Source organism: Saccopteryx bilineata, chromosome 2 (genome assembly GCF_036850765.1).
Source record: "Saccopteryx bilineata isolate mSacBil1 chromosome 2, mSacBil1_pri_phased_curated, whole genome shotgun sequence".
Lineage (NCBI taxonomy): Eukaryota > Metazoa > Chordata > Mammalia > Chiroptera > Emballonuridae > Saccopteryx > Saccopteryx bilineata.
Genome location: NC_089491.1, coordinates 191,111,662 through 191,255,840, shown reverse-complemented (window position 1 = coordinate 191,255,840; position 144,179 = coordinate 191,111,662). Strand labels below are relative to the sequence as shown.

General features: G+C 40.7%; 2 protein-coding genes and 1 pseudogene across 2 annotated transcripts; all 3 read right to left on the bottom strand.

The window, feature by feature from the left end:
- Nucleotides 1-33,291: 33,291 nt before the first annotated feature.
- LOC136325127 (probable ATP-dependent RNA helicase DDX52) lies at nt 33,292-35,342 on the bottom strand. Its single transcript, XM_066258975.1, is given in 3 exon segments — nt 33,292-35,152; nt 35,155-35,261; nt 35,264-35,342. Coding segments are annotated over 3 exon segments (1,767 nt in total). The 3' UTR covers nt 33,292-33,571.
- Nucleotides 35,343-51,804: 16,462 nt separating this feature from the next.
- Nucleotides 51,805-71,525, bottom strand: CDK8 (cyclin dependent kinase 8). Its single transcript, XM_066254904.1, is given in 10 exon segments — nt 51,805-52,637; nt 55,916-56,074; nt 56,189-56,267; nt 57,026-57,050; nt 57,053-57,122; nt 60,076-60,148; nt 60,889-60,939; nt 60,941-60,956; nt 63,444-63,587; nt 71,394-71,525. Coding segments are annotated over 10 exon segments (870 nt in total). The 5' UTR covers nt 71,521-71,525; the 3' UTR covers nt 51,805-52,511.
- Nucleotides 71,526-119,730: 48,205 nt separating this feature from the next.
- Nucleotides 119,731-121,658, bottom strand: LOC136322405 (uncharacterized; annotated as a pseudogene).
- Between the last annotated feature and the right edge of the window lie 22,521 nt (nt 121,659-144,179).

The window sequence follows — 144,179 nt, the reverse complement described above, 5'->3', positions numbered from 1 at the left end:
CCAAGGAGAGGGGATTGGGAGAAACCAACCCTGCCCACACCTTGATCTTGGGCTTCCAGACTCCAGAACTGAGAGAAATTAATTTCTGTTGTTTAAGCACCACCTGCCCCTGCCCCTGGTCTGTGGTATTTGTTATGGTGGCCCTAGCAGACCACTCACTCAGGAACAGGCCTCCTCACTGATGAGGAAGGTAAACATTCAGCGATTCATTAAGCATCTCTTCTTTAAATTTGTATCCTTCCCTCCAAAGGGCCTCTTCAGGGTTGACTGCTGTCTAATTCAGGTAAAACGCACACTAGGTGTCCTGTGAAGGGGTCAGAGCCTCCTCATGGAGTTTCCATGGCTGCACATGCTCTCCTTCTAATGAGCGCCGGCCTCCCTGTCTGCCTCTTTTCCAGGTTCTAGGAAGACTAGCTCTCTAGTCATTGAAAATCTAAATTTAAAAAATTGATAACAAAAACTGTCATTTATTCTGAACTTACATGTGGATTTTTAAGGAAATATAGATAAGCAAAATAAGGAAATAAAATCCAAGCATGATTCTTCTGCATCCAGGGCTGATCCCACTAACATTTGTTATTTCTCATTCACTGGATTTTCTTTCTCTTGCTATGACTAGAAGTGCATAGTTTTGGTTCATTTACAAAGATGGGGTCATCCTCTACATGTTGATTCTAACCTTGTTTTTCATCGATATATATCATCAACAGATATTTGTATGGCTTTTAATACGCTATTGTAACAACTCACCTTAATTTAATTAAGTCTCTATAGATGGGTTTTTGCTTTTCTTCTCATTTTAGTTTTCTATTCTAGATAATGTTGTGATAGACAACCAGCCAGTCTTTGCTTATAGCCATGATCATTTTATCAGAATAACTAAATTTTGATTTTAAAATTTAACTTTAGCCTCTTAGAAATGAGGAAACAATTTCCTCCACCTCAAGCACTAAATGATCTCAATGAAACAAGTAGCAGAAACACGGCAGTCGCTAGTTTTATACTGGATTAGGAAGATGGCTGTTTTTGTGGATGACTGGTGGAAAACTAAATAACCAAGGGAAAGAAAGATGGGGAAATGAGAAAGAATGTTCACACCTTTTGGGCTAAAAATGAAACCACAAAATAACAAGTGAGGATGAGAAGGACGGTGAAGAGAGTTAAGAAATGAAGACGATGATTGTTGAAAAAGAGTGGACAGAAAGGTCAGTTTTCAGACCCCATGTGACTGGTAAGCAAGGTTCAGACTTGCTGGGAGACCGGTGGGCTTGTTTGTTACACACCATGTGTTATCATGTGAATTAAAGTATTTAGCTGGTTTCCCTGCATTGCCCATAGCCCTTGTCACTGGTGTGTGCTCAGGAAATACAAAATAGTGTAACATCTGACTTGGCAAAACATGAGAAACAAATCTACCGAGGAACAAGAATGTATCTAATTCTTTACAAAGTAAAACCTAAATATTTCTCAGTATTCTGTTTTGTACCTCTGTTTGCTGACCAATCTGGAAAAATCTAAGGTGATCTGTCATGGGTGTATATTCGGTGTACCTGGTTTGGGCCGTTTCCTCATCTACCACTTTGTCAAGGAAGAGAGGTGTGGGTGTGATGTAATGACCTCTGTTAGCCCTTAGGAGAGTGATGCTTACTGTGCTCGAAATGGACCAAGATCCCTATGGGCAAAGACTATGCAATTGATAATAAAAGGTGTCCTAGGTACACAGAGAACATTCTCAAAGAATTTTTCAAGCCACGTGTGCCAGGACCTGACTTGCTGGTTCCTGGACCCAACCCCTTTTCATGATTATGCCTTTCAAGTCTTCTGTGCTGGCCCTGGTGTCTTATCTCTGAACTCTTCTTGGCCACCTGTTGAGACCTTGTGGCCACCAACAGCTCACCAGCCCTCCAAACAGAAACACATTGAACCCGTTTGCTCAGAGGAGCCCATGTGGGTCCTGCTCACTCAGGGCTGCCCACATTGACCTGGCCGTGAGCTGAAGGGACACATTTGGTGTGACAAATACAATCACAGAATTGAACTAGACCCGAACCCAACTTTAAGAGATTGATGTCCATTTTAAAGTCAGTCATGGCATTTGGGATTTCAGACATCCAGACAGGGAAAGTAAGGGACATCAGTTGGCAACAGACACAGAAACGTTTCCTCAGAAGGAAGGACTCTGGCCTGAGGAGACCCTGCAGCACGTCTGACCCAGGAATTTAGGCTAGTCAGTCACTGTGGATGTGCTAGGGTCCAGTGGGCCCTGTGGAGTAGATCACCAGCATTGTCATCAATGGGACATTCAGGAAATGAAGCCCAAGTGCACAGCCCACCAGGGCCCCAGCATGAGCTGCAGAGACTGGACAGGAGAGAGGCTGCCTGCTAGACAGGAGCCACATGCGGCCACATGGACGAACCAGAAGTAAGAGGGACAGGGAGGAGGCAGGGCAGGAGCAGAGAAGATGTGGAAGGAGCACAGATAGGAAAATAGGGACAATGTGTGATGAGAAGATAGCACACACGACGGTTGACAGCTCTGGTTGACCACTGGACATCACCGTGGGCAGTTCCTAAAAATTCATCAATCTGTACACATATGATTTGTAAACTTTTCTGTCTGTACATTCAGAACAATTTTTCAATAAGTAGTTTTTCAACAAGAGGTTAAGTACATATTCAGGTGAAACGATACCCTTATTTCAGTGATGAATAATGACTTGATTGTTTTGGCAGACTTTGAATATAACTGCTTTCAGGCCTTGAGGCTTTTGGATTTTTTTAAATGGGCTTGAAAAATAGAAAAAAGAATCAGAATTAAATCTTGTAGATGATATGTGAAATCAAAGTGGGTAACCCCATTATTTTTGTTCTAGAAAATGAGATGGGGTTTCCTACATGACTTAAATGGACTCTGAAGAATATTACCATGAAGAAGTGAGTTCCAGATGTGCTCCGAGGGCGGGAAAAACTTCAGAATAGGCTATAACTTCTCAGGGGCAACTCTGAGTGGCACTTCTTTGAAGTCTATGATTTCTGGCACAGGTGCTGACAGATCAGCCTCATTCCTGATCTTCACAACGTGTGCTGATGAACAAGCACACCTGGCTAAAAGACAAACAACAAAAAGTCCCCAGTCTGTCTTCTGCTTTCTAGAAGAGCAGTGATTTCGTTTAACTCAATACTTCTCACTTAACTGTAGGCTTCCATGGGCTCTGTGTCTTGCCTGACCTGCCTTTGCTGTTTTTGTTTGTTTTTAATTTTTAAAAATTTGATTGGTTTTAGGGAGAGAAGAAAGGAGAGAGAGAGAAACATCGATTTGTTATTCCACTCAACTATGCATTCTTTGGTTGATTCTTACATGTGTCCTGACCTGGGATCGAACATGCAACCTTGGCCTATTGGGACAACACCCTCACCAAGTGAGCATTTTGAATGCAGAAGGGAAATATCCCCAGTGGCTATGTTTTGCACAGCTGGGCTGTAGCTAGTGACAAGGTATGAAGGAGGCCAGGTCCCGGCAAAATCAAAAGCATTCTGTTTAGATTATGAAAGAAATATGCACAAGTAATCCTGGCATCTTCTGACTGGGTGCTGGGATGAGAGTAATAGATTGGCAGGCGGGGGGAGGGGAAGCTGTTGTCTGGATCCAGCCCTACTGACTCCTGACATTTGAATCATGAGCCAGGCAGCACTTTCTCATAGATGAAGTTGCCTCAGAGAGACAGAATGACAAGTGACTCCTTCAACAACTGTCTTCTTGCAGCGAACCCTGGGACGTTCTGGGTAAACAAAGGTATACAGGGGTCAGAGGGCTCAGCTGGCCCTGAGAGCGTGCCTTCTCTGGGCACCGACTTGCTCTGGGGACAGATCCTTCTTCTAACGACAAGCGCAACCTAGGAAATACAATGACCCAACCCGGCCTGGCAGAGGGACATTACATTCGGTGGGGAGCCAACGAGAATGACTGAGTCTGTCTCAGCATTACTTCACTATCTAAACTCCCCTGGAATTTCATGGAATATGTATTTTAGCGACGTGTTCTCCTACTCATTCTCAAAAGTACACTGGTGAGGACCTATTCTCATGAAGTCCTGCATCCAGGTGCTTACGTGAGGAGTCATTTTCATCACCTCTAGAATTCAGCTGCTTTCCCCACCCTCAGAGCCTCCATCTCTACCTGAGCTGCCTCCTCTCCCTGGAGTGTTGCAGCAGCCCCCTAACTGTCCCTGGTCTCTGCCTTCCCTTCCCATCTATCTCCCACCGGAAGCCAGAGTGCCTCAAACACAGCCAGCCCTGCGGTGCGCCTGTTTTCTCCTGTATTAGTTGTCTTTCTGATGCTCTGACATCTGGGGCACTTGGTGACTCTGGAGAGACTGCCCCTCCCATGGTAGGTCAATTCACAGGCAGAACAAACTGGCCTGTGAGGCACCTCTCATACCCAAATCAACTAGTCCAGAGCCCACACCCTCACACTCCTCTGTGGAGCTTTTACATTCTGGGCCATTGCCCGCCTGCCTGACCTAATCATCCCAGGGCTGAGTGACAGGCTACTAGGGACTTCCCGGAGCCCAGAGTCCACTGAAATGTCCACATCAGTCAGCTCTGTGCCTGCTCTCACACCTTCTTTCTTCCCGTAGAAACCACAGTACAGTCTCTTCGCCAGTTTCCCCTTCCCCTCTGCCTCCTAACAGCCTGGTGCTTCCTTGTATGGCCCTTATGGCATGGTGCGCCCCTTCCCTTGTGAACTGTAAGTGTAACAACTAACTTTTCTTTATATATATATTAATTTAACTGAGAGTAGGGGAGATACAGAGACTCCTGTATGCATCCTGATCAGGATTCACCTGGCGACCCCATCTGAGGCTGATGCTCTACCCATCTAGGGCCAATGCTGGAAACCATACTATTTTTAGTGCCTGAGGCAGAGGCTCCATGGAGCCTTCCTCAGTGCCCAGGGCCAATTCACTCAAATCAATTAAGCCATGACAGTGGGATGGGAAGAGGAGAGAAAGAAGGGGGAGGGGGCAGGAGGACAAGCAGATGGTCACTTCTCCTGTGTGCCCTGACCCGAAATTGAACCTGAGACTTCCACACACTGAGTTGACACTCTACCACAGAGCCAACTGGCCAAGGCACAACTAACTTTTCATAGCAGTCATCTCCTAATCCACTGACCTGAACAATAACAAAACCTTCATTTTAAAATACCCTCAGAGGAAAAGTCACGGTCTTCACATGTTCTAGACTCTGTTGCCCACTGTGGTAGCTACTAACTGCACATGGCTATTGAGCACCTGAAATGTGGCCAGTCCAAACTGAGATGTGTGATAAGTATGCAATGTACTCTGGATTTCAAAGACAATACAAAAAAGGAGCAAAATATCTCACCAATAATTGTTTACATCAACTACATGGAATCGGTTTTTGAACTTTTGGCTAAGATCAAGGTAGTTTCTGTTCTTAGGTGCATCAACCACATATTGAAATAAGATTTTAGATATATTGGGTTAAATATGTTAAATTTAATTTCACTTGTTTTTCTTTACTTTTTTAGGATAGCTATGAGAAAATTGAAAACTGCTTTAACCTTCCTCTATAAATGTCAGCATCACCCCCAAATTTCTCTCTCTCCCCCTCCCCTGCTTTATTTGTCATGATTCATATATGTCTCTAGCCAATATTTTGCTTGTTTAGCTTGTTTATTATCTATGTCCCCACCAGCATGAAAGCTAATAAAGGCAGGGATTCTGGTCTCTTCTGTTCTCTGCTATATCTTCTATACCTAGAAAGATCAGTGCTTTGCACATAGTAACACTCAGTAAATATTTGTTGAATGAATACAGAATACAAGCTTCTAGTCTCAGGATCCCTGTTCCGAATGAGAGAAGTCAAATACAGATAACAGATAAAATCAGGGTTTGGGGGTTGAAGCAGGCTAGCAGCCTGCTGGGAGTTGGGAACAGGGCAGCTGAGGAGGCCTGGTCATGGCCGCAGGCACTCAGACCCACTCAGACCCACTCAGAGAAGTCAGACAGTGGTGATGGGCTGAGGGTGGAACAGGCTGGAAAGGGGAGAATGGATAATACAAGGTTTTAAAAAGCTTCCTGTCGCCTGACCAGGCAGTGGCGCAGTGGATAGAGCATCGGACTGTGATGCAGAGGACCCAGGTTCGAGACCCCAAGGTCGCCAGCTTGAGCGCGGGCTCATCTGGTTTGAGCAAAAAGCCCACCAGCTTGAACCCAAGGTTGCTGGCTCCAGCAAGGGGTTACTTGGTCTGCTGAAGGCCTGCGGTCAAGGCACATATGAGAAAGCAATCAATGAACAACTAAGGTGTTGCAATGCGCAATGAAAAACTAATGATTGATGCTTCTCATCTCTCTCCGTTCCTGTCTGTCCTTGTCTATCCCTCTCTCTGACTCACTCTCTGTCTCTGTAAAAAAAAAAAAAAAAAAAAAAAAAAAAAAAAGCTTCCTGTCAGATAGGAGAGACCTACTCACTGCGATCAGCCCATGGTGTTGTGGCTTTTTTGCAAGTGGATGAACTGGCCTGGCTTGTAGAGCAGGTGACCCAGAAGCTTGCTGCTGTCTTATACCTCATTCCAGACATAGTCATTAAATTCTGTGTTTAACCACTTCCCAAGTGAATTCTGTGTATATGGCTCCTCAAAATGTAGTCAGCTCCACTAACATATAGAAGGACAAAATGTGGTCTATACATACAGTGGAAAGCTACTCGGAATAAAAGGAATAAAATTTTGTGACATGCTACAGCATGGATGAACCTTGAAGACTTTATGCTCAGTGAAATAAGCCAGTCACAAAAGGACAAAACTGTGTGCTTCCACTTATATGAGGCACCAGAGTTGTCAGATTCACAGAGGCAGAAATTAGAACGATGGTTGTCAGGACCTGGGCCTCAGGGAGAAATGGGGACTTTGTGTCTAATTGGCACAGAGTTTCAGTTTGGGAAGAGCTCTGTGGATGGATGGTGGTGATGGGTACACAGCAATAAATAGGCTTAGTGCCATTGAACTGTGTACACTTAAAAATGGTTAAGATGGTAAGTTTTATGTCGTATATTTTACCAAGTCTTCACGTCTCCTGGGCTGCAGCCTGCCTGTCTGGAATCTGCATTGCTAAAGAGGTTTCTGAACAATGCTGACGCTACTGATCTGAGGACCAGGGGTGTGGCTGGCGTGAGGAAGTGGAGCGCCGTCTAACTCCCCACCTCATGGCACATAGCATCCAGATCCAGTGTCCTTTCAAGGCCGACAAGCCTGTGCCCAGTGCCCCACAGTCTCTGTCTTCTTTGTTAGCACCAGTTTGGACAAAAACACAAGCTCTCCCCACACCGCCCTGCCAACCCTGCACGTTTATGCAATAATTTCTCCCCGACACTAAGGGGAGGTTTCCTGTGTAAAGACGTAGGTAGAAAACCCGAATAAGTCAACAGAGAATGAGAAACACCCTTGTGGGAAAATGACTAAGTAGTAATGATCAGGCATTTAAAAAAGAATAAGAAAAACAGATGGCTGGTTATTGTCAAAAGTGATAAATCTCATTTGTAATCATACAAATGGAAGAAACGTGACAAGAATGCATTTTTCTTATATCAGGCTGGAAAAATTTTTGAGACAGTAATAACTAGTGTTGGCGTGAATGTGAGGAAATGACCCACATTCTCAGGTTGGAGGGATTGCACATAGGTTCATTGGTGGGGAACTTGGCAGTAAGCATCAAAGCCTTCAAAGGATACCCACCCTTCATATTATTCCACTTCCAGGAGTTTGCTTAGGGAACAGCTGGATAAATGCAGATGATTACTTACTACAGTGTATTTTATAGCAGCAGAAACTACCCCAACCTCCTAAATAAATTGGCAACATACATTGTATATAAGAGTACTATATGGCCATTTTATATGGTGCTGTGAACTGTAGATCTTTATTTGGAAGGGTGCTCAGCATCTATAAGTTGGAAAAGCAATTTAAAGAGCTGTAGGTACAAGATGAGTCAAATTTGTTGAACAAGGACTTTTCGTTATAGGGGGGAAACCGGGAATCAATGTTACAGTGGCTGTCTCTGGGTGGGTGGAAAATTTGGATTCTTTTAATTAATTTTCTGGCTGTTATCTGCATGATCTAATTTTTCTACAAGGCCCTGGCCAGTTGGCTCAGTGGTAAAGCATAGGCCTGGCGTGTGGAAGTCCTGGGTTCGATTCCCAGTCAGGGCACACAGGAGAAGTGCCCATCTGCTTCTCCACCTTTTCCCCTCTCCTCTCTGTCTGTCTCTCTCTTTCCCTCTTGCAGTCGAGGCCCCACTGGAGCAAAGTTGGCCTGGACGCTGAGGATGGCTCCATGGCTTCTGCCTCAGGTGCTAGAATGGCTCTGTTGAAACGGAGCAACGCTCCACATGGGCAGAGCCTCGCCCCCTGGTGGGCATGCCTGGTGGATCTCAGTCAGGCGCATGCGAGAGTCTGCCTCCCTGCTTCTCACTTCACATACAATAATAATAATAATAACAAAATAATTAATTTTTCTACAATGAGTGTGCATTGCTAGAGTTTGTCTTTTATCTCCTATTTTGGCACATGAAGAGGAATACACTAAAGAAACAGTAGGTACGAGGAGTGAAGGTATGTGCTACTGAGCTCTTGGGTATGTGGGAGCATGGTGGGTGCACTGAGAGGCAGTAATGAGAATGACTGTCGAGGGATGAGCCAATCAGGGAAGCACAGGCCCTTTGGGAAAAGTAGAGTCCCTGATGTTTACCAAGCTCCCTGCCCTGAATGCCACCAAGTACACTGTGAATCTGCAATGACACCAGGCTATGGGTAGAAAGGTAGTTTACCTTCTGTCCTCGCCAGCCGCCATTTAAGGGATGAAGGCATCTAGTATCAGGATCAGCATTTGCCCCTATCTCTTTCTAAGCCCAAGGACAGCCGCTCCGGGGAGATGGGGTTGGTCCCTGTTTGACAAATGTGGCCAGTGGGTGCAGCGGCCTAGATTTGAATGTAGTCTCTCTGTTCCATCTTCCCTCTGTTTCTTCACTCCCTTCTTAGCTCCCAGTGAGTCCTGTGTGTGAGCACAGCCTCCTCGAGGGAGGGATGGGCACCATCTCCCAGCAACAGGCTGGATAGTATCCTTTCCACAGCCCTTCCCTGTGCGCTACCGTGTGAGCCATGGAAACAGGCACTTGGCCTTGTCAGTCCTGTTTATTTTGCAGCAGGTTTTGGCAGTACAGCTCCCGCATGTTCCCATAGCAACCTGGGCACGTCCCAGCAATGTTGTGAAAGAGCCACAGTCCAGCTGGGGTACAAGGTCAGGGTTACACATCGCATGCCATGGAGGGGAGCCAGGCACAGGCCCCCTGTGGGGCACTTGGGACTTTGTAATCCATATTCAGTGCTGGGTGTTTTCACAGAGCAGTGTAACTGGAGGGTTCCATGCCAGCAGCCCCTACCCATGACCCTGCCAGCTCCACGTCAGCCAGAAACAATGCAAGTGCCAGAGCTAAGAGAGGGCAATATTGCTGTGCATTTCCTGAGTGGCAATTCAGAACATACCTGGGCCCACGTGCAGGGCTGTGCAGGTTGTACCACTGCCTGAGCTCCTGTGGGTGCTGTTCACATAGACTGAGATGAGGGTCCTCCTGCAGTAACACTAGCATAACCTGTTTGGGATCCAAACAGCTCACATACCCAGAACTCACTTTTTCTGTGACCTCAGCTATGCCAAACACAAACGAGAACTAGATGGGAAGCATAAAAACCTTCTGAAGTAAAAATATAGATTTCTAAAGTCAGCATTTAAATTCACTCACTAGCGAGTGAATCAGGGTCTCTGTCAGAGCAACTTGCTCTTTCCTGGTCCATCTCCTGTTTGCTATAACAAAGTACCACAACTGGGCAGCTTACAAACAACATGTATTTCTCACAGTTCTGGAGACTGGAGTGCCAGCCTGGTTGGTTTCCAGTGAGCGCCTCTTCTGGGTTGCAGTCAGCCAGCTTCCCATGGCCTCTCACAGTGGGGCAGGGAGCTCTTTGCGGTCCCCTACACAAGGGCACTCATCCCATTCATGAAGGGTCCACCCTGATGTCCTAGTCACTTCCCAAAGGCCCCACTTCCTAACGCCAACACATTGAGGATTAGGATTTCAACATATAGTTTAGGGGGACAAAAACATTCAGACTACAACATCCCCCAAGTCAGTGTGGTTATCTGGTTTCCCAGGCAACAGAAAACATCCTGGGGGTGGAGTGGTTGTCCATCTCAGGCCCCTTCTATTGGGCCTGTGCACCTGTCCTCCTGTCCCCTAGCACCTGGAAATATTGGCTGGCATGGACTCACAGGTGTCCTCTTCTTGGGAGAATTGTCTTGGTCAGAAGCAGGGGATGGTTTAGAAGCATCCTACCACCCTTACCCTGGCCAGCCCACAGCCAGGGATGGCCTTACAGAGGGTACACAGGGTCGGCTGCCTTGCCTCAGGGTGCCACCAACCTGGGTGCAGCTCACATGCCAGAGCTACCCCTGCAAGCAGTCTCCAGCCACACAAAGGTGAGGTCACACCTTGGCTCCACTCCTGCCCTGTCCTGCCCTCTTTCTAGAAGCACTCCCGCCAAAAACCTGGTGCAGCGGACTCCAGTCTCCACTGCTAGGGAACCCGAGCTGGAACTGAGAGCTCGGGAGAGAGCAGCTATTGCTGTACGGCCACCGTCCACTGTGGTCAGGCCAGACACTGGGTGTCATCTTTCACTCCTCCCCCTCCCTCACACCAGACGACACATCGATGCTGCAGCCCACAAACCCGGTGCCAGTCAGACCATGTCACTGTCCTAGACACTCTTCTCAATGACTTCTGCTGTATTTAGAGTACAATCCTCCTTGACAAGACCAGATTTCACCACCATGCTCATCTCTCTGCCATCCTTGCCCCCTATCACCTGCGGCAATCCCGCAGCCTCACCCTCCTCGGGACATCAGAATTGTTCTGAGCATCTTCATTGTGTGCAGGAATCGCTGGTACCCTGGACATGCTGTCTGAAATACTTTCCCCACCTCTTTGCCTGGTGCACTCCTTCCTGTCCATCTTCAGAATGGGGCTTGGACATCATTCCCCACCTGCCAGATCTCTCTGGGTGCTGCCTTACCATTTATGCCCCCTAGTGGAACAATGGCTTGTTCTTCACCTCCTCATGCACGTGAGGTCAGGGTGGGGAATGATTGCTCACGGCTGTACAATGGGCACTCAGCAGTTACGTCTGTAATAAATGAATGCAATGACAGTGGGTGGCCTGATTTCAAGAACTTGAAAAGCATAGCCATCTGGGACCACCCAGTGTGGGGTAGAGAGCCTACCCATTTACTTCCATGGCCCCTAACGCATTCCAGCATCAGAGTCCAGAATAGTCTATTCTGACTCAGAGAAGGAGAAACTAACAGGTTCTCTGGGACACTCCAATGTTAATAGGACAGGTTCCAATCATCTGCTCTAGCCACTCTGGCCTTGAACCAGCAAGTCAGTCAAAGTTCAGGCCTGTGGTTCCCTCTGTCTGGAGCCTCCATCCCCAGGCACCTGCATGGCCTGCTCCCCCACATTGCTCACAGTTGAGGTGACTCAAATGCCTCTCATTGGGACCTTTCAGACCAGACTGTTTCAGATCCAGCTCTCCTGTCCCTGATGCCCCAGCTCCCCGTTCTCTCTCTACTTTGTTCTGCTCCACAGCAGCTACCAGCCTCTAACATACCGGTGTTTTCACTTGTCTTGTTGTTGTCTGTCTCCTGGTAGACCATGTGCTCCACAAGGGCCAGGTTTATGGATTTTCCCCAGATTTTTTCAGTGCTGTGCCCGCAGTTCTCCCAGTGCCTGGTCCACAGCAGGCACCTGCTGACTCTTTGATGAATGAATGCATAATATCAAAGACTATAGCTGAGCATGGACACATAGGACAGAGCAATGCAAACACTGAGATGAGATTCAGGAAGCATAAGGCCCAGAAGCTTTGAAGCTGGGCCTGGCAGGCCTGATGGCAAAAGATAGTGTGGTGAAGACAGACAGACACTCAGTCCTGGCTCTTCCTCTTTGTTTTCTCTATCGGTGAAAATGATCTTAAAACCATACGAGAAGGAAGATTATGTAACAGTACACTTTCGCTTTGAGACGCTCATGAGGGAGGTGACAAGCCACTTTCTTCACTTTTTCTCTATCACATCAAGCCTCATCCTAGTCCTCCTTCCAGAGTGGGCAGAAAATCCAATCTCTGTGATTTTGTGGAGCTCTCTTTCCTAAAGGGTTGTTCAAGAGTCCTTGGGGGTACTTGCATGGCCTTCAGCAGTGCCTCCTTGTCTTGACCCAGGCTGCTCATGATTGAGAATAAGACCCCAGATGACATTTTCACTGTCTCTTCTAGACCTGGCCACAGACCCATGTCGAGTCCTGGTTAAGAGGGGTGTGTGGTTCAAGAGAGAGAAAATAGGCAGCTGGCACTGAAGGCTTTCTGTCAGTTCAGATAGGCATGTCAGGGCAAGGACCTCCAGGGAGGAGGTGAGGTATGCTGGAGGCACAAAGACAGGGATCTTTGCAAAATCATAGATAATGATGAGTGGCAAAGTGACCATGGATGGGCAAAGTTGGGGGGCACATAACAGGGTAGATACCCAAAATTACATGCCAATGAATGTGACCTTGAGTCCCAACAAATGTCTAAGTTAGAGTACCAAACTGAGAGTGCGTTATCAAGTTGATGTTTCATGTACATCAAGAAGAAGAATGAATGATCCTGGGGAATTAACTTCTGTCCAGTTAACCTTACACCTCATTAAATTTCTTAATAGACTGAAATGTATGATAAAAGAGTACCTTCATTTTTGGCAAGATGATTTAGGAGTCTCCTCAATATTTATCTCTGTAGACAAGTTGGGTGAATGTTGGCCACCAGAGTCATTCATACCACATGCATTGTACATTTATTGAGCTGTGCTAGACACTGAAATGAATAAAACATGGCCTTTTCCTTGGAGAAACTCAGCCTGGTAAGTGAGACAGCTATGTAAAGAAGTAATTAGGATACACTTTGATAAATGCTATAATTGAACCATTTACAAAGTTAACTGTCCTCCACAAGCCGCTGTCATTTACAAATTTGATCAATGTGACTTTTTTGTCACAATCCCACCCCAGAAGGCTGCAGGATTGCTGTGGGTGTTAGGGGGCAAAGATGGCAGAAAGATGAGCGTGGTGGTGAAGTCTGGTCTTGTCAATGTGTATACTACAGTACAGGCATGACTTTGTAGCTGGTTGAAGAACATTAATTATTCAATATCAAGGTGGAGGGAGGTCTCTACTACTGCATCACAAAGATTTATAGCAATTCTGTGTTGTCCAAGCTCTTTTTTAAAAATGTACACAAAGACATAGAAGTCACACTGATCAACTTTGCCAATGACAGTGGCTTGTGGAGGACAGTTAATGCACTGGTTGTGAATCAGGATTCAGAAAAACCTCCAAAACCTAGGAAAGGTATGTCAAAATGAGAAGATAAAATTGAATAAGGAGAAATGTAAAGTTTCTACTGGTGTTCTGATCTGACTTTTTTTTTTAATAAATAAATTTTTATTTTAATGGGGTGACATCAATAAATCAGGGTACATATATTCAAAGAAAACATGTCCAGGTTATCTTGTCATTCAATTCTGTTGCATACCCATCACCCAAAGTCAGATTATTCTCCGTCACCTTCTATCTAGTTTTCTTTGTGCCCCTCCCCCGCCCCCACCCCCTCTCCCCCTTTCCCTCCCCCCACTCCCTGTAACCACCACACTCTTGTCCATGTCTCTTAGTCTCGTTTTTATGTCCCACCAATGTATGGAATCCTGCAGTTCTTGTTTTTTCTGATTTACTTATTTCACTCTGTATAATGTTATCAAGATCCCACCATTTTGTTGTAAGTGATCCTATGTCATCATTTCTTATGGCTGAATAGTATACCATGGTGTATATGTGCCACATCTTCTTTATCCAGTCTTCTATTTTTTTTTACAGTGATTAAAGCCTTTAAGCAAACTCTTGGCCAATACAGCAAGAATCCATAAAAGAGTAGTGTCCTTAACATGTTCACCAAGTCCAAGTTGGCCCCAAGTTGGCCAAATCCCTGAAAAATGCAACCCAACCCCAGTTCAGTCTGTTAGGAGCTGTCACAAGGAGCAGGAGTCCAGGAAAAGTCCGCATGGCACTGAAATTTTTGTCACCATTCTATACTTTGCAGCTCACTTCCAAATCCCAACGACTGCTGCTTCTAGCTGGTAATGATTCAGGTAGACTGGAAAAGCCATCTGCGGCATGTGTGGAGATAGAGCTTCTGCTCTCTGCCTGGAGAGATGAGACCAGGTTGCTTTTCCCTGGAGCTCTGCGACTGTGGCATGGTAAAGAGAACCTTGGGATAAACTAAGCTGGGTGGCAAATGTAAATTCATAATAGAAGTTGGCAAAAGGGGGAAAGAGAGCTCTAAATTAGGAGTAGGTCCCAGCCTGAAATATGATGGGGCATTGAGGTAGGAAGAATAAAGGAAACACTATATATTAAGCAAAGCAGCAGAAAATAGGACTATCAACACCCACAACAGAGATCTTTGAGGGAAGAATAAAAAACCTGACTATTCAGGCAAGACATAGTTAAATGGCCCTTGTGCAAATGAGATCGGTTTACCTGCTTCTTGGAAGAAATACCCTAGGCTCGTCCACAGTGTCGTAGATGGGGTCAACGGCCCTGGGCACCTTCAGCCTTCAGTGGCAAACCCCAGCATTCTGGGCAAGGTTAGGTCATAGGTCCCTTAGAGGAGCAAGGGAGAAGCCTACCTTCCAGTGTCCCTGTTTCCTCACAGCAGAGGCATGTAAGTCTGGCAGGCTTTAGCTCAATGACCTTCCTTTCCACTATTGAAGCAGGACCCAGATGGCATCCTATGAGACCCCTTTGGGGCATTGGAACCTTTAAGAGCGTATCCTAAAAGCTGGTATTTCCCCTGATCTCTATTGGGCTTTTTCTGCCTCTTGATCTGACTTTAAGAAAAGTTCTTTGGAAAGGTTCTGGAGGGTGTAGATGTCTGCAAGGTCAGTGAAAACCAGCCTTAGTAAAGGACGGCTATAAGTTGAAGGAGCAGTTTGGGGGCCATGATGACAGCAGTGTGATATCCAGAACAAAGGTGTTAGATCCACCCTGTTCTGTACGGATTAGATGGCTTTTGGAACATTGTACTTTGTTAACTGCAGGTGTTCAACTGGGGCAGCACAGAGTCCTTGAGAACTGAGAGGGAGCTGCAGATCCAAGGAACCGAGGCTCCATCCTGACAGCATAGTAGATGCCCTCAATGAGATCCTCTCTCCATCTCCGCCCCAGAATGAAGGGGCCCATTGCAGTGACAGCCCTCACCTTACAACTTAATGGGATCTAGAAATCACTTTATAGGTCTGTTAAAGGGCCATCCCCTACTCTGACACTGAGTCAGCAGCTCCTCTTCTTCCCCCTAAAATGAGGGATGACTGACTTCCTTTTGCTCAAGTCTCTTGGGTACTTGGAGGTTTCCCTATACCAGTGTCCCTAACTTCAGCTGGTGCCTGATGCTGGCTTCCTGCCCCCTCTCTTCCAGCCCCCATTCCTGATGATCGGGCTCTGTTCCTCCTCCAATAGTCACATGACAGATTGAGTCTCTCGGATAAGCCAGCCTGTGTTGGCACTGCTCTGCTTTTGCACACCTGGCCTTTCCATCCTGCTCTACTCTCTGCTTCCTTGGATCTGATGGTTGCTGGACCTGGATGTGCAAACCCCCAAACTGATTTCTAAATGTTAGCTTTCCTTCTGCCTCATGCCTGCTCCAACCAGTTCCCCCAACACATGCAGCCACGCATTGTGGGTACAGGTGCATGTGTGCACGTGCGCGCACACACATACATACACTTCTATTCACAACTCACCAATTCCCTCGCCCTGGCTGTGCTCCCAACCCCTCAAAGCCAGAGGGCTTTGATCTGTTGTGCCAAGGGGTAAACGGGCAGATGGGCAAACATTTCTCTATGGCAGATTTCAGCTCAGTAAGGCAGCCAATGCTGTTAAGACAGTGGCTCAGTATTGCAGAAGGGATTTCTATGCTTGTGGGGACTTAGACCAGGTTAGTGACCCCAAATCTGCCTGTCCACCAGCTTGCTTAGCTGCAGATTCCAGGGCCCACTCCAAACCTACTGTATTCAAGGTGGGAGGTGGGAATCTGTGTCCTCAGCAGGTTGACTGAATTATTTGACATGGCTGGTTCTGAGGCCAGCACCTGGGTTAGATGACTGTCTCTAAAGCAGTGGTTCTCAAACTTCTTGAAGTCGAGGTACATTTAAAATCCTACAAATAATTGTAGGCGCACTATATACAAATTTCTGAGAAATATATTATAATAATTAAGTCAAATATTAAAGAAAAAAATATAAAGTCCAAGCGTGCTTTTATGGTAATTAAACAAAATACGACAAAATTAAATTTATTCTGACATTAAAAAACATTTTTATGTTACATTTTCTGAGTTATGCTTTTCAGAATTCATAAAAAAGAAGGGTTAAAAAAAAAGTTATCTTTTTATATATATAGATACATTCTTAGTAAGATTTAGTAAATTCGGCAGGTCCCGGCGCGAATGTGTTTTTTCATTCTTGTTTTTATGAGAAACATGAGCCTGGTGTGTCCTAGTGATTTCTTCAATGTTTGGGCATATATTTGAAAGGCAAACTCTCATTTCCTCATCAATACATTGAAGAATTCCTTTCCTTTTACTCTTTATTGTGTTAATGGTAGAAAATCCTAATTCACATAAATAGGATGTTAAAAATTGTAGTAAAATGTTCAAAGCTTTTTTAGATATTGCCACATATTCTTCTTTTATAGAAATCCAAAAGGCTTCAAGAGACAATTCCTTATGTTTAATCATCAATCCAAAACCCCCACCATACATAACATCTTAACTTGACACCAAACAAAGGATAGAAGAAACTTGCCTCCAGGCTTTCCAGGGAAGGGGGGGGGGGGTAGGTCCCCAGCACCACAGTTTAACAGCCTTTTGCTACCTAATCAGGCAAGTGAGGTGGGGGGTTGGGCAGACTGTCAGCTTACAGCCAATTCCCCATACCTCTGTCCCCCAAAAATCTAAACTCTAAAAACCCTGTTGGTTTTTTGGTCCCCAACAGGCACATATTTCTCTGGAATACCATAACGCACACCTAGAAATCTTCTAGGGCTCACCAGTGCGCCCTGGCGCACACTTTGAGAATCACTGCTCCAAAGTGAAGAGCATATTTTGCTCTTTCATAATGACAGATCTGAGAGGTCAAGAAATTGTTCAAATGTTACAGAGCTAAGAAGGTTAAGTGGCAGAGCTCCTCATTCCTCAGCACTGCCTGCAGAGGCACGGGTGGCATCCTTCATGCTCAAGGGAGCTCTTGCTCCTGGGGATTACTTGCTGTTTGTGCAGCAACTGGAAGCTCAAGTGCACGAATGCCAGGCCTTTCCAAAGACTGTGCTCCTGGAGTGTTTAATGAGGGATTCCCTGGGGTACTGTCATGGCCTGTCCTGGTGAGCACACCCTTGGCCATGGCCTGCCTCTGCAGATGCTGGGAATAGCCCTAAACATCTGCTTTTCTCTTGATGGTGAGTCAGTGGTATCATGGCTGGGAGGCAGCAGATGACAACTGTTCTGGTTAAAGGTCCAGGAGACCCCCCTGGCAGATGAGTCCACCCTCCTCTGCCTCACAGTCTGGCCTTGGTTCTCCTGCTCCTTAAAGAAAAGGAGTTTTGAACTCCTACCATATAGTAGATGAGATTAGCATCTCTCTACATATGTGTGTATGGATAATATATAAGATAATTAAATATTACACACACATGCACACACACACACACACCATCTATCTATCTACAATACCTACCATTTATCTGACCAATTCCTAATGCTTCTATCAGGGGTGTACACTTTCTCCTTTTCAATATATCACCTTGCCACAAATGAAATTTTTCCCATATCCAAAAAGAGGATATTAATAACACCACCCACAGTCACAGTGGAATGATTTTACTTCTTAGTGTTACATTTTACCCATCCTACACTGAGATTCAGATAAATATAAGCAAAAAAACTAGAAAACATTTCATTAACATTAGATTAAAAGAAACAACTCTTTTACTGAATGAGCCCAGAACAGTTGCAGAAATAGCTACAAGGACCTCCATGCTGGGGACAGAGAGAGGACAGGCAGAGGAAGCATGCAAATGCTTAGATGTCCCGGGAGCTCCTCCCGGGGATGAATGTGCATTTAAAAGCCCCCAACAGCTGCTCAGGGCCGTTGATGCCTATGAAATCCACCCACCATAAACCTCCGGCTTTGGTGGGATTTATGCATGAATTGGGAGACAAAACAAGGATTTTCTACTATCAAAGTAACGCACCAAGAGAGTCAGAGACTTTTGGGTGCTTTTGAAAAGGCAAAAGCAAGTGAAGGGTCCTGCTTGTCTCACCACCTGCAGGACAGGGACGCTGTGGTGCCCTTGCTCTGGGCCCTGCCACTCTAACAGCCCAGTCTCAGTGCTAGAGAGGTGTGGCACACAGGACAAGTTCAGCATCACATTCTGTCAGAGGCATCGCTGATCCTCGAGGAGGCAGAGGAGCAGAAACGCCATCTGCTGGTCTTTGAGGCTCCGTGACTGGCTTTGACAACCACCCCCTTAAGCAGGTGACAGCCCAGCTCCACAGTGGCTGTGGGTCACTATTGTCCTTGGGACAACCATGTTTGTGTTTGTCAGCAGTTTCACCAGCCATGTCTGTGAGTCGTATTGCATATCAGATCGATAACAAGCGGAGATGGCAGTGTGGCTCATCATCACTTCCTGCTGCAAAGCCAGTGTGTTGTTTTGAGGTGGGACCAGGGTGATGGTGTGTGGATGGGGTCAACCATGCAGGCAGATGGTGCAATGGGAAGATTCTCAGAACTGTCCCCTGGCCCAAAACCATCTTTGTCAAAGGAGATCGTGGTGCCTGAGTCCCAACCATCACAATTAGTTTTTCAATTAAATGACTTCATAAAGCCACTGCCCATGTGAAAGGAGTGAGGCATGAATGCAGTAATGCCAAGTGTGTGTTTAGTCCCAGTTAGTTGTAAACGTAGGTAAGTAGATCTAGGAGAGACCAGGAGCAGGGAGGCTTTGGTGGACCATGCCCCTGTGCCTGCACAGACATGGGAATGAGGGCACTGGGAAGCTAGCAGGGGGAGGGGGCAGATGGGGCTGGCGGGGGGTGGTACAAGGAGTAGAATAGGTCACAACTGGCTGGGGGTCTTGAGAATAATTTTCACAACAGAGGTGATGTCATAGTGGTCTTCACACGTAAGTTCTATCTGTTGAAACAATGTGGAGAAAATGTATGCAGAATTGGTCTAAAAACAGCACAAAATCACCTTGAGAAGCAACTTGTTTTCATCACCAGAAATCACTTGTTAATTGTTATGCTCAGGATCCAAACAAAAGAATACTGCAAATTCAATCTCTGCCTCTTTCGAAGCTTGCCAATGAAAGAGAGACACACAAGTAGGAACACAGAGAGCGGAAAAAAAACCCATCTAAACATGAATGGGCAGTGAGATATTTATAACACGTGCAACTCTGGAATGCACAGCTGTGGTCGGCAGCGCAGCTGGAAACTAGCAAGAGGCAGACCAATCAGGCAAGTCATCCTTCATTCAGTTCCTCAGCATTTAGTGTACTGGCCAGGTGCCAGACCAGCACCAGGAATCTCAAGGTAGATGAAGACGAAAACCATCAGTCCTTACTGCCAGGGAGGTTACCAGTTAAAGCACACAAACGATCCAGTGGTAACAGCACAGATGTGAAGTCAAACAAGCTGCCAGCAGAATTGAACCTCACAGTGTCACTCTGAGCAACCGTTCCCTCCTCTGTAACAAGGGGCAGCAGATCCACCTCCCACAATTGTGTAAACACAGAAGGAGCTGATCAAAAGTCCTAATGCAAGGCTAACTCATAAATGCTTCCCTCCTCTCTTCTACAAATTCGCCTAACGCAAGGCCAAAAGTGACCTGTCACAAGAGAGGTAAAGAAAAGCCTTGAGAGGGGGTGGAGTGGAGAAGCAGATGGGTGCTTCTCCTGTGTGCCCTGACCTGAATCAAACCCAGGGCATCCACATGCTGGGCTGACGCTCTATCACTGAGCCAATCAGCCAGGGCCAACCATGTCTTTCTGAAACTGTCCTGTTCCTTTGTTTCCGTACACTGTACTCTCCTGGTTCATCTTCACCTCTTTGGCCATTATTTCTCAGCTTCCTGTCAGGCCTCCTGTTCTCTGCTCAGCCCTTTCATGACCACATGCCCTCCCTGCCACTCTGGGTGATCACCCTCATCCATTCCTTGGCTTCAACTGCCATCTCTGTGTGGATGACTTTGAATCGCACATCTAAGTCTAGAACTTTATTCTGAATTTTACTCTTCAGTATATTCAGTTGTCTTTCAGACACTCCACTACAATGGACCATATAAAACTCAACATGCCTTAAACTGAACCATCTTTCCCTCCCAAACTTGTTTTCCTTTGTGTTTGCAATCTTGACAGATGTCACCATGGGCCACCAAAGTCACCCAAGCCAGAATCCAAAGAGTCATCTTTGATTCTTCATCATTCTGTTCAATTAAACTCCCTTACTGCCTGTCACAAATCTCCCTTCACATCATTTCTCCATGGAACAAAACCCATGTTTTATCTTATTTGAACGATTGTACGTCTTTTAATTCGCTTCTCAGCCTTCAGTGCAGCTACCACCACTCTCCAATCCACCTTCCTTTCTGCTTACAGAGTGATATTTACAAAACACAAGACTGAATATGTGTATTACAGCTTACAATCACTCAGTAGTTTCCTTTGCTTACAGGATAAAACCCGAGTGCCTTAGTGTGCTGTACGAGACAACTTCCAGTTCAGTGGTCGACCACCTTTCCCTCTCTCCACGGGCTCTTCCTGGAACCTTATGTTTCAGCCCACCCCTTGCGTTTCCTGGGACATGTCCAGTTATTTTCAGCTTGCAAGATTTTGTTCTTCTGCTCTTGCTGCCTAGAATTGTTTTTCTCCCCTTTATTACTTGGCAAATAGCTACGTATCTTTCAAGACTTGGCTCAAACACCACCTAGCCTGCTCTCCCTCCTTAGTTAAAACCAATACCTCTCTCTCCTGCGTATGGATCTCTGTCACAGCACTTTCAGTGCTTTGTTGCACTTTCTTATTTTAATCGTGAGCACTTGCAGTCAGCGGCCATGTCTGATGCATCTTGCCATTGCCAGCAAAGTGCCTGGCAGGAAGACTTGATTTTTTTGAAATATAAATAATATCAAAAATATATTTTCTTGAAATATAATTTCAAGAAATTATGTTTCTTTTTATATTTCTTTCTTGAAATATAATTTATGTGCAATTAAACTATTTTCAATTGCACAATTCAGAGAGTTTTGACAAATGTATATATACTGTTGTGTACCATCACCACAATCATACTACAGAGAGTATTTCCGCTTCCCCCAAACTTCCCTCGGGCCCCTCTGTAATCAAGCCCCTCTCCCCACCCCTGGACCCTTGACAACCTCTGATCTGCTTCCTATCACTATAGTTTTGCCTTTTGTAGAATTTCATATAAATGAAATCATGTAAGTATATATGACCTTTGTATCTGGCTTCTTTCACTGCATATTATAATATTTTAGCGGGTCATCCATGCTACTGCACGTCTCTAATTCATTCCTTTTCTTCCTGTGTAGTATTCCATTGTGTAGTCATACCACAGTTTGTCTATCCATTCCCAGCTTGATGAGTATTTAGGGTATTTTCCAGTTTTTGGAAGATAAGAATAAAGGTGATAAGAACTTTTGAGTGTCAGTTGTTGTGGACATATGGTGGGAGTAGAATATTCCTGGATCATATGGTGAGGGGATGTTTAACTTTGTAAGAAACTGCATACTGTTTTCCCAAGTGACCATAACATTTTTCATTCTGACCACCAATGCATAGGAGTCCCTGTCATTCTGTAGCCTTGCCACAGTACTTTTAATCTTGGCTATTCTAGTGGGTGTGCAGTTGTGCCTCAGTGATTAATGTTAGCATCTTTTCATATATTCATTTTCTATACACATATCTTCATTGGTAAAGGTATTTTAAAATGTTGTTTTTTTCTTTTTATTTACCATATCCCCCCATATATAAGATGCACCTTGTTCAAAAATTTGGGGTCTAAAAACTGGGTGCATCTTATACAGTGGTTGTGAAGTCATTTAAGAAGTGTGGCATTTCAAATGCCATAGATGGAACTGAGGACGAGGCAATATATGAAGACAATGATTCGTCATCAGACACAGATGAGGACAAGCTAATGGATGGGAGTTTTGACAGTGATGAGAAATTGTATGAATTTTATGATGAATAAACCTTGAGTTCAATAATTTTATGTAATACAATTTTTTCAAATTTTGGGCCCCAAAATTAAGGTGTGTCTTATACATGGGGAAATACAGCACCGTAATACCTTGGTTTTCATTGACTTTGGTTATCATCGGTTTTGGTTTCGTCGATTTTTCCACGAAAAATTTGTCTGTGCCCATGTGACCTCGCTGCCAATTTTGCAAAAACAAAGGGTGACCCACACGTTCTCCTGCTCAGTGTGGCGTAGTCTCATTCTGTGAGCATCACCTTGTGAGTATAGTCAAACAATTCCATTGCTTTCCAGTGTTTTTGTGCTTTTTTAATTGATTGCGAGTGCTAATACTACAACTACATGTAAGTGATTACTGCGGGCAGTAACTGGATTTACATTAATTCATATGGAAATAATTTCCTCAGTTTTCATTAGTTGGGATTTTGCCAATTGTTCTCAGATGGATTATCGACAAACTGAGGTATCACTGTAGTTGTATGCATTGTTTATATATTTTGTCATATATATTTTGGAAATACTTCCAGTCTGTGGCTTTTTATTTTGTTTATTTTTTAGCTATCTTTTGAAGAACATGTTTTAAATTTTAATAAAATATAATTTAACAGTTTTTTGCTTTTTGTGACTTATCTAAAGAGTCATTGACTAGTGTAAGGTCACTAAGATTTTTTTCTGTGTTTCCTCACAGTAGTTTTCTTTCTTTATAATTTCAACTCTTTTATTTATATCTATGCACCATTTCAAGTTAATTTTTGTAAATGGCATGACATAAAGGTCTATAGATCTAGATCAACATTATACAGCTATAGATACATAAACATAGACATAGATACATATAACCACATGCAGCTGTCTTTATACTGACTATAGCGATCCATTTGTTCCAGCATCATTTGTTGATAGATTATCCTTTCTCTATCAAAATGCCTTGGCAATTTGTTAAAAATCAAGTGGCCATATATATGAGGATCTGTCTATTTTGGGATTCACTATATTTTATTGCACTACTTGCCTGATACTACACTTCAAATCAGGGGATAGAAGTTTTCCAAATTTGTATGTCTTTTTCAGAACCATCTTGACTATTCAAGATCCTCTGCATTTCCATGCAAATTTGAGAATCAGCTTTTAGATATCTACCAAAAAAAAAAAAAAAAAGCCAGCAGGGATTTTGATTGGGATTGGTATTACACTGAATCCATATGTTAATATGGGGACAAATTGACATAATTTCTGTTGCAAATTGTGAACTCTTACATGCAAAGTGCTAAAGGCATTCAATTTGTAAAGCACTTTATCATTTACAAAGCCAGGTCACATACATCATCCCATCTGATCTGCCTAACAGCCCTGTAAGGTCAGAGGGAAATGCTGCTTGCTTTGCAAATGAGAAAACCGAATCTCAGGAGCCTTGACTCTGATCAACCAGCAGGTATGTGGTGGCACCAGTTGGCCTGGCTTTTTCATTTCACTTCTGTAGCTTATGTGATGCTTGGTCCTGTACATATTGACCTGGGGCATTGAAAATGCTGGCATTTAAAGGCCTGGGCAAAGAAGACCTGGCGACCCTCTACTTCTGCTCCCTTTACCTGGTAAAGAGGCACGTAGAGGTACAGTCAGCTCCTCTTCCGGATGAGCTCTGGAGAGCTGGCTCCAACTTTTCTGTGCATCACGAGCACCCAGGGAGCATGAAGATGCCAGTGCCTAAGCCACCCCCAAGATGTTGATTCACTTGTCTGGGGGGCGGGGCCCCAGTATCTGTATTTTGTAAAAGCTTCTGCATGGTCCACTCAGGTTTCAAGACTGATTCTGGGGTGTCCAGGGAAAGGAGGAGCAGAAGAGTCAGAGCAGAGACTTCTAAGAGCCGGGCAGGGAGTGAAAGGCCTGTGGGCGAGGGGCCACTGTCACAACAGGTTCCTCTGATGGGAAGGGAAGGAAGATGAGAGCTGGGTAGAAAGTCTCCCCAAATTCCTTAGCAGAATCAGGAAGAGATACCAAAAACAGGACAACTCCCCTCTGGGAAATTATCTCCACTCTTTTAGAAGTATTTTTATCCCCATTGAATAATAAGGAATTCAACTCCTAGATTCAGACAAATTTGTAACAGGAAAGGGTTGGAGATGACATTGTCCAATTTTCTTATTTCACAGATAAGAAGTCCTGGGATGCTGAGGATGGTGTCAGCACTGTCCACCCAGTTTGTGCACAGCCATTAAATTTAATTTCTTTCTTTTTTTTTTTTTTTGTATTTTTCTGAAGTTGGAAATGGGGAGGCAGTCAGACAGACTCCTGCATGTGCCCAACCGGGATCCACCTGGCACGCCCACCAGGGGGGATGCTCAACCCTGCTGGGGTGTCGCTCTGTTGCAACCAGAGCCATTCTAGCGCCTGAGGCAGAGGCCACAGAGCCATCCTCAGTGCCCAGGCCAACTTTGCTCCAATGGAGCCTTGGCTGCGGGAGGGGAAGAGAGAGACAGAGAGGAAGGAGAGGGGGGAGGGGTGGAGAAGCAGATGGGTGCTTCTCCTGTGTGCCCTGGCCGGGAATCGAACCTGGGACTCCTGCACGCCAGGCCGACGCTCTACCATTGAGCCAACCGGCCAGGGCAAATTTAATTTCTTTTTTTTTTTTTAATTTAATTTCTAAAAGAAAAAAAAGGCCCTGGCTTGTTGGATCACTGGATAGACTAGAGCGTCGGCCCCACATGCAGACATCCCAAGTTCGATCCCCGGTCAGGGAACACAGTTCAAAGTGACTGCTCCTCTCCCCCTCCTTCTTCCTCTTCTCTCCCTCTTCCCCTCCTGCAGCCCATGGCTCAATTGGTCCAAGCATTGGCCCCAGGCACTGAGGATAGCTCAGTTGATTTGAGCATGTGCTCCAGACAGGGGTTACCAGGTGGATCCTGGTTAGGGTACATGTGGGAGTCTATCTCCTCTCCTCTCAGTTAGAAAAAAAAAAGATCAGTCCTATTAGACTCTAATACCACAGCTGTGCCTGGTTGCCTTGTGAGTGCAGCAGCTGACCTGCAGGGGACAGTGCCCTCCTAAACCCACACAGAGGTACAGGCCTGTCAAGACTATGGGCCAGGGTCCTCTCTGCGGCTCAAATGTCCATTAGAGTATGTGTCCTCCCCAAAACACCTGGCACTGTCATCCTGTTTGCTGGCTCTACTTGTCCACAATAAGTCATCCAAGTCCCCTGCTCTCTGTATTGTGAAGGTCTGCATTCACCCTGGTCTCTCTTCTTCAAGTCACATGCACCATGGACACTGTGCCCTCATGACTGTCTCCCTGACAGGACAGCTACTCAGTGTCCCCATTTGGGAGCAACAGGAAGCCTTTCTTACCACCTGTCCATTTTCTCAGGTGGGGTCCTGCAGGTTCCTTAGTAAATAGGTTTGATTGATTTTAAACTCTGTTAGCATTTTCTCCTGGGCCACAGCTGAGTGGCAGCTCATCTGGTGGTGTGATTACCCTTTAGACTGCTGCTTCCTCCCATTGTGGGGCCGATAAGCACATCAAGTGCTTCCTAGTGGACTGAGAAAGTGGGTTTTGTTTAAGGATAAGAGCATCATTGAGACACAAGGATGCAGAAGAGACTTCAGTGTGGACAAAGACAGGCCATTTCTGAATGCGGGAGGCTGTCTTCCTGCAGGGCTGGGACTGGACAGCTCCCAAAGAGATGAATTAGCTTGAAGTGAGTGTACAGGGCTTTGTGAGCAGAGCATGCTTGCGGAGCACCACCACGAAATGAACGTTACCTCTTTTCTCAGTGTAGAGCCAGACCATTTCATAAACTCGCATGAAAGAAACACCTAAGTTAAAATATTTTTAAAAATATTTTCATGAAAAGAAAAGCATGTGAATGCCTTTTTATCATCTATGGACACAGTCTGATTTCCAACTGGTATATGATAAATATCAATTAAGACTTCATTGAAGAGAATGTGCCCACAGAAGAGAAGCACACATGTAAATAGTGAGTAAGCAGGCGGCGCGGTATGGGTGAAGGGCCCCAGACCCAGCTTGCTCCATGTACTAATGAGAGTACTTTCCATTGCAAATAACAACAAAAAAATCAACTCAAAATGGCTAAAAGAGTAAGAATATTTATTTATATACCTGAATGTCCAGAGAGGGGCAGGTTCCCAGGGTGGTCAGTCCACCTCAAGATGCTGGCTTCTTGTGGTCACCCTGCCCCGTCACCCACAGGGTCAGCTTTGTCCCAAGATGGCTGCTTCCTCTTCCCCCTCCCTCCCCTGATTTAATGGAACAAGGTGACTTCACTACTTCACTGTGGAGGTGAAGATGTGGACTCCACAGGCAGCTGGGCCTAATTTGAATGCTGGCTCTGTGGAGAGCTGTGCATCTTGGGTAAAATGTGAACCTCTAAGCACCAGGGTCCTAATCTGGAAAATGGGAAGAATTGTAAATGTCTATGCCCTAGGATTGTTGTGAGTATTAAATGAGATGGTGGCTGGCATTCAGCAAGCACTTGTGAAAGCTCACCTTCTGTCTTTATGGAACTTGTTAAATGCTTGCCAAGTGTTAGGCACCTTACTAGCTAGTTTACAGAGACGAGAGTGAGTGAGAATGCAGACAAGTACCTAGGCTGTTAGGACACACTGTGGTAGGTACCTGCCCCTCAATATCCTTACCCCAGGATAGGAGCAAGACTAGGGGCCCGTTGAGCTGGCACCTGGGAAACAACAGAGAAAAGCAGGAGAAATGGGGAGGAAGGTGACAGTGACCTCCAGTGTCACTTCAAAATCTTTAGACTCCTTTATGTAAAGCACAGATGTGGTCTCATGTAAAATTTCCATTCAAACCATGTACATTTTTTAAAAAAGTATATTATTGACTATGTGGAAGCGGAATACATTTTTGAAAAATAAGAGCAAAGAAACCTGACATTTTCTATGACTGGGAGACCAGAAGGACCACACCCTGTTTAAATCCAGAGAACTTGTGTGGTTCAGTTATTCAGGGGACAGGAAGAGGGGACAGTATGTTCCTAGTTATTTATTTTTGGACAATGTTAGGGTAAGTACTTCACAGTGCTTAGAAATGTTTGATACTTTTAGTAGATATCAAAAATTCAAATGGCTAAGCAACTTTCTCCAGGAAGGAAAAAAAGCAACCAAAATCTAATTAAAATAACCCTAACAATTAAGACATTTGACTTCTTGGATTTTTTAGTTGCCTACTGCTCCTGTCATCCGCCTCCTGCATTCTGTCACTTAAACTGTAACCATAAACATTACCGTCCCAAGTGCATCCAACCCACTGATTAGCTGCTGGAGCCAGCTCTCGAATTTTCACCATCAAGTGATCCCTGTCTGCCAGCTCCAGGGCCACTGGGGACATTGATAAGGTGGAGTCCCTGCTCCTATGAAGCTCACAGAGAGTGATTGGGGAATGTCACTAGAAAGGGGGGTGCTGTGAGCTCATGGGAGTCCCATCCCAGACCTTCTAGCAGGCTCTGCTCGCCCACACAGATGAGCACTGGAACTCTGTAAAGATGCCAGCAGCCTCAGCGTGGCACTTCCCCAGCAGCCCCAAGCCTGCCCGTCTGCCTTGGCCACTCGCTCTCTCCCTGCTTCACGAGGGAACGCCGGAGCCACAGAGAACCAGACTGTTTGCCCCAAGAGACCAGCTTGGGTCAGGACAGAGGTCCCTGCTCCTTCCTCCTGGGCACAGCATTTCCTCAGGCCCATTTCTAGTCCAACTCTAAATCATATGTCATCATTCAGTAGAAAATGCTGTGAAAGAAACCAAGTTATAAAGGACTGCCTGGCATCTTTTCAAGTTGGCGCGGTGGGGACCGTAAGAGAGGGCACTATGAACACCATGGTTCCACAGACACTTGTCCTGAAGCATGGAGAAAGAAAAAGCCCTGAGGAAATGCCACTGTTCAAAGGGATGTTTCCAAAGTTCTTTAAGAACACTGGACTTAGCACACATGAAATCTCAGATGCTGTGAAAAATGGGTAACTAATGCGGGAGGGGAGCTCACTGAATTGCAGGGCTGGTCAAGCTCCGGTTAATATAATATTAACTGTCTGGCTGGTAGGGAAAGAACTATGCTGGCAAGGGAAGCAGGGATGTTCATCCGGGATGGGAATGTGTTGGGAGAAATTCCTTTTAAGCCAAGATATAAAGAAGCTGCTGGAGCCAGCACTCCTGACCTCCCCGTTGCATCAGCCTCAAAGGCAGCTCTTGAATTTTCCTCAGACCCAAGCAGTGTCCTCTGCCAACAACAGCAGCAGCTACTTTTCTACGTCAAGGGAAAAAAAGAAGAAAAGAAAATCGCTGCCTTAAAGAAGACAGTGAATATTTTCACTGTGTGGAAAGGACATTTTCAGCCATGTGGGCAAGATCTTAACCTTACCAAACTGCTTCATCTAAGATTCTTGTGCTTCCCAGGGGTGTTTTATTGCGTTACTTCCAAGTTTCACCACTTTATTGCCAATGTGTATCCTTAGAAACAGAACAAAAATGATTTTCTGAGTCCCAGGAAACGGCTCCAGCTGGGTACAGTTTGATACTAATCGAGAACATTCAGGAGTCACAAAGGAACTGAGCACTTCTTCATAGACTAAGACGGCATCCAAAGTGGCACCTCCCCCCCGCCCCAATTTAATAAAGGGACAGAACAAGTTAAGTTATTACAGACCTGACACCTCACCAGGATTCTGCAGTATGGGGGTAAATTTAATTACTCTTTCTCAATAATGCAGCTGGGGAAATGAAAACATTATTGTCACCATGCCTCAGAATAAATGAAGAAAACATGTTTAGTTTTATGAAGAAATTCAGTCCTTAATACTTCTATTTTTAAAAAAGTCAATTTGATTAAAGGGATTCTGTAATCTTAGAAACCTTCCTAGGTACTACAATTTGCCATTTAAATAGCCTCACAGGCATGTGTGGCTTACAAAATGCCTGCTGTCCATGTAGTCATAATGGTGGAAGAGGAGGAGGAAAATTTCCTTTGAAAAATGCTAATATGGCCCTGGCTGGTTGGCTCAGAGGCAGAGGGTCGACAGGGCATGTGGATGTCCCAGATTCATTTCCCGGTCAGGGAACACAGGAGAAGTGCCCATCTACTTCCCTACCCCTTCCCCTCCCTCTTCCCTCTCTCTCTCACACACTCTCTCCCCCTCCTGCAACATGGCTCAAATGGTTCGAGTACATTGGCTTGGGCACTGAGGATGGCTCCATAGTTCTGGGAGCCTCTGCTTCAGGAGCTAAAAATAGCTCAGTTGCGAGCATGGCCCCAGGTGGGCAGAGCATCGGCTCCAGACAGGGGTTGCTGGGTGGATGCTGGTCAGGGCACATGCAGAAGTCTGTCTATCTCCCTTCTTCTCACTTGGAAAAAGAAGGAACAAAAAAGAAAAAGAAAAAAAAAATGCTAATATGACAAAGAATCAGGAAAATAGAAATGAACATACACATCTAGTCCAAACCCAAGTTAATGAACATCACAATATTTTAAATAGTAATTTTCTATAATGTGAATAAATACTTGGCCTGGGTAAAATTTCCAGTGAGAGCAACATACATAAAAAGTCAGAATGCTATATCTCAAGCAACTTTGATGACATAAAAATGATGTTCTGGATAACTCAAAAAGAGATTATAGCATTACTAAAGTCAAATATGCATATAAGAGATTGAATAATAATTATTTAATGTTAGTGAGAGAAGGAAAAGGCAATATTCTAAACTAACATATCATCGTGAAGATAATAGATAAGTGTTGATGAGGCTGTGGACAAAAGGGAGTGTGGATTGGTGCGGCCACTGTGGAAAGCAGTATGGAGGTTCCTCAAAATGTTAAAAATACAGTTACCGTATGATCCAGCAATTCCACTTCTGGGTATTTATCACAAGGAAATGAAATTTCTATTTCAAAGAGGTATCTGAACCCCCATATATATTGCAGCATTATTCATAATAGCCAAGGTATAGAAACACTCCAAGTGGAGTCAATGGATGATGGATAAAAATGTGATAAACACACACACACGTGTGTATATATTTATATATATTCATTATAATATATAACGAAATAGTATTCATCCATGAGAAAGAAGGAAATCCTGCTATTTTTGACAACATGGACAGAACTTGAGGGCATTGTGTCAAGTGAAATAAGCCAGACAGAGAAAGACAAATACTCCATGGTATCACTTATATGTGGAATCTAAAAAGAAACATAGTTGAACTCAGAAATAGAGTGAAAAAGTGGTTGTGAGGGGCTGGGGCCAGGGTCAACCTGAAGAGGTTGGTAAAAGGGCACAAACTTTCAGCTACAAAATGAACACTGTATAGCATGGTGACTAGAATTGAGAGTACTGTACAGAGCATGACTGAAATTGCTGAGAGTAGAACTTAAATGTTCTCACACACACACAAAAAGATGAATATGTGAGGTGATGGATGTGTTAATGAAGTATGTATATGAAAGGAATCTTTTCACAATGTATAGGTATATAAAATCAGCACACTGTACTTTAAATATTTTATAATTTGATTAGTCAATTATACTCTCAATAAAACTGAAAAAGATTACCAGTTACAGAAAGCAGGAAAGTATAAGCCATACGTGGGAGAAAAATCAATCAACAGGCATAGACCTAAAAATGAAAGAGATAATGAAAGTTGCAGACAAAGATGTTAAAATAGCAATTGTAAATATGCTTTATACAGGGATGGGCAAAATCAGCTCTACAGTTGTTTGTATGGAAAACAATACAATCATTAATAAATAATAATATGAGAATAAACTCTGTGTTTCACATACAACAGTAAACTCCCTTTTACCCACCCCTCCATATTCAAGGATGTAGAGGGACTGTGCACGTGAGAGATGAGAAGCGGAAGATGAGAGAGAGCCCACATTCCACAAGGAATTTTTATATTTGAAAGACGCAATAGCTGAAATGAAAAAAAAAAAATAGATGAGATTAGTAACCAATTAGATTACTGCAGAAGATTGATTTCTTAACATTATTGTATTTCTGTCTATGAGCCTAAACATCTTTCCATTTGGATCTGTCTTCAATTTCTTTTGGCAATTTTTTTTGTCATTTTCAGTGGACAAGCCTTTTACCATCTGGCTAGATTTGCTCCTAAGTACTCACTTCTTTTAGGTGATATGGGAATTGGAATTGTTTTCCTAATTTTCCTTTGGGATTGCTCACTGCTGCTGAATAAAAACAGAACTGATTTGTATTGTGTGTCTTGTATCTTGCATATGGCGGAATTGATTAGCTCTAGTAGGATTCTCTGGAATTTTCTATATATAACTTCAGGTCATCTATGATTATAGATAGTTTTATCTCTTCCTTTTCAATTTGGACATTTTTTTTTATTAATAACTGGTTAGAATTTACAGTACTCTGCTGAATAGTAACGGTGAAAGCAGGCATCTTTGCCTTGTTCTTGATCTTAGGAAAGCTTTCAATCTTTTATCCTTGACTATGTTAGTTGTGCATTTCTCATAAATACCTTTATCATGTTGAGGAATATTTCTTTTATTCCTAGTTTACTAAGAGTTTATATCACAAAAGGGCACTGGATTTTGTCACATGCCTTTTCTGCATCAAGATGATCATTATTTCCTCCTTCATTATATTAATATATTACATTGACTGGTTTTCTTCTGAGGAACCACCCCTGCATGCCCAGAATAAATCACATTTAGTTGTGATGAATAATCCTTTTAATTTGCTGTTGTATTTAATTTTGATGAGGATGTCTGCATCTATATTCATAAGGGTACTCTTCTGTAATTTTCTTGTGATGTCTTTAACTGGCATAGGTGTCAAGAGTAATGCTGGACTCATAGAATCACTCTAGAAGTGTTCCCTCCTCTTAATTTGCTTTTTGGAAGAGTTTGAGAAAGATGAGTGTTAATTCATCTTCAGATGTTTGGAAGAATTTACTGGGGAAGCCATCTGGTCCAGGATACTAATTTGTTGGGAGATTTGAATTATGAGTTCAATTTTTTTACTTGTAGGTCTGCTGAATTTTTTTTTAATTTTTAAGTAATTTGTGTCTCAAGGAATATTTTTATTTCTTCTAGGTAATCCAAATATAGTCACTCATAGTATTCGCCTATAATCCTTTTTGTCTCTCTACATTCAGCAGTAATGCCACTCTGAGTTCTGATTTTTGTAGGTCTAGCTAAAGTTCATCACTTTTGTTGATTTTTTTCAAAGAACCATCTTGGGGCTCATCAATTTTATTTATTGTTTTTCTGTTTTCCATTGTATTTATCTTAAGGCTAATCTTTATAATTTATTTCCTTTTGTTTACTTTGGGATACTTATTTCTTCTTCTAGCTGAGTTAAGGCATTAATTTTAGAAGCTTTCAGCTATTGTTTGTCCAAATAATCTGTCTGACCAACCCTTTCTCTCTCTTCTCCTTCTGGGATTCCCACAATGTGTATATGTTGTCCCACAGATCCTTGACTCTGTTTTTTTTTTTTTTTTTTTTTTTTTAGATGCAACATTTTAACAGGTAAAGTATTACCTACCTTACAAATGAATTTATAAGAATACTTAATACACCAAAGCATTTAAAGTCTTATAGAACTTAAATAACCAGCCACAGAAGAGGCATCTCTTTGTTTTGTGGCTTATACCACAAAAGGTCATCAAGAAATTAAGAAGTAGTAAGATAAAGAGCAGCAGGCTTATTCTTGGTAAATAGCCTGGGCTTCTTGTCCACTCAAAAAACAAACAAACCACAAGGCGGCAGGGAAGGGACTTTCAATCTGTCATTTTTACCATAAGTTTTTGATCTTCTTTAAGAATTACCTCAAGATTCAAACCACAGAAATGTCATTGAATGTTATTTTCATTGTGTAATCATTTAAAAGTCACCTACATTGAAATCTGACATGATACACTGAAAGTTTATGATCATTTTTCACCAGCCCCATGTTCTCGTAGTTGATTTCAAATGTTACAGGTGATTTTAAGGTGAAGTAGTCCATGAAAACAACAATCACATTGAGATCATTAAATTATCCTCTTGATCCAGTCTTTTAAAAAATATTTTTTAACTTTTGTCTTTAAGAGCTACTTTCTTCTTGTTGTTCTGACCAATGACCTTTTTCCGTTTATCCTTAGCGTTTTCTAAGAAGTATTTTGGAGTGGTACTAATGCTCTCCCTTTGCAATGGCTTCTTAATCATCTTCTTCTTTTGTTTGCTTAGTAGTTTTTGGAAACCTTTTATGTATTCTGGAACAGGACATCCAGCCTGCTGTATAACACTGGCAATGCTTCTTAATAATGGTTTATCATCTTCAGTGAAAAATGTAACAGCTTTTCCTTTATGCCCTGTTCTTCCAGTTCGACCTATCCTGTGGATATATTCAACTGAGCTCATTGGAAAGTCATAGTTGATCACCAAGTTCACACCTTTAAAATCAATACCTCTGGCTATCAAGGCTGTACAAATAAGGACCCAGATTTTTCCTGCTCTGAAGCTGTGGACTGTGTTATCTCTCTGTTCCTGCGTTCTGTTTGCATGAATAATGTCCACATTAATGCCTTCATATATGTGCTCATGAAAAAGCTCTTTAGCCCTTTCAATGGACTGAACAAAAACAAAAACAGGTGGATTAAAACCCTTTTTAGTAAGTTCTCTCATGGCTAGAAGTTTTCCAGTCTCAGATCCAACAAAGAGACGCTTTTGTTCTACAGTCTCTACTGCAGAATTCCTTGCTCCAATGGACACAGTAATGACACTGTCCAGGTTGAGTTTGCACCACTGCTCAACATCATATGCAAAAGTTGCACTGAACATTGCTCTTCTGACCTTGTGGGATGTGCAAGCCAGGAAAATGGAAGCCAGCTGGTCTCTGAACCTAGTTTTGCCATCTTCAAATAGTTTATCCGATTCATCTACTACCAGCCATTCAACACTTGTTAAGTCTATTCCTGGAGGATCTTGCTTTAATAAATAGATTAGTCAATTGGGAGTGGTCACAATATCAAATTTCTTAGATGACTTTGGTCCAAATGACTTTGGTCCAAATTTCTTGGCTGCAACAGCTGCTTTGTGTATCATGTGTATCCTGAATCCTGTTCTCTCAGATATTTTTACTAACTCCTGGTGAATCTGGCTGGCAAGTTCTCGTGTTGGTGATATAATCAGGGCTCTTAAGCCTTTTCTGGTGGGTTGTTTCAGTTGCATTAAAATGGGAATGCTAAAAGCCAATGTCTTTCCAGACCCAGTAGGAGCAGAAGCCAGAAGTTCTCGACCATGCAGCATAATTGGAATGGCTTGCATTTGGATAGGCGTAGGTATCTGGAAGCCTTCACCCAGAATGTTCTGAAGCAGACAAGAATTGATATTATATTCCTGTTCAAGTTGCTAAAACGTAACAATTGGGTTAGGAAGATCAGTTCCTTGGATGTGAATTTTGTATTTGTTCCGCAAAAAGTTTATCTTTTCTTTTCTGATATGCTTCAACTTTCCTGTAGTTAGTTTATTTTCTCTTTTAACTTTTTTATCTTCAATCTTTGCTTCCACAGATGATATCCACTGTATAGTAGAATCTTCTGAAATAATTTCTGAAGTCATGCTCCTCCTCTTTTTCTTGTTCTGCTCCCTCTTCCTTTCAGGTATGCTCTCTCCTTTTTCTCTTTATCTTGGAGCTTTTCATAAGTTCTTGATTCTCCACACTCACCTGCGATGGAATTCTGGTTTCCAAAAAAGTCCAGTCCCTGCAGCACCTCTGGAACCGGGCTGTGTCCGCCGAGAAGCATCTCACATCGAATTTGGCCCCAGCACCCAGCCAATGAAAGAGATTCTGTGCATCCATCTTTACCCAGAAAGCCCCTTGACTCTGTTTTTATTTCTCCGTTTTTCACCCTTCTGTTCTCCAGACATGTTCATTTAAATTGTCCTATCTTCAAGTTCACTGAGTCTTTCTGCTGCTTGCTCAAATCTGATTTTAAACCCTTCTACTGTATTTTAAATTTTAAATTATTGTACTTTTCAGCTCCAGAATTTTTTGTTCCTTTAATAATTTTTATCTCTTTACTGATAGTCTCATTTTATTTATGCATGATTTTTTTGTCTTTGTCTATGTCTTCCTTTAGATCAGGGGTCTCAAACTCGCGGCCCACAGGCCGCATGCAGCCCGCTGAACAATTTTGTGCGGCCCGCAGACTAATCCACGAAGTTCAAAATATTTTGGATAAAATTAAGTAAGCCTAGGGGCCTACTTGTATTTTTCATTTCTCTAGCATCCTAGCTAGATATTAGCTTAGTTAACAGCAGTTTTGATGCGAACTACAGTTTCTGGTCGTTTTGTGACACTGAGTAAACTGCATGTACGATTGTGCTTGTTGTACTGATTTTTGTTTTGTTTTCAACTGCAGTGAGAAAAGTGTTGCGTAACAGTTGCCTTCTGTAGACCTAGTGCGGCCCGCCGAATGGCTATGATCTTGCTCTGCAGCCCACATGCTGAGTTGAGTTTGAGACCCCTGCTTTAGATCCTTGAGCATCCTTTAAAGTCTTTGTCTAGTAAGTCCAATACCTTCATTTACATTTTGTATCAGTTTATTTTGTTCCTTTGTATGGTCCATACTTTCTTTATATGCCTTGTGATTTTGTTGTGTTGAATGTTGCATATTTGAATCTTGTATGGAATCTCTGAAAACCTCCAGGGTTTATGTACTTTCTAAAAATTGTTGTAGGATGTCTGTGCCTGGGATCAGCCTGAGGTGAAAGCTTAAAGTCTTCTCAGGTCTTTTTTGAGCCTGATGTCTTCTCCTGAGCATGTGTGGTGGCTTTCTAAGCCCTCCCATTTATATAATTGTTTTTGAATGTTCATCACCCCCCACAAAAACTCCACAACAAAACAAACAAACAGCTGCAGCTTCAGGTCCCTTAAATCTCCTGGAGGCTGCTTCAGTTGACAGAGGTAGTACAATGGCATCTGGACTCCTTATCCACCACCCAGTGATCCAAGCAGTACCCACAGTGAAAACACAGAACCCCAATATTTGAAAAGTCCTTATTGTCTATTTTGACTCTAGCAAGTTGTGCAAGAAATATGGATTTCTGTGCCCTCTCAAATGTCTGCCGTACACTGACTGTTGAAATAAACTGCAATTTATAAGCCAAGCTGTTTCAGGAAGCCAGAAGTATTCAGATAAACTGCAGAGTTCCAAAGTCATTATTTCAGGTTGTTTCTGCTAGTACATTTGTTCTCCAGGTGGAGGTGGAGTCCTGGCAGTTCTAAATCCACCATTTTCCCTGACTAAACCTCTTGTGGATTGTATTATAACAAAGAGAGTTAATTTGGCCCTGGGACAAGAGGAAGACAGTACTATTGTTTTTCCCTGGTAAACTTCAAGTGTTTTTGATCTTCTTTATTGATGCTGATTGAGAATAATCTGTTTTGCAAATTAAAAGGCACATGTGAAATGCCACAGGCTATATTCTAGTAAAGTTGACACTCAGTTCAGTTTACATTAAGTTTGCATTAATTTACTATTCACTCTACCTCTCTGATTTTAACAGCATGTTTTGATTTATTAATTGTCTAACCTGAGTTTGTCATTTTATTTTATTTTTTCAAGTTTTTCAAAGCATTTAACAATAGTGAGCTAATTCCACAATCTTTTAAATACCATGGCTTCACTACCATTCATGTGCCCTGGCTTTTTCATAACCCAGTGATCCACACTTCCCCTGTCGCTCATCCCAACCTGCCACAGGGAAAGCCTGAGTCCTTTTGATGTTACTGCAAAGCAGAGGTTAGTGTCACTCACTTGCCACAGCAATGGGTACCTTATTGCCAACTGATTTTGAAGATCCACTTAAATACAAGTTTTTTAAAGCCTGGATTCCATGCTCCTCCAAAGCAGAAACTGAGACAAAAAACTGTGTGCAGGTGGTTTACTTGTAAATGTGATCTCAGGTAGCAGTTATGTGAGCTAAGGAAGAGAATAAGAAGGGAAGGAAGGAAAACGAATACAAGAATGTGTTGTTCAATTGGCTGGCACTGGGTTATGGGAGCTCAGTTCTCTCAAAACCTTCTCGAGGTGATGTCACGGAAATGGCGCCATGAGCAGCGCGTCCGACAGATCTCCCCAAAATCACAACAAATTTATCAACTAGAAACAGAAAAATTTATCCTCGGAGCATTCCGGAGTTCCACACAAACTGAAAGCGAAAGGACTGTTATCACTTGAATCTGAGAAATGAGGGTGTAGAGGAAGCTACCGCAGGGACGTTCATTCAAGCTGCGGAGGGAGTGCGCCTGAGGTGAGTCAGCCCACACTCGGGAGCGGCGAGCAGCCGCTGGCGCGCGCCCGGTCCGGTTACAGAGGGAGTACCGCCCACACTCGGGAGCCGCGGAGGGAGTGCGCCTGCGGTGAGTCGGCCCACACTCGGGAGCGGCGAGCAGCCGCCGGCGCGCGCCCAGTCCGGTTGCAGAGCGAGTACCGCCCACACTCGGGAACGGCGAGCAGCCGCCGGCGCGCGCCCAGTCTGGTTGCAGAGCGAGTACCGCCCACACTCGGGAGCGGCGAGCAGCCGCCGGCGCACGCCCGGTCCGGTTGCAGAGCGAGCACCGCTAACGTTCCCAGTGGCCCGCGCACTGCGAGTGAGAGTCCCCAGCCACCGGTGCCCGGAGCACCCCATTCGCGCGCGTGCCTGGGGCATCCCAAGCGCCCAGAGCGCCCTACTGGCCCGCACACCCAGGGTGCCCCATTATCCTGCGCCCGGTGCGCCCCAGCCGCCAGCGGCGGGGCGAGCGGGAGAGGCGCCAGGGCGGTCTTCCCTACTTGGGAGATTCTCTCCGTGGGCGGGGCACCTCACCCAGCCATTCAAGCTAACAATCAAGCATTGGGGGAGGGACGCGCAGGCAGCCTGAAATACCTTCGGGAGCACAGCTGTAGACACAATCACTGAAATTAGCTTAACCCATGAAATCTGCGCACCCATGGGTTCTAATTGATAAGATCTCTCTCAGTTCAGCGATCCAAGACAAGAGGCGTGATATTTTTTAGTGCCTCTCGCTAAAGGGGCGGGGGCAACTTCTGATTGATAGAGCCTCCATATTCAGGGATAAACGCTAACAAGAGGGACTTGGCAGATAATAAGATCTATACTACACTAGTCGCAAGCAGAGACTAGTGCCTCTTATTCCCAGCCAAAACAGGCTACAAAGTATGGAAAGCCTGGGTTGAGTGGTCCAACTGAATGCTAGGCGCTGAACAGTCACCTTGACAACAATTGACGCCCACCCCCGCCTGATTACACTGGAGGCTCTGACTGCCAGAGCCTTTCCCAAAGCCTTGCACTGAGTGGGGATAGAGTGGGGATTTCCTAGCTCTTTGAGCCTCTTACTCCCCAGGCAGAAGCAGTTGCAGCCTTATAGCTGAATCACCAGGCTGCTAATTCAGGAAGGGGGGACTAGGAGAGAGACTCCAGGAAAGCAAACTCTCTCATCGTTGGACCCTGCAAACGTCTACAAGCCTTGACTACCAGCAAGACTAAAGCCAATTATATGACATTGCCATAGAATCCCATCAACTGCAAATCCCTACCTAAGTGTGACACAGGGGCAGAGCCTGGGGTACAGAGTCACCGACCAGGAAGAGGGAGAGAAAAGAAAAAGGAAGAAGTTAACCTCTCAAAATCAAGAAAAATCCACAGACTTTACAACTTGTTCCATTAATTTTTTTATTGTTGTTGTTTGTTTCTTCTATCTTATTGCCTTTATTATTATTATTTCTATTTCCTCCACCTCGGTCCTTCTATTCTCTGCCCATCTTATGCTTCCTTTTTCTTGAACTACACTACCCATGAGTGTTACATTTTACTTCTCTTCTTCATCCTCACCCTCCTTTAAGGTTATACTCCAAAACACTTAACTCTCACTCTCTCCTCTTTTGTTTTTTTTTTGTTTTGCTTTATTTTGTTTTTTTCTCTTCCTTTTTTTCCTTCCTTCATTTTTCTCTTTTTCTTATTTTTTCCTTTCTATTCGTTTTTTCTTTTCTCATTTTACTTTTCCTCCCATTTAATCCTCAATCACGAACAAATTAGTTAATTTAGGACTCAAGGGTTTTTTTTTGGTTTTATTTTTCTTTTTTGCTTTTGTTTTTGTTTGTTTGTTTGTTTGTTTTTGTGGCATTTTGGGTACTTTTTACGTTGCTTTTTAACTCACTAGCATTCCTCCCAACCCAAGGTCTCCATTGTATTTAGTCTTCGCTCCACTTAATACAACAGATTTTTACTTATTATTTTTATTTTTTTCTTCTTTATTATTCTTTTTTTTCTCCTTTTTTCTGGTTCCCTCTTATCCCTCCAATTATATCTCTTAGCCAACCATCACTTACAAGTAAATCATCTTATGCTTGTCTAAGATTTTCTTCCTTTTTTTTTGTATTTAGTAGGTCCCTACTCCCTTTTTTTGCCCCTTGAACTCTTCACCCCAAATCAGGCCCTCCATTATACGCAGTTTTTGTTCCATTTAGCATAATATAATTCACAGGTCATCACGATATTTCCCTGAGGAGGGGAGAAGAGGAAAAGAGAAGAAAGAAAAAAGGGGGAAATAATAAATTATTACTGTTTTTTTTGTGGGGTGTTTTACCTTTTTTTTTTTACTTTTTACTCTTTATTAATTCTAATTAGTGCTATCAACAAGACCACCCTCAGATGCCAATAAGAAAGAGGAAATCGAATATTATGGATACAAAAGAAAGAGAGGTAACACAAATAGATGTGGAAAAATCTATGGAGAAAAGACTTAACATATTGGAAGCCTTGGAGCTAAATGACAGAGAATTTAAAATAGAAATCTTAAAAATACTCAGAGATATACAAGAAAACACAGAAAGGCAATTTAGGGAGATCAGAAAACAACTCAGTGAACACAAAGAATATATTACCAAGGAAATTGAAACTATAAAACAAATCAAACAGAAATGAAAAACTCAATTCACGAGCTGAAAAACGAGGTAACAAGCTTAGCTAACAGAACAGCCCAGATTGAAGATAGGATTAGTGAAATAGAAGACAAACAACTTGAGGCACAACAGAGAGAAGAAGAAAGAGACTCAAAAATAATAAAAAACGAGAAAGCCCTACAGGAATTGTCTGACTCCATCAGAAAGAATAACATAAGAATAATAGGTATATCAGAGGGAGAAGAGAAAGAAAATGGAATGGAGAATATACTCAAACAAATAATAGACGAGAACTTCCCAAGCCTGTGGAAAGAACTAAAGCCTCAAATTCAAGAAGCAAACAGAACACCGAGTTTTCTTAACCCCAACAAACCCACTCCAAGGCACATCATAATAAAGATGACACAAACCAATGACAAAGAAAAAATTCTCAAGGCAGCCAGGGAAAAGAAGAGTACAACATATAAAGGAAGGCCTATTAGATTATCATCAGATTTCTCAGCAGAAACTCTACAAGCTAGAAGAGAGTGGACCCCAATATTTAAAGCCCTGAAAGAGAGGAACTTTCAGCCAAGAATACTATACCCATCAAAGCTATACTTCAAGTATGAAGGAGATATAAAAACATTCACAAATACAGAAAAGATGAGAGAATTTATCAGCAGAAAGCCCCCACTCCAGGAAATACTAAAGGGGGTTTTCCAACCAGATTCAAAGAACAAAAGAAAACAACACCACAAGTAACAGCTCCACCAAGAACACAATAAAACAAACTTAAACTGTGACAACAAAAGAAAAAAGAAGGGGGAGAGGATGGAGATTAACAGTAGCAAAGGACGATGAAGTGCAGAAATACTCATAAGATAGGGTACTACAATGAATATGATAGGTACCCTTTTCATTACTTAATGGTAACCACCCTTGAAAAAACCACCACAAAAACTCTTGACTTAAAAAAGGTAGCAACAGAGGAAAGAAGTATGGAACACAAACAAACAAAAACAAATGATAGAAAAAAAAAGAGAAGAATCAAACAAGATACAAAACTAACAGAAAGCAATTTATAAAATGGCAGTAGGGAACCCACAAGTGTCAATAATTACACTAAATGTAAATGGATTAAACTTACCAATAAAAAGACACAGAGTAGCAGAATGGATTAAAAAAGAAAATCCAACTATATGCTGCCTACAAGAAACACATCTAAGCAACAAGGATAAAAACAAATTCAAAGTGAAAGGCTGGAAAACAATACTCCAAGCAAACAACACCCAAAAAAAAGCAGGTGTAGCAATACTCATATCTAATAATGCTGACTACAAGACAGAAAAAGTACTCAGAGACAAAAATGGTCATTTCATAATGATTAAGGGGAAGTTGAATCAAGAAGACATAACAATCCTTAATATATATGCACCAAACCAAGGAGCACCAAAATATATAAGACAGCTACTTATTGACCTTAAAACAAAAACTAACAAAAATACAATCATACTTGGAGACCTCAATACACCGCTGACGGCTCTAGATCGGTCATCCAAACAGAGAATCAATAAAGATATAGTGGCCTTAAACGAAATACTAGAACACCTGGATATGATAGACATCTACAGGACACTTCATCCCAAAGCGACAGAGTATACATTTTTCTCTAGTGTACATGGAACATTCTCAAGAATTGACCATATGTTGGGCCACAAAGACAATATCAGCAAATTTAGAAAAATTGAAATTGTACCAAGCATATTTTCTGATCATAAAGCCTTGAAACTAGAATTCAACTGCAAAAAAGAGGGGGAAAAACCCACAAAAATGTGGAAACTAAACAACATACTTCTAAAAAATGAATGGGTCAAAGAAGAAATAAGCGCAGAGATCAAAAGATATATACAGACAAATGAAAATGAAAATACGACATATCAGAATCTCTGGGATGCAGCAAAAGCAGTAATAAGAGGAAAGTTCATATCACTTCAGGCCTATATGAACAAACAAGAGAGAGCCGAAGTAAACCACTTAACTTCACACCTTAAGGAACTAGAAAAAGAAGAACAAAGACAACCCAAAACCAGCCGAAGAAAGGAGATAATAAAAATCAGAGCAGAAATAAATGAAATAGAGAACAGAAAAACTATAGAAAAAATCAATAAAACAAGGAGCTGGTTCTTTGAAAAGATCAACAAAATTGACAAACCCTTGGCAAGACTCACCAAGGAAAAAAAGGCACAGGACTCAAATAAATAAAATCCAAAATGAAAGAGGAGAGATCACCACAGACATCATAGATATACAAAGAATTATTGTAGAATACTATGAAAAATTATATGCCACCAAATACAACAATCTAGAAGAAATGGATAAATTCCTAGAACAATACAACCTTCCTAGACTGAGTCATGAAGAAGCAGAAAGCCTAAACAGACCAATCAGCAGGGAGGAAATAGAAAAAACTATTAAAAACCTCCCCAAAAATAAAAGTCCAGGCCCAGACGGTTATACTAGTGAATTCTATCAAACATTCAAAGAAGACTTGGTTCCTATTCTACTCAAAGTCTTCCAAAAAATTGAAGAAGAAGCAATACTTCAAACACATTTTATGAGGCCAACATAACCCTCATACCAAAACCTGGCAAGGATGGCACAAAGAAAGAAAACTACAGACCAATATCTCTAATGAATACAGATGCTAAAATACTAAACAAAATACTGGCAAACCGAATACAACAACATATTAAAAAAATAATACATCATGATCAAGTGGGATTCATCCCAGAATCTCAAGGATGGTTCAACATACGCAAAACGGTTAACGTAATACACCATATCAACAAAACAAAGAACAAAAACCACATGATCTTATCAATAGATGCAGAAAAGGCTTTTGATAAAATACAACACAATTTTATGTTTAAGACTCTCAACAAAATGGGTATAGAAGGAAAATATCTCAACATGATAAAGGCCATATATGATAAACCATCAGCCAACATCATATTAAACGGCATAAAACTGAGGACTTTCTACCTTAAATCAGGAACAAGACAGGGTTGTCCACTCTCTCCACTCTTATTTAACGTGGTGCTAGAAGTTCTGGCCAGAGCAATCAGACAAGACAAAGAAATAAAAGGCATCCATATCGGAAAAGAAGAAGTAAAGGTATCACTTTTTGCTGATGATATGATCCTATACATCGAAAACCCGAAGGACTCCACAAAAAGATTATTAGAAACAATAAACCAATACAGTAAGGTCGCAGGATACAAAATTAACATACAAAAGTCCATAGCCTTTCTATATGCCAACAATGAAATATTAGAAAACGAACTCAAAAAAATAATCCCCTTCACGATTGCAACAAAAAAAATAAAATACCTAGGAATAAACATAACAAAGAATGTAAAGGACCTTATATAATGAAAATTACAAAGCATTGTTAAGGGAAATCGAAAAAGATACAATGAGATGGAAAAATATTCCTTGTTCTTGGATAGGAAGAATAAATATAATTAAAATGGCCATATTACCGAAAGCAATATACAAATTTAATGCAATTTCCATCAAAATTCCTATGAGATTTTTTAATGAAATGGAACAAAAAATCATCAGATTTATATGGAACTATAAAAAACCCCGAATAGCCAAAACAATCCTAAGGAAAAAGAATGAAGCTGGGGGCATTACAATACCTGACTTTAAACTATATTATAGGGCCACGATAATCAAAACAGCATGGTATTGGCAGAAAAATAGACACTCAGACCAATGGAACAGAATAGAAAGCCCAGAAATAAAACCACATATATATGGTCAAATAATCTTTGATAAAGGGGCCAACAACACACAATGGAGAAAAGAAAGCCTCTTCAACAAATGGTGTTGGGAAAACTGGAAAGCCACATGCAAAAGAATGAAACTCGACTACAGCCTGTCCCCGTGTACTAAAATTAATTCAAAATGGATCAAAGACCTAAATATAAGACCTGAAACAATAAAGTACATAGAAGAAGACATAGGTACTAAAATCATGGACCTGGGTTTTAAAGAACATTTTATGAACTTGACTCCAATGGCAAGAGAAGTGAAGGCAAAGATAAATGAATGGGACTACATCAGAATAAAAAGTTTTTGCTCAGCAAGAGAAACTGATATCAAAATAAACAGACAGCCAACTAAATGGGAAATGATATTTTCAAACAACAGCTCAGATAAGGGCCTAATATCCAAAATTTACAAAGAACTCATAAAACTCAACAACAAACAAACAAACAATCCAATAAAAAAATGGGAAGAGGACATGAACAGACACTTCTCCCAGGAAGAGATACAAATGGCCAACAGATATATGAAAAGATGCTCAGCTTCATTAGTTATTAGAGAAATGCAAATCAAAACTACAATGAGATACCACCTCACCCCTGTTAGATTAGCTATTATCAACAAGACGGGTAATAGCAAATGTTGGAGAGGCTGTGGAGAAAAAGGAACCCTCATTCACTGTTGGTGGGACTGTAAAGTAGTACAACCATTATGGAGGAAAGTATGGTGGTTCCTCAAAAAACTGCAAATAGAACTACCTTATGACCCAGCAATCCCTCTACTGGGTATATACCCCAAAACCTCAGAAACATTGATACGTAAAGACACATGTAGCCCCATGTTCATTGCAGCACTGTTCACAGTGGCCAAGACATGGAAACAACCAAAAAGCCCTTCAATAGAAGACTGGATAAAGAAGATGTGGCACATATACACTATGGAATACTACTCAGCCATAAGAAATGATGACATCAGATCATTTACAGCAAAATGGTGGGATCTTGATAACATTATACGGAGTGAAATAAGTAAATCAGAAAAAAACAAGAACTACATGATTCCATACATTGGTGGAACAAAAAAACGAGACTAAGAGACATGGACAAGAGTGTGGTGGTTACCAGGGGTGGGGGGATGGAGGACATGGGAGGGAGGGAGGGAGAGAGTTAGGGGGAGGGGGAGGGGCACAGAGAACTAGATAGAGGGTGGCGGAGGACAATCTGACTTTGGGCGAGGGGTATGCAACATAATTTAATGACAAAATAACCTAGACATGTTTTCTTTGAATATATGTACCCTGATTTATTAATGTCATCCCATTACCATTAATAAAAATTTATTTAAAAAAAAAAAAAAAAAACCTTCTCGAAAGCCTTATAAAACACAGCTCCAAACTGTTCTACTTTGGAAACCACAAGGAGAAGCATCTACCTATTGGCTTCTTTAATTCATTAGTCAAGGGTAACCATATGGGCCTTAGCTCACCCTCATACCAAAGTTGTGAATTCCTGAATTCAGAGTCAATCCAAAGGGTATTCTTTACTGAAAGGTCAGAGCTCTACAGCAGGAAAGAACATGTACTTGACAAGAGCCCTGGAAAAGCAAAACACCACAGCCCATGTGGAACTTGCCCCTGTAACAGAGGCTGGAAGAAGGGGGCAAAGGGGATTTTGAGGGTGCACGAGAAGAATACAGTATTACCTGGTATAGTAAGAGCTTTTGATTAAATCAGACAACTCTGTTAGTTGCCTACTTTTACCTATGTATAGCATTGTTTCCATCAATGAGGTAACTCAACTGAAAAAGCAATTATTGCACATTAATCAAGCTGATTTTGGGGTCTATTAAACCAATATCGATTTTTAAATCCATTAGTTCTGTTCAGTATGCTTTCAGCAGACATGATTAGTAACTAGTAAAATACAAATTCCTTTTGTAGTTTGTAATTTAAGTGGGAAAACACACTGTAAGGTATTTTTCCCCTCCAAGTGAAGAAGGAAGGGTATAGCCACCAAGTATGGATAAGCAAAAGCTTTATTTAGTACAGCGCATCTTACCCTACGAGGTTCTCTGGTCTGTGAAAGGGGACCAGAGAAGTCACATGGAGGAAACCGCGTGGGGGAAATTTAAAGGGTCGTTAGGGCCGTCGAGCTAATATGACATGATGAAATTTCATTGGCTGACAGACGGTAGCTCTTTTCCAAAGGACTCCTGGGAAGTTTCTTTTGGTGCGCATGAGTGTGGGCAGTTCTAGCCAAAGTTCCCAGGTATGGTTCCTCACGTGACCTTCCCCCATTGCCCACCAACCTTACATTCTGACCTTTTATGTTAGATAGGGGCGCTGCTATTCATCTGACTACTTCCTGCTGGTTAGGGGCACCGTGGGGAGGGGAAGTCAGAAGGTGGTGGCTTTGAGGGGAGTCACAGGGACATCTATTTGACCATAAAGTGAGTGGTGTCTGAGGGAATGTGTGACAGTAATGTGTAAAGATTAGGGACTACTGGATGGAGGGGAACTACTGCCTCATTGATTAGGCGTAAGTCTTGTATGAGGCGATAAGCCCCTGAACGTTTTCCAACAGGAAGGATGAGGGTATTGCAGGGAGATTCCGTGGGAATGAGTAAGCCTTGGTTTAAGAGGAGGGTAATTATTGGTTTAAGGCCCTGATGGTGACTTGTTGAAATAGGGAATTGGGGTCTGGATGGGAATTGGGAGGAATTCTTCAAATGATGTGTACAGGTGGGTGGTGGGTCACTACCACAGGGGTAGAAGTGTCCCAGACTTGAGGGTTGACAATATCTGGTTGAATAGGGGGTGCAATCGGGTTAGGGTGATCTGTAGTAGTGGGAGAGCCTTCAGTCAGGAGTGGTAAGTGTAGGTGGGAAGATGCTGTTGGGGGTGTTGTCAGTTGGATAGTGGCTCCTTGACTTTGTAGAATGTCCTGACCCAGAAGGCACGATGGCATAACTAAGAAGGAGTGTGAAAAGGGGATTCCGTCTAAGCTACATGTCAGGGGTGGCATGCGAAGAGGAAATGAAGGGGTCCCATCCACTCCCATAACCGAGACCTGTGAGGGAACTAGAGGTCCAGAGTGTGATGGAAAAACAGAGAAGGTAGCCCCTGTGTCCACAAGAAATGGGATGGACTTACCTGCTACTTGCAGCATTACCCAAGATTTGGCAGTAGTGATGGGGGTCTTTGAGTCCAGGTCACGTCAGTCATATGTGAAGCCTAGTAGTTCGAGCAGTGGGCCCACCTGGCTGTCTTGGCCTCCCATTTGGGTGGTTTGTCCTCCACATAGAGGTGCTGAGGAAAAGCCTGTTGCCCAAAAGGGGCAATTGCTCTGCCAGTGACCAGGCTGCTTGCAGTTAGGGCAAGGCTTAGTGGGCAGCCATGGGCAGGGGCACTGTCGGGGGACCAGTGATGGGATTCCTCTTTGTGGCCTGGACTTGGGTTGCGCACCTCATATGCCTTGCCCCTGTTGCTCTGCCAGCCTCAGGGCTGCCACAAGAGTCTGGGTTTGGAGAGTTACCTTCTGCTGCATGCAGGCCTGGCAAGCAGCCTTGGCCTTTTTCTACTAGCTGTGACCTTTAAAAACTTTAAATGCCATGTTCACAGGTCTCAGATAGGGGTCTGGGGGTTGAGAATAAGAGGAGGGGGCTCCTGGGGAGCCTGGCACCCAGATCCAGCCAGAAACGCTGGAGCCAGAGGCAGGACAGGGCCAGGCCTTCCTGCAAGAAGATCAGGGTTGGGCCATGGAGTCAGGAGCTCCATAAACTGGCGTGAGGGCCAATGGCCCACAGAGAATGGCCTGACAGAGGAGGGTCTTAAGAACACAGTGGATAAGGGAGAGGCCCCCGGCCGGCAGGAGAGGAGAAAGAGGGACTGGTATTTTCAGGTGAATGAGAAACAGGATTTGCAAAGGGAAGGCAGGGGATTCCTGGAGGGAAAAGACTCTAGTGGAAGATGTCTGCAGAGGGACCAGAGAGGGGTCCTGAGGGAGCGGCACCCCCTGGCGGTTGGACAGGAGGGGGAGAGAGTTCCTCAAAGGGGTAGGTGAAGAAGGAAAAATCAGGAGTGGAGGTTTCTCTGGCCAAAAAGGGCCTGTGCCATGTAGCAGAAGGCACAGAGATTAGGACGAGAGCACAAATACTAGAAGCCCTGAATGTAAGGGATCTCTAAACAGTTTCCAGTTCTTTTGGTGATAGTTAAATTGGTGAGGGTATTAAAATCGAAAGTCCCTTCAGGAGGCCACCTGGTTCGGTTATCCAGTGGGTTCTGTGGCCTGGCCACATCGGAGAAGAATAGTTTCTTCTATTTTAGGGAGGGAGAAATTTTGGATAAGGCACTTCAGGAGTGTTTTTGAGTCAGGTTTAGATTCTTAAGCCCCCACAGCCGCCATCAGTCCTCGGAGTGATCAGAGATGAGAATTGGCGTCCTGCAACTCAAGCTCTGGCCACCGGATGGTTAGGTAAAGTGGATGTGCTCAGGATGTCTCCATGGGCACACACGTACTCGGAATGGAAAAGAGGTCCTTGACGCAGCTGCGATTTCAGACAGGGAGTCTTGGTGGAAAAAAAACTGAGGGGAGGAAGGGGACTTACTGCACCATGTGCCGAAGTGGGTGGAAAGCCAGAGATCCTGGTTTTTCCTTGGTAGGGAAGGGGAGAGGAGCGGCCCCAGTGGGCTTCAAGCTCCTCCTGGGTTTTGGCACCAAATATAAGGTATTTTTCCCCCACCAAGGAAGAAGGAAGGGCATAGCCACCAAGTATGGATAAGCAAAAGCTTTATTTAGTACAGCACATCCCACCCGACGAGGTTCTCTGGTCCATGAAAGGGGGCCAGAGAAGTTGCATGGAGGAAACCACGTGGGAGAAATTTAAAGGATTGTTAGGGCCATCGAGCTAATATGGCATGGTGAAATTTCATTGGCTGACCGATGGTTGCTCTTTTCCAAAGGACTGCTGGGAAGTTTCTTTTGGCGTGCATGGGTGTGGGCAGTTCTAGCCAAAGTTCCCGGGTATGGTTCCTCATGTGACCATTCCCCATTGCCCACTGACCTTACATACACCTAAAAAATGACTTTATTTGTAAATGAGACAGCTCTCACTGGCAGCCCACAAGCTCGCCAGTTTCATCTTTGGCTACTGCTGCCCAGATATGTTCTGTGCTCTGGACAGAGCGGCCACTTCACCACGTATGCCCGTCCAAGGCTCATTCCTTTCCCGAGGTGAAACAATCTGACTTTACCACACAGCTGACTGAGTTTGAGCAGGGCGTGGTCTCTCCAAACTTCATTTTTCTCATTTGCAGAATGGGCAAATAATGTATACTTAACTCATAAGGTTTTTTTGTGAGGAATAGTAAGTGTAAAATGGTTTCATGTAGTGCCTGGAACATAGTAGGTATTCACTGTTACTTTGGGGTCAAGCTGGGATAATAAGGTTAATTAGGCAACTTTGAATCGTTTTCCATCACTTGCTTTACACCATGCCTTTCAGCATTTTGGTGACTCAGTGAGAGCATCACAGTTATTACTACAATTATTTACGGGGGCTTGAAAGTTGAATGACTTAACCAAGGCCTTACATTAACTAACTGGCAGGGCCATAACCTAGGTCTTCTGACCTGAAAGCCCATGTTCTTTCTGATGTTTCACACCAATCTCTACCCCACTGGAACCTTTCCCACCATACTATGTTCTCTGCTCAAAAGAGAAATTATGGTTCTTAACCTTCCATTTAGTGCCTGATCCAATAATGGCTTCCATTCTTGTGTTTCCATGTATGTATCCTGATTCCTCAACTAAATAAGTTCCTTGAGTATTTGAGTATAGGGATTGTGGTGGTTTGTTTCAGCTCAGTTTAACCAAGATTCCTGACTGTAAAACACTACTGAGGGCTTAGTAAATATCTAGTAAATTCAATTCTACTGTTCCTTCAAAGAATATCTCAGGTTCTAAGAAACTTCATAGCTGTCCCTAGGTGAGATAAAGATTGTGAAAAGGATTAGTTGTTCAGTAACATTTTTTAGAAGCAAGACTCTCTAACCTTTGTAGAATTTAAAAAGGAATAATTAATAAAGATTATTGAATTCAGAGGTACTTTTAAATATTTCAGCCCTGGGATTATGGACACTCCAGCACTCCACTTATACTCATGTAAATGCTTGATATTGCTTCATGACAGGCTAGGGAATGTTTGGCCATGAAACAACCTAGAAAGGTTAACTTACCTGTTAGAATTAGGTCATATTTTAAGTCTTAAGAAAAAAATTACATTTTCATATAAAAAACACACTAATAATAGCTAACACTTAACAAATGCTTATAATGTTAGGCATGTGCTATGGGCTTTATGCCTTTTAGATTTTAAATAAATCAACCCTAAGACATAATTAACATATAATACAAATTGCCAATTTGAAGTGTATAGTTTGATGAGTTTTGTTATGAACAGGCCTATCAGTATTGGTATTCCTCAGTTCTTAAGTTGTTTTAGAATGCTTTTATATGAATGACCTGGAGGTTTTTTTTTAATTGTTATTTTATCTTCGTATTTTGTGCAGATGGAGGAAAGAAAAATATTATTTGGGATAAAATATTAGCCAAAGTGGTCTCAGCATACATAATAAAGAATTAGGCATTGCTCTAGAAATGGAAGGCTCATCATGACTTCTTTCAATTAAAGTGTTGTTTGTTTCACACATTACAGTCCTAAGTATAACAGAAAGGGTTCACATCTCAGCCAGCAGCACGATTCCATAAAGGAGGCGGAACACAGAGATATTGATGACAACAAATGGAGATTGATTTATAGGTCACTTGTTAAGGCACATTTTAAAATAAAACAAAACACCTTTGCTACATAAAAATACAGCTGATTCTGTATTTTGATTTATGAAAAATAAATTTCTTACATAACACCTTGTTTTTAACAATGTTTAATTTTTTAAAATTCAGAATACTTGTGTCATTCATGTAGAATAGTTTGATACAGTACATTGTATGTTATAGGTTTTATTTTTCCTCAAAAATTCTAAGGCTCTCCTACTCCTTCTCCTTTGCTGAAGTAAGGGCACCCTAAACAACGTGCAAACAAGTTTTAAAAAAATCAACTGAACAAAATTTATAGCACTACACCAATCAGCTTTAAAATCAGGACAAAAAAATCTGAATTGGATGCCGCACCTTTTTAAGGAAGTCACCATTCATGCTTTCGTCATCTTAAAGCATGCTCACAAATCAGCAACACCAACAGGAAAATAAAACACTGTCTATGACAATCATTTTAGTTTGTTTGCTGAACCAAACAGGTTATATCAATGACAACGAATTTATTTTTTTTTTAATTTTTTTTTTTAATTTTATTTATTCATTTTTAGAGAGGAGAGAGACAGAGAGAGAGAAGCGAGGAGGAGCTGGAAGCATCAACTCCCATATGTGCCTTGACCAGGCAAGCTCAGGGTTTCGAACCGGCGACCTCAGCATTTCCAGGTCGACGCTTTATCCACTGTGCCACCACAGGTCAGGCGACAACGAATTTAATTACTATCAAATAGCAGCTTTAATACCAGTCAAGTCATAGATTGAAAATAAAGACAAACTTACAAATTGGAAATTAATCTTTGGGAGTTTTGAAACCTTTCTGGAAAAACTATGTTGTTTTTTGTACTTTCAAAAAAACCTAAGTCATAGTCTTGGTCAAAAACACTGATTAATGTAGAAAATGAATCAACCCACTGATAAGACACTATGATGAAAGGTGTACCAAAATAATCTCACTTTGAGTCTCAGTTATTTTGTTGAGTTAATATACACTGTATGTTTCAAGTACCAGTTAAACTTGTTTTGTGTGTACTGTTGGTCAGTAATGTTGTTACACTGAAAGAATTCACCACATACAATGACAAATGCTTGCCCCTAGCACATTTCACAGCTTCAACTGCTACAGATTGTCACTGAAAAACAATGCCTTGGTCAGTCTGAACCATGTCAAGTAAACTATGAAAGTAGCAAATCCACAACACAAACTGTGCTAGCACTTTCTGTTCAAGTCTAACTCCAAAATAGGTACAATTTGGAAGCTACTACCCCAATCTATGAAAAGTGGTAGAACTTGGCTACTGGACACTGAATATATGGTTGTACAGTACATTCTCATGGCCCATACCAGGTTCCCACAGAGAGCTGCACAGTCAGTCCTGCAGCATTAGCAACAGTGCATTGACAATATTCCGACGCAGCTCAGTACCGGTGTGTCTGGTGTGAGTACTGTGGAGGCTGCTGGGAGGTAGTTGAGTAGCCCATGCTGCTCTGCGGCTGTGATGTGCTTGGTCCGAGGTTGGGATAGGCAGCATGTGGATTGGAACGCTAGAAAAGGAGATTGAGGGACAGGTGTGACCCATGTGTTTCTAGGAGCTGTCTATATCCCAGGACAGCAGGGCTGACCATGTATGTCCAAACGCCATTTATTTCAAGGCATTAAACATTAACAAGTCTTTTGCTATGTGATAGCTTTACAATTAAAATGATAAAAAAACCCAGATGTCTTAAAGTCAGAAGTATTGCTAGTAAAGAATACCTATCATTAGCTGAGTCTATTATTATGCTATAGTGTTCATTTTTTCTATAGCAGTAACCCCCTTTCTACACTGTTTTATATGTACTTGATAAATAACTATTTGCTTGAGAGGTTTCCACATGATTTTTTTTTTTTTTACAGAGACAGAGAGAGTCAAAGAGAGGGATAGACAGGGACAGATAGACAGGAACGGAGAGAAATGAGAAGCATCAATCATTAGTTTTTTATTGCATGTTGCAACACCTTAATTGTTCATTGATTGCTTTCTCATACGTGCCTTGATGCAGGCCTTCAGCAGACCGAGTAACCCTTTGCTCGAGCCAGCGACCTTGGGTCCAAGCTGGTGAGCTTTTGCTCAAACCAGATGAGCCCTCGCTCAAGCTGGCGACCTTGGGGTCTCGAACTTGGATCTTCCGCATCCCAGTCCGATGCTCTATCCACTGCGCCACTGCCTGGTCAAGCAATTTCCACATGAATTTAATGAAGTATACATTAAGTAATCCATGCAAACTTACAGGCTAGTTTCTTCAGTAGAAACCTCTCCAACACACATGACTAAAGAATAAAAATGAATATGACAAGAAAAGGTACCACAGAATCATTTTCTTTGGCATTAAATATTTTAGGTCCCTTGAACTAATAAATCTTATTTTCTGCTACAAAGTATATACAAAAGTAATATTACTGCATTGTAAGAGTGGTTTTCTCAGTTCTAAAAATAGCACTAAGGGAAAGAACAGTGATAGAGTTTAGAGTCCTCTAATTTTGATGTTACTTTTTTATTGCCATTCCTGCACCTTTCTCTCAGACTATGAGCTCTCAAGATAAACACAAACACTATAAAAGATTAATCATAATTTATTACTTTCCTTTTTCAAAGCCTATTTATTAAGTCATGTAATTCTAAATTCTGCCAATCCAAGCAAAAATGACATTTGAAAAAGAATTGACAGCCTGACCAGGCGGTGGCACAGTGGATAGAGCATTGGATTGGGGCGCAGAGGACGCAGCTTGAGCACAAGCTCATCTGGTTTGAGCAAGGCTCACCACCTTGAGCCCAAGGTTGCCGGCTTGAGCAAGGGGTCACTCAGTCTGCTGTAGCCCCCTGGTCAAGGCATATATGAGAAAGCAATCAATGAACAACTAAGGTGCTGCAATGAAGAATTGATGCTTTTCATCTCTCTCCTTTCCTGTCTGTCCCTATCTGTCCCTCTCTCTGTCTCTGTCACAAAAAAAAAAAAGAAAAAAAAAAGGACAGAGATACTGTTTTTCAAATCATCCACAAACACTAACCACAATAATAACCAGAACAGAAACACACCAACATTTTCTTGGTTTCAGAAGCAAAGGCTGGAGCCTTCTCTGCTTCATTCTAAGGAGGCCATCACCTTCATGCGCAAACATGTTCTGGAGCCGAGAGAGGGGCGCTCTGCCCATCCAGGTGGGGAGAAAAGATGGTGGAGCAAACACCACCCCACACATGTCCGCTCTTGATTGCCTACCCTGGCTCACTGGAAGAGAAGCGCTATTCAGGCAACGGTCTCCATGGGTTGGTGGACTGGACCTCTCTTTACCCAAAGCAAAGAGTCCGTATATAATTCTCAAAGTGCAATAGCAGGCTCTGGGAAACTTACTAGTTTGGTAAGATCTCGTTTTCTCTTTTAGTGGGTAAATAGTTCTAGTGTCCTTCCCACACTGAAACCCAGATTAATTGGGAATATCATACAAATAAGCAGGGAAGTGGTCTACAATTTTCAAAACAGGTCTTTCCACAAAGGAACTGACCATGTCACTTGACAGGATCCACAAGTAGGCAATGCAGCAGCCTTTGTAGTCAGATCCGAGTCCAGTCCTGGGTCTACTATCAGCTCTCTGGATGAACACATGAAAGTTATTTAGCCTCTACAAGCCTCAGTTTTCTGAAATAACAGGAAATAATGTATGCTTCATTCTTAGTATAGTAGCTGGCACACAGTAAGTACTCAACAAGCTCTTATTATCATTATATTCATAATATAATATATTCTTCTTAGTATTACATTCACCAACAGTTGTGCTGACAACTCTTAGATGCTTACTGGGTGTCATAAATACTAATAAGAATCGTAACGATAATGAAAATAAAAATGACACAAGTGGTTTGTATCATTTTTAAGTGCTTACGTCAGGCCAGCCTTACATGCATATATTCTCTCATTGAACCCTCACTACAACCTCCCACTTACCGTTACCCCCTACTCTACAAGTGAGGAGACTGAGAACATTTGAGTCGCTCCCTCAGGTTACTCAGAAGTCAGTGGCTGGGATAGGATTTAAAATCCTGGGTCCTTCTTAGCCACTAGAGCAGGAGGAGTCAATCTTTTTATACCTACTGCCCACTTTTGTATCTCTGTTAGTAGTAAAATTTTCTAACCACCCACCGGTTCCACAGTAATGGTGATTTACAAAGTAGGGAAGTAACTTTACTTTATAAAATTTATAAAGCAGAGTTACAGCAAGTTAAAGCATATAATAATAATTACTTACCAAGTACTTTATGTCAGATTTTTGCTAAATTTGACAGAATAAATCTTTATAAAACAACTTACTATAGTTAAATCTATCTTTTTATTTATACCTTGGTTGCTCCACTACCGCCCACCATGAAAGCTGGAATGCCCGCTAGTAGGCGGTTGACCAGCACTGCTCTAGAGTATATTGTTGTTTCAAAACAACAGATGGCACTTATTGAGCTCCTACTCTAAGGTGCTAAAATGTATTGCATCTATTCCTACAACTGCAGGTTAGGCTTTTCTAGTCTCATTTTACAGATGAAACACTAAAGCCAGGATATGCCTTGCCCAAGGTCACATGGTCAGTACATGGCATAATTTAAATTCAATTATTCCAAGCCAGATTAGCTCAAAAGTCTACGCTCCCTCTACTGTACCCCTGTCAGCACTTTTCCATGCCAATGCATTTCCCTGGGTACATAAAGGCCTTTTCTTAATTATATCACATTTTCCAATGGTCAAAAACCCCTGAAAATACTGACATGGCAGGTTGATACAAAATAATCCTGAAATACCTGATAGTCTGAGGTCATGATCAGTCCACCTGAGGTAGTGGTAGGAGGAACAACTCGCACTTTTTTCAGCGGGGGTCCCTGCGTGTGACTGCTGTCCTGATTCCCTGGGTGACCAGTTCCATTAGTGTGGTTGATGCCCTGCTGCTGCTGCTGGTTCTTCTCAAGTGGTAAACAGAAAGACAAGGCTCAACTCAGAGGAGAACAGCACACACCCACGCCCGAGTGTACGGCAGCGCTGCCGGCAACAAGCTGCCAACAGTATTTAATACTTACTTTGTCTCCTTCGTCATCAGGTTCTTCTTCCGTCAGAAATTCTCATTTTGGATAAGGGATTTGACAACCGGCAAAGACACTGAACGCAAGGAAAAACAGAAAAAAAGACTCCTGGTATACTAACCAGTATTCAAATGCTCCATTTAAGTGGTTTTCATGTTACTCTTGTAAGAATGACTTTGTCTCCATATTTATAACATAAAAACCCTTCATATAACCAGGACAAAAGGATCTTTTTTTCTCATCAGTGACATTATAGCAGGTCATTCAAGGGCTTTTCATTGTATAAAAATTGAAAGCTTTTTCATCGTATAATCTATTATCATCTAATGTGACTTAACTTTTTCTTTTATCCCAGCATTACTCCTTTATTACTACAATCAAAATATAGATTCCAGCCAGAATGTCACTATTCAAACACAATTTTACACCCCCCTCACCACATTTAAAATAAAAGATGGTCCGAGGAACACAAATTTATCTGGGAATGGGATTTGTCATTGGAACACAAAATTGTAAATGAAAGCTGTGAGCAATCTCAGTGGGTCTGAGTGAGCTGCATGTGCGTAATCAACCTATCAACCTTCACTGAACAACTGGGTTACTGCTGAAACAAATGCTAGGATGTTTCATAAAGCCAGAGAGAAACAGGAATGAATGGCTCTTCACCGAAAAACCCTAAGTGGCACCTCAGTCACCAGAGCTCATTTTTTGGTTGTCATAAGGATTTCCATGGGTCCCTATATAAAAGGAGTGCCATCTTGGAGTTGACAACTAAACGAAAGTATGCCTCCCCCAATTTTATCATGCTGGTGAGTTAATAAATTGATCACTTACTCTGATGTAGGAAGTGGATCTTCTAGAAATAGGGGTCCTGCATAGCCTGCTCTGAGGTAATTTGCTTTATTGGGTCCATGGTAAGCAACTTCTGAAGCTGAAACCATAAGACATAAAAACATTACTGTATTATTTCCCATAGTTATACCGCTTGGCATATATGTGGGAGGTATATGCTGTTCGATGAATAACACTGCAATTTGGAGGGCATTTGTTCCCCTAATAAAGAAAAACACTAATTATTAAATTTAATGTATTAATTCACATTTTAGTCATTCTAATATTCATTATCTCATGTGGTTCTCTATAAGAACTAATTAAACATATCTTTTTACTCTGAACCAATGATCTTTTCTCTATGTTATCTCAATAGCTTTAGACAATTTAGAACAGGACTAAAAGTCTCTATTTTTTATTCTTTTTCTGTTAAGAAAAATTGTTATAACACAAATAATACACTAGTGACATACAGCTATTCACATTTAAACCCAAGTTAATTAAATTTAAAAATCAATATCTCAGTCACATCAGGTACATTTCCTGAGCTCAGTTGCTACATGTTGCTAGGGGCTACACTACTGGACAGCACAGCTCATCAGAGGAAGTCCCTGGACAGCGCTGTACTAGTATAAATAAATACAGTGATTGATATGGAACTTGGGAAGTACAGAGGAATAGTTAAACACAGAGAAGATTCTGTAAAGAGGCTGCTTCCGTTAAAATCCTGACTTGACATTTACTAGTCAAGTAACCTTGGACAAGTTAGTTAACCTTTCTGTAACCTCATTTGTCAAATGGAGACAAAAAATAGTACCTACTGTCATAGGTTTCTTTTCAGGATGAAATGAGTTAATATATGAAAAGCAATTATAATGGTGTCTGGCACAAAGAAAGCACTATATAAGAGTTATTATTATTAATAATATAAATAATAATTATTATAATTAGACGTAGAAATGTCACACTAATGTGTAAATTTGAGTGTCTTTTTTTTTGTTAAAACATGGTTTGCTGAAGACTCTATGAACTACAACATTTGATTTTAATATGTGACTTAAGAGATTATCTAAATAGTGGTCTCTTAGCTTAGCCTGATGTAATGGAATGGTTTTGACTTAGAGCACAACAGAATCACCCCTGGAACACTTCCTAAAACAGACAGCTAGACCTCACTTGAGAGCTCCTGCTGGTCTACCTGGGCAGGAGCCCAAAGATCTGCATTCCAACAAGTCCCAGATTATTCTAATGTTGGTGGACTAGAACTGCACTTTGAAAACCAAGGAACTAAATCACATGGTGAGCCTTAATGGGAGATGACACAATTATAGGACAGAAGGACAAAACATATTTAAAAATACATCTGAACCCTGACAATTGGCTCAGTGGATAGAGCATTGGCATGGCGTCTGGATGTCCTCTCCCTCTTCCCCTCCCCCCCACAGTCAGTGGCTTGAATGATTCAAGCATGGGCCTCAGGCACTAAGGATAGCTCAGTTGGTCCAAGCATCAGCCTCAGGTGCTAAAAATAGCTTGGCTGATTCCAGCATAGGTCCAAGACAGGGGTTGCCAGGTGGATCCCAGTCAGAGTGCATGCAGGAGTCTGCCTTACTATCTCCCTTCATTTCACTTAAAAAAAAAAATGCATCTGAAATGCTTGAGATGATGAGATTTAAATCTAATGTTAATGATCTGACATTTTAAAGGAAGCAAAGTTTTATTTTTTAGAGTTGAAAGGGAAAGCATGGATTTGCTATTTGAAAAAAGCATCAGATTTGATGGAGTTATAGTGAGCTTTCGGATGTGAACACCCAACACAGGTCACTCCAGTAAACACAAGCAAATAAGCAGCAAGGGAAGAGGATCTCTAGAATTTCAGCAATGATAGCAGTGAGAGTCACCTCAGACTACCTGAGTAGCAGTGAACTGGGGGGAGGGGGAGAAATTCCCCTAAATCATGACTTCTGATCTATCACTATTATCATTACTTAGTAGGATAAGTAAGTCTATATATTTTTGAAGGATCTAACCTTCCAATTTGGGTCCTGTTGTAAGTACATTATAATACACATTATAATATTTGTGTGGTAATATAATAGGTTAGGCACTGCTTTATAAATTGCTGATAAGACATGAAATATATGATCTATGACAATATAAAAATAAGTAAAAGAAGCAGAAGCAGAAACTGTAGGAAAAGGAAAGCAGAAATATAAGAAATGTTTGCCAAGTGGCTTAGATTATAATAAAGGAAAGTTTAATCTCTTCAAAATAAAATAATTCCTGTTTAATGAATTCATTTAAAAATAATGGGGATAAAGTACTCGTAAAAGTATTCTCAACCAAGCAAAACATGACCTGCTTCCTCAGATTCTCCCTTTTATGTTATATAACTTTTTTGAAAAACATAAAAGTAAAAAACATTTTTAATTTTTATTGAATAAAAATGGAAATATTGTAAACAAATTTTAGTCGAGAATAGTTGAATATAACCTCGTCATAAACTACCTTGATAAGTGCATGGATTAATTTCAATTCTAGGTCATCATTTTTCCATCACATACTGATAAACACTGCATCGATTAATTTTGATTCTAGGTCATCACTTTTCCATCACACACTGATAAACACTGCATCTCTCATCTCTTCCAGAAAAAGCAAATAATACATACCATCAATGAAGGACTTTCAATACCTAAGTTTATAAGAGGTATTTTGAGAGTTAAAACTTTTGTATTTTGTAAATAGTCTTTCAAAGAGTTGAAATACAAAATACTCTGTAAAAGTATTTCTGAATGGTGGGGTTATTCTTGAGTCTTCTCTGAAACTTTTGAAATTTTAAAAAACTGATGAAACCCAAGAGAGTAATTTTATTTTTATGTCTTTACTGGTATTTACCAACTAGTATTTACCAAGATCTCCACATTTACCATTAAAGTACTCTAAATGTACTGAATAACCATATAAACTGACCCAAAGAAACCTTAGATGGGCTAATCAACTGGGAGGAGGGTGGATGCATTTCATTAGTACTGTTCTTTTTTAAAACTTACCAAGTGGAATGCTTTACTATCTGGTTTAACTTTATGTTTTTCCATATACTTGATAAGGCTGCAGTTGGTATACCTGAAAGAGAAATACTATGAAATATCTATATTAGATTTCAGGTAAATTTTATGTTCGTTGAAGTTTTTCCAAATAGAGTCTTTCATAATCAATAGAGAATATATATTGAAAATGGTATGTTTAGCATATAAGGAGTGGCATTAGATCAGTTTTATACTTCACTAAATCACTAGTCACTTTTGAATGGATACCACCAATTATATACAAGATAATTTCATTAATAAATATACTGAATAGCTTTTTTCATATGAATGATTTCAACAATTATCTTAAATAATGAGTCAAATGTTTAATTAAGCCTTAAAAAATAAAAAAATTTGTTCTAGGTTTATAAACTACCCTCTTTCAATCCCTTGATTTTACATTGTAAATAAATGAAATTATACTTCTTTTCTATTAAAACTTGCTTAAAATTACAGAGTGTAAGCAAGTGGTTATTTGCAAGTTTTTTTATTTCAGTCTTACTGCCTCAGTTAATACTTTCCACTGATGCTTTTAGAAAGTAATAAATACAAAAAAATTTTTTTTCTTATATATAATTCAGTTGCTAATATTAGATATTCACCTTATTTATACTTAAAGACTGTCATAATGTAAAATCATGATTAAAGTAAATATGTAAAATTGCTCACTTGCATAACATTACAGTGAATATTCTACTATGTTAAGTATTCACTCCTCTACTGAGTATTCTGGAAAAGCAAAAATCAACAAAGAATCTATTTTCTTTCCAACTTAACGTATTTCTTCTGAAATCTTTCATTAATGTTGAATGTTCAGGCATCTTTTTTATCTTCCCAATCTTTATCTGTGAAATACATTGATAAAATTTTATGTTGTCTAGGTTCCTATTCTCAAGAACATTAATAAAGGCTACCTCAATTTTCATTACATTTCCTATACTCTTAGCCTACATGAAAGCACACTTCAAATGAATGGTCAGCTATAGTAAACATCTTATCTTGAACTATAAATACAATTTTCCCTTATATAGTGTTAGATCTATCTTTTTAATGCCTACTTTCTATGTGTTTTACTATATTTATGTTACCTCAATTTCTATTATGAGAGGGAAATAAGTTATCAATACATGATTCTATTATTAAATAGTTCTATTTGTAAAACCAGTTTTTCCCTTTTTCCGCCAACCAGTAACCAAGCTCTTCAGTAATAAATGTGGTGTCTTGCCCTCAGCAGCTTTAAGGGACACTTCTTTTTATATGGCCCTCCTGATTTTCAGCAATCTATGAAAGCAGTAATAATTATTTGAAATAGAACAGAGTAGGATATAACTAATATATTAATCAATCAGCTGTTGCCTCAGCTAGTTTCAGTAACATTAACAAAAACAACTGTAGCTACTACGGTATTAGGAAGAAGATGTTTCAGTTAGTTTTGCTGGCATTAGAGATGCTCAAACAATATATGCTAAATAGCTTGTCTTCTCCATCATTATCAAAGGCCTTTCACTTTAATAAAGTAGAAGAGACACTCCAGCAGGTGCACAGTCCTGTGACAGGTAGCTTAGCAGCACCTTTAGCTTTTAAACGGCCTTTAGAGGTGTTTTCTTTCAATTTACTTGTAAAAATATTTGCTACCTTCCTCCGCAGATATCACATATTATAAAGTAAACTAAATATATACTCTAAGCTCATAAATGGAATTTTCTTTATAACTATTTTCTTACTTCAATTTCTTTTTCTTCATCAATTCCTCAAGCTAGAAATCTTGAGGCAATCTTTCAACTTTTCCTTCAATAACACACATTCTATAGAAAATTATATATTTGTCCTTTCTTCTCCATCCTTATTATCACTTTACACCTGGAGTACTGCTATAGTCAAGGAGCTGGTTTCCCAGATTAGTTACTTGTCTTTCATTGATTTTTGTATACCACTGCCATTCTAATCTTTTACAAGTGTAACATAAATCATGCTACTTGTTCTCAGAAATGTATCACAGATTCTCATTCTTTAGCATATCAAATCTAAATGCTGACACCTGCTCTTCAAGTTCCTTCTAAGCTGAGCCTGCCCTAACTGTTGAATCACACATCAAGAATCATCTCCTAAAAAGGCCTTCCCCGCTTCCACCCCTCTTAGGCTGTGCTCCTCTCCTTGGGCCCTTAGAAATGGTGGACCTGTTCAGAAGTGGAAAGCAAAGACCACTCTTCTCCATCTACTTGAACCATAACTACACTTTAAATAGTCTACTTAGAATAGTACAGTGTAAACTCCAAGAGGGCAGGAATCATGTCTAAGTCAACAATATTTTATACTCAACACAATGCCTGGCCCATGGCAGGTACTCAATAAATATTCAGTAAATAAATAAAATTCCCATCACAATAAAGCAGCCTGCAGAATTATTAACCAATTTTGGAGAAATGTAATATCTGAGTAGTTATTCTGCACTTATTGATAATTAATACCCATATAAGGGAATGTAAAATTATAACTCCTAGATATTTGTGTATTATTCTTGAGTTATAATGACTCAGGAAAAACTGCTAATAAAATTTCTAATAAGTACTTGACTAGGCAAAATTATGTGTTTTAAACAAATTATCATTATTCTGGACCATGGGGTAGAGTTTTTGGTGACTGATGAACTATCATTCTGTAGTATAACAAAGAAATGGGACATAGCTAGCAAGATCTAATTCCCGAGATAAGACATCTAAACAAGTTTATCCCTGCAGCAAACCAGTGCAGGCAAGGTTGTGTGGAAGGCTAGACTGTCACCTGCATTCTGACTGTTCTCACAGAACACTTAAAGGAATATTCTTAACAAAAGTTACAGAGCAAAACTTGCTATTATTCAGTATAATGTAATTCTATACAGTCCCTAAATAAAAATCATATTCAAAATTTATATTGAACTCCCAAGTAATGGCAGCATGCATGTGCTGCCTGACAAAAATGCATGGTACTGAATTTTACTTCTAGTTCCCACTGGTAAGAAGTAAAGGCACTTTTTTTTTAAAGGCACTTTTTAAAATATAGATACTGAAAATATTTTATCAGTTCAAATATTAAACAACAAAACAAAACAGAACAAAACCAAAATGAAACAAAAATACACCCTCGAATTTAAGAAACCCATAAATATTTTTATGCTTATAAGTGAACTCTACAAATTTTGCTATTTCTATGGATCTTTGATTAAGGCAAGTGATAAACATAAAGAATTGAGGAAGAGTAGCTTTTATCAGCTAAAAATATATACCTTTCCAATGAAGATATCTAAGTTCAGACAACAGTGATTTAAAAACAAAAACAAACATAATGTGTACCTGCAGGAAATCCCATTACATTGAATATTCTGTCCAGCTGGTCATGGTGATAAGGATTACTCGTTTTGATGTCCTCTTGTTGACAGTGAAATATTAGTTCTGACATTAGTAGTTCTGCAAATATACACCCTATAGCCCAAATATCTTTAAAATAAAAAGAAAAAAAAAAAGGAAAGGAAATAAGAAAAAGAAAGGAGGAAAATAAAGTGGTTCTTTCCAAAAGAAAACACATTTTTATCTCGGTAGGGAGTGTTTATTTTTTCTTTCTTTCCCTAATAAGTCATATTAATTCCTAAGCAATAATTATAAATACCATGGACTATGATTTGTAAATACAGATTCCCACTCCACCCACCCCAATTTTTCATTCTGTTATACCTTCACCCCAACCAGTGGCTTCATTCCAGATTTAAATCAATTCATTAGCTACATTTTTGGAGAGTTTTAAATTCCTCAAACATTATCTTATCTATGAAATACATACAAACTACATACAAAACATGGGAACCACAAGCAAACAAAACTAAACAAACCAAAAACCCATATAGCCTCTGAAATGGGGAATTCTTGACAAAAATAACTGGCACAATTTTTTTGTGTGGTAGTATTTTTCTTCATTATGTTTATGAACTGCTAATTTGTAAAGTATAATAATTATGCTCCCATGTCAGCACTATTTAGCTATTACAAGAAAAAGACAGTGACTGACCTCAACCTTCTAATGAAACAAGTTTTTCATTCAAAGTGCTTCTTTATGGTATAGCACGTGTCAAATAATTTTGCAAGATGAAATATTTAACAAGGCCAAAAGGGGGGGGCAATGCTACCTTTAAAATGGGTACAAAGGTTATAACTTCACCAGGTAAATGAGTTTCTCTGTACACAAGAAATTCCCTTCCTACGTGTTAACCAACAGACTAACTTACATTCACATTACATTTTTACTCAATAGAAAAATCTACATATCAGTTTATAATTTAAAGCTGAAAGTATTCCAGTTCTACTCTTAACAAAGCCCTAAAATGACAGTTCTCCACATTGAGTACAACACTGCACACAGCAGATAGTCACTGGTTTCTGACTGATCCGACCAGTATATAACTACAGTGGGACAAATAAAGATCACTCTACTAAAGAGGATTGTTCATCCATGACATTAATTAATACCACTTAAATGAGAAAAAGTGTTAATTTATAAATAACAGAATTCTTAAACTCCCAAACTGGAATATAGATATTTAATTTAAAATAAAATGTTCACATCTACATTCCAGACTACAAGTTTATTATCTATTTATTTAAAGACTATACACCCACACTACCAGCAATATCAGCAAGTGATTTTTAAAATGACATTGTTTGCATGTCAGTTTTATCCTACATCAGCGAACCAAGTCTAGCCAACACCACCCACCACATGGAAAAGTCTCTTCAGGAAATAGAAAGCAAGCTCTTTTAATGTCAGGAAGTAAATGGAAAAATTAGGGAGTTTGCAATTATTCTTTTTACAAATACACCTGACCTTTGATAATCTTTTTTTTTTCCTTTTTTTTTTTTTGTATTTTTCTTAAGTTGGAGACGGGGAGACAGTCAGACAGACTCCCGCATGCGCCCAACCGGGATCCACCTGGCACGTCCACCAGGGGGCGATGCTCTGCCCATCTGGGGCATCGCTCTGCAGCAATCAGTGCCATTTCAGCGCCTGAGGCAGAGGTCACAGAGCCATCCTCAGCGCCTGGGTAAGTATGCTCCAATGGAGCCTTGACTGTGGGAGGGGAAGAAAGAGAGACAGAGAGGAAGGAGAGGGGGAGGGGTGGAGAAGCAGATGGGTGCTTCTCCTGTGTGCCCTGGCTGGGAATCGAACCCGGGACTCCCGCACGCCAGGCCAACGCTCTACCACTGAACCAACCGGCCATGGCCTTGATAATCTTAATCAAATGAAAAGTAGGCAAGCTAAGCAGGCTCACCAAAAGAGCTGCGAGGTCAGCTTGCATGTTTAAAACTCTACTCACAGCACCCAAAAGACACCAGCAAGTGCTTCTGGTTAGTTAGGCAAGACTCTAAAGAAGACAATAAAATATGTAAAGAAAGATGAGAGATGAGTAAATGATACAGGTCCTTAAAGCTATACTGCTTTTACAATAAAAAGTCAGGCAAGTAAGAAAAAATAGTTTATTGAACCTTGCTTAACCTCGCTCTTTGTATCTCTTCTGTTATCTTTCACTTTTATCAATTTCACCAACTTTCTTTTCTTCAAAATCCTGATCTAGACATTAATAATGAGTTAGCTGATCAGGCTATTATTTCAGACAAATCTCTAAAACTTTATAGATAGACTCTCCTTCCTACCATGCCTATTTTTGTCAGATTGCACCAAGATCATGGGAAAGTCCTTTTCTCCTCACCTTACCTGCTTAACACCTTCTAGAAAGATTTTCCAAAATTAAAAACATATTAAATTTCATTTACTTCTCAAAATCTGTGATGCTCATGTATAGCTATTGAACTAACCAGGCAAATTGGATAGCAACTGGCATGCTACATAGACCCAAATAGGAGAGGAAAAGATTTGTTAAGTAATGTTTTATTCACTAGTTGTACTAATAGCAAGCTTCTAGTTTAATAAAAGAGTAAATTTTCATTCTCCCTGTTTTATTGTCTATTTCCCATTCAGTTATTTAAGGATAAAATCTTAGCTTGAAAGTCCATACTTTAAAACTTCAGACTTCTTTAAGATTAATAATCTGCTTTCAGCCTTCTCCAAAAACTCAAACAAACTAAACCCCAAACACTCAAAACTGAAATAAACTTTGTCCCTGGGAGTACAATGTTTACTAACCTATTATTTCCTTTCTTTGGTTTAATGACTCAGCTTGCAGTTCTGAACAATAAATGACCACAGTACTAAAATCAGTTTGTAACAGAAATGGAAACATGTTAGTTAGATGTGTTCAGATTTTTCCTGATGCCCTTTTGCTGCTTCTTAATAGCCTTAAAATTTACCATAACCCACCAAACTTCACTAGCAGATTTAACCCTTTTTTTAAAAATTTTTATTTATTTATTTATTTAGTATTTTTCTGAAGTTGGAAATGGGGAGGCAGTCAGACAGACTCCCGCATGCGCCTGACCGGGATCCACCCGGCATGCCCACCAGGGGGTGATGCTCTGCCCATCTGGGGCATTGCTCTGTTGCAACCAGAGCCATTCTAGCACCTGAGGCAGAGGCCATGGAGCCATCTTCAGCACCCAGGCCAACTTTGCTCCAATGGAGCCCTGGCTGCAGGAGGCAAAGAGAGAGACAGAGAGGAAGGAGAGGGGGAGGGGTGGAGAAGCAGATGGGCGCTTTTCTTGTGTGCCTTGGCTGGGAATCGAACCTGGGATTCCTACATGCCAAGCCGACGCTCTACCACTGAGCCAACCAGCCACGGCCAGATTTAACCCTTCTTAATGATGCTGAAAGTAGTTAAAAATTGTGTATAAATTCAGCCACAAAGGTTCTTCTATCAGCTGCTGACACTACAACTATCTGACAGGGAAGTCAAACTTCTAGAAAAGTTCTTGGTAGGTAGCTCTCACTGTGCTGTGAGAAATCTGTAGAGTACTTTAATGAACTCTTAGACTACCTGAATAGGTAATGGGGGCATTGTGATTGTGTGGGAAGACTGAAATCAAGGAAGAAATTTCATTTTTACTCCTTTATTCTATTTTTTAAAACATATTTAAAATAGTTTATATATCATTTCTCTCTCTCTCTCTCAGATGAAAAAGCAATTTGTAAGATATCAATATGATTGTTTTTGAGCTAATGTTTTGACATTAGACTGTTCTTAGTCAAGTCAGGTAGATAGGGGTGGGGAGCATCATTTGGAAGGAGCTGTCACTGACCTGAGTCTCAGTCGTTTGCACCCATCAGTACCTCTGTGTTCTCCCTATCTCAGAAGGCAGTGGTTTTTACCTAAGGTCACAGAACTTTCAGAGCTGATGGGGACCTAAGAGGAGAGTTAGTCTAAATTCCCATTTTTAGAAAATGAGGCTAATGGACTGAATGCCTTGCCACAGCAAACACACACACACACACACACACACACACACACACACACACACACACACACACGTGTATATGCACACACCCCAGAATAATAGAGCTAAAACTACAAGTCAAATTGCTAGTCTTTGTTACTTCTATTATTTAAAGATATTCATACTGTTTTCTCAATGAACTGGACATTCCTTAAATCACAAAATCTGCATTCATTTTGATTTGTTTTAAAATTTTATAAAAAGGAGTTACCTAATAAATTTTAATGTTGATGAGGAGAAGCAAGAGGGGAAAAATATGAAGAAAGGCATTCTCTTTCCCAAATTATAAGGTCATTTGAATAAGGGGATCTACCTAACTACTGATAGTTTAGCTTGTGACAAATAGCCCTGCCTTAAAACTGCTGGATTGTAGAATGATTGAATAAAGGTTATACAAATCTTAATATTTAGAGTAAAATACAAGTTTCTTAAGAAAAAAAAGTGAACCAGAGTCACAAGCTTCTGTGATAGTATATTAATTAATTTAAATTAACTCAAAGTCTAAAGTTTTCAGTGAATAGCAGCTAAGGTTAGGTAATCATTTCCTATTTGTATGGTCTGTTAATATGTCTTACCAAAAGTAAGACTGCATTTTCTAGGTGGAAAAACAGCTAGGTATCATATTAATTTAAAAGCTTTCTAAGTACGTTTAGAATGTATTTGTAAAAAAAAAAAATAACTAAATGTGTGTTTAGGTAATAATATGTAACTCAAAAACAGAACTACTGTCAATTTTTACTTTTCCTTCTGACTTTTTAAAATATCTATATTTTATTTTGGAATTCTTTTAGTTTAATAGAAAAGTCACAAGGATAGTTAAGAATTCCATATATATAACTGACTTAACTTTACCATTATTTTCCTATAACATAAAATGTGATCTCAAAGCTGGTATGAAGATTAGTGAACATAAAGGTTTTTTGAAAAGAGGCATGTTGGATTGAAGATTGATATGGGGAAATGACCACAAGTATTTCTCATTTTTGTCTTCTTCAGCATACATTGAAATGGTAACAAAATAATAAAGGTACCAACCCACAGTAATGACAAGAACAGGAGATCCTCAGGGACAAGATTCAAGCACTTACTCAACAGAGTACTAAGTTCCCACTATGTCCCACCATGTAGGCACTGGCCTACACTGGGGAACTGCCAGGCCTGTTCGATTTATTTCAGTGGGTTTCAGGCACTGTTTGATGCTATCAAGACAGTGAGCAGTAAGAAGTGTGATGGGGAAGGTAGGGAGGCTGCCTTAGACTGTGTGATCACAGAAGTTCTCTGTGAAGAGGGAGTATTTTGACTAAGATCTGAATGCCGAGACTGGCCACATGAAGACTCGATCTAAAGGGACATATATAAAAATATTTCTGGAACATGAAAGGCAGATGCAACAATTCAGAGAACGCTCTAGGCCACAGTATCAGTGCTAAGTAGGAAGCAGAATTGTCCTGCACAACACTGAGAAGTCTCTGTACTTTGAAATACCAACCACAAAGTCTGTGGATATTTGCGATTCACAGTTGGGAATACAAGAATGTGGAGGTCCAACAACTTATAGACTGATTTCTGATTGTGTAAGTGTTGTTGCCCCAACTACTGCGTTGTTCAAGGGTAAACTATGTATATTTTGAAGAGTTAATCCTCCTCCCACCACTCTCCTCCAGTGCCCTGGGGCTACCAGGTATTCACAGATTGGCCCAAAAGTTGGAGAATTCTTCCTTTAAAGAATTTGAATGATCTCAGAGCAACAATCTGGGTATATTGGAATTTAGGGTTTCCCCAGTTAATGGCACTTCTCTGCTGGACCACCCTAAAGTAAAGTCATATGACCTATGTACACAGAGCTCCCAAGCAGCTTTTTGTAATCAGATTCTTAAATACAAAGAGACAATCAAGGGTCAATGAACAGTTTGAGAACACTTGCTACATGGAAGGTAACGACCAAGACATATAAATCAAGAGAGTGCCTCCAGAGAAAACAGATCATTATTCCAGGAATACAGCAAATCACAACAAATAAAAAGCACTGTTACTGAAACAAGCAACATTTGAGCAGCTTTTCTTTCCATAAAACTATACAAGATGTTAAGAAAATGTAATAATCTGCCCTGGCTGGTTGGCTCAGTAGTAGAGTGTCGGCTGGCGTGTGGATGTCCCAGGTTCGATTCCCAGTCAGGGCACACAGGAGATGTGACTATCTGCTTCTACACCCCCCCCCCTTCTTTCTCGCTCGCTCTCTATTCTCCCAGAGCCATGGCTCAATTGGTTTAAGCAAGTTAGCTTCAGACACTGAGGATGGCCCCATGGCCTCTGCCTCAGGTGCTAAAAAATGACTCTGGTTGCTGAGCAACAGAGCAACTGCCCAGATGTGCACAGCATTGCCCCATAGTAGGCTTGTTGGGTTCGGGGCATATGTCTCTCTGCCTCCCCTCCTCTCGCTAAATAAAAAAAAAAGAAAATGAAGATGTAATAATCCAAGAATAGGAAGGAGTTCTTGGGAATGAAAAAGACAAAGGCAGAAAATCATGAGAAAAAAGATGGTATAAAGGCTCAATCCAAGAAGTCCAATATCTATTTGTCTACACTCAGTTTAGGAGAGAAGGAAATAGGGATATAGGAAATGAACTTCAGATTGATTGTATTTACCAAGTGGCCAGCACATCACTGTGAAATATAAGGATGAGAATCACTCTTTTGTTTTCAGAATGGTAAAAAACTCACGTAACCCGCCAACGAACGAGAATGAAATTGGTGTAAGACATCTCGTTAGCAGCTCTGATGCCAGAAGACAATGGAGGAACATCATCAGATTCTGAGGGAGGATTATTTTGCACCTAAAATTTGAAACCTCACCAAACTTCCAAGTATGATAAAGACATTTTTCAGAAATATAAGAACTAGAAATTTTACTAAGACATTCTTCCAAAGGTAGTTGAGAATATGCTGTAGCAAAATAAGAAATAGATAATAAAATCCAGAGATTAAAAAAATCAAACCCAGGGGAAGGAAAAAAGAGGGAAAGCCAGGATGAAGCCCAATCCAGAATAGAGCAAAACACAGACGACTTCAGGAGGGAGTTATCCAAGAAAAGAAAGGTGGGTTTAATACCAACCCGGAGAACACAGAGCAAGTAAACAATCAAGACACATAACAAAGGCAAAAAGATGCAAAGCATATGAGAAACTTGTAAAAAAAAAAAACAGCTGTGGTAGCTGAACATGAATTCTATTACAATATATAATCTAAGTATAAAACAGGGGAATGATGGCTGGAAAACAGAAAATGAATGTTGTAATCATTGACAAAGTAGTAACACTAATGATGATAATGACATTACTAATATAGCTTATAAATTGAGAGGTAGGTGGGGAAAAAGTATAAAAGTGCTAATTTCCTAATACTTCATAATAGGGAGGGAATTTATACTATCAAAAACTTAAAAGTGAATTAAAATGTTCTAAACTACTACTTTTTTTAAATTATATTTTTTTCCCTTTAAGGGGATCTTTTAGGTGCTAATATTTAAAAGAATCATTTGTTTGAAGTTCAATGACTTAGAAATCTTACTGTGTTTATTTCTCTTTTCAAGTAAAATTAAATTTAAAATACTTCTGTACTTAAAATGCATAGTATAATTCCATATATTTAAAATGTTTTTGATATCTATTTATCTATAAGAAAGATATGTCTAGAATGATATGTCCCTAATGCTAATGATGGTATTTCTAGGTAGTAGAATTTTAAGTTAGTTTTTGCTCTTACTCTTATAATTTTCTGTTACTTGATTTAAAAATATATAGAAATAATATATTTTTACAACAACCAAACCTCTTAAAACACCATAAAATCTTAATTAGTTCTACTCACCGATAGCTTTGGTATAATGTCTCGCTCCAAGAAGTAATTCTGGGGCTCGGTACCAGAATGTTACAACTACTGGATCCAAATCTGCTAAAGGCTTCAAAGGTGAATTAAATAATCAGGCAAAGCCCATATCAGCTGTAAAAAACAAAACAACAACAACAAAAGAAAAATGTTAAGTAAATAGATTTTAACAAATTTCATTGATTGTTCTACTTTTACCATTGTTATTTAGTAAGATATGAAAGAATGAGAATGTGCTGAATTCTGGGAGAAAAACCCATAAAGCCTAAAGCTAAAACAAGTCTGAGATCTTCATTCTTTGCAAACTATTGTGACTCATCTTCAATTGGGTCAGAGACAGGCTGTGCTGCCAGAGGTCAAGGTGACCCCACTCCTCTGGACAGGTTTCTTCGCATCTGTCATACCACCACTGGGGAAAGTTCCACTGAGGACAGGATTGTTTAGCTGTATTTCCATTCTTTGCATTGGTCAAAAGCACTGAGGCACTAGATCAAAGTAAGGCTTTCCATTTCTGCAACAATAAGCCTGTTCACTGGTGTAACCAAAAGCTGACTGCACTGTATGTTCACACCACTATTTCCCTCCATTTATTTGGGTTGAATTTTACTAACTTAAGGATCATAGTATTTTATTAAGCTGGAAAAGACTTTAAAGGTCATATAATTCAATCAACCACCTCCTTTTCCCAATGAGGAAACTGAGGTTAGAAGAAATTAAGAAATTTGACAAATGTCATCATCACTCATATCTCAGAACTAGAGATGTGGTGTGATGCAATTCATGGCATTTAACATGGTTTAATATGCAGTGTAGTTATGTGGACATGGCTGTTTGTCTTACTAAACTGTAATCTTGTTTAAGGCCAAAACTGTCTTTTTCATCTTTCTATCCTTTTTAGTATTAAGTATGGTATCAAAGACATGTTGAATGAAAAATAACTATCATACCACCTCTTCAAAAATTTCAAGATTCAGCCACCATTTGTTTAGTTTTATTCTCCTAATATACATTTTAAATGAAGTAGACTCTAGTCTAATCTACTTAATTATGGACGTTTAAAAAAACAAACAAATTTGGAAAAAATTTAAAACCATGAGTCAGATTACTAAGTACTGGTTTATAGAGGATGAATATTCCTTCTTAAATGTGAATGCTTTAAGCCTTTAGTGCCTCCCCAAAACCTGTCAACATTATACACATTACACAGAAGTATAATTCCAAAATAAACTATCTTATGGTCTCCCAGATTTTACAGTAAAGAACACATCTGTAACTACAGTTTGGCTGGGTCTTTTATACGTTTGAATTTGATGCCACTGAACTGGAGTGGACAAAATCTTTCAAAAGCACTCATAAGGACTTAACAGTCATTTGATAACAATACGAACAGGGCCTGGTTCTTTTTATTTTTTTAATTTTTTTATTTTTTACAGAGACAGAGAGTGAGTCAGAGAGAGGGATAGACAAAGACAGACAGACAAGAATGGAGAGAGATGAGAAGCATCAATCATTAGTTTTTCATTGCACGTTGCAATACCTTAGTTGTTCATTGATTGCTTTCTCATATGTGCCTTGACCGCGGGCCTTCAGCAGACCGAGTAACCCCTTGCTGGAGCCAGTGACCTTGGGTTCAAGCTGGTGGGCTTTGCGTCAAACCAGATGAGCCCGCATTCAAACTGGCGACCTCAGGGTCTCAAACCTGGGTCCTCTGCATCCCAGTCTGACGCTCTATCCATTGCGCCACCGCCTGGTCAGGCAGGGCCTGCTTCTTTAGGGAAGTCAATGACTAGGAGTACTCTGAGATGCATCAAATGTTATCCCTACTAAAAAATTTGCAAAGTTTATATCATAAAAGAGTGTTTTGAGTCTAATTAGAAGTGTAAAGTGAGATTTGGGGAATTTTTAGAGGAGGATAGGGAAGAAGAGTTAAGAATACCTATGTTTTTCTTTGTTGGAGAAGTGGCACAAATCATCTTATAATTCTAATTCATATTAAGTCATCTAATGAGAAATTACTATTTACTTTGTGAAATACTCCCACGATCCTGCCACCTTTAAATTAATACAATATTCAGTTACAGCATTTCTTCTACCCACACACTAAATAAATGTGACAAACACAACTTGGAAATGACAATAAAGAAAATAACTAGCTAGGATAAATTAATTTAGTTCTATCCTTATAGGTTATCAGACTAAAAATGGGTAAACTTTTGTTTTGATATATAAAAAAAATAGAGCTGTTAAAAAACATGCCAAGGTACAAAATGCTCGATGTTTTTTCCACCAGGCAAAGGCCTGCTGCAACCCAGGCTTGTTAGAATTTAGGGTTCTGTACTCATCTGGACACAGGGTTTTCTAGTTTGTAATTTCTAATCTAGATGAGGTCAACAGAGGCCTATGTTCTGATCTAATCTGGCTCAGGGGATAGTTTAATTACTAGTGAGCTGTATGCCTTTGGGACGAAAGGTGAGGCTGGTGTCTTAACATAGATAGGAGCCACTCACCTCCACAGGCTATTTTTAATGAAGGAAATGGTTTCTAAAAAACTTGCATGGTTTATTTTATTATAATTAGACCACTCTAGTCTCTAAAGATTGTCTGACACTTTTAAGAGGGTGAAAAACTTTTCACTTTTAATGTATATTCTTTAAAAATGGCTTCGATCATATGAAAGGGCATAAGTATATTTATATTATTAAAGCAAAAATCAGAAGTGACACAGCTAACTGCAAAAGTCTTAAAAGAGTGCTACACTGTGACTTATCAAAGATAGAACATACCAATTTTTACTCGTCCTCGCTCAGGACCTTCACCCATAACTAAAATATTAGCAGGTTTCTGTGGAAACAAAAGTGTTTTTTTTTCAGTAGACAGTAGTGGTTTCTTTCAAATAGACAATATGTCAGTATAACATAAATCCACCTTTTTAAAAACTTTATTCACTTAAAAATTAAAATCAAATTCAGAAGGTCAGCGTACAATCTCCACGGAGGCCGCACCCAGAGCCGGCACTGAGGCCCCCCAATCCTCCATCAGTCTGTTCTCACAACTGCTCCACCTGACAGTCCTATAATGCTGTGGTTCCTTTTGGCCCTTTCAATGATATAAAATGTCTCGTAACTTTAGGGAATAATAAATTTTCAAAGATGACTTAACTCTATGTAGGAAATGAATTATAGCAAAGGAGCTACCTAGTACCTGTTTTTGGAAACAGCAAGGTATGCCTCTATGTTTACACAAAAATTTTGGCAAAATCAATTTAATAAAGTCTTTTCTAAATAAGTTAAAGAAGTAATAGGATTTTTCCATGACCTGAATATTTTTGAGGTTTTTATTTTTAAATAAAAAAAGGAAGCTAAAATTTTAAAGTGAGATTTTACAAAAATAAAGTTTTGAAATCTCTAAAAATATCCAGGATTAACTGTCATCTAAAATCTGTTCTAGTGGTATCTACCACACCAACATCGGGGGCTGATCCCTCTTCAAGAAGCGGGAGGAAAGGGGGGTCCAGGGAGGAGGGAGAGGGAGAAAGCAGCAGTCCCCACACCCGCTTGCTCTGCTATCCTAATTCTACCAGGCTCAGTCAAACTGAAACCAGATTAGAATGCCTTTAGATTACTGATCAAAGCAACCTTAAATCCACATTAAAAATTTCAATGAAGCTGTTTCTAGTGGTAACCAGCCTACAGACTTCCTTAACCTCCTTAGTGATAGCCCCTGTTCTATTACTGACAAATGTAACTTACAGTAGTCTATCAACCACTAAAGATCAAAATTATTTTTTTTATTCCCAGCAAAAAGAAAAGACATTGCTGAAATGGTAGCATAGACATTTCAGAGGTTAGAAATTCCTATTTTTTTTCTGCTACTATTTTATTTTTCTTTAGAAAACTAAATTTAATGTGATGACATTGATGAATAGGAGTACACAGGTTTCAGGTAAACATTTCTGTAGCATGTAAACTGTTTGTTGCATTGTGATTTGTAAAGGTGAGGAGCCTACGCACCAGAGAGATTAAATGACTTGCCCTAAATATAATCATAAAACGGGGAGCAGAAGCTAGCCCCCCTCTGAACAGTCTAGTGCTCCCTTCCTAGTACATTCTGAGAGTAACTTTATGCAGTGCGTTTTAAAATTAATATGTATTACTGCAATAACAATAATGATGTTTATTTGAGAAAAAATTTTTAGAATCTCTGTCACCATCACACACACACACACTCCTGACCACTGAGGTAACTGGCTAATTACTAAAAGGAAGTACAGCACTAACAATATCCCATGAGCTATGGCTTTCGTGCGCTGTTAACCGATCAACACTGGGTTAGTCTGGGCAGAGGCTCTTAGAGCTCAGCCTACTTCAAAACAAAACCGATTCCATGACATGGTGAAGGCAAAGGCAGAGAGGAGTTTTCAGGAGGAGTAAGGCAGCATTTCTACTTGGCTGAGGGGAAAGGCTTGCTCTCAGCTCACAGGTGGGCTCAGGAGGTACTTGCATGTTTGTGCCAGGGCTCTCTTCTCATAGCCCTTCAGGGTAGACCTCCCTAGACATCTCTAAAACACTCTCTCTATTCTTTAACCCCATTTTAATTCTCTTCCCACCAATCCATCTCCCCTACTGATGCCAGCATTATCTTTCTAAAAGACAAAGCTGATCATGTCACTCCCTTGTTCAAACAGTCCATAGTAACATGAAAGATTATTACAAGACTAGGGGGAAAGAGCAGAACACAAAATGATACATAAACTGTGATTATAACTAGGTTTTTAAATAGTGCTCAGGACTATCACAAAAAAGAGAGAGAGAAACATCAGTTTTTTATTCCACTATTTATGCACTCTGGTTGATTCTTGTACGTGCCCTGACTGGGAATCATAACAGCAGCCTTGGCATATTGGACAAAGCTCTAACCAACTGAGCGTCCTGGCCAGGGCAAGACAGAGATGTGGATGGACCTTTTCAAAAATGTCTTTGAATACTTTTGCTATGTTTTATTATTATTACTAAAATATTATTTCAACTTTAATTGGTTTCTCACCAACTGTGAATAAAATTCAAAGTCCTTCTGATGGGATGCAAGACACCTACCTACCTGTAAGCTCATCCCCACCAACCTCCCCAGCGCCCTGTTCCACCACTTCAGGTTGCTCCTACCACATGTATATTTTCAGTGTCCTTGACTAGACTTCTCACAGCTAGATCAGTGCTATACCATTATTTCTTCCTCCAAAGACCTTCCTTTGTGCTACTTGGAAAAATATGATACTTTTTCCCCCTTATGACATAAATAATACATGAATACATTTCTGGTTATATACAATTTAACCTATGAAGTCACGTACAGTTAAAAGTTAAGACTTTTTCACCACACATCACTCACTACCACACCCAATCCCACACCCTTCTTCAGAAGTACAAGTTAACTGATTTGCTGTGATGGATTTTTCTAGCGCTAGAGGACTTGATCCTAAAAAGTTATCTTGGTATCTGAAAAAAACACAAGTATACATGGGCACCCCTTTACTACTTCTATTTTGATGGAGTGAAAATGAAAATCTTTATTTTGCCTTCTTACTCATCAGCAGCGGGCCCAGATCTGAGAGGAGCCTGGGATCGCCGCCTGCTCCCCGGTAAAGAGGGAAATCTACCTCTCCTGTTCTCCAGTTTATTCTAGATTTATGGGACTGGTCCAGCTCCAAACTTAAATTTGAGTATTAGTGGGGAGTAAACAGTTTCTTTGTCAAGGTCTGGCCTAGTATTAGGTTTTGGGGAAAAGTTCCAGTTAATTAAAAATTAATTTGCTAGGCAACTCACTGCCTATTGCATGAGTTGAATTGAAGCACATCTTAGGCAAAGACAGGACCTACTTCTTCTTAAAAGTGCCTCTGCCTAAAAAGTCAGATTAAAACCACAATGAGCTACCACCTCACACCTGTTAGAATGGCCATCATAAATAAATCCATAAACAAGTGTTGGTGAGGGTGGGGAGAAAAGGGAACCCATGTGCTCTATTGGTGGTACTCCAGATTGACGCAGCCACTGTGGAAAGCAGTATGAAGTTACCTCAAAAAATTAAAAGCAAAACTGCTTTTTACCTGACCTTTAGTGGCGCAATGAATAAAGTGTTGACCTGGAATGCTGAGGTTGCAAACCCCGGGCAACTGAGAAGCAACTGAATTGATGCTTCCTGCTTCTACCCCTCCTTGCTCTCTCTCTCTCTCTCTCTCTCTCTTTCTCTCTCTCTCATCAATAAATAAAATCCCTTAAAAATAAAAAATAAAAAGAAATAAAAATGGAAACCCAAAACACTAATTTGAAAAAATTTATGCACCCTTATGTTCATTACAGTGTTATTTACAATAGTCACGATAAGGAATAACCCAAGTGTGCATCAATGGATGAGTGGATAAAAAAGTTGTGGTACATTTACACAATGGACTATTACTTGACCATAAAAAGAATGAAATGTTACCATTTGTAGCAACATGGATGAACCTAGAGGTTATTATGCTAAGTGAAATAAGTCAGTCAGAGAAAGACAAATATATTATTTCATTTTTATGTGGAATCAAAATAATTAAATAAGTGAATAATCAAAATTGAAACAGACTCATAGACACAGAGAATAGATTGATGGTTGTCAGAGGGGAGGGGAGGTTGGGGGTCTGGGTGAAAAAGGTGAAGGAATTAAGAAGTACAAATTGGTAGTTACAAAATGTCATGGGGATGTGAAATACAGCACAGTCAATAATATTGTAAGAACACTGTATGGTAGGTACCAGGTGAGTACTTTAAAAATCAGGGGAAACACTTTGTAAAATATATGATTATCTAACCACTACTCTGTATACCTGAAACTAGTACAAAATAATACTAAATGCAAACTATAATTGAAAAATAAAATTTAAAGTTCTTTTCAAAAAGAAAGAAAGTACTTCTGCCTGTAAGTGAACTTAAATTTAGTTTTGACATCCTATACAGTCATAAAGAGAATGGTTTTAAGTGTTGTTTTAATAACACTATTTGATAAACAATAGGTCCCTTTCATGGTAGCATTCCATATGCTGCCCCTCCTCAAGCATGATATTCAGATTAGTAGACAAGTCTAACACTAAATTTCTTTTGTAAATGTAACCTAATGATAATCTCACTAGAAAAAGGCAGGAAGGCCCTAATGATCATGAACACTCTTATCAGCATTTGTTTCATTGCTTAATCTGCATTAAGGAGGGCGTCAAAAGACTTGATGGACAATTTTTGTTTTAGTATTTAATGCCACATTCAATAATACTCTATTCTTCAAAAACAAAACAAATTTCTTTCTTCTTTGTCTATCAGTAGGAGAATTTGGCAGCAGTTTTCAGTTCTAGAACCAAAACTTCCAAGCAGTTGGTGATAATGCATGAAATAATAAGTAATAACTGCAACTTTGGTAAGTTTGATATATGCTATCAAACAAAATTACCTCAAAATAAGATAGAGAACTTTTGCTGGTGACATATGATGAAGCATTTACTCCATTACACTATACAGTATTCAGTGCTATGGAAATCAGAGGTCCAATATGATGTAAGAGTATTATAATATCATGGCAACATTTTTAAGTATAGCTACGCCAGGCACAGAAATGATTATAGAACACCGTTTATTGCTGCAGAACAATGAAATAAATCAATAAGCTACTTATTTGAAATATATTTATTTGTTTAAAACTATGATACTCTTATCTTATTGTTGGTTTATTTATTCCAGAAAAAAAGACATTTAAAATTAAAAGAATATGTCCTGGCTCTGGCAAGGTGGCTCAGTGCATAGAGCATTTTCCAAGTGTGCCAAGGGCCAAGGTTGTGAATTCTATCCCTAGTCAGGGCATATATGGGAAACAACCAATGAGTGCCCAACTAAATGGAACAACTAAGTGGAACAAGTGGATGAGTCTTTCTCTCTCTCTTTCTCACTCCCTTTCCTTCTCCCTTCCTCTCTTCAGTAAAATCTCTCCTAAAAATCAATTTAAAAAAAAAGCCTTACCCAGAGCCCTGTGCTGAATGGGAATAGAGTGGGGAGTTGCCAGCTCTTTGAGCCTCTTTTTTTTTTTTTTTTTTTGTATTTTTCTGCAGCTGGAAACGGGGAGAGACAGTCAGACAGACTCCGGCATGTGCCCAATCAGGATCCACCCAGCACGCCCACCAGGGGGCGACACTCTGCCCACTAGGGGGCGATGCTCTGCCCCTCTGGGGCGTCACTTTGTTGCGACCAGAGCCACTCTAGCACCTGGGGCAGAGGACAAGGAGCCACCCCCAGTGCCCGGCCATCTTTGCTCCAATGGAGCCTCGGCTGCGGGAGGGGAAGAGAGAGACAGAGAGGAAGGAGAAGGGAAGGGGTGGAGAAGCAGATGGGCGCTTCTCCTATGTGACCTGGCCGGGAATCGAACCCGGGACTTCTGCATGCCAGGCCGACGCTCCACCACTGAGCCAACCGGCCAGGGCCTTTGAGTCTCTTACTATCCAGGCAGAGGCAGCAGCAACCCCATAGCTGGATTATCAGGCTACTACTTGAGGAAGGAAAGACTAGGAGAGAAGCTCCAGGAACACGGACTCTCTCACTGTTGGAGCCTATAAATGCTAATGAGCCTCGAATGCCAATAAGACTGAAGCACAATACATGACATCGCCATAGAGACTTATCAACTGCAAACCTCTACCTGAGCGTGCCAAAGGGGCAGAAAATTGGGCACAGAGTCACCGACCAGGAAGAGGGAGAGAAAAGAAAAAGCAAGAAGATAACCTCTCAAAATCAATAATAATCTGCAGACTTTATAACCTATCCCATTTTATTATATTTGTTCATTTGTTTCTCTTCATTCTTGATTTTTTTTCCCCTCCTCCAATTTGGTCGTTTAACTCTCTGCCGGTCTTACTCTCTCCTCTCCTTGAACTACACTACCCATAAGTGTTACATCTCCCATTATCTTTTCTTTCCTCTTCCTTTCTCCTATGAGGGTTGCACTCCAAAACCCTTAACTCTCTCTCTCTTCTTTTTTCTTTTTTCTTCTTTTAGTGGTTCCCTCTTTTTTTTCTCTCTCTCTCTTTCTTTTCTCCCTCTATATTAGTTTCTTCCTTTCTCCTTTACGTCTCCTCTCACTCAAACCTCAATAATGAACAAATTATCTTATCTGGGACTCAAACTTATGTTTGTGACATTTTGGGGGGTTTTTACTTCACTATTTAACTCACTAGCAGTGTTCCCATCCCTGGCTCTCCATTTTATCTAGTTCTTGTACCACTAAATACAATAGTAATTATTTAATTTGTCCTCCCATTTTCCTGTTTCCCTATTATTCCTCTCATCATAACTCTTAGTCAACCAACACCTAAAAGCAAATCATTTTATTCTTGACCCAAATTTTTTCCTTATTTGCTTTTTGTGGGTCCATACCCCCCTTTTTTCCTTTTTTTCTTTTTCTTTTTTTTTTTTTGCCCCTTTATTACTTCTCCCCAATTCAGGCCCTCCATTACAGGCATTGTTTGTTCTATTCAGTACAATATAATTCACAGTTCACCACAAGATTTTCTCAAGAAAGAGGGGAGAGGAGAGGAGAGGAAAAAAGGAAGGGGGGAATAATTTCCTTTTTTTAAATTAAATTTAATTTTATTTTTCTTTATTAATTTAAAAAAAACAACTCTTCTTGATTTTTTATTTTTTTAACTTTTTATTCTTTATTAAATCTCATTAATACTATTAACAAAACCACCCTCAGATGCCATTAAGGAAGAGAAAATCGAACATCATGGATACAAAAGAAAGAGAGGTAACACGGATAGATGAGGAAAAATCTATGAAGAAAAAATTTAATATATTGGAAATCTTGGAGTTAAACGACAGAGAATTTAAAATAGAAATCCTAAAAATACTCAGAGATATACAAGAAAACACAGAAAGGCAATTTAGGAAGCTCAGAAAACAACTCAATGAACACAAAGAATATATTTCCAAGGAAATTGAAACTATAAAAACAAATCAAACAGAGATGAAAAACTCAATTCATGAGCTGAAAAATGAGATAACAAGCTTAGCTAATAGAACAGGCCAGAAAGAAGGTAGGATTAGTGAAATAGAAGACAAGCAACTTGAGGCACAACAGAGAGAAGAAAAAGACTCAAAAGTTTAAAAAAATGACATAGCACTACAAATTATTATCTGACTCCATCAAAAAGAATAACATAAGAATAATAGGTATATCAGAGGGAGAAGAGAGAGAAAATGGAATGGAGAACATACTCAAACAAATAATAGATGAGAATTTCCCAAGCCTGTGGAAAGAACTAAAGCCTCAAATTCAAGAAGCAAACAGAACTCCGAGTTTTCTTAACCCCAACAAACCTACTCCAAGGCACATCATAATGAAATTGGCACAAACCAGTGGCAGAGAAAAAATTCTCAAGGCAGCCAGGGAAAAGAAGAGTACAACATATAAAGGAAGGCCTATTAGATTATCATCAGATTTCTCAACAGAATCTCTACAAGCTAGAAGAGAGTGGACCATAATATTTAAAGTCCTGAAAGAGAGGAACTTTCAACTATGAATACTATACCCATCAAAGCTATCCTTCAAATATGAAGGAGAAATAAAAACATTCACAGATACAGAAAAGATGAGGAAATTTATCATCAGAAAACCCCCACTACAGGAATTACTAAAGGGGGTTCTCCAATAAGATACAAAGAACAAAAAAAAAAAAACAGAGCCACAAGTAAGAGCTCCAAGAAGAACACAATAAAACCAAATTTAAACTGTGACAACAACAAAAAGAAAGGGAGGGAGAGGATGGAGATTAACAGTAGCAAAGGACGATGGAGTGCAAAAGTACTCACAACATAGTGCACTACAATGAACAGGGTAGGAACCCTTTTCATTACTTAATGGTAACCACCATTGAAAAAAACCACCACAGAAGCACATGATTTTAAAAAGATAGCAACAGAGGAAAGATGTATGAAATACAACCAAATAAAAACAAAAGATAGAAAAACAAAAGAGAAGGATCAAACAAGACACAAAACTAACAGAAAGCAATCTATAAAATGGCAATAGGGAACTCACAAGTGTCAATAATTACACTAAATATAAATGGATTAAACTCACCAATAAAAAGACACAGAGTAGCAGAATGGATTAAAAAAGAAAATCCAACTGTGTGCTGCCTACAAGAAACTCATCTAAGTAACAAGGATAAAAACAAATTCAAAGTGAAAGGCTGAAAAACAATACTCCAAGCAAATAACATCCAAAAAAGAAAAGGCGTAGCAATACTCATATCTGATAATGCTGATTACAAGACAGCAAAAGTACTCAGAGACAAAAATGGCCATTTCATAATGGCTAAGGGGACACTGAATCAAGAAGACATAACAATTCTTAATATATATGCACCAAACCAAGGAACACCAAAATATATAAGACAGCTACTTATTGACCTTAAAACAAAAACTGACAAAAATACAATCTTACTTGGAGACCTCAATACACGGCTGACGGCTCTAGATCGGTCATCCAAACAGAGAATCAACAAAGATATAGTGGCCTTAAACAAAACACTAGAGCACCTGGATATGATAGACATCTACAGGACATTTCATCCCAAAGTGACTGAGTATACATTTTTCTCCAGTGTACATGGATCATTCTCAAGAATTGACCATATGTTGGGCCACAAAAACAACATCAGCAAATTCAGAAAAATCAAAGTTGTACCAAGCATATTTTCTGATCATAAAGCCTTGAAACTAGAATTCAACTGCAAAAAAGAGGGAAAAAATCCCACAAAAATGTGAAAACTAAACAACATACTTTTAAAAAATGAATGGGTCAAAGAAGAAATAAGTGCAGAGATCAAAAGATAGATACAGACAAATGAAAATGACAATACAACATATCAGAATCTATGGGATGCAGCAAAAGCAGTGATAAGAGGGAAGTTCATATTACTTCAGGCATATATGAACAAACAAGAGAAGCCCAAGTGAACCACTTAATTTCACACCTTAAGGAACTGGAAAAAGAAGAACAAAGATGACCCAAAACCAGCCGAAGAAAGGAGATAATAAAAATCAGAGCAGAAATAAATGAAATAGAGAACAGAAAAACTATAGAAGAAGTTAATAGAACAAGGAGCTGGTTCTTTGAAAAGATCAACAAAATTGACAAACCCTTGGCAAGACTTACCAAGGAAAAAAGAGAAAGAACTCATATAAACAAAATCCAAAATGAAAGAGGAGAAATCACCACGGACACCGTAGATATACAAAGAATTATTGTAGAATACTATGAAAAACTTTATGCCACTAAATTCAACAACCTAGAAGAAATGGATAAATTCCTAGAACAATACAACCTTCCTAGACTGAGTCAAGAAGAAGCAGAAAGCCTAAACAGACCAATTAGTAGAGAAGAAATAGAAAAAAACATTAAAAACCTCCCCAAAAATAAAAGTCCAGGCCCAGACGGCTATACCAGCGAATTTTATCAAACATTCAAAGAAGACTTGGTTCCTATTCTACTCAAAGTCTTCCAAAAAATTGAATAAGAAGCAATACTTCCAAACACATTTTATGAAGCCAACATAACCCTCATACCAAAGCCAGGCAAAGATGGCACAAAAAAAGAAAACTACAGACCAATATCTCTAATGAATACAGATGCTAAAATACTAAACAAAATACTAGCAAATCGAATACAACAACATATTTAAAAAAATAATACATCATGATCCAGTGAGATTCATCCCAGAATCTCAACGATGATTCAGCATATGTAAAACGTTAACATAATACACCATATCAACAAAACAAAGAACAAAAACCACATGATCTTATCAATAGACACAGAAAAGGCTTTCGATAAAATGCAACACAATTTTATGTTTAGGACTCTTAACAAAATGGGTATAGAAGGAAAATATCTCAACATGATAAAGGCCATATATGATAAACCATCAGCTAACATCATATTAAATGGCACAAAACTGAAGGCTTTCCCCCTTAAATCAGGAACAAGACAGGGTTGTCCACTCTCTCCACTCTTATTTAATGTGGTACTAGAGGTTCTAGCCAGAGCAATCAGACAAGACAAAGAAATAAAAGGCATCCATATCGGAAAAGAAGAAGTAAAGGTATCACTTTTTGCAGATGATATGATCCTATACATTGAAAACCCCAAAGAATCCACAAAAAGACTACTAGAAACAATAAGCCAATACAGTAAGGTCTCAGGATACAAAATTAACATACAGAAGTCAATAGCCTTTATAAATGCCAACAATGAAACATTTGAGAACGAACTTAAAAGAATAATCCCCTTCACCATTGCAACAACAAAAAAATAAAATACTTAGGAATAAACATAACAAAGAATGTAAAGGACTTATATAATCAAAACTATAAACCATTGTTAAGGGAAATCAAAAAAGATATAATGAGATGGAAGAATATTCCTTGTTCTTGGTTAGGAAGAATAAATATAATCAAGATGGCCACATTACCCAAAGCAATATACAAATTTAATGCAATTCACATCAAAATTACAATGACGTTTTTTAAAGAAATGGAGTAAAAAATCATCAGATTTATATGGAACTATAAAAAACCCCGAATAGCCAAAACAATCCTAAAGAAAAAAATAAAGCTGGGGGCATTACAATACCTGACTTTAAACTATATTATAGGGCCACAACAATCAAAACAGCATGGTATTGGCAGAAAAATAGACACTCAGACCAATGGAACAGAATCGAAAACCCAGAAATAAAACCACATATATATAGTCAAATAATTTTGATAAAGGAGCCAACAACACACAATGGAGAAAAGAAAGCCTCTTCAATAAATGGTGCTGGGAAAACTGGAAAGCCACATGCAAAAGAATGAAACTGGACTAGAGTTTGTCTCCCTGTACTAAAATTAACTCAAAATGGATCAAAGATCTAAACATAAGACCTGAAACAATAAAGTACATAGAAGAAGACATAGGTACTAAACTCATGGACCTGGGTTTTAAAGAGCATTTTATGAATTTGACTCCAAAGGCAAGAGAAGTGACGGCAAAAATTAATGAATGGGACTGCATCAGACTAAGAAGTTTTTGCTCAGCAAGAGAAACTGATAACAAAATAAACAGACAGCTAACTAAATGGGAAATGATATTTTCAAACAACAGCTCAGATAAGGGCCTAGTATCCAAAATATACAAAGAACTCATAAAACTCAACAAGAAACAAACAATCCAAGAAAAAAAATGGGAAGAGGACATGAACAGACACTTCTCCCAGGAAGAAATACAAATGGCCAACAGATATATGAAAAGATGCTCATCTTCTTTAGTTATTAGAGAAATACAAATCAAAACTGCAATGAGATACCACCTCACACCTGTTAGGTTAGCTATTGTTAACAAGACAGGTAATAGCAAATGTTGGAGAGGCTGTGGAGAAAAAAGGAACCCTCATTCACTGTTGGTGGGAATGTAAAGTAGTACAACCATTATGGAAGAAAGTATGGTGGTTCCTCAAAAAACTGAAAATAGAACTACCTTATGACCCAGCAATCCCTCTACTGGGTATATACCCCCAAAACTCAGAAACATTTGATATGTAAAGACACATGCAGCCCCATGTTCATTGCAGCATTGTTCACAGTGGCCAGGACATGGAAACAACCAAAAAGCCCGTCAATAGATGACTGGATAAAGAAGATGTGGCACATATACACTATGGAATACTACTCAGCCATAAGAAATGATGACATCGGATCATTTACAGCAAAATGGTGGGGTCTTGATAACATTATACGAAGTGAAGTAAGTAAATCAGAAAAAACCAGGAACTGCATTACTCCATACATAGGTGGGATATAAAAGCGAGACTAAGAGACATTGATAAGAGTGTGGTGGTCACGGGGGGTGGGGGGAGAGGGAGAGAGAAAGGGGGAGGGGGAGGGGCACAAAGAAAACTAGATAGAAGGTGACAGAGGACAATCTGACTTTGGGTAGTGGGTAAGCAACATAATTGATTGACAAGATAACCTGGACATGTTTTTTTTTAACATATGTACCCTGATTTATTCATGTCACCCTAGTAAAATTAATTAAAAAAATAAATAAATAAAAATAAAGTTTTGTCGATCTTGTTTATCTTTTCAAAGAACCAACACTTGGTTTTATTAATCTTTTGTATTTATTTTAGCCTCTGTTTCATTTATTTATGCTCTAACTTTATTATTTTCTTCCTTCTACTCACTTTGATTTTTGTTGTTATTTTTCAAGTTATTTTAAGTGTAAGGTTAGATTATTTGAGATTTCTTTTGTTTCTTGAGGTATGCCTGTATTGCTATAAATTTCCCTATCAGAAGTGCTTTCTCTGTGTTTCATAAATTTTGGGTTGTCGTATTTTCATTTTCATCTGTTTCAAGGTATCTTGATTTGTTCCTTGATCTTATTGTTAACTGATTCATTGTTTAGTAACAAGTAATTAGCCTCTATGTCTTTGTGTCCTTTTTTTTGTGATTGATTTCTGATTTTATACCATAATGGTCAGAGAAGATGGTTGATATATTTCAATCTTCTTAATATTGAGACCTTTCCTGTGTCCTAACATGTTCTATCCTCGAAAATGTTCCATGAGCACATTAAAAGAATGTATACTCTGCTGCTTTCAGGTAAAATGTTCTGAAGATATCAATTAAATCCAACTGATCTAATGTTTCATTTATGACCACTGTTTTCTTGTTGACTTTCTGTCTGGAAGATCTATCCATTGATGTCAATGGGGTTTTAAATTCCTGACTATGATTGTATAGTTGTTGAACTCTTCCTTTCACCAAGATTTGTTTTTACATATTTAGGTACTCCTACATTGGGTGCATAAATGTTTACAAGAATTAAATTCTGTTATTGGATTGATCCCTGTACCATTATGTAGTGTCCTTTATCTCTTACTATAGTCATTGTTTTAAAGTCTATTTTGTCAGATATTGCTACCCTAATATTTTCTCATTTTCATTTGCATGAAATATCTTTTTCCATCCCTTTATGTTTAGTCTGTATGTACCTTTCATTCTGAGGTGGGTCTCTTGTAGACAGCATATATATGGGTCTTGCTTTCTTCTCCATTCAGTTACCCTATGTGATTTTACTGGAGCATTTAAGCCATTTTCATTCAAAGTGATTATTGATGGGTAGGTATTTATTGCCATATTATTCTTTTAATTATGTTCCTCTATTCTCTTTCTTCTCCTTATTCTTCCCCCTTCTTCCTCCTTCTCTTTCTTCTTCTTCTTCTTCCCTCTTCTCCCTACCCCTCTTTCTCCTCTTTATAAAGCAGGCCCTTTAACGTTTCTTGTAATTCTGATTTAGTGTTAACAAATTCCTTTAGCTTTTTCTTGTCTGGGAAGCTCCTTATTTCTTTTTTCAATTTTAAATGATAGCCTTGCTGGGTAATGCAATCTTGGTCGTAGGTCCTTGCTTTTCATCATTTTAAATATTTCATGCCAAAACCTTCTGGCCTGAAACATTTCTGTTGAGGAATCAACTGAGAGCCTAATGGGAGCCCCATTGTCAGTAATTAATTGCTTTTCCTTGCTACTTTTAAGATTTTTTTTCTTTGTCTTTAACTTTTGCCATTTGATATGTCTTGTGTGGGCCTCTTTGTGTCCATGTTGTTTTGACTTTTCACACTCCTAGACTTCTGTGTCTTTTTCCTTCGCCAGATTAGGGGTTATTTTCAGTTCTTATTTCTTCAAATAGTTTCTCAATTGCTTGCTCTCTCTCTTCTCCTTCTGATACAGCATAATATGAATGTTGTTACATTTCATGTTGTCCCAAAGGTCCATTAAACTGTTTTCCTTCTTTTTAATTCTTTTCTACTTTTGCTTTACTTACTGGTTGTTTTTTTGTTTTCTACCTTGACTTCCAAATTGTTGATTTATCCTCTGCTTCATCCAACTGAAATCTATCCTTCCAGTATAGTCTTATGGTCAGATATTATAGTCTTCATTTCTGACTTGTTCCTTTTTATGGTTTCTATGTCCTTTTTTTATGTTTGCTATCTCTGTGTTGTAATTCACACTTTGTTCCTTGTGTATCTGTAAAACCATTACTTTGAACTCTGTATTTGCTAAATTTCATATCTCCATTTCAGTTAGCTCTTTTTCTGGAGATTTCTCCTGTTTTATCATTTCTCCCATTTTGGTTCCCTCTTTGTGTTTGTTTCTATGTACTATATCTGCTATAATTCCCAGTCTTCATGGGTGGCCTTATGTAGTAGGTGTTCTGTTTCAACCATTAGCATAGATTCCTAGATCACCTGAGCTGTTTGTTCCAGGAATGTCCATTGTGTGGGTTATGTGGGCCCTTATACTGTAATTGAGTCTTGATTGCTGACCCGTTGTGCATGGGATCGACTCTCAGCCTGGCTGACTAGAGGCTCTGCCTCAACCAATGTGTGTGAGCTGCTGTGCAGGTGCTGACTACAGGAAGCAGAATTCGCCTCAGCTGAGTTTGGTGACTGATGAACTCTCCTTTTGGATATGCTGCTTGCAAAGCTAACTGAATCCTGCTTTGATATTGTCTGAAGCTGGTCACTGGTATTTTGGTTCTGGGCCTCTTAGGAGGGAACCTGATTCTGGTCAGTGTTAGTCACTGCCTGTGACTGGTCCTCAGCAATATACTTGGAGCTACAAGTGATCTACAGTTTACGGCTGCCTCTGCTGGGCTTAGGTGCTTGCAGAAGGACCAAGTTGCACACCTAAATCAGCTTTTACTAGCACTGGCTACCAGGGGTAGGTCTGAGAAAGACACAAGATCCACCTGTGTCTGCCTCTGTCTGCTCAACAACTGAAAGAGCATCTGGTAGAGTTTGGAGGATGGTGCTAGTGGATTTCCTCTGATGGAGAGATGTCTGTCAGGCTTAAGGAAAGGGGTGGGTGTGGCCCCCACCCCAGAGCCACAAGTCTTAGTCTGTCCTGAATTTTTCCTCAGATCTCTGTAGGGCAGAGGTACTGGGAGCCAGGCAGGTAGGGCATCTGGAGCCTGGAGAGTCTGTCTGTAGTCCTATTGATTCTCTCATGAGAGGGAAGCACCAGTCAAGATTCTTGGAAAAGTGGGGCAAATAGCTCCTTCCTCAAAGCCAGAAAACCAAGTCACTATTAGCCTGAGTCTGACCAGACCTCTACTTCCTGGGCAAAGCACCTGACTCCTCAGTCAGACCTTAACCTCTACTTCCTGGGCAAAGCACCTGACTCCTCAGTCAGACCTTATCTCTGCAGCATGGGGTGAGAGATTCCTGAACGTGGGGCAGTTGCTTTCTCCCATGCTTTTGCCACAGGGATGGGAGTGCTCTGCCCCCAAAAGATGGCAACTGTGTATTGGAGAATGACTCAGCACAGGGGTCCTGGTGGCTATCCTCCAGAGTGTCTCTTCTTTGAGCCCCAAAGCCCATATTCTCTTCACACATCTCTAGTCTTCTCAGCCTTCCTCTGATGGAGCCCAGGGTAGTGGCTGTGAAGGAAATTTTGTGTGTTGGCCCTTTAAAAGTGTTCCCATGTCTTTGTGGACTCCCATCTCTTTCTAGTAGACAGAAACCTTGCTTCTTTCTACAGCCAAATGCCATGTGGGTGCCTCTTCTTGACTCTGGTGTTTCAGGCTGGGAATCCCAGATTGAGGTTTAGGCCCCACACTTCTTGTTAACCCTCCTGCAGCTGAGAAATCCCTCCTAAACCTCAGCAGCCACTCATGGGAGCAGGGCCAGCCCTTTTCTTGCATCCACCTTCATACCAGTCTCAATGTGGCTTCTTCTGTGAATCCTTGGTTTTAACACTCCTCTTAATTTAGTGTTAGTTGGATTTACAGGATGATTGTTATTATTTTTTCCTTTTATTAAGTGAGAAGTGGGGAGGCAGTGACAGACTCCCACATACTCCCTGACTGGAATTCACTTGGCAAGCTCCCGGTGATGCTCTGCCCATCTGGGCCGCTGCTCCATTGCTTGGCAACCAAGCTATATTATCACCTGAGGTGATGCCATGGAGCTATTGTCAGCACCTGGGGCCAACTTTGCTCAAACCATTCCAGCCATGGCTGCAGGAGGGGATGAGAGAGAGAAAGAGAGAGAGAGTGAGAGAAAGAGGTGGGGTGAGGGGTGGAGAAGCAGAAGGTCGCTACTCCTGTGTGCCCTGATCAGGAATCAAACCTGGGACTTCCACATACCATGCCGATGCTCTCTACCACTGAGCCAACAGGTTAGGGCCTGGATTATTGTTCTTAAATTTACTTATAACTCAAGTTTGGTCCTAAGAAGAGGTGAGTGTCACATCTACCTACTATGCCATCAAATTAAGAGGAGTGTTAAAAGCAAGGATTCTTAAAAAAACAGTTGAAAATTTTAATACCAGTTTCTTTGCAGATGATAGAATTGTGCAGCTGGTGGGAGGGTGTCTACTGTCTCTTCCCATGTTCATATCATAGGCACACAGTCCAAGGAACCCAGGCAGGCCCATAGTTTCCACCCTATGTCTGCCTGACACTCTTTTCATTGGAAGGTCCAGATGTTGCATTTATCTGGGCCACCAGATGCCCTCCTCCCACCAATTAGTGCTTTTATCCAAAATTTGTTCGGAAATAAACTTCTACAAACATCAAACACCATGAACAACACAACCTGGAAGCAAACTTTCTAGATAGCCAATGATTTGTCTTTGATTGTTAATCATTTTGTACTATAACACATATTGAAAATTAACTAGTTATGTATATGAGATTCAAACACAGGGAGAAAATCTTAAATAGACATATATTCACTAATTTTAAAAACTTGTTTTAATAAAATCTTCTAGAAAGTTAAGTTACAAATGGAAATTTGGAAATGCAGTGAATGAAGTCTGGAAGATATCTTTATAATACTTCCCACTTTTTCTTCAGAGCTAGGAATTTGTGTATTTTAAAACTTTGAATACAAAATTTTCCTGCAGTATTGCTGCTTAACAACTTTAAGCTAAAGGAGAAATTAGCACTTTCTAGTAAAGTAATTTTTCCCTTTTGTATAAATATGAATATAGTATGAATCTATTCACACAATTTTTGATAATTTAGAAAACAACACATTTTCCTTCTAGAACATAATACATGGTCTTATATAAAAATGGTGTTTTTTTGTTCCATATATGATTAACACAATTCACTATACAACTTTAACCACAAGTTTTTGGTATACCTTTTTGTTGTTGATGTATCTCTTTTTACAGTTTCTTATTTCCTATTTTGTGTCTGCATTTTCTCTTAATATTATAACATTATTTAAACTTACCACAATATTGACTATATAATAATTATTTTGTCATAATTTGCTTAATTATTTTCTAGTTGTTAAGCATGGATATTTTTTCAATTTATCATTATCAAATTATCATTCAATACTGTAAATGGCTTTTTCACCATTTTAATACTATTCTTAAGACTTTACTAGGCTTGGCCAGTGGCGCAATAGATGGAGTGATGCCCCAGAGTGCTGAGGTCTCTGGCTTGAGCCTGGGGTCGCTGGCTCAGTCCTGAGGGTGCCAGCACATTTCCAAGGCACCAGCTTGACTCCAAGGGTGTCAGTTCAACCTCTGAAGTCACTGATTCAAGCCCTGGTCATATATGAAAAGCAATCAATGGCACAACTAAGTGGAACAACAGTTGATGCTTCTCTTTTCTCTCTCTCAAAATGTTTACTAAGGGTAGAATTGATGGGTTGAAATCAGTATTTGTAATGTATTAACTCTTACTGTTCAGGTTGCAATTTATATCACAGCAGCTGGTGATAATTCATCCATATTATAGGGCATACATAACATGTACCGTCCTTGGCATATGATGGATAGTGGCTAGCAAAATAGACATGGTCCCTGTCACACAGAAAAGCCAGACACTAGAAAAGATGAACAAATACATAAAAAAGTATAAAGTGTAATAAATGCTTTGAAAGAAAAAAAGGATTCCATTAGAGAGAATAATGGGGATCATACCTTGAATCTGGTGGTGGGGAAGGAAAAAATGGAGTCACTGCTTTGAATAGAGTGGTGAGAGAAAGCCTTTCTGAGGTGACATCTAAGCTAGGACCTGAAGGATAAGAAGAAACTAACCCGAGGGAAGGATTACTTATGTATGTGCTATGTAAGTGGGTGAATTCAGACATACTTTTGAGATGGAAGGAAAAACAAGAAAGCTTTGAAGTGAGGAACAGCTTGGTTTATTTAAGAAGGCATTCATAGACAGAGCATGATATGCAGGAGTACACTAGCAGGAAATGTGTTTACTAAGATAGGTTACTAAGAAAATGCAGGGACTACTTTGAATATAATATGTCCCTTTTGTTCTCTGAAATGAAATTTCAATAAAATCTTTTAAGCAGGAAAGTGGCAATTTGACAAAGAGCAACATGAATGTCAGTTAGGTACCAGGTTGACTACACAGATTAACTCATTCATCCTTACAGTAATTCTACAGGATGGGGGGGGGGTAAAAACAGGTTTACAGTTGTGAATACACAAAACAGAGTTTATTCTTGTATTGTTATTATATTATTTTCTATATGACAACTGTAAACCTGCTTTTGCCCCATTTTGGATATGAGTAGGTATTATTATTATTCCAAAATTTATAGATAAGATGACCAAAGCCAGAAAGACCTCTCCCAGACTGAGTTCACATTAGTCACTTCATACCCATCCATCATCAGCAAAACTAGGGTTCAAATACAGGCCGAGTCCACCCTTGAACTACCACATCACACTGCAGTGCACGACAACTGAGTGCTACCATTTAACAGGAGTAGTGTCTCCTCAATATTATTGCAATGCTTTGCTAGTGAAATTAGGCTTGTTAAAAATATATTTATACACAATGTATGTCTATGTATATGCATATTCAGTGAAATTATTATTTATATCACTTGTGGTCTGACTTGTATAATTAGTTGTGTTGTTTTTCTTATATAATGTTATTATTCCCTTTTCTAATATATTTCAAGTTTTTCTGGTATTTTATTTGCCTTTCAAACAATTAGTTAGAGCAATCTATTTCTATGATTTCAAAGAATTCTGACATTGCAATGTGTCTTGAAATTTGCAAAGAATGTATACAATTAACTTGAATATTTTTTGTACTTTCAAATTCTATCTTAAATGGTAATTTTTTCAACTGATAGTGTCTAATAGTTAAGAAAATATAATTCTGCTTTTATTTCTAGTTTATTTTATTGTGTTCTGAAAATTAATGTTGACTTAGTGCTTCGGTGAATACTTACTATGTATTTTTTGTATTCTAGAACACTAAATTTTTCCAGACACACATTCTATAATTTTTTCTCAGTCTTTGTTTAAAAATTTTGTCCCAAACAAAATACAAAGCTATCAGAAAGCAATATATAAAATGGTAATAGGAAACCCTCAAGTGTCAATAATTATACTAAATGTAAATGGATTGAACTCATCAATAAAAAGACACAGAGTAGCAGAATGGATTAAAAAAGAAAATCCAACTGTATGCTGCCTACAAGAAACACATCTAAGCTACAAAGATAAAAACAAATTCAACATGAAAAGTTAGAAAATGATTCTCCAAGCAAGTAATATCCAAAGAAAACCAGGTGTAGCCATACTCATATTTAACAATGCTGACTACAAGACAACAAAGTATTCAGAGACAAAAATAGTCATTTCATAATGATAAAGGGGACATTGAATCAAGAAGTCATAACACTTCTTAATATATATGCACCAAACCAAGGAGCGCCAAAATATATAAGACAACTACTAACTGACCTAAAGATAAAAACCAACAAAAATACAATCATACTTGGAGACCTCAATACACTGCTGATGGCTCTAGATTGTTCATCCGAACAGAAAGTCAATAAAGAAATATTGGCCTTAAATGAAACACTAGAACAATTGGATATGATAGACATCTACAGGACATTTCATCCCAAAGTGCTAGAGTATACATTTTTCTTCAGTGTACATTGAACATTCTCAAGAATTGACCATATGTTGGGCCACAAAAATAACATCAACAAATTCAGAAAGATTGAAATTATACCAAGCATATTCTCTGACCATAAAGCTTTGAAACTAGAATTCAACTACAAAAAAGAAGTAAACATACCCACAAAAATGTGGAAATTAAACATCATGCTCCTAAAAATTGAGTGGGTTAAAGAAGAAATAAAAGCAGAGATCAAAAGATACACACAAACAAACAAAAATGACAATACCACATATCAGAATCTCTGGGATGCAACAAAAGCAGTAATAAGAGGGAAGTTCATATCACTATAGGCCTATATGAACAAACAAGAGAGAACCTAAGTAAACAACTTAACTTCACATTTTAAGGAACTAGAAAAAGAAGAACAAAGGCAACCCGGAACCAGCAGAAGAAAGAAAATAATAAAAATCAGAGCTGAAATAAATGAAACACAGAACAGAAAAACTATAGAGAAAATCAATAGAAGAAGCTGGTTCTTTGAAAAGATCAACAAAATTGACAAACCCTTGGCAAGACTCACTAAGGAAAAAAGAGAAAGGACTCATATAAACAAAATCCAAAATGAAAGAGGAGAAATCACCACAGATATCATAGATATACAAAGAATTATTGTAGAATACTATGAAAAACTATATGCCACCAAATTTAACAATCTAGAAGAAATGGATAAATTCCTAGAACAATACAATCTTCCTAGACTGAGTCATGAAGAAGTAAAAACCTAAACAGACCCATAAGCAGGGAGGATATAGAAACAACTATTAAAACCTCCCCAAAAATAAAAGTCCAAGGCCAGACAGCTATACTAGTGAATTCTATCAAACATTCAAAGATGACTTGGTTCCTATTCTACTCAAAGTCTTCCAAAAAATTGAAGAGAACCAATACTTCCAAACACATTTTATGAGGCCAACATAACCCTCATACCAAAACCTGACAAGGACAACACAAGAAAGAAAACTACAGACCAATATTTCTAATGAATATAGATGCTAAAATCCTAAACAAAATACTAGCAAATTAAATACAATACATTAAAAAAATAATTCATCATGATCAAGTGGGATTCATCCCAGAATCACAAAAATGGTTCGACATATGTCTAACAGTTAATATAATACACCATATCAACAAAACAAACAACAAAAACCATATGATCCTATCAATAGATTCAGAAAAGGCATTTGATAAAATACAACACCATTTTGTTTAAAACACTCAACAAAATGGGTATAGAAGGAAAATATCTCAACATAATAAAGACCATTTATGACAAACCATCAGGTAACATCATATTAAATGGCATAAAACTAAGGACTTTTCCTCTAAAAACAGAAACAAGACACGATTGTTCACTCTCTCCACTCTTATTCAATGTAATGCTGGAAGTTCTAGCCAGAGCAATCAGACAAGAGAAAGAAATAAAAGGTATTCATATTGGGAAGGAAGAAGTAAAGGTTTCACTTTTTGCAGATGATATGATTCTATACCTCCAAAACACTAAAGACTCCACAAAAAGACTATAAGAAATAATAAACCAATACAGTAAAGGCGCAGGATACAAAATTAATATATTGAAGTTTATTGCCTTCCTATATGCCAGCAATGAAACATCAGAAAACGAATTCAAAAAAAAATAATCCCCTTCATGGTTGCAACAATAAGAAAAAATACCTAGGAATAAACATAACAAAGAATGTAAAGGACCTATATAATGAAAACTACAAAGCATTGTTAAGGGAAATCAAGAAAGATACAATGAAATGGAAAAATATTCCTTGCTATTTGATAGGAAAAATAAATATAGTCAAAATGACCATATTACCCAAAGCAATATACAAATTTAATGCAATTCCCATCAAAATTCTAATGTCATTATTTAAAGAAATGGAACAAAAAATCATCAGATTTATATGGAACTATAAAAAACCCCGAATAGCCAAAGCAATCTTAAGGAAAAAGAATGAAGCTGTCATTACAATACCTGACTTCAAATTATACTATAGAGCCACAATAATCAAAACAGCATGGTATTGGCAGAAAAATAGACACTCAGACCAATGGAACAGAGTAGAAATCCCAGAAATAAAACCACATATATATGGTCAAATCATCTTTGATAAAGTGGCCAACAACACACAATGGAGAAAAGAAAGCCTCTTTAATAAATGGTGCTGGGAAAACTGGAAAGCCACATGCAAAAGAATGAAACTGGACTACAGTTTGTCCCCCTGTACTAAAATTAACTCAAAATGGATCAAAGATCTAAATGTAAGACCTGAAACAATAAAGTACATAGAAGAAGACATAGGTACTAAACTCATGGACCTGGGTTTTAAAGAGCATTTTATGAATTTGACTCCAAAGGCAAGGGAAGTGAAGGCAAAGATAAATTTTTTGTTGCAACTGTAAAAGGGATTATTTTTTGAGGTTATTATCCAAAGTTTCATTGTTGGTATATAAGAAATCAATGGACTTCTGTATATTACTTTTGTATCTAAGGTGACTTTTCTATACCACCTTATAAGATGACATTAGCTGCTGTTTTAAAAAAAATTTTATTAGTTTTAGTGAGTGAGGGAGAGAGAAAGAGAGACAGGAACATTGAGTTGCTCTTATATGTGCCCTGACTGGAATTGAACTGGCAACCTCTGCATTTCAGGATGATATTCTAACCAACCAAGCTATCCGGTCAGGACTGGTCATGTTTTAGCCCTTATTCATTTATACCTTTTACAGATTAAAAAAATTATTATTAGAAACATTTTTTAAAAAGGTTAAATAAAAATACATATTGTTGTCAAAAATGAAAACATAGAAAAATATAAAGAAAGTAAAATGTTTATCTGAAATCTCATCTTACAGAGTTATGTCATTATAAACATTTTGGTGGACATAGTTTCACCTTTTTCTGAATTTATTACCAATCTCTCATAAAGGCTCTTTTGATTCCTGTATTTGTTCATTCAACAGTAAAGGAATTACAAATGCTTAGTAACTATGGCATTTATCCTATTTTATTTAACCTACCTTATCATAGGTATTTAGGTTATATCTGCACCAGAAGAGGTCCAGAACATCACTAAATAATAGAGTGACAGAAGGTTAGAATGATAATAGTTGTACAGTTATGCACTGCTTAACAAGGATATATTCTGAGAAAAGTATGCAGGACTGGAAGATGCTCTGGGTAACTTAGTGAGTGGTCAGTGAATGTGAGGGCCTAGGACATGACTGTACACTACTGTAGACTTTACAAACACTGTATACTTAGGCTGCAGTAAATTTATAAAACATTAGATTAAATCAAGCACAAAAGAAATGGCGCAATCAAGAGATATGGTATACACCATGTATGAGGTTGCTGCTGGTGTAACACGACATAATTGCTTCAGAGCAAACATTTTTAGGTAAAAAGAATACACTCTAAAATGATAATAAAAAATAAAGTACAGTGAATACATAAACCAGTAATACAATCATGTATTATCAAGTATTGTGCACTACATAATTTTATGCACTATGCTTTTATGACTGGCAGTGCAAAAAGTCTATTTACACTAGCTTCACCACAAACACCCTAGAAATGCCTTGTGCTGTGACATTACAATGGCTACAACATCACTAAGCAATAGGAACTTTTCAGCTTCATTATAATCTTATGGGACCATACCCGTATACATGGTCCATCATTAACCAAAACATCGTTATGTGGATATGTGATTGTATCTACTTTCCATGCTTGGAAGTTTCCTTCTTTTTTATTTTTATTAAGAATTTCAATCAGAAACAAAAATTAAATTTTATCATATACTGAATTTTGCAAAAATTTTATAGTTACAACTATTGATATAACCATAGTGTTATTCCCTTAGACCTATTGATATGGTGGATTCTGTTAGTACATTTCCAAACAGAATCCTCCTCATGTGCTTGGTATGAGCTTCATTTACTTACAGCATAGTATTCTTTTTTAAAATTTTTATTTACTGATTTTAGAGAGAGAACAGAAAAGAGAGAAAGAAACATTGATTTTTGTTCCTCTTATTTATGTATTCATTGGTTGATTCTTGTATGTGCCCTGACCGGGGATCAAACTCACACCATGGCGTACCAGGGCAACACTCTACCCAGCTGAGCTACCTGGGCAGGGCTAGCACAGTATTCTTTTAATGCCCCACTGGATCCTACTTGCTAACACTGTTTAGGATCTATGCATGAATATGTATATGGGACACTGGTCCACGGTTGTATGCATTATCTTTATCAGGTTTATCTCAATGTTATGCATTCTTTCTACAAATTTACTTACTTTCAGAGTATACTTAACCTTTGTTTATTGGGCAGAAAATTTTCCAGAATAGAATCTTTCTTTTTTCTGTTGTGATTAAGTGAAAAGAAATACGTAGAATATATTCTAACAGATACTCTGACTGACTGATAGAGCATAGATGTGGGATCTATTTGTGACATATATGTTATAAAGAAAGCAAATGGGGGAATATTTCAATAAAATGTACAAAAGCACAAAGAGATAACATGTAAATGACTAGTTTGCACTGGAAATACTTCAAAATATGGAAGATTCAGATAAAAAAAGGCCTTGTACCATCCATCAAAGCTTTCTAGGTATCGTGTTAGTGGACATCCAGGAAAACACAATACCACTTTATAAACAGAAAAATCACTTTATAAATAAATACTTCAACAGAAATAAGATACATGTTTTAATCTCTCTTGACAGGTTTCTTCATGTTAGTTAAAGCACCCGGAAACTGCAAGAAATCCTAGAAGTCAGCGGCAGTCAACTTTGCAGGGCGTGCCGCTGTGCAGTGCCTGGCATCAGAGATGCACAAGAGCAGACCCGGGACCGGTATTTGTGAGCGGACAATAAGCGCACCTTTGAAATTAGTAAATATAATTAAAACAAGAGTGAGATAGTTAATACTACAGGCTAACACTTGTACTTCCTATTTTCTTATGATATAGAAAACAGACCATGGATAAGGAATAGCTAATGGTTAATAAATTCAAGTATTCTGCTTTCCAAAGAAAAAATATACAGCGAAGACTAACTGGGGGAAGATAAAATGTATCAGTCAGAGCATATGCAGTATGATTCATCTATATTTTATTAGAAGCATTACATTATTTTAATTTTCTTCTCAGTCAGTGTTTTTAAAGTAAAAGTAGGCAAAGGAAATAATGTTTTGTCACTTAAGAAAGGATGTGGCAATCAAGTCTGTTCACCTTAAGAAGTCAGTGGCTCTCAGAGCTTAACAAAAACAATAAAATTACATCATCTTGAAAAATTTAAAACCTGCCAGTGTAAAAATGAAAGAAATACATATAGAGGAGAGAGAAGATAATGGTACTCCTTATAAAATCAATTCATTTAAGTTCATTTCCTACTTTATTATTTAAATGATTATCAAAACCTATGTAGCGTTATCTTTGTTTTTACAACATATTTGATAGCCAAACCTTAGTTGGGAAAACAAATCCCAACTACAGCATTATTTTTTGGAAAAAGATTTGTTTCATGGCAATCACTCTTTTAATAGACTTCCTAGTAAAGCACCAATGGTATTTATATTATCATTACAATAAGAATATCTGTACTTGATGTTCCCAAAGCCTGAATGAGTTCTGAAAGACTTAAAGAAGTTAAAGAAGGTGACACAAAAATAAAATGAAATTAGGACCAGAATGACCCTATTAGACACTTTCACGAGTGTGGTATTAATTTTAACCAGATGGTTAACCCAGGAATATAACAGATTCTTGTTTTATTGGCTGTTTGTGGTTAACACCCTAGATTTGAGTCCTCTACAGAGGAAGATAGTGGAAAAGGAAATAAACTTAACCAAAAATTCACTCATTCACCTTAATAGCAACCCCAACTTACTATCATTTAAAAATGTTCAAGTTGCTATATGAAAATTTCTTCTCAGTGAACTAGAAAATGCTAATCTTAGTCAGTTTTCTCCCTTATTTCAAGTAATTACATGCTTTATAGTTTAAAAAAATAGTTATCAGAAAGGTGAAATGGGAGAATATTTTAAAAACTTTAAAAAGATGTTTGATTATCAAAAGGCAACCTCCTCTTAAAAATCACCTACCACATCACCAAAATATAATAGTGCATTGTGCTTTTAGCACATTTATTTATCTATCCATCCACACAGTGACTTTTCAATAATAAGCCACACTGGAGATGAAAAGATTTGTTCCCTACTTTCCAGCGTGATCCAGTAGTCAGATTATATAAATAGACAACTGCAAAATAGTGTTCTAAATACTATAAATAGAAGAGACGATCAACTATACCTTGAAGGGTTGAAGCAAGATCAAAGAAATCTTCAGAAAAAGTCTACTTAAACACAGATTCTTAAGACTTCAGAAATTTATCAGGAAAAGAGGGAGGGGTTGGAGAGAAAAATCAGTTAATACAAAACATCCCAGGAAGTGGGAACAGTGTGGACAAAAATAAAGAAACACACAAATGGTCTGTCATACTCAGAGAATAGCAAAGAGCAGCAGTAGCAGATGACTGTCACTGAAACATGCAGACAGCCCTGAAGACAGATGAAATTTTAGAAACAGGCAGGGGTAAGATAGGAAGGGATCTTTCATGCCAGCTGCCTCCAAGGAGGGGTATAGAGTACTGTACATGTTCTTCACTTCAAGGAGTGTATAAAACAAAGGGGTATAACAAGGAAATACCACATTAAAAAAAGAGATGCTGCCCTGGCTAGATAGCTCAGTTGGTTGCAGCATCATCTAGATATGCCAAGGTTGTGGCTTTGATCCCTTGTCAGGGCAAATACAAGAATCAACCATTGATTGCCCAAATAAGTAGAACAACAAATCAATGTTTCTTTCTTTCTAAAATCAATGAATCAATTAGAAAAAAAGATGAGATAAAGTATGTTATGTGAAAAAACAAAAATAAGATGGAACTATGATAAACATTTGCCTTAACAGATGGGAAGAGTAAGATGAAAATATAAAATAGTGAGGGACTGAGTGAAAAAGATGTAGGACTAACGAGTATAAATTGGCAGTTACAAAGCAGTCATGAGGATGTAAAGTACAGCATAGGGAATACAGTCAATAATATTCTAATAACTATGTACAATGAATGCCATGTGGGTACTGAAAATATTGAGGGAAACATTTTGTAATGTATATGATTATCTAACCACTATGCTGTACCTGAAACTAATACAAAATATTGACTGTAAATTCTAATTAAAAAATAAAATTTTAATTAAAAAGGTTACTAAAGTAAGTTTCATAATAATATTTTTTGTCTTTTATTTTTACCTACTGTTATATTTCCAGTTTCTAGTATGGAATATGGTAAGTATTCAATAAATTTTTTTTAAAATATAGAGAATATAAAATGGCTATAGAGGAAGAGCTAAAAAATTAGTATTTTGGTAAAATAGAGTACTAAACACACATACCAAACTTTACATTCCTACTAAAACTAAGGTAAAGGGAATTTTTTTAAGGACATGAGAATGAAAAAATGGGAGAGAAAATAGCATAAAAAATAGCATAAAAGTTTGGAAACTAAAGGGTAAGTGGACAAAGAGTAACAAATAATCAAAAGAATCAAATAAAACTAAAGCAAAAACTGGCAGTGAAGAAAGCCAAAAACCAATTAGATTTACACAGCATAATCCTTCACAAGCAGACAAACGAAAGTATAGGATGGATACTTCTGGAACTAGAATTGGCCAGGTGAAAAGGTAAGGTTGCAGAGATTTCTAGAAAATAGAACAATGAAACAAAATAAGAGGAATGTGAAAGAAAAACAGAAAAATTAGAAAAAAAAGAAAAATTACAATATTGGATTAGTAAAATCTGACATTCAAATAATTAAGAGTTTGAGGGGAAAAGAACAAATAAAATTTATAAAGCAATTCTAGGAAACTTCCCAAATTGAAGGACAGGATTTAGAAAACTGGAATCGAGTCCAATGAGTTCCCAACACAAATGAATGAAAATAGACCCACATAATGTTTAGACAGTTCAGAAAAGTACAGACAGCACATTTTACAAGCTTCCAGTGGGGATGGGTAACAGACCACTTGGAAAAAATCAATATTGCCATTTGTGATATCATGAATGACCTTGAGAGTATTATGCTAAGTGAGATAAATCAGTTAAACAGGTACTGTATGATATCACTTACATGAGCAGTACGATTTAAGAAAGCTAAACTTGTAAAAACAGAAAATAGAGGTGGTTACCAGGGGCTAGGGAATGGAAGAACTGGGAAAACGTTGTTTAAGGGTATAAACTTGCCCCCAGTAGATAAATAAGTCCTGGAGATTTAATGCACAGCACAGTAATTATAGACAACAATATATAGTAAATATAGACAATATATTTTTTAAAGATTTTATTTATTGATTTTACATAGATGAGAAAGAGGTGGAGAGAGCAAGAAGTTTCAACTCATAGTTCCTTCACTTCAGTTGTTCATAGATTGCTTTGTCGTATGTGCCTTGACTGGGCAAGCCCAGGGTTTCAAACCAGCAAGCTCAGCATTCCAAGTCAACGCTTTATCCACTGCGCCACTACAGGTCAGGTTAAAAGACAGTACCTTAACTGTTCCCTCCAAACACACACACAAAGATAATTATGTGGTGGTAATCATATTGCAATGCACACTTATCAAATCAACACAGTGTACACCATATACTTACACAATATTATGTCAATTGCATCTCAATAAAAATAATTTTTAAAAGAGAAAGGATCAGGAACCAGGATACCTTTGGACTCCTCAACAGCAGTTGTGGAAGCTACAAGTTCTAGACTAGCTCTGCACTGTACACAATCATGAAGTACTCATTACATTGTCAACAGCTGTGATGTGGAGTTTAAGCTCTGGGTAAAAGTCTGTTCTGGAGAATTACATCATCAGCTGCAACAATAAAACATTATGAAATAGTCAGATCAAGGGGCTTGCACCAGAATGTAAATCAGTGCACTGCTTCATTCATGGAAAACGTCATTCTTTAGAGAAACAACCAAAAACAGCTGAACTAATCATTGTGCTTAGTTATGTAGTAAACTAGAAAGCCTGGTGGTCAAACAAAATGACCGCTGTTCTAGATATTATAAATTGTAATTAAAATGATTTGTGCAAAGGTGTCTGCTAATTCAAACTGAATTACCCAGGGCAGGTGGTGAGGACGCCCCTTTGCTTAGTGTCCCACGGGGTTTCCCCCTTCTACTTGCTTAATTGCTTAAAGTAGAGTGCAATGAAGGAAACCACTGGTGGTACATTTCTTAAGAGCCACCGGTAGCTCAATAAATAAAGATGATTTAAAATTTGCTCTGTGACTGAAGCAAGCCTTGTCTTTCTCTGCTCAGTGGTTTCTTTTTGTCAAGAAAGCCGTTTTTGTGCAGCTTTAGCTCCTTTTCTCTCCTCTTCAGTGCTGTATTTTCTAGGAGGCATTCTTAAAAGAAATTACGTTAAGACGTAGTTTTTATGTAAAACAGATGATTGCCAATGCAAACAAATGTTCACCTTCCCCCTGACCCGCTCAATTTGCGTTCAGCCATGGCAACTTCACCCCATTAGTTACGCAAGCAACCAATAAGCTATCGGTGACAAACAGACACTTAAGCCACATATAATAAAGATACTGAATTACATAAAGCCTAATGTGTTACATTTAAGATTTACTTATCTTTATTGTATGACAATTTGGAAGCAGATCATAAGCAACTGTTATATGCTGATATAATAGTTATTGAGGGGAAAAGGTCTCTGAGAATGCTGGATTACAGAATAACATCTCAGTGATTATGCTAGATAATAAACCAGTTTGGCTCCAATGCTATAATGATGTGAACTGAACAGGCTGACTTTCTTTAATATAGTATCTTTGATATTTTTAATGATCTTGATATTTCCAACTGGGAAAAAAAATTCTTTTAAATATATTTTGGGCCTTGGTAATATTTTAAATAATTTTAAATAAAATGTATAATGCTGACATATTGTCATTGATGACAACATGGATGGACCTTGAGAACATTATACTGAGTGAAATAAGTAAATCAGAAAAAGCTAAGAACTACCTGATTTCACACATAGTTATAATATAAAACTGAGACTCATGGACATAGATAAAGGTGAAGTGGTTACTAGGGGAGAGGGTTGTGCTGGGGGGTGGGGAAAGGGGAGTAAAGGGGAACAAATATACAGTGACAGAAAATGATTTGACTTTGGGTGATGGGCACACAACACAAATGCTACAGAAATGTTTACCTGAAACCTATGTACTCTTATTGATGTATATTACCTGATTGAATTAAATTTTCTAAATAAAATATAAAAAATAAAAAAATAAATTTTAAAAAAGATTAAAGGTGTTAATAATTATTGCTCTTACTGCTATATTTTCAAATATTGCCTGGAACTATTTTTTACTTTTGGATATCATGATTAAGGTTCATGCATTATGTCATTTACAACTCTTTGATTTTGCCTTTTGTGAATTAGGTTCCAAAATAAAACTAATAAGGCTAACAGGAAGTCTTTAATACCTAAAGTATCTTTTGATTTCTGACTGTGAAAACTCTGCTTTCTCCAAATTTATTTATATGACAAATTTAAAAAGTTCAGTCTTTATAAATTAATCAAATGCAAATATAACACATTCACGTATGTATGTTCAGTGACTGTATACTTTAAGAAGAGACAGGCTCATGTTCATATTCAAAACCTGACGTAATAACTGTTTCAAACTGATTTTTGGTCCTAGGTGTTAATATTCCTGTCAATCAGATAAAGGCATAGTACCGCTGATGGCAAAAATCAAAGGGTCATACAGGTTTGTTCAAGCCCTCACTATTCACACTATGTTATAACTCCCTGGGTAATCACTGGCCGAACCCTTATAAATTAATTGTGCATGCTATGCCAGTAGAGGAGCCATTCACTTCCATTTTAATAATTCTGGTTAATGTAATAATTATCCAGGATTGTTCAATCTGCTCACTGATAGAAAAAACTATCTTCCCTTGCTAGATAATCAGCTCTACATGCTCTTAGATTAAGTGACTGGCTGGCTATTTCTGAAGCATCATTAGGGAAATTTTGCACTTGAACCCCCAAGGAAATGACCTTGCCATATTCTGTTAAGGACTAAAACCGCCCCTGGCTGGTCAGCTCAGTCAGTTAAGAGTGTCCTCCCCTCCTACAACCTTGCGGGTTCTATCCTCGGTCAGAGCAAAGGTGGGAAGCAACCAATGAATGCACGACTGAGTGGAACAACAAGTGAATGCTTCCCTTCCCCTTCCCTTTTCTCTCCCTTCCTCTCTCTGTCTCTAAAGAAAACCCCCAAAACTTAAGTCCTGGCCAGAAGCGTGGTTGGTTGGAGCATTGTCCTAGAGCACTGAGGTTGCCAGTTCGATTCCCCAGTCAAGGAACATACAGGGGCAGCTCGATGTTCCTGTCACTCTCTCCTTGCCTCTCCCCTTGCCCCTTCACAAAGAACTAAAACAGCTGTGAAATTCCTTGGATCGCAGCTCTTAGTTACAGTGACAAAACACATCATCAAATTACTGGAAGACTGTTCCAGCCAGAGATCTCAAAAGAGAAGGAATCCTCCAGAAGATGGTTTAGACTGACTGACACAGCTTCTGCCCAAAACCATCAAGTCAAGCTTCCACCCAAGACTCATAGAACAAGATCTAAATGGCCAACACCGGAGGAAGGGGCAGTGGGGGGAGGAGAGTAAAGAAGGACAAATATAGCCTGACCTGTGGTGGCGCAGTGGATAAAGAGTTGACCTGGAATGTTGAGGTCGCTGGTTCAAAACCCTGGGCTTGCCTGGTCAAGGCACATATGGGAGTTAATGCTTCCTGCTCCTCCTTCCCTCTTTTCTCTCTCTCTCTCTCTCTCCTCTCTAAAAATTAATAAAAGAAAATTTTGTTTTAAAAAAGGACATATATACAGTGATGGAAAACGATTTCACTTTGGGAGATGGGCACACAACACAATCAACATTTCAAATGCTATAGAAATGTTTACCTGAAACCTATTTTTTCTTATTGATCAATGTCACCCCATTAAATTTAATATTCTAAATAAAATAAAAGAAATTAAAAAATGATCAGCACCAAAGCTTACCATGCTTTTTTTTTAATTTAAATTTTTTATTTTTAGTGAGAGGAGGGGAGGCAGAGAGACAGACACCCATATGCACCCTGACAGGGATCCACACAGCAAACCCAATTGGGAGTGATGCTCTGCCCATCTGGGGCATTGCTCTGCTACTCAGCAACTGAGCTCTTCTTAGCACCTGAGGTGGAGGCCATGGAGCCATCCTCAGTGCTCAGGGCCAACTCACTCCAATTGAGCCATGGCTACAGTAGGGGAAGAGAGAGAGAGAGAGAGAGAGAGAGAGAGAGAGAGAGAGAGGAATGAGAGAGGGAGGGATAGAGAAGCAAATGGTTGCTTTTCCTGTGCGCTTTCACAGGGAATGAAACCCAGGACTTCCACATGCCTGGCTGATGCTCTACCACTGAGCCAACTGGTCAAGGCCAGATTATCATGCTTTAATCTGCATACTTCCATACTTCCCTGCCCCAGAACAACACTTCATTTCCCTCTATTCTGGTTTAAATTTCTGAATTGTTAACAGACACTATTGTCTCTAACAATGATACATGTAATATTACTTGCCGGGGTCCCTCCCCAGGGGGGAATCCAGGGGTCCCACAGGAAGAGATGGTGTCGGCACGAATTGAGTGAGAGAGCTGAATTCTTTTTTTCTCTTTAGCATTTACTGCCAGGCATCTCTGCCAATGGCTGGTCTAGCTTTATTTTTATACACACACACTAAGTTACAATCACATGGTATTCAGAATACATTGATTAATCATTGTTTTTGTTTCACTATGGTTACATATTTCTAGGCAACAGTTAATTCATTTCTATAAGCTATAAATCAGGTGGTAAGTCATTCAAAGTACAGTTATACAATAACTTGAATAGCAATAACAATATTGGTACAAACTTTTAAATGGTCAGTACTGATTAATAACTCTACCTTACCTAAGATTCTATTGTCTAGTCAAATTTTATTTATTTACTATATTCATACACTAGTTAAGTTCAAACTCTATTTTTCTTAGAGTGTTCTACCACCTGCAGGTCAGGTATGCAAGAAGAAAGGAAAGTTTCTCTACTCTATCACATGAAAAGGCTAGGGAGGTAAAGTGATAAATTAAGTGAAGGCTGAAAGGTGCCTCTGTATATAGTTACTGTTTCCTACCTATTCATAAGTCACAACCTATTTTTTCTAACATGATTAATAAGAAGAAATTCTCCTACAAAAAACTAACCCTTTACAAGGGATATCATAGCCAGTCTCTTATGTTTATGAGCCCAGTTCAAGGGGCTTACAGGCTTTTCTGTGGAACTCACACCCTCTGTCTCATTTTCAAAGAAATTACTACGAATCTGCAGGGAAAGCATGGTACTATTATCCCTGTGCCATAAATGATAGCACACACCCAGAAAAGGGGGATATAAGGCCAGATTAATTCAAAAAGGTCAAAGGGGGAAGTATCATTGTGCCTTTCCTTTGTGGTGACTTTGTCAACCCACAGCTATTGGTCTTCATTGCGGTGACTTTGTCAACCAGCAGCCATTGGTCTTCTCTGCTGTGACTTTGTCAGCCAGCAGTTGTGGATCTTCTCCTGCTGTGACCTTGTTAGCCAGCATTTGTAGATCGGCTCCTGACAATTACTCTTTGCATCCCCTACTCACTCCCTGTAGGAATCTAATACCTGGCTATAATTTGCTCATAATTTCACTAAACTGTGTTGAGATTGTAGCCACTTTCTTTTAGTTGCAACTCAGCTCACTCTGGTGTCTGGAAATTACACAAAACTTCAAGCAACTCTTCAAGCAATGAACTAAAAACAGAAAATAGAAAGGATAGCCCCTTGGATGTCAAACCTTGCAGTTTCTGTCTACACTAAAACCACACTGGGGACCTCGGCTCTCGGCTTTAGAAGTAGATTAAAACACTGCTAACAATCTCTCACCATTTGTCAGTGTTATAGTGCTCCAGTGTGATCTCCAGAGTCTTAAATGCACACAGCCACTTTTTCTTTGGATGATTCAAGAACTACCCTCACAACAAAAAAAGGACACATGAAGAACTGACTTCAGTCCGACAAGAGACGACATTCTCTGAGGAATGGACCTGATCAGTGGACTTCTGGCTGGCAACAGTGAAGATGTGGATTTCATAGAACAATGGTCCCGAATGGCTGAATCTGGCCAAAATGAGGGACTGAGAAAGTAAAAATAAGCCCCACTACTCCTCAGATTGTGGTATCCCTAACAGATGACAGGCAAGGCCAGGAGAAAGGAAAATAGGAAATAAAGTTTTGTCCCAGACCACACCACAGCTACAAAATGACTACATGGACCTTTTCTGAGTGTGTATTGCATCTTACCAAGGAATCCCAGCTCTGCTTCAATCCTCCTGCTCCTGAACAGAATGCCGAGATAACCAGTTACCGAACTGAGCCCACTTCACCACAGTATCCAATCCAGACAACTTTCCTAGTCTTTTCTTAGAATGATTCAGTTCAAGCCTAAACCCTACAAAGCACTTGCCCACTTCCTCTTAATAAAGACCTCATAGTGCCTAACGAGGTGTGTTCTCCCTTGCTATAGAAAGCCAACTAACTCTGTTTGATGCTCAGTACATTCCTAGAGGCCTTTATCATTCATTATGCCCAATGATCTTACTTGAAATTACAATGCATAAAAGCAAACTGAAACATTTATTTTCATTTAAATCAGGTAAACTGATGACAGAGCACATTCTAGCTAACTATATTTTGCTTAAAAATTTTTGTCATATTAACATGTTTACTCTCTTGATCATTCATACAAATGGATCATGACATATAAAATCCACTAGATAACTCTTTGGTTAATGACATAAGCTTATTTAAAAGATTATTAGAACTGCTAACTCCAGATCTGAGGGGGTTTCTTGGCAATTGGGGAGAGTGCCTATGCTTGGCACTGTTACAGTCCCTGAGATACAGCAGTGAACAAGAGATCCAACAGGAGTTACTTTCAAGTTTCTTGGCAGTTCCAGATGCCAACCTCCAAGAACTTCCAAAGCTTCCTATAAATCTATCAATGAGTATCTCTCCTCTGCATTATCTGATAAAAGTCAAGCTAAATATCTTAGTTCTTCAAACTCATCTTTACTTTTTCCGACAAACAGCTACATGGAACTTAAAGCAATATTTCTAACCTTGAAGTTGTTAAAAAGAAGGTCTTGGTCCTTTCCTATCTGTTCAGTTACAAGATTACAGTGACATGATCAGATATCACTACATGTGTGGTTTTCTATCAAAGTAAACTACTTATTAATCATTCTTAAATCAGAATGGTGGCATAGGTAAACTTGCCTCCTTCCACAACCACATCAAAATTACAACTAAACTACAGAACAACCATCATTCAGAACTGCCTCCGATCAAGCTGAATTAAATTCCTACTACAGGGAATTAAATAAGAAGTCACATGGAGACTGAAGAGGGCTGGAGACGCAGAACAGGCTGGACCCACACCCATGTGTGGCAGTTAAAAATGGGAGATATCTTGGCTTCAGAAGTTCCCCCATTGGGAGCAAGGGGGCCCAGCCCCACACCAGGACCCCTAACCCAGGGTTTCAGTGCCAGGAAGAAAAATCCCCAGGGCTGGAAAAACCAGCAGGGATTGGGGTTTAGGGAGACATAGGCTGCTGGAGTCCCAGCAGTTCCTCTTTAGGGCACATGCATGAACTTACTCAGATTCACACCCTCTAAGCTCCAGCACTGGGGCAGAAGCTTCAAAGGCACCAGGGACATATAGGGAGGAACTGAATTGTCTAGCATCAAGACAAGTACTGGGGACAGCTTTCTGCCAGACTAAAGTGCTGGCAGAGGCCACTGTTCCTTTGTTGAGTCCCTCCTACCCCAAAGCTGGCAGGTGGGCACCTTATCTGAAATTCCATCAACCTGGCTCAATACTGTTTACCCAACCCTGGTGACTTCCCTGAGGCCCCACCCAACTTTCCATCCCACCCAAGCTGTTTCCAGTGGCTTTTCTATACAAATGGCATCAAGAAAAAAATCTGCAGTTACTATGTTGCAAAACTGCCTCTCACATGGAGGCTTTATTGCACCAATAGTAACACAATGTTAAATCTGAATGTATAAAGAAAAATCTAGCCACAAAGGTTTTTCTATTGGAAAAGAATATATACCAAAAATAGAACTGATTTCTGGATATTTATTTTTTATCCTGCTACTTCACTGAATTCATTTTTTAGTTCTAGTAGTTTTTTGGTGGAATTTATAGGGTTCTTTATATACAATATCAGGTCATTTGCAAATAATGACATTTTTACTTCTTTTCCAATTTGGATCTTTTATTTCTTCTTCTTGTCTGATTGCTGTGGCTAGGGATTCCTGTATTACTGTATTTCCCCATATATAAAACACTCATGTATAAGACACATCTTAATTTGGGGGCCTGAAATTTGAAAAAAATGTATTACATAAAGTTATTGAATTTAAGCTTTATTCATCATAAAATTCATACAACTCCTCATCCGCATGAAAAAGTGGGAAATGCAAATAAAAAAACTACAACCATTGTATAAGACGCACCCAGTTTTTAGACCCCAAAGTTTTTGAAAAAGGGTGCATCTTATATATGAGGAAATACTGTATGTTGACTAGGAGGGGTGAAAGGGGACATCCATGACATATTCCTAATCTTAAGAGAAATGTTTGTAGTTTTTGCCCATTGAGTATGCTGACTGTGGGTTTGTCATATACTGTATGGCTTTTATTATTACATTGAAATATGTTCCTTTAGTCACACTTTGCTGATAGTATTCATCATAAATGGGTGCTGGATTTTATCAAATGCTTTTTCTGTATCTATTAATATGATCATATGGTTTTTATCCATTTTGTTTATGTGGTGCATCACATTTACTGATTTGTGGATATTGTACGAATCTTGCATCCCTGGAATAAATCCCATTTGATCATGGTGTATGATCTTTTTAATATACTGCTGGATCTAGTTTGCTAATATTATGTTGAGAATTTTAGATCTATGTTCAGTAGAAATACTGGGCTATAATTTTCTATCTTTGTAGTGTCTTTATCTGGTTTTGGAATTAGGATAATGCTGGCCTCATAAAATGAGGTTGGGAATCCTCCTACCTCCTCTTGAGTTTTTTGGAATAACTTGAGAAGGATACATGTTAATTATTTTTTGAATATTTGGTAGAATTCACCTGCAAATCCATTTAGTCCAGAATTTTTGTTTGTTGGGAGTTTTTTGATTACTGCATCAATTTCACTTGTTGTAATCTGTCTATTCAGATTCACTGATTCCTCCTGATTCAATTTTAGAAGATTGTAGTTTCTAAGAATTTATCCATTTTGATCAGATTGTCTAATTTGTTGTAATGTAGTTGTTTGTACAGTGGTACCTTGAGACACAAACAGACCAACATATGAATATTTTAAGATACAAGCTGTGACTCGGTTCATATTTTTGCTCAATATCTGAACAAAATTTCGAGATACGAGTCATGATTCAGGAAGCTGCCACTAGTTGGCACATGGGTCCAGTATCAGCAGTTTGATATACGAGTTGACTGACTTACAAGCCCAGTTACAGAACGAATTAAATTTGTATCTCAAGGTACCACTGTAATATTTTCTTACAACCCTTTGTATTTATTTGTTGTTAGTTGTTATTTCTCTTTCATTTCTAATTTTATTTATTTGGATCCTCTCTCTTTTTTTTTATTGATGAGTCTGATTAAAAGCTTATGAACTATTAGAAAGAGAAACAAAAAGAAATCCTATTCACAATTACTTCAAAAACAGTAAAACACCTGGGAATAAATTTAACAATGATGCAAAAGACCTGTACTTGGAATATTATAAGACACTGAAGAAATAAACAGAAAGAAAATGCAAATAAGTAGAAGCATATACCATGTTCATGGATAGGAAGACTTAATATCATTAAAATGCCCATATTACCCAAAGCAATACAGTGGTACCTTGAGATATGAATTTAATTCTTTCTGTAACTGAGCTCGTAAGTCAATCAACTCGTATATCAAACTGCCGATACTGAACCCATGTGCCAACGCGCCAGCTAGCGGCAGCTTCCCAAATCACAACTCGTCTCTCGGAATTTCGCTCGAATCTTGAACAAAAATATGGGCCAAGTCGCAGCTCAGATCTTAAAAAATTCGTATGTTGGTCTGTTCATATTTCAAGGTACCACTGTATATAGATTCAATGCAATTTCTATCAAAATATCAATGGTGCATTTCACAGAAGTAGAATAAATATTCCAAAAATTTATTTGGAACCACAAAAGACCCTGAATAGCCACAGTGATCTTGAGAAAGAAGAAAAAAGTTGGAGCATTCACACTACCTAAAGTTAAATATACTCTAAAGCCATAGTAATCAAATTAGCATCATATTGGCAATAAAACAGACATACAAGTCAATGAAACAAAATAGCTCACAAATAAACCCATGCCTGTATGGTCAATTAATATTGGATAAAGTAGGAAGGAAAATACAATGAGGTAAAGACTATCTATTCAATAAATGGTGTTGGGCCTGACCAGCAGTGGTGCAGTGGATAGAGTGTTGGCCTGGGGTACTAAAGTTTCAGATTCAAAACCCTGAGATTGCTGGCTTGAGTGTGGGCTCATTTGGCATAAACTCAGGCTCACCAGCTTGAGCTTGGGGTTCCTGGCTTGAGAGTGGGATGATTGACAAGACCCCATGGTCATTGGCTTGAGTCCAAGGAAGTCTCTGATACAAAGTCACTTATCTGAGGCATAATGGAATTCCTCATAAGAGTGCACCACCCTACAGCAAAAAGGGTGGGAAAGGCTTAGTCCCAAAACCAAGCCCCAGGCTACAAGGATCCTGCCTGCCCACAGCCCACCCCCAACACATATTAATATATATAATCACGCCCACTCCAAGCAAGAAGGGCAACTAATATCACCTGGGTGATGGGCATGGGCAGTGCCATCTTTAACAAAGTGAGCATAATATATTTTATCTGCCCAACATCAACCTTTTTATACCTACTGCCCACTTTTGTATCTCTGTTAGTAGTAAAATTTTCTAACCACCTACCGGTTCCACAGTAATGGTGATTTATAAAGTAGGGATGTAACTTTACTTTATGAAATTTATAAAGCAGAGTTATAGCAGGTTAAAGCATATAATAATAATTACTTATTACATTATGTCGGAGTTTTGCTAAGTTTGGCAGAATAAATCTTTATAAAACAACTTACTATAGTTAAATCTATCTTTTTATTTATACTTTGGTAGCTCCACTACCGCCCACCATGAAAACTGGAACGCCCACTAGTGGGCTGTAGGGACCAGGTTGACTACCACTGTGATAGATTGTAGTTAGCCTAGAGTGAGGGAGGGTCTTAATGGCAGGCAGTAAATGCAGAGAAAGGATGTGCCACTCATAGGACAATTCAGAAAAAGCAAAATAAAACACAATTAGATATTAATATGCATTCCATTATGAAGGTACAATAATTAAAACACTGGGTTAATGACAACTGACTGTTGACCGAGGACGCACCGACAGAATTCTAGACTCAGGGTAAAACAAAGGAAAAGTTTATTACACTCGCGAGCGGGCCCAAGGCAAGGAGATGGCCAAGAGCCCTGAGCAACTTCAGCAGGCAAGTTTTATACTTAATTTCAGGGAGGGGAGTTGTAACGGTTCTCAGGGTGATTGATTGCCTCAGATGCTTGTGGCCTTGCCTTTCTGATAAGCCCCTAATCAAACACCGGATGCCTGCGGCTTCTTCAAGGAGCCTGGGCAAACATCTAGGGGCCAGGTGGACCAGTTATTGTTTTACAAGCCAAGATGAGTTAAGCAAAGATCAGACGGAAAAGATCAGACGGAATCCACTGTTACATTCCCCCCTTTCTTTGTTACATATCTCTAATCCTAGAGATCTGAGTTCTGTTCTAACTTCTCATAATGTTGTCTCATAATCATGAGTTTTACTGCTCCTATTTGCCCCTGCAGGAAGGTGATGAGTCTATTCAGGACACACGGTCCAATGGTGATAACTAGCAATAGCACTATAAGGGGTCCTGCTAAGGTGGAGATGAGGGTAGTCAACCAGGGTGATTTGGCATACCACCCTTCAAACCATCCCTGCTGATCCTGTAGTCTTTTTTTTCTCTAGCCTTTAGCCTTTCTTTCAGCTTATTCATAGAGTCCCTAACTATTCCAGTGTGGTCGGCACAGAAACAGCATTCTTCTTTAAAGGCAGCACATAAACCACCCTCTCTTAAAAATAACAAGTCTAAGCCTCGTCGGTTTTGCAACACGACCTCAGAGAGGGAGGTCAGTGACTTTTCTAAAGCTTCTATTGATTGCTCTACGGCCCTTAAATCCTGGGTAATAGCAGACTCTAGCGAGGCCATTTGTCTGGGTCTTTCAACTAGGGCAGCAGCTCCTGTTCCTACTCCTGCCAATACCCTGGCTCCCAGCAGTACTGCTAGGGTGAGTGTGACAGGCTCTTTTCTATACCTGGTCCGCCCTTCAATCGCTTCTTCAAAGTCCTCAATTCCATGATATATAAGGCGGGGGAAAACCCTAACCATTACACAAAAATCTTGAGAGTTGTTAAAGGCCTGAGTGGACACACAGGGAGTCAGGCCCATTCTGCATGCCCACCGAGTTCCTTTCTCAGGGATCAAATAGGAACTGTTAGGGGAAATTGAAATAGTCTGCAGGCATTGGGCCTTGTCTGAGGCAGACGGGGTCCCCAGGCATATCCCCTGTCCAGTCACTTCTGGGAGGGTAAGCATGTGACGCCTGCCCCAATTACACTGGGAAGGGCTTTTGTTCTCATAGTAGCTCCCATTGACTGCGACCCCTTCGTAATAGGGAGGCCCTGCCTGCAAGCATATCCAGCAGGAGTCAGTAAGGTTGGGATGGGTGCTATTTAAAGCTTCAAAACCTCCTTTTATTAGATTTAATAATCGCTGCCCCGTGGTTGGACCTGACGGGGTCTGTGACAGGGGTGTACTGCTGGCACTGGCTGGGCTGCTAGCTGTATCTCTCGGGGATGGAGTAGCTTGCACCGGGGCTGAAAGGGGCTTGCTAGGTCTTGGGGCCCCTTGGTCAGCCAGTACTTTGTTAGGTCCTAATGGGCTGCCTCCAGCGGTGCCTATCTGGAGTTTCATTTTGAACGTTAATCCAGCATCAGATCCTGACGCATACATTCTTAAGCCCCACTGCCTGCCCTTTAGCCATGTATTATCTTGCCTATTTCCATAGTGGGTAAAGGTAATATTCAGTGTGTTACAGGTGAAATTGGTACACAGTCCTTCACCAACCCAAACTCCCGATCGCCTATGGCCTATTCCCGGTCTTTGACTAGGAATTCCTCTTCCTAGACACCGGGAGTTTTTAGTCCCTGCTTCTTTTTGAGTTACTCGCGCAACCCTGATCCAGTCCCAGGAGGATGTGGGCTTCCAGTGAGTCGTCCTGGTAGTCTCACAACCCCAAGCCTTACAGTAGAAGACTTCCAGTCCTCCGCATCTCCAAGCTGTGTCCCTATCACGACCGTCCCGGGGACAGACATAAAAGTCAGTCGTTCTGAGAGTCGAGTGGAATTCTGGGTGAGAGCACCCAAAGCCTACAGTCCCTATACCACTAGTTGGACATTCACATTTCCCGGACTCACAAGGAGGATGGTTACCCGGGTCTGTGGTCGGGATATCCCAAGTTTCTAGCCCCGCCGCGAGCTGACAAAGGTCTGGATACAGGGATGGCCACCAAGTCCAGGGGGGATGGTCATTGGAAGTCACTTCCCATACTATATTACTGGTCCCCGATATCACCTGCCATGTCTGTCGGGTTGGTTGGTGGGGATTTGTTGCGGCGGTGGACACGCAGCTTGAGGGGATTATCTGTTTTCTCCACTGTCCACTGGTCATCAGGAGCAGGAGCAGGCTTGAGGTGTGAAATATGGATCCAAGCAGCGATGCCATTGACCTTTACAGCAGTGGGTGTGATGAGGAGGACTTGGTAGGGTCCTTTCCAGCGGGGTTTGAGGGTCCGGTGTTGGTGTCTCTGGACGTAGATGAAGTCCCCGACTTGGTAGTGATGTGGAGTCCCGTCTCCTGCCCGCTGGTAAAGGTCAGACAACTGCTTCCATAGGCAATGTTGTACTCTGGTCAGGGCCTGTAACCTAATGGACAAAGGGGTATTTGGGATATTTAAGTCAGAGGGGGATAAATCCCGAATAGGCGGAGGGGTTCCAAAAAGTATTTCAAAGGGGGTTAGGTTAGTTTTAGCGGAAGGGGTATTCCGAGCCCGGAAAAGAGCATATGGTGGGAGCATTATCCAATCTCTATGGCCAGTCTCTATGACTAATTTAGTTAAGGTCTCTTTAATTGTTCTATTCATTCCTCTACTTGTCCTGAACTTTGGGGTCTATAAGCACAATGTAGTTTCCAATCAATCCCCAATATTTTGGCTACCCCCTGGCTTACCTGGGCCACAAACGCCGGTCCGTTATCAGACCCTATTACCTTTGGAAGGCCAAATCTAGGAAAGATTTCTTCCATAATTTTCTTAATTACTACCGCCGCCGTCTCATGTTTGGTAGGGAAGGCTTCTACCCATCCTGAAAAGGTGTCTACAAAAACTAAGAGATACCTTAGTCCATACTTGGCAGGTTTTACCTCAGTGAAGTCTACTTCCCAATATTGACCTGGTCTGGTGCCTCGAAGACGGGTTCCACTGGTTCCTCTTGTTGGGTAGGCATTTACCATTTGGCAGGCCTTACAAGCTTTGACTATTTCCTTTGCTGTTTGCCTCTTCTCGGGGGTGGTCAATGTTTTATCATCCTGAAGCAGTTGTACCAGTTTGTCAGTCCCAAGGTGGGTGAGATGGTGGGCCATTTGGAGGAACTTCCGAACATTCTCAGGTTCCTCTAAGTGGGTCAGGGTGGGGGATGGCTCTGCTTCTATAGTGAGGATGTTGAAGGCAGTCCTCATGGCTACTGCTCGAGCCTCTTCATCCGCCTTCCTGTTGCCTTTGGCTACTGGGTCTTGCCCTTTCTGGTGCCCAGGGCAATGGACAATGGCTAGCTCCTGTGGGAGCATGATAGCATCTAAGAGGGCTAGGATTTCTTGTTTGTGTTTAATGTCTTTACTTGTTGATGTAAGCAGGCCCCTTTCTTTGTAAATTGCCCCATGCACATGTGCAGTAGCAAATGCGTACCTGCTGTCTGTGTAGACGGTGGCCTGTTTACCACTAGCTAGTTCCAAGGCCTTTGTTAGATCTATTAGTTCTGCCTTTTGAGCTGAGGTTCCTGGGGCAAGTCTCTCTGACCAGATTACTTTTTCCTTGTCTACCACCGCAGCCCCAGCTCGGTGTTCTCCTTCATACAGAAAACTGCTTCCATCAGTATACCAAATTAAGTCAGATTGTGGCAATGGTGTGTCCCGCAAGTCTTGCCGGATCCCAGCTTCCTCGACTAGGATATCCCTGCACTGATGGTGGACAGTTCCCCCCTCCTCCCTGGGTAGCAGGGTGGCTGGGTTCAAAACAGTTGGAGAGCCAAAGGTGATCCTGTCTTTATCTAACAGGAGGCTTTGGTAATGAGTAATGCGGGCATTAGTTAGCCAGCGGTCTGGAGGTTGTCTTATTATGCTTTCCAGGGCATGGGGGGCGACAACAGTCAATTTCTGGCCCAGAGTCAGTTTGTCAGCGTCTTTGACTAGGAGGGCCACAGCGGCAATCACCGTAGGCACCCCGGCCACCCTTTTGCGACTGCATCTAACCTCTTAGAAAGATAGGCTACTGGCCATTTCCAGGGTCCCAGAGACTGAGTCAATACTCCTTTAGCTATCCCTTCCTTCTCGTCTACATAGAGAGTGAAAGGCTTCTCTATGTTGGGGAGTGCCAAGGCCGGGGCTGACAACAGTGCCCTCTTGATTTGGTCAAAGGCCTTTTGCTGTTCATTTCCCCAGGTATATTCAGTTCCATCCTTTAACAAGGGGTATAGAGGGGCGGCTAGTGCGGCAAAACCAGGTATCCATAGTCTGCAAAAACCGCTGTGCCTAAGAATTCCCTGAGGCACTTCCGATTTTTCGGATGCGGGATTTGAGTAACAGTCTTTTTCCTGGCCTCAGTTAGCCATCTCTTACCGTCTCGGAGAGAGTAGCCCAGAAGGTGACTTCGGGTTGGCAGATCTGGGCCTTTTTGGCGGATGCCCGTATCCCTTTTGGCCGAGTTAGGCAAGCAGTTTTCAGTTCCCTGTTTTGCACTGCTCTATGGTGGCGGCTGCAAGTAACAGATCATCAACATACTGCAACAGAGTTACCTCAGGGGTGGAGGCTCGGTAGGCACTCAAGTCCTGGTGCAGCGCTTCGTCAAAGATGGTGGGAGAGTTCTTGAAGCCCTGGTGTAGCCGCGTTCAGGTGAGCTGTCCACTGAGTCCATTCTCAGGGTCCATCCATTCGAAAGCAAACAGGGATTGGCTATCCTCATGCAGGCACAAGCAGAAGAAGGCATCTTTCAGGTCCAGTACTGTATACCACTTCCTGTCAGGACTGAGGGTACTGAGGAGTTTGTAAGGGTTTGGGACCGTTGGATGTAGGTCCATTACTTGGACTGTTAACCTCTCTCAAATCCTGGACTGGTCTGATAGTCCCCCTGTCCCTAGGTTTCTTTCTGGTAGCAGGGGGGTGTTCCATTCTGATTGACCAGGCCTCTCAGGATCCCCTTGTCCTAGGTAGCCTCTGGATTGTGAGGCCTAATGCTTTCTTCTCGGGCTCTTTACTCATGTAGTATTTGTTTTGATCCTTACAGGGGTGGCGGAGGCTTTAGGTATCTACTACCACCGGAGGCCTTGTACTGCTAATCCTGGCACCTGCCGTTTCTGCCCAGTGCCTCTGGGAAGCTCTGAAGCCACCTGTCTTCTGTTGAATGGGTTCCTGGGGGCCAGGGGTCTCATACAGTTTATACTTATCTTCAGCAGACAAGGTCAGCATGGTCACAATAGGCTGACTGACAAGAGGGTTTACTGAATCTTACTTCTGGGTCCATGGGGCTTTGAAAGTCAATAATCGCCCCCCAACTTGGTAAGCAAATCCCTCCCCAGCAGCGGGCAGGGCATTCTGGTATGACCAGAAAGGAGTGCTGTACTTTTCCCCTCCCAGGTCCATTGTCCTTTTAGGTTGTCCATGACCTATGCTGGCATCCATTTGCCCCCTGGACCAAGGATTTTTTGTTTGAGAGGGGGCCCAGCGGGTCTGCCGAGGAGGAGTAAACCGCTCCTGTATCAGCCTCAAAGTAGACTGGTGTCCCCTCCACATTGAATGTTACCCTGAGTTCGGGGAGGGGGTTCGAACTCCGATGCCCCTAATCTCCTAGGGCAAGGATTTCCTCAGTCTTCTTTTTTCTTCTTCTTAGGGCAATCCCTGACCCAGTGTCCTTCTTCTTTACAGTAGGCACACTGGTTAGGTCCTAATTTTGGTTTTTGTTTGGGCCCGAGGTACTATGCTTTCCTCTTCTATCTTGTTTCTCTACTACGGTAGCCAAAATCTTTGTTAACTCTTTATTTCTCCGTTTATCTCGCTTATTTTCCTATTCCTCACGTTCTTTTTCTAATCTTTGCTCCTTTTCCTCTGCTGTCTCTCTTTATTAGTATACCTTATCAGCTTCCTTGACTAAATCTCTCAAGAGCCATGTCCTGTAACCCATCCATCCTCTGGAGTTTCCTCCGAATATCAGTAGCTGACTGTCCTATAAAAGCCATAGCCAGTGCCCTTCTCTGTTCTTCAGACTCAGGGTCGAAAGGGGTATACCTCCTATAGGCTTCTATTAGTCTCTCTAGGAATCTGGATGGGGATTCCTCTGGCCCTTGAATTACTTCCCTTACTTTTAGCCAAATTAGTGGGGCATCTCGCCGCCACTCAGAGACCCATCATCAGAGTCTGGCGATAGAGTAAGAGTCGCTGCCTACCTTCAGGTGTATTAGGGTCCCAGTTAGGCCGCCTCAGGGGAAAAGCCTCATCTATAAGGTTGGGGAGTTGAGTAGGACGACCATCAGGTCCAGGAACCAATTTCCTGGCCTCGAGGAGAATTCGGTCTCTTTCTTCGGAGGTGAAGAGGATACCTAAGAGCTGCTGGCAGTCATCCCAAGTGGGCTGATGGGAAAACATAAGAGACTCAAGAAGGTCAGTAAGTTTGACAGGGTCCTCTGAAAAAGGTGGATTATTGTTTTTCCAATTATATAGGTCTGAGGAGGAGAAGGGCCAATACTGAAGTGCCGGCATGTTTCCCCCTTGGTCGTCAGGGACAGGGGGTCCGAAAGGCCGAAGGGGCAGGGTGACGGCCACGTCATCTGGGGTTTGTGCTCTCCGGCTCCGGGTACCTTGGGCTGGACCCTCTCCTGATGGTCCCCGTTCATTCTGATGTGGGGCCCCAAGCTGGGAACCAGCAGCACCGGCAGGGACATCCCTGGGATAGGGAGGCGGGAGTCCCGAATCAAAAAGAATAAGGTCAGTTTGAGATTCAGGGAGAACAGAGGAGGGAAGGGGTGGATACAGGGATGAAGTAAGGCACCGTTGGCTCCGAAGGTTTGAGTGGAAGCATAGAGCAGATGTCTGGATGAGTTAGAGCAGGTCTGGGAGTGCCCGGAGTGGTGGAGAGGGTTGTTGGGAGGGAGGGTGCAGGGGGAGGAAGGAAAGGTTGGATCCAAGGAGAAGGGTCGTCGGCCAGGTCTTCCCAAACCCAAATATAAGGCTGTTGATCGGGACGGCCATGAGGTCCTGGACTGAAGACAACTGCTTTAACCGCCTTTATGGTGTCTTTGTGGAAGGTTCCAGTGGTTGGCCAACCTACTCCGAAGGTGGGCCACTCGGAGGTACAGAAAGTTTGCCACTTGTGCTTCTTAACAAGAAGAGACAGATTATGAGCTCGGGCATTAACCTCAGACCAATGAGACAGAGTCAGGGACAGTGGGGTGGAAGCTCCTTGTCCCATTTTAATTTCAAAGAGATAAAAAGACAGAAAGAAGGCAACAAATAAGACACTGACAAAAACAAACAGACAAAGCCGGCTGCGCTGCGAACGGCAAAATAATACTAAAAACAAATCTAACGGTCCAGACCTACGAGCTCGATTGGAAACTGGCAACAAATTTACAGATTCTGTCTGAGACAGCAGATGGACTTCCAAGCGTCCTTGGTTGCCCTCACACTCCAGGGCGTCCCTCAGAGTCGTGGCCTGCGACCCCCTGACACGTCTGTCGGTCGCAGCCAGAAGGGACTCACGTCCCGTCCTGACAGCCACCGCCAGTTTCACTCATCAGACGTCAGGCGTCCCGTGGTCTATGAAGATACTGAATCTCGGTGGAACCTCCAAATGTTGACCGAGGATGCACCAACAGAATTCTAGACTCAGGGTAAAACAACGGAAAAGTTTATTACACTCGTGAGCGGGCCCAAGGCAAGGAGATGGCCAAGAGCCCTGAGCAACTTCAGCAGGCAAGTTTTATACTTAATTTCAGGGAGGGGAGTTGTAACGGTTCTCAGGGTGATTGATTGCCTCAGATGCTTGCGGCCTTGCCTTTCTGATAAGCCCCTAATCAAACACCAGATGCCTGCGGCTTCTTCAAGGAGCCTGGGCAAACATCTAGGGGCCAGGTGGGCCAGTTATTGTTTTACAAGCCAAGATGAGTTAAGCAAAGATCAGACGGAAAAGATCAGACGGAATCCACTGTTACACTGACTAGACAAAATTATGAAACAGAATAAAATGCCCAGTAATACACACACACCTATATGGAAATTTTGTCTAATAGAGATGTTCTTTTAGTTGTGTGAAAAAAATACACATTATAAAATGAATACTGTGAAAAAAGCAAATAGATAGAAAAAAATATTGGAACCCTATATCATGCTCTTGACTCAACTCAATTCCTTACAAGTTTTAATAACTACTCATTACTACTATAAAACACAGACTTACCTAAAACATAGGATACAAAGAGATTGAAAGTGAAAGAATGGAAGAGGACACACAGGTAGTTCAAAAGTAGGTTTACAGTTTTGAGTATGTCAAACAGTTATTTGTGGGAATACTATTTATAAACTATTATATTTTTTCCATACAAACAAATGTAAACTTACTTTTGCTTCATATTGTATTACATGCAAATATAAACCAATTTAAAATTTTAGATAATGACATATAGTATGCTTGAGAGCAAAAAGCATTAATAGAAATGAAGAGCCCTGGCTGGTTGCCTCAGTGGGAGAGTATTGGCCCAGTGTGTGGATATCCCAGGTTCGATTCCCAGTCAGGGCACATAGGATGTTGGGCAAATAAGTTTGTAAAATGTGTTTTTTCAGTTTGCTTGTTTATTTTTTGCATTGACCTGGGCAATGTCAGGCCTTTTTATTCTGTGAAAGGCAGTGATGCTTGCCCTCAGGGCGGCACATTGCAAATTGCAGATTATCTTCCTGCTTGGGAGGGGCCATTGTATAGCTAATGTTTGTTGGAGAAGGGATTTTTTTCCCCAGCCTGGATTTTGCAGGAAGAGAAGAAGGAATACAGAGGTGGAACCAGAGCTGAGGCTGGTGGAGGCCTTTGATTCCAGGAGAAACCAGAGAAGATTTTCCAGGTTGTAGAACCAAAGAATGTGTCAGGGCTTTGGGAGCTCTGAATGACAGGGAAGCAGTCTTCCCTGCCTGTTTACTCATCTCCTCGTATGAGACTTTAATAAACAAAATGGCCTGCCATTTTTTGGCTCCACTGTTTCTTTACCATCTGCTTGAATCCAATGAGAACCTGCATGGTCATGATGGCAGTGGTCACTGGCTATACACAGGAGAATCACCCATCTGCTTCTCCAACCTCCCTTCTCACTTCTCTCTCTCTCTCTTCTCCTCCCTCAGACATGGCTCAATTGGAGTGAGTTGGCCCCAGGCACTGAGGATGGCTCCATGGCCTCTGCTTCAAGTGCTTAGAAGAGCTCAGTTGCTGAGCAGTGGAGCAATGCCTCACACGGGCAGAGCATTGCTTCCTAGTGAGCCTGCCAAGTGGATTCTGGTCAGGCAGTATGTGGGAGTCTGTCTCTACCTCCCCTCCTATCAATGAATAAATAAATTAATTAATTAATTAAGATTACTTCATATCAGTAATTTAAGTTTACTAGGAAATTTCAAATTTGCACATAACATCAATTCCAATTGTTTCAAACAGAGCTATAAGAAAAATAAACAATTTTATAATCATTACTGATTTAACACAATACCTCTCTTCTCCAGGACTGAGCATAACCCTTTCAGAAACAATAGATTACTATAAAAAAAATAAAAAACCAGCAAGGATATGCAAAAACTTAACATGAAGTGCAAATTGGAGTGAACATTTGTAGTGACCCTCTGTACCCGTTTCTGCCAACCTGCACTGAAGTGTGATTTCCCAGTCACTTAGAGCAGTTTTAAAAGAGACCATATTGTGCTATTAAGCAGGTTTCAACACACTTCCAAGAGCTGAAATTATATATTCTTTTTCTTGTTGTAGTTAACCTAGAGATCATTAATAAAGGGTAACTAGAATATCATATTTAGAAGTCATGACAGATACACTGCTCACAAAAATGAGGGGATCAGGGAATGTGCAGATATTCCAGTATGTTCAGCCTTTTGTATAGTGCATTTCCACCAATGAGATAAAAGTTGTTTTGCATCTAATTTGCATAATAAAACAACTTTCTTTGACTTGTCATTTGCTTTTCTAATGTTTAATAAAAAAATCAAATTTTTTTGTCACTTCATATTCATTTTGAATTATCACCTAATTTTTGTGAGCAGTGTATTTCTAAATAAGCTACTAAATAAAGAGTAATAAAAATAAAAGTTAACAAAACTTATAGGAGAATGTACATCCTTAAATGTAAATTAGAGAAAAAAGCTGAAAATTCACAATTTTTGCATTCTTCTTAACAACCTAGAATAGTTAATTAGATCCACAAAATGTAGAAATGTGCTCCTATGCTTGTCTAGAAGAGTATATACTTAAAACTATAGCAGTTCATACCTCTTGGGGTAGGATTTTGATTTTAATATTTTTGTATTGTTTAAGTAAGCTGTAACAACAAAAATTATATTTTGGGCAAAAGTGTACTATTTTTTCCCAAGGGAGGAAAACATATAATTCAAAACCTAAACTGTCCAGAGTGTTATGGTGACACGACCAGAAGCCTTTCCTCTGCTCACGCATCCTGGTCTCTTGTCAGTCGCAGGGCAAGAAAACCTCTTTCTAATATTTTAGTCCAAAGTGACTGCTTTTTTTCTAACTTGCAATTCTTCATGTGCACTTGCAGCAGTTCCCATAGAGTGAGCTCCTAACATTTGGGCATCTGGAATTTATCTGAGCCTGGATCTGCCATTTACAAGCTATGTTCCTTTGGACACAGAACAATTGTCTCCTAGTCTTCAGTTCCTCACTTGTAAGATTTGCCATTTTTAAAGCACACTCCTAAAAGGCTTAGGCTTAGGCCTCAGCTCTGCTTCCCAAAATGCTGAGATATCGGATATCACAGTGCTCGAGTTCACTGGAACCAAAAGCAGTGCACTGCCAGGTCCAGTGGCCGATCCAGAGGATGATCTCAGAATAAGTGGTCCCACAGGAAGTGCTCACCTCATTTCCTCAGCACCCCTGGCCTGACTTGTAGCCTCAGCCACTCACCCAGGCCCCTACCCATTCTTCACATCCTGCCCTCCCCTTACTGTCACCTCAAACCCTTTCTACTGCTCCCCTCACACTTCAGGATGGGACAGGTGGCCACTACTTCATGCCTGCCGGACACTTGCCTCACTTCTGGGACACCTGTGCAGTCTCCAGGTAGGCCACATACCTCCCTTATGTCCGCACCTCTGCTCCCCACAGGTCCAACTGCCTCTCGCCTACAGTCCCAGCCTGCCCCACACCCTGCTTTAGGATACCTCACTTCCTGTTTGCCAGGTCACTGGCCTCACACCTTGACTGCACCTCTGTCCTCAAGAGAGGCCATGCTGCTTGAATTTAATCTGTGACCTACTCCTTGCCTCAATCCCCATGCTATTTGTTATATAGTGCACACTTTTTAAACTGATTTAAGGGGACAACTTTATACAAAACTGACCTGTGGATTTCAGTCTATTACTAAAGCTTCTAGTCTTTTCCATCAATTTCTCTATTGGGAAGCAGTACACTCCCAACTCCAGTATGAAAGAGGTGCTCACAAACAGTAATGCCAGCAGAACCAGGAGGCTATCCCCGGGACACCAGTGTTGAGGATATGCTCACTTGAAACAGCCTGAAGAAACAGCCCACATAACAGGGTGAATAGGGGGTATATAAGAAAACTCTGAACTACTTTTCAGGTTTCCTGATTCATAATAAGTACACCCCCAAATCAAAACTCATGCAGTGTTAGAAAGTTCTTTGATTTGTTCTCTAGACAGTAGGAATAGAGGTTCCTGCCAAATTACCTCTGAGTCTTGTGAGTTTGGGTAAATATTCTACCTAAGAGAATAGTGAGTTCTGTTACATGAACTGTGGATTCTGTCACTATGGAGAGGAGTCCCACATGAGAGACTAGTGGGTCCCCTGCTACATTGACTTTGGGTCCTACGGTTATGTGTATTTAAGTCATCCTGATCTAGGAATGATAGAAGGTGCTTTGGAGATTGATACTGTCCTAGACAAATGGTAACAGCTGATGCTTAGTAAATAGGTGCTATTCCCAAGATGTGCACTAGATGGCAAGCTAAAAAGAGCATTTCCTGGCATTATTCTTCTGAATGTGTGTAGGGTTCCACAGCAACAGCATAGAGTACTGTCACATCAGTTCTACATCCTTTGAGTTTTGGGAGGAGTGTTACCTGAGAGAATGCAGAGCCCTAACATATATCTGGGCCCTGTCATTATGTGTAGAGGTCCCACCTGAAAGAGGATGGGGTCCTTTGACATCATCTCTAAGTCATATAATTATCTGGAGGAGTCCAACCTAAGAATTTATGGGGAGCTGTGAGGTTAGCTCTGAGTCCTGTAAGTGTAGAAAGGGTCAAACATGACAGTGGGGTGTCCAGTCATTACAGCTCTTAGTTCTATGAGTATTGGCACCAGATTAATATATGGTTATCACATCTTTGGATTTTAGGATTGAGATTTTTTTCTTTAGTAATCAAAGAGCTGATTAAAACATATAAAACAGCCTGATCAAGTGGTGGAGTGGTAGATTGAGTGTTGACCTTGGACACGGAAGACACAGGTTTGAAACCCCAAGGTTGCCAGCTTGAGTGCAGGCTCACCAGCTTGAGCACAGGGTCACCGGCTTGAGTGTGGGATCATAGATATGACCCCATGGTTGCTGGTTTGAGCCCAAAGGTCACTCATTGGCTTGAAGCCCAAGGTCACTGGCTTGAAGCCCAGGGTCACTGGTGTGAGCAATGGGTCGCTGACTCTGCTGTAACCCCCCCCCCCCCCCCGTCAAGGCACATATGAGAAAGCAATCAAGGAACAACTAAGATGCTGCAACTATGGATTGGTGCTTCTCATCTCTCTTCCTTCCTGTTTATCTGTCCCAGTTTGTCTGTCTCTCTCTCACTCACAAAACAAACAAACAAACAAAACAAAACAAGAAAGGCATACTTAATAGATCTAGAACAAATATTCCAAAAATTTATGTGGAACCAAAAAAAGAACCTGAATAGTCTCAGCCATCTTGAAAATGAAAAACAAAGCAGGAGGGATCATGCTTCCTGATATCAAGTTATACTACAAGGCCATAGTAATCAAAACAGTCGGGTACTGGCATAAGAACATGGATACAGATGAATGAAATAGAACAGAGAACCCAGAAATAAACCCACGCCTTTATGGTCAATTAATATTTGACAAAGGAGACAAGAATATACAATGGATAAAAGTAGTCTCTTTAATAAATAGTGCTGGAGGGGCCCTGGCCGGTTGGCTCAGCGGTAGAGCGTCGGCCTGCCATGTGGGGGACCCGGGTTCGATTCCTGGCCAGGACACATAGGAGAAGCGCCCATTTGCTTCTCCACCCCCCTCCCTCCTTCCTCTCTGTCTCTCTCTTCCTCTCCCGCAGCCAAGGCTCCATTGGAGCAAAGATGGCCCGGGCTCTGGGGATGGCTCCTTGGCCTCTGCCCCAGGCGCTAGAGTGGCTCTGGTCGTGGCAGAGCGACGTCCCGGAGGGGCAGAGCATCGCCCCTGGTGGGCGTGCCAGGTGGATCCCGGTCGGGCACATGCGGGAGTTTGTCTGACTGTCTCTCCCCATTTCTGCCTTCAGAAAAAAAAAAAATGGTGCTGGAAAAATTGGACAGGTACATGAAAAAATAATGAAACTAGACCACCAACTTACACCATTCACAAAAAAAAATTAGAATGAATAAAAGACTTAAATGTAAGTTGTGAAACCATAAAGATCCTATTCTGGAAGAAAACAGAGGCAGTAGACTCTGAGACATCTTCGAAACAATATTTTTCTTGACATATTTCCTCATGCAAGGGAAATAAAGGCCAAAATAAACAAACGGAATTATATCAAACTAAAATGCTTTTGCATAGGAAAGGAAACCATCAACAAACTGAAAAGACAACCACTGAATGGGAGAACATATTTATTGATCCATTTGATAATTTATAAAGAACTTATAAAACTCAAAACCAGGACGGTAAACAGTCTAATAAAAAAAATGGGCAAAGGGCCTGACCTGTGGTGGCACAGTGGATAAAGTGTCGACCTAGAATGCTGAGGTTGCCGGTTTGAAACCTCTGGCTTGCCTGGTCAAGGCACATATGGAAGTTGCTTCCTGCTCCTCCCCCTTTCTCTTTCTTTTCCTCACCTCCCCTCTAAAAATGAATAAAATTTTTTTTAATTGGGCAAAGAACCTGAAGAGACACTTCTCCAAAGAGGACAGAGAGGTTGCCAATAGGCATATACAAAAGTAATCGACCATCACTAATCATCAGAGAAATGTAAATTAAAACCATAATGAGATATCAGCTCACCCCTGCCAGAATGGCTATCATTAACAAATCAATAAACAAGTGCTGGTGAGGGTGTGGAGAAAAGGGAACCCTCCTGCACTGCTGGTTGGAATGCACTTATGCAGCCACTGTGAAAAACAGTAGCATGTCCTCAAAAAATTAAAAATGGAATTGCCTTATGACCAACCAAGCTATCCCAAATCTAGAAATATATACTAAGAATCCTGAAACACTGATTCAAAAGAAGATATGCACCCCATGTTCATTGCAGCACTGTTTGCAATAGCCAAGATCTGGAAACAGCCCAAGTGTCCGTCAATGGATGAGTGGATTAAAAAGCTTGAGGTACATTTACACAATGGAATACTACTCGGCCATAAAAAAGATGGAAGTCTTACCTTTTGTGACAGCATGGATGGACCTGGAGATTATTATGCTAAGTGAAATAAACCAGGCAGAGAAAGACAAACACCATATGATCTCACTTATATGTGGAATATAATGAACACAATAAGCTGAGGAACAAAATAGAAACAGAGTCAGGGTCACAAGGAATAGTTGGACATTTGTCAGAGGGAAGGGGGAAGAGGAGACAGGGTCAAAAGAGGGGGAAGGGATTAGCCAAATTATATATACATAACACTTACATACAGACAACAGGGTAGTAACAGCCAGAAGGAAAGTGGAGTGGAGGTAGGGGAGAGAGGGCAAAGGGAGGAAATGGGGGAGGAAAGAGACTTTGCATAGGGTAGGGGGGGATGTGTAGAAGGTGTTATAGTGAGTGGGACACTGGAAACAATGCCAACACAATAAATTAAAATTTAAATAAAAATATACTTACTATCGCTCCAAAAACTTACTTATGTATCAATCTAATAAAAATGTATAGGATTTGTACACTTAAAATTCAGATGCGAAACCTGTGTAAGAATAAAGTGCTCATGGTGAACACAGGACCCCTGTTGTCTGGAGGCTGATTTGGGAAAATCGTTTTGACTTATTTTGTATGCTCAGAAGTAGGAGAAAAAATTGGCCTTAGCCAAAGAGTTGAGAAACACTGGTATTTATTGGTGAGGGTCAAATAAGAAGAGGAGTGACAGTCTAGCCAACAGTAGATGATGACTAAAGAATTGCAGTTAAGCCTGGCCTGCGGTGGTACAGAGAATAAAGTGTCAACCTGGAATCCTGAGGTCATTAGTTCAAAACCCTGGGGCTTGCCTGGTCAAGGCACACACAACAACCAATCAATGAACAACTACAGTGGTACCTTGACACACGAGTTTAATTAGTTTCATGGCCAAGCTTGTGACTCAATTTCCTCGTGTGTCAAATCAAATTTCTCCATTTAAATTAATGGGAATACAATTAATCTGTTCTGGCCCCCAAATACCACACTAATTTTTTACATGCTTTTAAATAAGAAAATGTACTTTATAAATAACAAATACATATATATACACATAATAAGAGAGAATGTAAAGAAATAAACTGGTTTATGAAGTGTATTTACCTTCAAGGTCAGGCAAAGATGCTGGCAGAGGGGGAGGAGACTGGTAGAGGAAGTTTTCATTTCATGTGCTATCACTTAACATAACTTCCTCTCTACATATTTAATGCTACATTTAATTGCAAAATTTAACTTATACACTGTGTATGATATGTAACTTTATTGCTAAACTTAATTGCCATTTTTTACTTTGCTTAATCATCATTGTGTGGCTTCCTTCTCCTTCCCCACCTCTGCTTTTTTCAAAACATTTTGGTGTGGAAACCCCTCCTTCAGCTATATTAGCATAACAATGGCCCTTCCCAAGCAAGAAGGTAATTAGCAATTTCACAGACAGCTGCCCAGAACCATTTTTAACAATAAGTGAGCAAACTCAGGAAATACAAATTTTACAAACTCATTTGCCCAACATCACTGACATTTGGCTTTTTTGCCATACTTTCCTCACTTTTACTTCGAAGCTGTTTCAACAAAAACCTTTCCATGGAAATTTGTTTCTTCCTCCCTTTCAGAACATTTGGCAGGCTATCTAGTGGAGGGTGGTAGAAGCTCGTGATTCAAATATCCGCTTATGACTTAAAGCAAAAAAATCTCGCAAGTGACTGCTCGGTTCTCAAATTGCTTGTGATTTAAAGTGCTCATGTGTCAAGGTACCACTGTAAAGTGAAACTATGAGTTGATGCTTCTCACTGCCCCTTGCTCCTCTCTATGTAAAATCAATAAATGAAAAGTTTTTATTATACGAAGTGAAATAAGTAAATCAGAAAAAACCAGGAACTGCATTATTCCATACGTAGGTGGGACATAAAAGTGAGACTAAGAGACATTGATAAGAGTGTGGTGGTTATGGGGGGAGGGGGAAAGGGAGAGGGAAAGGGGGAGGGGGAGGGGCACAAAGAAAACTAGATAGAAAGTGACAGAGGACAATCTGACTTTGGGTGATGGGTATGCAACATAATTGAATGACAAGATAACCTGGACATGTTATCTTTGAATATATGTATCCTGATTTATTGATGTTGCCCCATTAAAAAAAATAAAATTATTTAAAAAAATAAATAAATAAATAAATAAAAAGTTTTTAAAAAAGAATTCCAGTTAAGTAATACATTAGATAAAGTCAGATTTTCTCTTAACAACTTAGGATCATATTTTCAAAGCAATGCTGGTAAATTAATTTCACAGCTCATTAACTGAGAAGCAGCTGTTAGTCTTACTTTTTGGTGATAAAAATTTAACCTCCTGTACTAAAATAGGGTCTATAATAAATGCAATAATTGGCGTAATGTTGGATTGAATCTACCAGAAAGTAATCATCCCCAATTAAATTCTAATTTATACAGTGTGTCCGTAAAGTCATGGTGCACTTTTGACCGGTCACAGGAAAGCAACAAAAGATGATAGAAATGTGAAATCTACACCAAATAAAACGAAAACCCTCCCAGTTTCTGTAGGATGATGTGGCAGCATGTGCACATGTGCAGATGATGACGTAACGCCATGTGTACAGCGGAGCAGCCCACAGCCATGACAGTCGAGATGTGGACAGTACAAAGGAAAGTTCAATGTGTTCTGTGGCTCGCTAAATTTGAATCCGTGACCAAAGTGCAATGTGAATATCGGCGCATTTATAACAAAGCGCCACCACATAGGAATAACATTACTTGGTGGGATATAAGCAGTTGAAGGAAACAGTAGTTTGGTGGAGAAACCCCATTCTGGTAGGACATCAGTCAGTGATGAGTCTGTAGAGGCTATACGGGATAGCTACCTAAAGAGCCCTAAAATATCTGTGCATGAGCCCACATCAAACTGCACTGAATAGCTATGAAACTGGGAGAGTTTTCCTTTTATTTGGTGCAGATTTCACATTTCTATTATCTTTTGTTGCTTTCCTGTGACCAGTCAAAAGTGCACCATGACTTTACGGACACACTGCAGAATTTGTTACAATAAGGTTTGTTGTAGCACACTTGGTGCTGAACATGTTTTTAGATGTAAACAAAAGGCAGAAACCATAGGCTGGATCAAAAACATGAATCTAGTGTGTTCCAAAAGGAAAATTTATTTTAAAAACTCCTGAGTGCAGGCGGGCTGAGACCAGCAGAGGGTGTCAGCCCAGAACTGCAGGAGAGTGGTAAATATAGGGGCTGGGGGTGGATTAACATATCCTGGTTTATGGCCTTGGTCATTGAGTTGATGAAGAGCAGGAAGAGGGGGATTCAGCTGCAGTAACATCTCCTCCACAAGTTCTTCTGATGTAGCACATGCCTAATCAGCGTGGTCCTATCTGGTGTGCCTGGTAAATCTTCAAGACAGCTGGGGTCAGGTGTCTCCCAGAAACAGCCAAGTCCTGGCACTCTTGGGAATTATCTATAAAATTTTTCACACAGACTCTGTTTTCTTTAGGATACAAAGATTTAAGATTCTTGATTTAACTCCTTTCAAGATGGGCTGTCTTCTTTCTTATCCTTAAGGTCAGGTTCCTCCCAAATGTTTGTTCCCAAGGACACTTCCCAGATCCTGTTGTGAAAATAAACATCTTGCTGTATCTCAAAGGGGAGGCTAGGAAACTTTTGAGAGAGAGAGAATAGCAAGCAAATAAACTTTAACCTTACAGTGGGGGGTGAGAATGTTCTGTTTTGAGCCCTTCTTCCTCCTTTGGGCCTGTATTGTTCTAGGGATGGTAGCTGATTACTCAGTTTATCTATCAGAAAATGTATGCATTTTTCTTCTTTTTTCTTTTTAGCGAGAGACACAGAGAGAGGGACAGACAGACAGGAAGGAAGAAAAATGAGAGGCATCAATTCTTTGTTGCGGCACCTTAGTCGTTCATTGGTTGCTTTCTCATATGTGCTGTAACCAGGGGGCTCCAGCAGAGCCAGTTACCCCTTGCTCAAGCCAGCGACCTTGGGTTTCAAGCCAGCGACCTTTGGGCTCGAGCAAGTGACCACGAGGTCATGTCTGTGATCCCATGCTCAAGCCAAAACCCCAGACCCAAGCTGGTGAGCCCACACTCAAGGTTTTGAACCCATGTCCCCTGCATCCCAGTCCAACACTCTATCCACTGTGCCACTGCCTGGTTAGTCCTAATTTGGTTTAATTCACGAATTCAACATATATGAATTAAGTTCCAGTGGGAACTGGGCACTATTCTGGTTGCTGGATTTACAGCAGCAATAAGTGGTTGGACCAGGCCCTATTCTAGTCAAGCTCGAGAAACACTTATGAGTGAACATGTAAACATTACATGACTTCAATCTAAGTAACACTCCCAGAAAATAAAAAGGAACATTGTTGGACAAATATGTTTGTAAATATGATATATATGTTTGCACTGGGTGTGGGGGACAGGCTGTAAGCAGGTAGGGTGGTTATAGCCTAAGGCTTAGTTATAAGACTAAGCTTTTCCTCACACCCTTGACTGTTGCATGATGTAGGTGGTGCACTCTCATGAGGAATCCCATTATGCCTCAGATAAGTGACTTTGTATCACAGACTTCCTTGTTTGTATATTGGATTAAAGGTTTTGATTTCTACACTATAAAGTGGGGCAGACCAGGAGCTTGCTCTCTCTCAGTTCCTGCTATCACCATTGCACGGTCCTCCATGATCCCTTGCCCTTCATGGGAAAAGCTGGTTTTCTGCTTTTCCCTTGTTTTTTCTTGTGGTTTGCCTGTCTTGGTGAGACACCAATAAACAGAATGGCCCACCATCCTCGGATTCTGCCATTTCTTTACCGTCTGCCCGAATCCAACAGGAACCTGCATGTGAATGGCCACGATGGCGGCTCTTGGCCATACAACTGGTGTAGTTTATGGCAGGATTCGAAGATCAGTATGGGGCTGCCACCCTTGAGGGGTGGAGTAAAGGACTGGTTGCTGCTCTGGCTCCCCATGGCTGTCCTTTTAGGGGCCATGGGCTATGTTTTTTACTCAAGAGGAAACCAGAAGTTCTGTGCTAAAAGCTGCCCGAGTATGAATTGTAAAAGCTTCAGTATGAATAGCAAATCGAACGGCAGAAAAGGCTGGAATTAGAGTGAGCACTGGAGAAGGAATTACAGGTTCATGAGTTGCAGTTTGCCCAGGAAGCCGAACATTTACACTGGTGGATTCAAGAGCTCGAATCTCAGCTTCTGGCCAAAAGCCAGCAGCCACAGGAGCCTAAACGGTCACCAAAGGAGCAGCAGCATTCGTGCCAGTGGATTGGCTTTGAGTCAGCAGGAGCAGGTGCTTGCAACTCCTCTTCTGAGGATGAGAAGGCTCAGGCTGAAGCTGCCATTTGCACACTGAGAGCCCAACCAGTGGTCGCCAAGAAGGTAAAACCCAGCAACAAAGAGTCCCTCAGGGGCAGCCACAGCCTCCTGCCCAGGTAATGGAACACTCTGTGGTCCAGCCCTATACCCAGGCAGAGCTGATGGAGTTGGGGGCACAATTTAGGCAGAAACCTACTGAATCCCTGGTAGCCTGGTCACTATGATTATGGGACATAGGGGTGGATGGCATCATGCTCTCTGGAACAGAGATGGAGAAATTGGCCGCCATTACCACACACTCTTCCTTGAGGCAGTGTCTTCAGAACTGCCATGGCAACCCAGGAGACCATACCCTATTAGAATGGGTCATGCCTGCCATTCGTATGGTCTTGCAGAATGCTGGAGAGTTGCCAGGGGCAATGAGTCGGTGGCAGTGCTATAGTGAGTTAGTAAAGATCCTTCGGGAACTAGGTATGAAGAATGCTGTTTTCAACCCTGGGTCCCATGGGCCAGACAAGGAAGTGTTTATGGCAAAAATGAGGGAATTTGTCCTTGCTAGTGCCCCATCAGCCCTTTTTGGGTCACTTGTGGCTATCTTGGGCCCCTATGTGGGGTAGTCCATCAATGCAGTTACACAGATGGTAGCAGATTTGGGAGAGCTGGAGGCCGCTCGGGATCATAAAGCAGTGAGGGCTGCTGCCTATGTTGTCATCCCCCCCCCCCCAACTAACAAGAAAAACAGGCCTATAAAGGTTACCCGAACACAGATGTGGGTAGATTTGCTTGCAGCTGGAGCAGATAAGGGGAAATTGGATGGCCAGTCTAATAAAATTCTTTTGGAGCTTTAGTGGCAGCTTAAACCAGAACTGAGACGAAAGGCCCCAGCAGCTACCAATAAAATGTTTGGTGCCGCTGACAGCTCTCTCATTTCACCCATAGCTTTTGATTTGTTAATCCTATTGTTGTAGTTGGTACTGTTTCTGTTTATGCAATGTACCTTACTCCTTGCACAGTGACCATCATAGAAGATACCTCTGGTTTAGATTGTGAAGCGAGGAAAAGGAGTGGAATGTTGGTCAAATAAATTTGTAAATATGATATATATGTTTGCTCGCTTATAGTTTGCATTGGGTGTGGGGGACAGGCTGTAAACAGGCAGGATGATTATAGCCTAAGGCTTAGTTTTAAGTCTAAGCTTTTCCCCACACCCTTGACTGATTGCATGATGTGGGGTGGTGCACTCTCATGAAGAATCCCATTATGCCTCAGTAAGTGACTTTGTATTAGAGACTACCTTGTTTGTATATTGGATTAAAGGTTTTGATTTCTACACTATAAAGTGGGGCAGACCAGGAGCTTGCTCTCTCTCGGTTCCTGCTATCACCATTGCAGGGGCCTCCATGATCCCTTGCCTTTCATGGGAAAAGCTGGTTTTCTGCTTTTCCCTTGTTTTTTCTTGTGGTTTGCCTATCTTGGTGAGACACCAATAAACAGAATGGCCCACCATCCTCGGACTCTGCCATTTCTTTACCATCTGCCCGAGTCCAATGGGAACCTGCATGTGAATGGCCATGATAGTGGCTCCTGGCCTTACAGACATTAACAAGGGTTTTACCTGGAGTGGCTTTCTGGGAAGTGTTATAAAGTAATGCAGCCCAGATTCTGAAAGGCACTGTACCTCACTTCATCAAGTCCATGTAGAGACACTGTAAAGCCAGAAGCCACAGCCAGGGCCACTGTCACAGCAGCCCGGCCAGTGCAGGTTCGCATTGGATTCGGACAGTTGGTAAAGAAACAGCGGAGCCACAATCTGGTGGGCCATAGTCTTTAATTCTAGCTTGCATCCAGCGGGCAAGTAAAAACACACACTGGGGTCCAAAACCCACTCACATTCAGTGCTCACAAAGCCACTGACTTATCCGAGTTTCCTAGAATCAAAGGTTTCTAGCTCACCAGACTTATTCACCTCTGTTCCCCATCTCCTTCCTTATCCCAAATACAAACTCTATACAAACTGGCATCTCACTCAGCACTCCACCATCTTGGCTGCTTCTCCTGGCCTCCTCCACGTGGCCTTTCTCTGCTCTCCTCTGCTCTCTCTTCTAATGATAATCTCAGGAACCAAGAGGGCAAGCTCTCGCTCCATCCTCATTTTATAGTGTAGAAATCCAAACCCTTAATCCAATATACAAAATAGGGAAGTCTCTAATACAAAGTCACTTTCTGAGGCATGATTGGATTGTACCACCCCACATCAAAAAGGGTAGGAAAGGCTTAATCCCAAAACCAAGCCCCAGGCTACAAGGATTCTGCCTGCCTTTAGCCCACCCCAACACACATTAATATCACCTGGGCGACAGCCTCCTCGTGTTATCTTTAACAAAGTGAGCATAATACATTTTATCCGCCCAACAGACACCCAGTCCAGATGAATTTTGAAGAGTTTTATTGAAGGAAGAAATTTGTTAAATATGCTGGCTGCAAATGGCTGACACGGGGCATAGCAGGTCCAAATCGTGTGCACTGAGTATATTTCAGGGGCTGGTTGAATATACCCTTTGACCACATACATGTTGGGGGGCATGACAGCATGACACAATCATTAACAAGATGATAACATTTGACAAGATTTACATTACATTAACAAGATTAACATTTGTCTAGGGCAGTGGTCCCCAACCCCTGGGCCGAGGACCGGTACCGGTCCATGGGCCATTTGGTACCGGTCTGCAGAGAAAGAATAAATAACTTACATTATTTCTGTTTTATTTATATTTAAGTCTGAATGATGTTTTATTTTTTAAAAATGACCGGATTCCCTCTGCTACATCTAAGACTCACTCTTGACGCTTGTCTCGGTCACGTGATACATTTATCAGTCCTACCCTAGGCCGGTCCATGAAAATATTTTCTGACGTTAAACCGGTCCGTGGCCCAAAAAGGATTGTGGACCACTGGTCTAGGGGATTTACAAGAAACGTTAAAACTTTCAAGGTAATACAATCAAAGTCATTCACAAATCCCTTTAGTATCTATCTCTCCTCCTTTGCCTAGAGCAGGTGTCCCCAAACTACGCCTGTGGGCCGCATGCAGCCCCCTGAGGCCATTTATCCGTTCCCCGCCACAGTTTTGGAAGGGGCACCTCTTTCATCGGTGGTCAGTGAGAGGAGCACTGTACGTGGCGGCCCTCCAACGGTCTGAGGGACAGTGAACTGGCCCCCTGTGTAAAAAGTTTGAGGACCCCTGGCCTAGAGGTCCACATTAGTCTCTGATTCCAGGAAGGGAGGGAGAGCTAGGATCAGTGTAGGGTGGTACACTAAGTCTTGTCTCTTATTGCAAGCAAAAGGGAATTCCTCAGATAACCTTAATCCCTTCAGAGAACTTAAAACCAAATGACCCTAGTTGTCCTTGTAAGTCAGGAGACTTCTATATTCTTTTTCCTCCATTTTCCAAAGAAAGGACAGGAAAGCCTGACCTTTTCTCCCAGAATATTAATATTAATTTGCAGCTTTTTGGTACCTTACAACAGAAGAATGATTAAAATGACACTTGGGGTAAGTCAGCAGCCACGAAAGAGCCTGAGGGGCCCTATTCTGGGCTGAAGGAATAGTAGGAGCAAAGCGGCTGAGGTGGGGAAGTGCTTGGCATCTGAGGAAGTGGAGGACGGACAATATCATGAGACTTGGTGGCAAAGGGCAAGGACAGATGGGAAGTAGATGCCAAGGTATAAAGGTTATGCTTAGTGCACAGCGCTCTGCTGACTGCTCTGGTCAGGGGAGTGGATCATCTGGCCTCTGTTAGGAGTTAGGAAGGTCCTTCTGGCTGCCATGTAGACAAGGAGTTGGGCAAGGTGACCCCTTAGGAGGACCTTCTGGAGCCCGGGGCAAACAAGCTTGTGGTCAGGCCACATGGCGGTATGAAGGTAGAAGGTTGTGAATCTGAATTTGAGCTCTGCCCTCACAGTGGTGCTGCGGGACTGTAGGCAGGGCAGGCATGGGCTGAAGCAGCCACTGGAAGGAGGGGCAGTGACCGAGGCCAGGAAGCCTGGGGAGAAGAACAGGCTCCCAAGGGAGGTGTGCCCACGAGTCCCTCTCGTCATGGGTCAGGTGGGTGTGGTCACTTGGCCAGTTACACCAGTAATGGCAATCCCTCTAGTGCTCTTTCCTAAGCTCTTAAAGTGTGCCAGCCCTGCTAGCCCATGACCATCTGAGTGTCTCTTTACTCTGCACAATTGCAGTCCAGTGTGCATGGGGAGGTGGGGGGACATGCCATTAACATCCGTGCTTTACAGAGAAGCCACTACTCACTGCCTGCTTTTTCAGTTGTCAAACACCAGGGATGCTAGAGGATGTGCAGCAGCAGGCTCCACAACTCACCTCCACCTCGGAGAATGGGAAAGCCTAGCTGCGGTAGGAGGCAAGGACTTTTCTTGTTATTAGTGGTGTGGGAACAGTGGTCTAGTTATTGTCGGTGGAAGCCATACCTGTGAAAGCAGAGTCCCAACGAGTTCAAGAAAGGGACCCGAAAATGCAGGAGGAAAGGTAGGTGGGCAGGCCCATTCAACCAGCGTTTTTGTTGTCAGACCTTTCCTCTGCCACATAGGTGCCAGTATGGGCGGGGGCCGTCTGTATCTGTGAGGTTGCCAAAGGAGGGATGCACAAGGCCTGGTGGGTTTTATGAGAAGTTTATACATCTGCAAAGAGATGGGCCGAGATGCTAGGGGCATTCGCTAGGAGCTGCAGGAAGCGGGTGCCTGATACAGGGACTGCTGCAGGCATCTTCTGACTGGGCGTTGTGCACCTAGACACGCTCAGATGAGCAGATCCTGGTTTGTGGCCTCCATCACAGTGCGTTTTCCTTTTCCCAATCCTGAGGATCTTCCTGAAGCTTTTGTCCCAAGGATACATGCTCAGCTTTTGTTCCTAGTATTTCTATATTAGAAGTGCATGTTCTTTTGTAAGTTTTCTCGTGTTGCTTTCATTTTTCTTCAGTTACGGTTGTTTTCTAACTCAAGCAGTTAGCAGCCTGTCGGGTTTATTCAAAGTACGTTTTGTGAGTATTGAATGTGGAGATTTCCTGATGTACCTTCCATTCCTGATTTCCATTTCTACTGCAGTGGTGATAAACATGCTGTTTGTGACTGCTATCCTGTTAGATTTGGGAAGCTTGATTCATATCTTGAATTCAGTTCATTCAAAACCTGTTGCAAGAGGGCCTCTCTGCTGCCTCCTCGTGGAATCTTTGGAATGACACCTCAGTGCTTTGGAGCAGGATAAGATGTTAGCGTTAGTGATTTTTCCGAGGGAGGAGTCCAAATTGGCTGCCCATGTTCTTTAGAGACAAAGCTCTACACATTGAGCAACCCAGCCAGGGCCTGTTTGCTGTTCTTGATGCCTCAGCGTTTCTGCTGCTTATTTTAAGGCAGATTTTCTCTGATCTCCCCCCCCCCCCCCCACAGCCTTCCGTTCGTTTTCTTTCTAGCAGTGGTCTCCATTGGAAGTGATTTATTTTCTTACCGTGGGCACCTACGGTCCCTTCTGCATTTTCAGGTCCCTTTCTCAAACTTATTGGAACTCCACGTTAATATGTATGGCTTCTACTGATAATAACTAGACCACTGTTCCCACGCCGCTCATAACCAGAAAAGTCCTTGCCTCCTATTGCGCCCCCGGCTTTCCCGTTCTCCGAGGCAGAGGTGAGCCGAGGAGCCTCTCCCGGCACATTCTCTCTGAATCCCCGGCCAAGGCTGACGCCGACGCCCGCCCCGCCCGAGGAGCTGAGCGCCCGGCCGTGACTCTCGCCTGCGACCCATTGCGCTCCCTTCTGCTCTCCCGGCCCTTCCACCGACGAAGGGGAGACCCCCCAAACCTTCCTGATTGTGGAGGTCCCGTGTCCCGTCCTGTTCTCCCCCCTCCCTGACTTGCCTTCGGGCCGGAGGGCATCACGCGCGCAGTCCCTCCCGTGCCCACAAAACTGTCCTCGCTCTGCTCCCGCGGCCCTGACCGCGCTCCAAACCTCTTCCCCAAGGTCTTCGCTCCCACCCCCCTTCACCCACCTCTTCCTGGCCCCCCTCCCGACCGCGAGACGTGACCCTCTCCCTTCACACTCTGGGTATCCCCCCACCCCTGCCCGGCTTGCGGGGATCAAGGCCCCGCGTTCGCCCTCCGCCAGTGCCTGAAGGACCCTCACCAGGCCGGCCGGGCCCTTTCTCCCTCTTCTGGGAGCTATGCCTCTTCGGCTTGCCTCTCCTTCAGCTGGCATGATTTGCTGCCTTCTCTTCAGGTGTTGGTGCTGCAGGTCGCCGTCCCGTCCCCTCCGCATGACTCTCCTTCGCTGCAGAGACCTCTGCCACACCCGCGAGGGCCGGTGTCATGCCCCTCCCGCCCCCTGCCCCTGCAATGCCACCGTGTTCTATGCGGCCTCAGGGACTGGAGCCGCTGGGAGGGGTGGGGGAGGGGTGCAAGCCGTGAAGTGCCCCTGCTACCTGGGCTGTGGGCGCTGGCTTCCTACCCCAGAGAGGTGACACAGCTGACGTGGAACACTTCATGACAACTTCCATACATCACACTGTAAAATTGGAAGTTCACATGAACTTCCAGTGTGGCAGAGCAGGTCACACATGAGAGACTACGTCACCATGTACACTGTACTGCCATTAAAAGTCTTATGAGCATTCAAATAAAACACAAACTTGACTGTGACAAAACTATCTTTGCAACCGGGCATTTCAAACTAAATGTGAGATAATCAAATGAGTAACAATCATAGATTGTATGTCATCTTTTGATCCTTTAAAATAACCTTCAAATCCACATGCCAAGTGCAGAGCCGTGACTCTGACTAATCCTATTATCTACCCACAAAGTAAAGTCAAAGATGTTCCGCGTCTCACCAACCTACTCATGCAATTTAGAGTAGTCAGCATAAATGATTCAATTGCACAGCAGGACCTGGCAAAATGTACGTGTTCCCCATATCTACCCTCTGTCAAATGTCTCACTGCTTCCTTCTGTGGGAAAGAAGCAAACCTCTGTGAAACCTCTAGGATCTCTGAGCCAGAAATAGGACACAAGTCAGCAACAGAAAATATCCATATGGAAATATACACAAATCACTTAGGTGCACAGAGGAAAATCAGTCATAAAACTGAAAGAGCACAGGAATATTTAGGCCTGTTATGATGAAAGATGCCTCAGGGGGGATATAAAGTGTTCTTCCAAGCAGTATCTGTATATTTCAGGGATAGTCAACCATTTTATACCTACCGCTCACTTTTGTATCTCTGTTAGTAAAATTTTCTAACCGCCCACTGGTTCCACAGTAATGGTGATTTATAAAGTAGGGAAGTAACTTTACTTTATAAAATTTATAAAGCAGAGTTACAGCAAGTTAAAGCATATAATCATAATTACTTACCAAGTACTTTATGTCGAATTTTCACTACGTTTGGCAGAATAAATCTTTATAAAACAACTTACTATAGTTAAATCTATCTTTTTATTTATACTTTGGTTGCTCCGCTACTGCCTACCATGAAAGCTGGAACACCCACTAATGGGCGGTAGGGACCAGGTTGACTACCACTGGTATATTTGAACATATTTCCTCTTTAAAGATGCCATCCCCAAGATTCCCACTAGAAAGCAGCAGAACAGAAAAGAGAAATTTGTCTTTTCACCTACACCCTCTGCTCCGACCTTCTTCCCAAGATGCCCATTCTGTGCTAGTGCACATCAGAGTAGGAAAACAGCTCTTACCCTAAGAAACTAGATTATTTTACCATATCATCTGTGGGTCGTGGCACTGAATGAAGAAGGCATGGCACACAACAGACAACTGTGGCAAAGCCAGGACCAGAGACATGCACCCTAAGCCCTGGAAAGCAATGCAAACAGAAGCTAGAGGTCAGAGGCCTGCAACCCAAAGCTGTTACCCAGACAGGATGCAGTTCATGAACCCAAAAGACCAGAAGGGAGACAGCAAAGACAGACATCAGACCCCTCACACCAGATTTCCTACATCAGAACCAAGAGCTGTAGTGCACACAGAAATACAGGACGTGAAGCCACTTCCAAACACATCTAGGACACCAGACATACATATTCAAAAACAGAATTGACAGGAAACCACAGACCATCCTGACAGAAGCCATCTCCATCACCATGCCCAGACTGGAGGGTTGGAGCCTCACAGCAGACACCAGATGCCAGCACATGTGGGAGCTGAGGCAGATTAGAAACAAATCCATCATTCTGAAATTAACGTATTAGTGAATCAATGAGTGATTGAATAAGTTACTGAGTGACTGTATGATTGAATGACTTAATGAATTAATTAATTAATTAAAACTAAATAAATACTTAAATAAAAGAATATATACAGCCACGACCCTGAATCCACATAGCAAGCCTCACAAAAACTTACTAAAGCCAAGGCAAAGAGAGAGGATGAAGATATCACTCCCAAAGCCTCTTGATTCCAGCATACCCCGCATCACTACGCTGACAAGGCTAACTAAACAGAAATATCACTCATATTGGCTGGAAGACACCTGTTTTCTCTCAGGCTCAGGTAGAACAGTATGAAGAGCTGTGTCATACCTGTGTCCCAGGCATTCATGATGGGTCCCCAGTTCTTTTTACTTCGGGAAGAAAAGCGAAGCAAATCTTTTCATCACACCTTCTCATGTCCAACATCTAAGTTCCTAATCAACTGAACACAGTCAAATAAACACTAGATAGCCAATATTCACTTTAGGAACATCTGGAAAAGTACCATGTGCAAACACAAACACCCAAAACCATAATATAATATCAGGGACAATGAACAATTTGGATAATTGGCAAAAAGGCTATTGCATCACAGAAATAAGGTAGATACTATGCAGGTGAATCATGAAAACTGACTGAGACATGGCATATTCCTTTTGATTAGGCCATCCCCAAAATGATAGCACTCAAAAGGTTAGGCAAGGGGCTAAACAACAAACTGCTGCTTGCAGCTTTCATGTCTTAAACTGAACTGACCGCACCAAAGCTATCTTCCTGAATCGGGAATTCAAAGTTAATCTCTCACAGTGACATGGAGGACAACCATGAGATTTGTCTCAATGCTTCCACATTTTATTTCAACGTGTCAAATGGAAACCTTGGATTCTCTTTATCCCCATCTTGGAAACTGTGATGAAAACCCTGACATTCATAAGAGATATTAGGAGATGTTCCACATCTCCCAGTCATTGTCATTCCAGTGAAATTAAGTCCACTTACACATACTATACTCCCCAAATGAACTTTTCATAATATGCCTCATCACTTCCTTCTGTAGAGGACAAACAAGCCTCCCTCAAACCACAGAGATCTCTGACATGCAAATATAACTCAGAATAGCAAGGCTGAATGACTGATTTTAGGACATACACATGTATGGATGCCTCATTTCTATGAAAGAATCTGATGCCCCACAAGCAGCAGATGATCAGAAATAGAAGGAACAAAATAGCACAGAAAACAAAAAAGCATCAGAGGAAGTGATCATGGAAGCTGCCCTGTGGGCTTCCAAGTCTTTCCTGCAAAAGAAAACCATCAGAACTTGAGATTTCTGTAACATGCTATTCCCTAAGTTCCCACTGGAGAACAGCAAAAATATTTTTCCCCTGCTGGCCTCAACCCTGCCATTCTTTGCAAGATGCACACCCCATGGCAGCATGCATCAGACACTGAAAAGACATCTTGGCCTG